The following is a 144,179-nucleotide window of genomic DNA, read 5'->3' as shown; positions in this document are numbered from 1 at the left end:
CTCTTTGTCATTTAGCCTTGGGAAAATTCCACCAATGCTTATGAAAGAATGAGGTTTAAAAACTCTAGTGGTATCTCGGTGTTATTGTAAAAGTAGTTTTGATCTCATGGATTCTATGAAAATGACTTGGAAAATATGGTGAATCACTGTGCCCTTGGGAATGCTAGATATTAAAAAGTAATGGTAAAATATTATTTATTAATAATTAATCATAATATAATATTGTTATTATTATTATTATTTCTCATAATGCAATCAGGCTGGACTAAGACTCATCAACATGCCACAGCCTCCTGAGTGCTACGATTACAGGTATGCCCAATCACACACAGCAAATACCGCTTGTCTTTGGTTTTGAGACAAGGTCTCTCTATATAGCTCTGGTTATCCCGAAGCTCTATATTACAGACTAGAATAGCCTTGATCTCACAGATATCTGCCACCTCTGCCTCTGAGTGAGAGAATTAAAGGTGTGCACAATCCATGCCTGGCTAAAACTTGCATTTTGTGAGAGTGATAGCTTCTTATTTAAAAGCAAACAAAAAAATGAAATTGTGCTTTAGATTTTTATTATACGAATGTACAGGCCTGGCAGGAGGGCTCACCAGATAAAGGCAGCTGCCAAGTCTGATGAGCTGGGCTTGATACCCAGGACCCAAGATGGAAGGAGAGACGCAGCTCCTGCACGTTGTCCTCTGACCTCCACACAAGTGCTGTGGCAAGTGTGCACCTATACACACACATTCCGACACACACTCATACACATACCTATATAAAAACACAGTAATAAATAAGTAAATGGAATACAAAAATTCGATGTATTAATTTTCTAGAACACAGCAATGTTCTTCAACTTTCAGAATCTTTAGGAGAGGGATGAAGAAATGGCCACGGGTTAAAAGTTTGTTTCCCGGCACTTGCGTCAAGTGAGGTCACATGCCTAAAGTCCCAGCAAGTGAGGAGGTAGAAGAAAGAGGATCGGGATTCGAGGTCACACTAAGCTACACTAGTGAGTTTGAAACTAGCCTGGGCTACCCGCAATGCTGACTTAAAAAAAAAAAAACAGACATCAAAATAGCCTTTCTGTGGTGTAAGAAATTTGTTTGCATGCCCATTGATCCTGCTAGGTTGCTTCCCTACCACAACCAAAACCCCTAACTCTCAGTCACTCATCTGTCCTTTCAGCCACGCATTCCTCCGGCGAAGGCTCATCTTTTCTTAGGATGGCCCATTTCATGTACCAACCTGTTTTGACCATGATACCAAATAATGCAATTAAAAACTCAACTGTGACTACAGTATCTTAGTGTTTGAGCATTTACCCAGCATGCCACAGGCCTGCCTGGGTTCAACGTCCAATACTGAAAACAGCAACAGAATCCAATCTTCTAGCCGACATGAAGGTACTTTGCAGATGTGACCGACATTTACAGACAGATGATATTGATCCAAGATTATCTTCAATAACTGGCAAGAGTCCCATCCAAAGACTGCTGACATAATGAATGAACATTAGTATGCGTTTAGACTCCGAGTCTGACAAGCCCCTTTCCTTGTGTTAATTGGCCAGGTGTCGTCCTTGTTTTTTTGTACCAAAGTTAGAATTGATAAAACACTTTTTAGAAACAAAAGTTAAAAAAAAATATTAAAGGGGGTTGAGATACCTAGGAAGGCACTTGTTTTGCATGCATGAAGCCCTGGGTTTTCTGCCTAGGAGCAGATCTATAAAGTCAGGGTGATGGCACCGGAGGGAGACAGAGGCAGGAGAACAAGAAGTTCAAGGTCATCCTCAGCTATCGAGTGAGATGAAGGCCAGCCTGGGCTACATGAGACCCTATTCCAAAAAAAAAAAAAAAAATTCAATCATAACCAGTGAAAATAGACCTCAAAACCAGGTATTTGGGTTGTAGACTTTTTCTTCTGTGTTCAGGTTTTAGTGAATTTCAGCTAAAGGCCTTTGAGATACTCAAATGGGAAAATAATTGTTTCCTACAGACTTGTGGGATTGTGGGTAACAATAACGAAAAGAAGAAAACTGCAAGGCCAATCACGTAGCTCTGCCGAGTTAACCAGCTGGCACTCCCCCGTGCTAAAGGCATGGCTTCCCTCACACAGTAGCCAAGAAACTTAGCTGAGTAGTAAAACAGGGACGTACACTCCTTCTCCTCCTGACCCACACGCCACTTTCTTTCCTGGGTCTGTGTGTCTTCCCTGCTCTGGGCTTCACAGTTGAATCAGTTGAATACTGAGACTTCCACATGGCCGTTCGAGCATCGGCGTGTGCTGCCTTGTTTCATTCATCTGGAGACAGAAAGGAAAAATCTACCCCAACTTTCAGTTTCTCCTCCTCCACTCACACAGCACAGAGTGCTTCCGACACCAGAAATACACTTTTCCCACACACACCAAGTAAGCAAGTAAACGTTATTTTTTCCGGTAGCCGATACCAGGTAGATGTCGTAGGCTCCAATTCAGTTCTAACGCTTGCTTTTTTGAGATAACACCAGGTGCAAGGAGTCAAAGGTCATTCCCCGAAGCTGCCCTCTGTCCACTTTGCAGGCCAGTTATAAGCCCTAGGTTGGTCCCTCACCTCGCCCCTGACAACTGGGGTTCCTGAAATACTTGCTCAGTGGGTCACAGAGCGCAGGGAACACTTACACATATTCACTGGTCAGGTGTGCAGGGGACAGAGGATAGAGATGGGGAGAGGGTGTGTGGTGGAGGGCCACCAACTTGCCTGTCCTTGCCCGGAAGTTCCACAGGTTCAGCTATCTGGCAGTTTCTCTTCTGGAATTTGGTGGAGATCTCATCACACAGGCATGATAGTTACTAGACTGGGTGTGGAAACCAAGCCAGGCCTGCCTAGCATTTTTCCTGGCCTCTCTGTACAGCATTTTTCTCTCTAAAGTATGAGAGTAACCCTTCTAGAACGAGGAAGGCCTTATGATTCTTATCAGCCAGGACAGGTCCAAGAGCTTTTCGGTCAGAGACCTGTGAGGGAGTGGGCATGAGAGTTTCTATGACCTGCATTGAGGAAAGAAGTTAAAAATTAGAAACTATGACTGAAAACCAACTATACATACATAATATGTGTGTGTGTGTGTGTGTGTGTGTGTGTGTGTGTTTTGTTTTTGTTTTTTGAAACAGGGTTTCTCCAACCTGGCCTGGCACTTACTTTGTAGATCAGGCTGGCCTCAGGCTCACAGAGATCTGCCTGCCTCTGCCCCCCAAATGTTGAGATTAAAGGTATATGCCACCACTACCTGGGCAACATAAATATTTAATGTTATATTCACTTACAAATACCTTGAAAATCCACTTCATTTAATCTATTGCCTATATAATATGCTACAGTATGAATATGTTTATATGTGTTTGGGATCCCAGCCAGCTGATTCCAGGTTCTTTGTGTCTTATCCAAAGAATTGAGAATTAAGGCTCACACAGATGTTCTATGACGTTGTTCGGAGAGAAGGGATAGTACAGACTATCAAGATTGACAGCAGGCCACGTGAGTGAAAGTGAGGGTCTCAGGCTACTATAGCCTGGGTCTCTTTTTATGGGGTCTAAGGAAGGAGAGAATAGCTACTAAAGGTCATAGTTTGGGTCATTCTCTGTTTTGACTGATGAATCACATTATATATTCGCTTTTTCCCCACTGTGCATGTCCCTTCCCATAATGCATCTGATTTCTATTATATATATATATATACACACACAACTGTGAAGAGGCATAAGATGATAAGATGGTAAATAGAACATTTCCCATAAAAACTCACTTGAAGAACACTGTTTACCTTTGCCTTACTACTATGCACCCCAAGCAACCTCAGACCAAATGGGCCCTGCTATACTTTGCCCCAGGATACAGTGGGACAACGGTAGAATAGAAGTTACCCAAATTTGATTATTACTAAGGACAGAGAAATCTTTACTATTGTTCAGAGACAGGAATATGTGGAGCCCAGTGTAGGTGGGGTGTTGAGGGGGTTCCAAGGTTACTAGGTGCATTGTTTGGAGAGGGCTGTGTGCTCAGATGTATGTATGCAGGTAAAGAAGCAAGTCAGCCAAAGTACATTGTTACAGAGTGGGTAGGGGAGCACACGCAACACCCAAATCAGCCGTTAAGCTGTCTACACAGCTGAGGATGACCTTGAATTCCTAATTTCTTGTTTCTACCTCCAATTGCTGCAATTACAGGCACATGTGATGATGCCCAGCTCAGCTCCCTCATCTGCAGACTCTTGTCTTTCTCCAGGGAGGGCTAATCTGTCTTTCCTTTGATTTACCTGATTGCTACCTCCTTCCTTCCCTCCTTTCTTTACTCGCACCCCCTTTCTCTTCCATTCATTCTTTCTCCTCCTTTCATTATCATGAGTGTGTGCATGTGTGTGTGCGTGTGCATGTGTGCGCGCTCATATGTGTGTGTGTGCACGTGTATGTGTGTGCGTGTGCCTGGGTGTTACCTCCTCTCCCCCCCCTTCCCCTTTCTTTCTCCCTTTTCATTCGCTCATTGTCCATGTCATCTTCTTTTTAGTCCTTTTCTGGATTATGCCAGAGTATTAGAAATTTCTTTACCTAGGTTTTATAGTTACTATTTACTCTTTTAATTTGTCTATTCCTATATTAGGTTCATATGTTGAGCTTTTAAAGTTCCTACAATAAAGAAAACAAAAGATGACAATTAAAAATAATTTTATCTTGTGATGTATGAGCATATTGATAAGGTCTTATCACACTGAAAACATTTATGATCTGGAGTCTTCCTTGCCTGTCTTGACTGTTCCTTCGAGTGTTGGCTTTGTTTCTTGTTTATCATCCACTAAGCTCCACGTCTCTCTCAGTTGGCTGATGGTCCAGGATTGTGTGCTTATCTCTGTATCCTGACATTGTGTGTACATGCCTGGGGTTTGGCAGCAGCTGGTGATAGCTTGCCTGCAGGGACTTTGGAGCAGTGTAGGTGCTGTAGACAGAGGGAGGTGTTCCAACGACAGTCTTCTATGTGATATTCATAAGCCCGCAGCTGTATGGAGTGCGGTTTTACCAGTTCATCCCCAGGGTCAAAAGAGCTTCTGCCCAGATTCTCTCCCCAGCTGTTCTACCCAGCTGCTCTGCTGGGTTGCTTGCTCTGCCCAGCTTCCCTAGACAGGATTCTCCAGTGATCATAACAGCTGCGGTCTCTGCTTCACTGCCACTATTGAGTGCAGGTTTTTGGAACCAGTTATTTTCTGTAGCGGAAACCATAGGAGTTTTATCATTATTTATGGGCTCAGTGGCTAAGAGCAACTACTGCTCTTTCAGAGAACCCAAGGTTGATTCCCAGCACCTATATCGGGCAGCCTGCAACTCCAGCTTTGGGTGATCTGACACTCTCTACTGGCCTCCCTAGGCCCTGCACTCCTGTACATAAACCTTGCACACACATTTTAAAAATTCTTTAAAAATTGTTTACAAGTGGAGCTGCTTGAATTCCAACCACTGACCTGAAGAATTTACCAACAGCGTATAGGAAGCACACTCATGCCAGTATTACTATATTTGATCTTTATTAAGTGACACATGAAAGATTTCCGGAAGTCCCTTTAAAAATTGTAAGTCCCTTTAAAAATAGCTACACAAACCTATAGTCCCAGTTACTTCAGAGGGTAAAACAGGAGAACTGCTTGAGCCCATTAGTTAGGGCTAGCCTGGGCAACACAGCAGGGCCTCGCCTCTTAAAGCAATACTAGAAAACACACACATATAAACACAAACAAATAAACAGATGTAGTAATAAAAAAGGAATTGGGCGGGCAAGGAAAATATCAGCATGCAAGCACTTATTTAGTGCTACTGTGACTCCATGACTTTTTGTCACTGCTCTCCAAGGATTGAGATTATGGACATGTGCCTGAGCATTCACTCCCAAGGCAGAGCACTCCATCTTCCCTTCCCTTAGGCCTTTGTTTATAAGTCTTTCATGATTTCATGATGGTGAGGGCCATCGCCGGAAGCAATGGGCAGAGGTCTAGACAGCTATTGATTGTCACACGTCACAGTGATCATCCGTTGTCACAATGCCTGTGACAGAGAGTCACACCCCTGGATCCTCATACACTATGAGTCCCAGAAGTGAATCTTTCCCCCCAAGCTAATATAGTGGCCACCATGGACTGGGGCGGTGTAAGAGCCACACAAAGAAGGATGGTGCCAGATAGTCCACCTGGGATCTCTGGAATGAGAATCAAAGGAATGCTTGAAAGACCTGAAATTTCATGGGGTGTGTGCAGATAACTGTGCTAAGTGTTCAGAGGCCAGAGGAGCGTGTCAGGACCTTCCTATATTATTCACTACATGGCCCATCAAATCTGAAGCTCACCATTTAGGTTAGGCTGGGAGGCCAGCAAGTTCCTGGGATCCACTTGCCTCCTCCCACACTGGGGTTGCAGATGTGCACAGGCCATGCCTAGATTCTGGAGGTGCTAAGAATTTGACCTCAGGTCCTCTTATTTTCTTTTTAATTTATTTTTTTAAAACTTTATTTTATGTCAATTGGTGTGAAGGTATCAGATCCCCTGGAACTGGGGTTACAGATACTTGTAAAACTGCCATGTGGGAATTGAACCCGGGTCCTCTGGAGGAATAGGCAGTGTCCTTAACCTCTGAGCCATCTCCCCAGCCCCAGGTCCTCTTATTTTCACAAGTGCTTGTACTCACTGGGCCATGTCTTTGTTCCCAGGAAAATAATCAGTGAGGTCAATGTGTCCAACAGAACTTTATTTGAGATCCAAATTATAAAGCAAATATTTGGAGTCCAGCTGCTTTGGTCCCTGGAGGCAGTGGGTTAAGTCGGCTATGGTTTATTCCACCCTGCACTGCTCATTGAACCATCCTGTCTATAGCAGATTTGGGAGTCTTGGGATTCTGTGGAGAGCAGCTGATCTTTAATTCTTTAACTGAACAGTGAGTGAAGAAGCCACAACTCCATAGAAGTGTATTAATAGCCCAGTACAAGTTAGTGCCAGAGTGAAGCATGAGGACGGGACCCTGATCGAGTGTCCTTGTTGCTCTTCCTACCGTCGCGCTGTGACGGCCAGAAGCTGGGAAACAGTCATAGGCGCCAGAGACAAGTGTGCACCGTAGCAAAAGCAGCTCCCCAGCGCGGTGATGAGCCTGGTGTCTCAGGTCTGTTCTACAAACCTAGCGCCGCAGTGTTCCAGGTCTCTGGAGGATGTTCTCTTCACTCCAGCCTCCTGCAGTAGCAGGGCCCCTGGGGGTGAGTCTAGGAAACCGTTCCATACCTGGTCTACACAGACAAGCAAACAAAACATACAAACAAACAACAATAACAACTACAAGGGTCTCTTGCACTACTGACTGAGCCAGCCTTGTCGTGACAGGCACTGGGTGTGAACCCAAACACCGGAACCCTCCTCACCTTGCTGTGTTTCTGAGATTACACCGCTGCTGGTCCAAGCTTTGTCGTCTTTGCCGGGAGCTCTTATCAGGTAAGAAAGGAGAGAGAGAAAGGAACCCAGCAGCCACTGCGGTCACCACAGCTGAGGAGACTGAACAACAAGGCAACAAAAATTTGCCTCCATGGTTCATAGCACAATAGGAAATACTCTTTTCTGTATTATTAGATTTTTTTAAAATTTATTTTACATACCAACCACAGTCGGTCCCCTCTCCCCCGTTCCCTCCCTGACTCCTTTCTATCCCCAACCCCCCTGCATCCACTCCTCAGAAAGGATAAGGCCTCCCATGGGAGTCTGCAAAGCTTGGCATATCAAGCCTAAGCAGGACCAAGCTCCTCCCCCTGCATCCAGGCTGATCAAGGCATCCCACTTTGGGAATAGGTCAGGAAATCCATCCTCTTCAGCTTCAAGTCCCAGAACTGTCGGGACTGCTCTTGATTACTAATGTGGTGAGTCTAAGAAATGCTTATGAGATTTGTGCAGCTTACCCCTGGCTGGGAGGGTGTTTCCAGACCATTAGTTCGTGAGGGAGCTGACCTAAGGAGTGGGCTCACGCGTCACGTGTTTATAATATGATATTTATTGGCAGCGACGAAAGGTGGAGCACGGCATCCAGCTGAGGAAGTAGGACTCCGGCACATGTCCTTGGGGCTTTGTCCAGCCCTGCTCTCTGTTCCCTCTTCACCGAGAAGCGGGGCTCAGCCCCTTCCTCTCACTCTTCGGTTTGTTCCCGTACTCAGGATGTCCTGTCCAATGCCTGTGCTAAGCGGTCTGGGACTGAAGGCTCTGAAACCGTGCCCCCAAACAAATCCGTTCTCACTCAGGTTGTTTACGTTTGGCATTCCATCACCGCAAGGCGAAAACAGCTGGTGGGTACGCTGGACTCGGGAACCCTGCGCGGAATGCTGCAACTCTGGGAAGAAACAGGGAACTCCGTTATAACAATAAAATTGCTAATTCCTGGTTGAGCTGCCTGTTTCTGTTGGCGTTCACTCATTTTGGCGTTAGCAGCTTCTCGCAGCGCCACAGCTCCAAGTGTGAGTCTGTATCTTCGCATATGTGTGAAGTTATTTTAAGCAGGTTCACTGAGGGAAAATTTCTCACATATACTAAAAAGTATTTAATTGTGGGGTTTCATAGGAAGTTTTGCTTAGGCCAAGGCAAAAGAAAAGCATAAAGACAATATTTAATGACAGTATGGACAGAGGTAAGATAGATGTATGTCTTCATAATTGATCGGCTGCCCTCACATGGCTGGTGTCTTCCCGTGTTCCTTGTTCACGTGAAGGAAGGTGTGTCTTGATTAGTGAGTTTTGGAGAAAAAACTTCCCTGGCATTAGAGTGGAGATGCTCTCTCTCTTTCAACTAGGGCCTTGTGCCTGGGGACAGTTGTGTGATGGGGAGAAGGTGACGCAGGAAGCCACCGGTGATCCTGATAAGCCAATGTCTAGGTGACTCATGTCTAACTGAAAAGTAACAGACTGGTAAACTACTTGGCTGAAATTCTGAGGCTGCATTTACTAGTGACCATTACAAAAATAAGGTGTGTTTGTTGTCTCAGACGGACATCTCCCTATCTTGTCAGGCTAATCCCAACTCCCATACAGTCCCTGCATTTCTATCGTCCTAACAGCTGGGTGTGTTGGCTGGTTTTATGTCAACTTGACAGAAGCTAGAGTCCCCTGAGAGGAGGGAATCTCAACGGAGAAAATGCTTCCATTACACTGGGCTGTAGGCAAATCCGTAGGGCATATTCTTGATCAGTGACTGATACCCCTTGTGAATGGTAGTATTCCTTGACTGGTAGTTTGGGATTCTATTAGAAAGCAGGCTAGGAGGGGCAAGCCAGCAAGCAGCACTCCTGGATGGCCTCTGCATCAGCTTCTGTCTCCAGGTTCCCCACTGGGCTGAGTTCCTGCCTTAGCTTTCCTCATTAGACTGGCTCAGGATCTGTAAGGCCAAATACACCCTTTCCTCCCCAAGCTGCTTTTGGGCCATGCCGTTTATGACAGCAATAGTGACCCTAACTAAGACACTGGGGTTACGACAGTGCGTCATCATACCTAGGGTGATATTTGCAATTCTGTCTGGTCTCTGTCATTGTCTCCCAGTTTGTTCCTAACTTGGGAGCTCAGAAATTTGGGAAGGTGAATTCCATAAAACCAGTGGGCATGGACTTGGTTGGGTTTTTTTTTTTCATTTTTATTTATTTTTACTTAAAAATTTCCACCGCCTCCCCGCCTCCCATTTCCCTTCCCCTGTCCCCGTCCCCTCCCTCTCCCCCTGCAGTCCAAAGAGCAGTCAGGGTTCACTGGGACTTGGTTGTTTTACTGTCCATTGCTAGGACCCTCAACACAATGGCATTAAAAGCCAAGCTGAGGTGACTTGGGCTAGTTAGGTGTTCCCTTCTTACTGGTGGATGCTTACACCAGGTAGTCAAAGGACAAGCTGCTGGGATTGTGGCCCCTGCAGTGTTAGGCATCCTCTTCTTTATGGGACACGGATGCAAATGTTACATCCCTCATCCGCCAGTGTGCTCAGGAAATTCTCAGACCTTTAGTTTTGAGCATACTTGTGCTCACCTGCACACCACATGCCTAGACTACTTTGATGATGGTACCTTTTTATCTTCAGGAATAGGTCACCTATCAGTCTCTGCTTGGTGGGTGGTGTCCACAGACAGGTGGTGGTGGTGTCTGTGTGCACGATGGGATATGGCGTCATCCCGCCTCTACATCTGAACCCAAACTGTAGTCAGATGCCTCTGGTAAAATTAATTGCCTCAGGCAAGACACAGCTTGCCAGCGGCTTACACAACAGGTGTGAACTTAGCGCATGGCCTGAACTCTGCAGCCTCACAAGGAAACTCCCAGGTGGTTTTGAGACTGTCTCGTGATGTGTAATTAGCCTTCTCGTCTCCATTTTGTTGCCTAACCTAACACTGCTGCCAATGCTTCACGACACGGTTGGTTATTGGTGCATTACTGTATCTCCAATTCTGGCCTCAGGGAAAGAACACCAGGGCCCCTTCAGGGGACCAACCCAATCTTCCATTGAATCCCCACAGACCATCGAGTACTAAGATGACAAGAATATGTCATGAAACACAATGAGATGAACTATAGACAGAACAAACTCATAGTAGGCTTAGGTGTGGCTTCTCTGGGACCTTAGGCTCAGAACTGTGCTAGGGTCTATGAAAGGGCCGCTTGTCCCCTCTGTGTGACAGGAACCAGCTCTGACACTGAGGTTCCCACTCCACATCTGTAATGGTTGGTTTTTGTTCCCTTGCCACAAACTTAGCACTATCTTCAAAGAGGAAGCCTCAGTTGAGAAATGCCTCCATCAGATGGGCCTCTACTCAAATCTATGGGGCATTTTCTTGATTCATGACTGATGTGGTCATGGTGGGTGGGTGGCTAGCTCACTATGGGTGATGCCACCCCTGGGGAGGTGGTTCTTGGTTGTATAAAAAAAGCAAACTGAGGGCCAGGCGGTGGTGGCGCACGCCTTTAATCCCAGCACTCGGGAGGCAGAGGCAGGCGGATCTCTGTGAGTTTGAGACCAGCCTGGTCTACAAGAGCTAGTTCCAGGACAGGCTCCAAAACCACAGAGAAACCCTGTCTCGAAAAACCAAAAAAAAAAAAAAAAAGCAAACTGAGCAAGCCAGTTAACAGTCCTTCTCTATATGGTCTCTGCTTCAGTTCCTGCCCGGCTTCCCTCAGTGATGGACTAGAAAATGTAAGTATAAGTAAACCCTTTCCTCCCCGACTTGGGTTTGGTTAGCGCTTTTTATGGCAACAGAGAAGCACACTGGGACGGCATTTTCCACTGCCTGTAAAGAGGAAGGGATTTTCTCCTCTTTACCATCTACGGCAGCTTCTCCCTCCACTCAGCCATAGTCTGCCTTCTAGAACGACTGACAGGAAATGGGTGTTTTTGAGAAATCTGCTGACCCCATTCTTCCTGTCGTCTACCCTCATATGGTCTGGTCCTTTGATCTTGACAGGATATTCATAAAGAAAATAATCCAACATCAGTGCCTTCCTAGAGTTTGCCTCATTCGGTCTTGAAAACACCAAGAAAGGAATGTTCTCAGCTAGCCACATTCCTCTCTGTGGTCTCTTCCACAAAATGAGGCCACTATGGGGGAATCTTGTCTCTACTGTAAGACTCTACAACTAGTCTCCTTGGATGGCTAGGACACACACAGTCCGTAAGGGGAAAAGTAATCTATACTATACTATTAAAAATCTTCAGAGTCATAATCTATATTAAAGCAATAAGAAATCACCAGGCCATCAGGCGATGAAAGGAGACAGAGACAGAGACCCACATTGGAGCACCGGACTGAAATTTCAAGGTCCAAATCAGGAGCAGAAGGAGAGCGAGCACGAGCAAGGAACTCAGGACCGCGAGGGGTGCACCCACACACTGAGACAATGGGGATGTTCTATCGGGAACTCACCAAGGCCAGCTGGCCTGGGTCTGAAAAAGCCTGGGTTAAAACAGGTCTCACTGAACATAGTGGACAATGAGGACTACTGAGACCTCAAGAACCATGGAATGGGTTTTTGAGCCTACTGCACGTATTGGCTTTGTGGGAGCCTAGGCAGTTTGGATGCTCACCTTACGAGACCTGGATGGAGGTGGGTGGTCCTTGGACTTCCCACAGGGCAGAGAACCCTGATTGCTCTTTGGGCTGACGGGGGGGGGGGACTTGATTGGGGGTGGGGGAGGGAATGGGGAGGCGGAGGTGGGGAAGAGACAGAAATCTTTAATAAATTAAAAAAAAAAAAGAAATCACCAGGCATGGTGGCACACACCTTTAATCCCAGCACTCAGGAGGCAGTGGCAGACAGATCTCTGTGAGTGTGAGTTCAGCCTGGTCTACAGAGTGAGTTCCAGGACAGCCAGGACTATTACACAGAGCAACCCTGTCTTGAAAAACTAAGAGAGAGAGAGAGAGAGAGAGAGAGAGAGAGAGAGAGAGAGATATCTGTAGAGATATAAATCCAATTTATATGATCATCCAGAGTGTTTAGCTGACTTATGTCAGCAACCATAAAGAGCTTTCCTGTCCTCTTGATTTCTAATTATGTCTTAAAGATATATGTGACAGAGCTGGAGAGAAGGCTCAGCAGTGAGGAGTGCTTGCTGCTCTTGAACCTGGATTCAGGTCCCAGCACTACCATGGCAGTTCACAACCACCAGTAACTCCAGCCTCAGGAGATCTGACACCCACTTCTGGCCTCTGTGGGTACTGCACACACACGGAACACATACACACATGTAGACAAAACACTCATACACACACAAAAAAAGTAAAGAAATCTTTTTTTTAATCATAAAATGTTTCCCAAGATTAGCTTTTTCCCCAAAGTACTAGCAACTTGTAATTCAGGTTTTCTTCAAGTTTTTCTTTTTTATAATTGCAATTAAAATTATCAAAACACCAGGGTATCTATCCCACTACACTTATTCATTTCCTGACTTTAAGACATCTATGTTTATAGAACGCTTTTAACTATGGTGTTTTTGATGGTGTTCATTTTGTACCTCCATGAGCGCCTGTTGCCTGCAAAGACCCAGAATGGTCGTTTTGCATAACTCATTGTAACACAGGCATACCTGTCTTCAGAAGAAGGCAGGACAGAGTGCACTTTCCAGCTCTGTAGCCTATCAGGGCTCACCTGATCCCACATAACTTTGTCTGTGTTCCTACACCAACTGTCTGTCTGCGTCTGCTTATAGTCTGGACCTTTTCTGAGTTAAAACACAAGTGTTCTCTGTGGATTCCTGACCTAGAGTCAGATGAAGTGCTAGTTTATGAGTCTGAATGCAGCCTGCAGCAACCAGGGTGTTTATTACTACCGGGAGCTGCAGAATTTCATTTGGTGAGTCTAATTAATTTGAACTCTAGTTCAATATGTACCAGGTTGGTGGAAAACCATATTTTCAACTTTGTCTGAGGAAGCTCCTTCCCTCCTTCAGATTATGCAACAGTTGAGGAAGCATGTAAGTATAGTGTTGAGAAAGTTCAGAAAACACCTTTGGTTTTGATTCATCTTGATAATTACCAGTTCGTTTATTGTTTAAATCTGTCTGATCCCTTGAGGGATCCTGCATTGTGATGAGGCTAGAACAAACTGATCCCAGTGACCAGCCTTCCTTCTACCATTTCCAAAACACTTAATAGAATGGGTCAAAGGTCCTTGTCCTCCACAGGCAAACACACACACACACACACTCACACACACTGTACATACACACTACACACACTGCACACACAGCATACACATATTACACACACATTACACACACAACATATACACACCCTGAAGTACACACACACTGTATATACACAGTACACAATACACTATAAATACACACTACACACACTGCACACACACACACACACACACACACACACACACTTTTCCATCTACAAAGGCCTTCAGAATCCTGCTTTCTTACCGTCCTTGACATCTCCCCTGAATCTTTTCAATCACACTAGTCAGAAGGGGGCCAGAGAGGCTGGTCTGATGTAACTCCAGTCCCTAGAGACAAGATTACAAGATGCTGTCCTCACGTGGGAATGAGGGAGGGAGAATACAATGAGAAAAGCTTCCGGAATGCTGAGCATCTACTTTTCTAGAGCAGCTGAAACAAGACACAAATGAGTGTTTGCTAAGTGGAGATGCAAGGCTCAAAGTGCAGGTTTAAATAGTCCAGCGAAGTCTTGTCTCTGCTTTGACTTGGTTGTGAGCTCGGATATAGTGGTCTGCTGATGAGTGTTAACAGTAGCTCTTTAGAGGAAGAAAAACACTTCAGTTTACGGTGCTGACAAATTTCCATGGTGCGAGTGCTCCTTTTATTTTTATTTATTTACTTGCTTTGTTTTGCTCTTGAGACAGGGCTTCACTTGTAGTCTGTCCTGGATCTCAATACCCGCAGAGATCTGCCTGCCTCTGTCTCTGTAGGGCTGGAATTAAAAGCATGTGCCACCATACCCAACACTTAGTATGACCGCTGATTTGCTTGCAAACTTTCTGAATACAAATCCCTAAGACCCGTAGGAGCCTATGACTTCACAGCACTGCTTAAACACTTATGTTAACCTCAAGGTTTTCAGCTTCTTCGTTTGCCACCATACCTGTTTGACGAAACCCTCACCTAAGTACATTGCACCTTCACAACTCCATAAGCACTAATGTTTATGCTCTAAGATATTTGGTCAGGAGAATTCTGTGTAAATTAATTATAATCTTACCAGTCTCTTTCTGGGACTTAAGACACTTGTAATCCTGCCTGTTGGGGTTATCAGCCTCCGGTGGCTTTGGATTACTTCCCAGCTCTGAAGAACTCTTTATTCTCCAGGAGTTCTTCTGGTCATGCTTCTTCGTAAGCATGAAAACTGTCGCTCTGGTATGTGGCTATCCATCTCCAGATGCTCGAGAGCTGAACAGCACTTCCTGAACTTGTGCAAGGAGACCCCTCAGATGACAGAGGGAGAGCCAATCTTACATAGTTTCTTTAAAAATACACTGGATATGGTGGCTCAGAGCTGTAATCCCAGCACTTGCGAGGCTCTGGAAGAAGGGTTGCTGAGTTCAAGATCAGCCTGGGCTACGTAGTGAGTTCTAGGATAGCCTGGGCTACATCATGAGTTTCTGGAATAATCTGGGCTGCAGTGTGAGACTGTCTTGGACAGCCAAAGTAAGTAAATAAGCAAACCAGGGCTGGAGTATCAGGAAACAGCACTTGCTGGCATGCATGAGGCCTTGGGTCTGTCCTGTCCCTGCCCAGGACTGCAAAATGTAGTATAGAAAATAAACTTAAACTAGCCAAGCTCGATGGTACACACTTTACTTCCCAGCACTTGAGAGGAAAGGACATGAGGACCATTTCATGCTTGAGGCCAGTTTGCAGGCCTACTAAGATACTGTCTCAAAAAAGAAATCAAATAAACAAATAAAAACCACAAACCTCTCCATCAACAGCACACAGGGCATGTTTTCATGTAGGGCTGTCACACCTCCAGCCACATGAATGGCTCGGCAATAAGAAGCCAGCACAGAGGATGCTTCAACGTTCCGAAGGAGAACAGAGCAGAATTCTAAAGTTGACCATGGCCAACACTGGCTTCCCCAAGGTTTCTTTGACTGTGATAATCCCCATGTGAGTGATAGACTCCCGCGGAGCTTCTCATGACCTCGGTTCACCAGTGAGCAGAATGAAATGGCTGAGTTGACAAGCGAGGACGTCAAGGGGCAGGTTCTGCATTACAGAGGGCCTGCCAGTTCCTGCACCACTCAGAGTCCCTCATCTCCCTTGACTCTCCTTACAGAAACACACCAAATGATATTCATAAAAATGACATTGCCTTCCCTGTATTCATTGCAGAATTGTTTGCAGGGGTAAAGGTTTGAAAATACCCAAGAGTAAAAGTCCATCAGTACGAGATTCATGAATTCTTGCACGTGGCAGAACCTGAGGCGGAAAGAGTTGTGGGTGACCAGCATTGGCTCCAGACTGAGAGCCTGTTTATAAAAGCGGAGGAAAGAAATAAGCAAACACATGAAATGGTATACTCGCTGCCTGTAAAGCAGGAAACCGAATACCTGCTGGCTGGAATGCAAGCAATCCCACCGTGTCCCTTCCCCATCTTCTCATACTCACAGTCATTGTGTCCTGCCTCTCCTGGCACACACAGGCAGACAGATTTTTTTTCAAATATAAATTTTGAAAAGCCTATGATGAGAAGAAATTTTTCTTCTAAACATTCACAAATGTCCAATTCTGTGGCGTTAATTGCATTCACAGTGCTGTGTGCCTGTCCCCACTATCTATAGTTAAAACATTTCATCAATGCCACTACAAACCCCGGTTATCATTTCATCAATAAACCCTCTAGTCCTCCTCACCCTGGTCTCCAATAACCTCTCTGCTCTGTTCTGTCTCCATGAATGTGCATATTCCAGGTTCTTCAAATACACAGACTCTACAATATTTGTCTTGCTGTAGCAGGTATACGTCATTCTTCCACAGGTATTTTTTTTTCCCTCTAAACACCTGCCAGTTAGATAAATAGAGTTATGAAAGCCTGGGGTTTCCTTAGAGACAGAGAGGACATAACTTGTGAACTGTGTGGACATGTCTCCGATGAGGTAGCTCATGCTTCTGATGTTTTCTAGAACCCCCACTGTATCCTGTAAAAGGCTAAGTAGAAGGCCAGGGATGTGGCTCTGTGGTAGAGAGTACCTGCTTAGCATGTGCAAAGCCCTAGGTTGGATCTTCAGCACTGAAAAAAAAAAATTAATTAGCCATGCTGGAAGTGTGTTTCTCCCATCTTAGCTTTGGGGAGTTAGAAACCAGTGGTGGTGAGTTCAAGGCCAGTGTGGGCTACCTACGAAAATACTGTCATTTTGTATGGAGTATGGGAGTGCATACTTTTAATCTCAGCACTTAGGAGAAAGAGGCGGATCGATTTCTGTGAGTTAAAAGCCAGGCAGGTGGGAGAAAGAGGCGGATCGATTTCTGTGAGTTAAAAGCCAGGCAGGTCTACGAATTGAGTTCCAGGCTAGTAAACGACAGACGGCAAAGCCATGTGAGCAAACAAAGAAACATGAATTCTTGTCCTTTCCTGCTCATGTTAGTGCCGTTTTAATTTCATAAAACAAAGCCCAATAGCCATTAGTTCCCATGAGTCATGGCTTGTATATGGCTTCTATAGAGCACTGCATCATTTGTGGGGTTTGGATGTTTTTTGTTTTGTTTTGTTTTTTTGAGATAGGATCTCACTGCATAGCCCTAGCTGGAAATCACTTTGTAGACCAGACTGACTTCGAATTCACAGAGATCCACCCACCTCTTGCCTCCTGAGTGCTGGGTTTAAAAGTGTGCACTATCACACATGCCCACCTTTTTGTGTAGTGTTCTGAGAGAAAGTCTCATGTGGCCCAGGCTAGTCTCCAACTCACTATGCAACAGAGGAAGAGGTTGAACTGATCCCCCTGTCGCCACCCCCTGTCCCAAATTCTTGGGATGATGGAGCCATTTGCCACTGCACCCATCTGAAACCACTTTTTTCTTTTAGAGGAAGGGCTTACTTTAGCTCATAATTACAGGCTACAGTTCATCATAGCGGAGAAGTTACAGCAGCAGGAGCCTGAAGCAGCTGGTCACATTTCATCTGTGCTCCATCAAGAATGAATGCATGGGTGCTGTGTGCTCGCTTGTGCTCAGCTTGGCTTCTCCACTCTTACAAAGCGCAGGACTCCTGACTAGGGAATGGTGCCACCCACTGTGGGCTGGGGCAATTACCTTAATTAAGACAGTTTCCCACAGACACGTCCACATGTCAGTTCACTGTAGAGGCCCTCGTAGAGGTGTTCTTCCCAAATGAGTGTAGGCTGTGCTTGATTGACAGTTAAAACACTAGCTGTCACAGATGTATACCCAAGAGTGGGAATATTGGGTCAGATGTTTTCTTTTCTTTGCAGTGCTGGGCATAGAACCCAGGGCCCTCTACCTGCTAGGCAAAATGCTCTACCTCTGATATATATATTTCATTTATTGGATCTCTGTCCCAAGCCCTGCATCAAACTTTCATTTCTTTGTTAAATTTTTATTAAAAATTTTAATTTATTTTACAAACAACCACAGTCAGTTTCCCTCCCTCCTCTCCTACTGTTCCCTCCCACCCCCAGCTCCCTTCTATCCTCCTCCCATCTACTCCTCCTCTGTCTTCATTCAGAGAGGGCAAGGCCTCCTTCCCATGGTGATCAACAAAACATGGCATATCAAGTTGAGGCAGGACCAAGCTTCACCGCCCTGCATCAAAGCTGAGCGAGGCATCCCGCCATAGGGAGTAGATTCGAAAAAGCCAACTCATGCGCCAGGGACAGATCCTGGTCCCACTGCTAGGGCCCTCACAAGCAGACCAAACTACACAACACATGCAGAGGGCCTAGGTTAGCTCCATGCAGGCTCCACAGCTGTCAGTCTAGAGTCCATGCGCTCCCATTAGCTCAGGTCAGCTTTCTCTGTGGGTTTCCATCACGATCTTGACTCCTCTTGCTCATATAATCCCTCCTCCCTCTCTTCAGCTGGACTCCCAGAGCTTGGCCCAGTGCTTGGCTGTTGCCCCCCCCCAACCTGAAGCCAAATCTTTATCTAGGGCCCCCAGCAACCTTTAGAGGGTCCATGAGTTCTTTCTGAGTTGTGTGCAAATTGTGGGTGTGGTTTCTTTCTGGTGTTCTTTTCCTTTTGTGTCCAAGGTTTTTAAAGTCATTAAAAGACGCGAATGCTTCCTTCTCCCTTGAAGGATATTCAAAATTCCTTTCAGGTGCATCAGTTTTAAATGTGTGACTGATGAACCCATACCAAAGATAATTCCACTGGACATAGGTCTTAAAAAAAAAAACAACAAAAAACAAAAAACAAAAAAAAAACAGTGGCTTAAAGAAATTCCTGGAATTGACATATTTGATGAAAATAACATTGTTCATTTAATTTGGTGAGTCACAGAGAAAAATATACTATGGGGATGCATGGATGTCAGATTACTGTGTGAGGAGACGGAGTTTTCTCTATTCATCCTATAAATACTGGACAGTTACTATGTGTCTTTGTATTCTGCATACAGTGGTAAAGGAAATGACATCACCCCCCCCCAACAGAGCTTCTGTCTTATCAGCAAGATCTCCATGATAGAGGAGTGAAGAAGAGGAACAGCGTCCTCAGCAGAGCTGCTTTGTGGAGCTGCTTTGTGGCATCTGGAGACAATGTAGGATAATGCCCTTGTACACTATAAAGATTTGTCACTCATATTGGTTTAATAAAACGCTGATTGGTCAGTATCCAGGCAGGAGACTAGGAGAATTCTGGGAAGAGGAAAGGCACAGACACAGTCACCAGCCAGATGCAGAAAAATCAAGATGCGAACACCTTACTGAGAAAAGGTGCCAAGTCACGTGGCTAAACATAGACAAGAATTATGGGTTAGTTTAAGTTGTGAGAGATAGTTAATAATAAGCCTGGGTTAATTTAAGTTGTAAGAGCTAGCTAATAATAAGCCTGAGCTAAGAGACCAAATGGTTTATAATTAGTATAAGCCTCTGTGTGGTTCTTTGGGACTGATTGTCTGCGGGACCAGGCTATTAGATAGGGTGGATGGAGACCTCCTCTCTGGGAGGGGAAACAGCAGCCTAGCTGAAAACACAGCCTTGCCTAATGTTGCCAGGTAACTTCAAGGTTCAAGATGTTAGGAATCTATCTTCTTTTATAATGTTCCACTGTTTAAATGTTGGATACAAAGCCACATTTGAACACACGCAAATAAGGACACTCATGCAGTTTTCAGGCAAGAACGCCTCTGTGTTGGTATTCTTGTCAGTTAGTGAAAATAAGACCCCCACATTACTGTTGAGTGCATCTCCTGGGCCTTCACAATCCTTTATCATAGAAACATCTTTTGGGATGGGGGTATACCTCAGTGGTGAAGTACATACCTAACATGCAAGAAGCCTTGAGTCACACACACACACACACACACACACACACACACACACACACATCTCTCTCTCTCTCTCTCTCTCTCTCTCTCTCTCTCTCTCTCTCTCCCAAACCAAAGTGCTTTTCACATTGTAATTTATATAAATCTAAGAAACTCATTTATATGATGATTTATAGCATATGCATCAAAAAAGCAACATCTACTTCTTCTCAAATCCAGTTTTATTAAAGTAGTTTGGCAATTTGGTGGCAGTACAAGGGGGGGGCACATTAGAGACAGTTTCAGTTTTCTGCATGCAGGAGGTCTGGGCACATGCGCATTCCCACACCCGCTGCTGTCTACTACCAAGCAGCAGGCTGCTATATGCTTTCCTATTCTCCAACGGCATAGGAATTTGTCAAACAGGCTTGAAAAAAATAAAATCCAGATTTAAAAAGTTCTCATCAAATACCAAGAACACAGATTTTCTCCTGCATGGCTTAGGACACCATTTGCTTCCTTAGTGACCACTTTGCCGTAGATTCGAGCATGGGCTTATTTAGCTGTGTTACTGGGCAGCAAATGTTGGGCGGCCTCTCTGTCCAAGGTAAACATTGAGGAGCCAGAAGCAAAACTTCTCAGGGCTTGATATGCCTTAGTTGTTCTCCACTGAGCCTGAAGTTGGCTGTAAGGAAGGAAATGAGAAAGACGTGTAAGAAATTTTGTACAAGACACGAAGGCTTGTACTAAGTAAGTGGTTCTCAACATAGGGGCTGCAAGTCCCCAAACACTGTCAGAAAACACCGATATTTACGTTATGATTCATAACAGTAGCAAAATCACAGTTATGAAGTAGCAACAAAAATAATTTTATGGTTGGGGTCACTACAACCTGAGGAACAGCATTAGGAAGGTTGAGAAACACTGTTCTAAGTGGTCTTGTTTCTCAAGCAGAACTTGAAAGCCTGGCTATGACAATGGAGCCTCATGGCCTTCTTCCTGTGACAGGAGTATCTTTTGGAGCTTCAGATGTGGAAGACAAAGGCAAAACAGAGCAATAAGTTACCTGAGGATTACGGTAGCCTGTTTCCATGTACTATTGCTTAACAAGTTGCCATATGCTTCCTTAATAACTAAATGAAGACCATTCCAATTTATTTCACCAATGACAGAAAACTGTCCTACCACAGCAATATTGGTTGCCTTATGGGGGGCAGGAATGCTTTTCCTTGAAGAAGAATGTCTTAGCATAGAGTACAGTATATTTGTGGTCAAAAAAAAAATCACATCTCAGTGCGTTAGCTAGCACACATGACAGTCAAAACACAGGCTTCAGAACAGTCTCAGCAAATGCAATGTATTGTTGTCCCAGTGAATTAGACCTATAAACATTAAGTCAGAGTAGTGAGAAACAGGCCAGATAAAGTCTTCAGTCTTATTTCCCAAGAGGAGAAAACATTTTCTTTAGGAGTGAATACGCATCTTGAAGTTTCCCAAAAACAAGTCTTTGCATTTAATTTAATTAAAAATAATAAAGTATCTCCAATGCTTAAGAAATAAGGACAGACTGGATTTTTTTTACCCTGAGATTTCATTCAAGAATATCTTAGATTTGTGATACTTAAATAATGCTTATAATTTTTAAAATAATCTGTACTTGTGTGTAGGTATGTGTGTGTGAGTACAGGTGCCCAGGCTGACCAGGGCATGGGATCTCCCTGGAGCTGGAGCTGAAGGCAGTTGTGAGCTGTTGGGTATGAGTCCTGGGAACCATGGTATTCTGCAAGAACCATGAGCTCTAGAACCATCTCTCCATAACATTAAATAAACCTACAGCAATAAAAGCCTACAACACACTATTGGCAGTCTCTAAGTTATGCATTTTTAAAGGTTTATGTGCATGAGTGTTTTGTCTACGTGTGTGTGTGTGTGTGTGTGTGCGCGCGCGCGCGCAATGCGCATGGCTGCCCATAGAGATTCTAAGAGGACACTGGCATCAGATCCCCTAGAAATTCACGTGGGTCCTAGAATCTGTTGAGGCTCCAGAGAACTGAATCTGGGTCCCCTGCAGGAGCCCTGTCCGTAGTCCCTCCTAAGTCGTTCGAGCCCAGGAAACTACTTACAAATGGAGTCCTGATTCCGAATTTGCTGTGGAATGTCATGGTGACTTTGTTTTTATGGCCTGTCCTTTGATCAAAGGCGTGGCACGAATCGAAAGGTGGGCTGTACAGGTGAAGGCTCACGGCAGGCTCCGTGTGGCTGACGTTCTCCACCCGATGTAATCCGATGGAATCTGGACAAAGGGGGCAGGAAACAGCAGAGAGATGGTGATGGCGGCTGAAGGCAAAGAGTTTCCTAACCACCCACAATCTTTAACTGATATAGATGAATATGGCATGAATGTACATTAGATTTAATTTCCTTGTTATGGATAGAAAGAGCCACGCAGGCATTCTTACTGCAAACAACCTCACATTATAGTGAAAGACTAAAACTAGATACAATATAGGGAGGAAAAAAAGAAAGCATTTGTAAGAACCTGAAAGCTTAAAAGATAGTTTCATTAGGGAAAAGAAAACAAACCCCTAAACCATTCAGGGGGAAAACCAAGAAACTATAATTGGAAACTCTCAAACAGATCAGGAATTGGCAGCCCCAGGCACTTTCTGGAAACAAGTGAAGACAGGGCTAACACACTGACAGGTTGAAAGGTTGTTTAGGAAGTAGAGTCTCAAATCCTTTCATCCCCCCCCGCCCCCCCCTCCCAACCCCAGTAGAAGGCAGAGATTGGCTATCTAGAAAAAGTACCGTGGCTGAACTCGGGACTGGTGGATACCAGGTTACAAGCAAGTGAATGAATGAAGCAACAAGCCACATGTGAATGGCAAGGGTCTTGCTTCCTTCCCCAGCCAGCATCATCCAGGACTTCTTTCTCCAGGCAGAGATGCGGGCACCTCCGTAAGGAGTCTCCCCAGCTCCACAGAATAGCCCTCCCCATCCTGCCACCAGCAGTTCCTCTGCTAAAGGGCTCTCTCTGCCTGACCCCCAGAGAGCGATCCTGTCAACAAGCCCGTCCTGTGCACAGAGACGCCAGTGAACTTCTTTGTCCCTGGATTTCACACATGAGCACACAACTGAATTAGCTTCTAGTACAGAAGACAGAGGGGGGCCTGAGCAGCCTGGAAAAGCAAGTTGAAACAGGACACTGAGAAGACCAGGGGAAGTCTATTATTAGCATTCTGAGACAAAACACGGGGGGGGGGGCAGGAATCAAAAGATTTTTTGTTTTTGCTTATTTATTTCTTGAGAGATGGTTTCATGCAGCCCATGGTCACTTTGACCTTCTGATCTTCCCTTCCTCACCCCATGCCCCAAGTCTGGGACTGCTTTATTTGGGGCTAGGGTTGAACCCCAGGACTTTGTGCAGACATGCTGGGCAAACACTCTACCAGCTGAACTACAGCCCCAGCCTCAAAAAGGCTTCTCAAAATAAAAAGATAGCTGGATGTGGTGATGCACGTCTGTAGGAAATGCTGAAGAGGCAAAGGCAGGAGGATTGCCAAATAAAATAAAACCTGAACAGAAGGGCTGGTAGAAAAAGTTGAGGTCGATTAAAAAAAAAAATCAAAGGACAAAGATGAAAATAATAAAGGGGACAAAGATCAAAGGACAAGTTCAGGGAGCTCAATATCCAAACAAGAGGCCTTTCAGAAACGCAGCTCATAGGGAGAGCTTGAGGATACTTCTTAGATTGAGGCTCATGTGGTCAAACTGAGAGAAACCACGCACCTGGCAGAACAATGAGTCCTTAGGTGACCTTATCGCTGTGGGACAGCAAGGGACAGATGAAGGCGCCACATGAGAAGATCCCAAACATTTCCAGAAGAGACTTCAGAGAAGGAGTTAAGAGTCAGAATGACCACTTGTCCCCTTTCAACAGGAACAGGGACAGGATACACTAAAGGCGAAGACAGAGGCTTCTGAGGTCACAACCCAAATTCAGCTAATTGATCCACCAAGTTATAAGATTCGAATATGGGGTTTTGTGTTTTGGATATTAGGAAGTCTCAAAAATCTAGCATCCATGACGCCTTCCCTAGAGAGACACCGGAAGAGACGCTTACCCAAACGAGGATGTGAACCAAGAACAAAGACAACATGAACTCGGGAAATAAGCTCCGACACAGAAAAAAAGCAAAGGGAAGGCTGACTGTGAACCCTGGCTTAGAAATAACCAGTCTAGACAGGGCAATTATGTCCAGGAAGATTTTAAAAATCCAGCTCTCTCTCTCTCTCTCTCTCTCTCTCTCTCTCTCTCTCTCTCTCTCTCCTCTCCTCCCTCTCTCTCTCTCTGTCTCTGTCTCTCTCTCTGTCTCTGTCTCTCTCTCTCTCTGTCTCTCTGTCTCTCTCTCTCTCTCTCTCTCTGTCTCTCTCTCTCTCTCACTTTCTCTCTCATTTTTTTTTCCAAGACAGGATCTCACTATGTAACTCTGGCTGTCTTGGAACTCACTGTGTAGACCAGGTTGGCCTCAAAGTAACAGAGATCATCTACCTCTCCTTCTTAGTGCTGTGCCACTACGCCTGGCCCAACCTTCAGAATTTCTCTGTGTCTCCAAGGCTGACATTGAACTCACTGTGTAGCCCAGGCCTGTTTCAAACTTGCAGGAAAAAAGTCCTCCTGCCTCAGCCTCTTGAGTGCTAGAGTTACACGGTGCATGACCACTCTGCAGTAGTAAAACCAAGATGATCTAGTGCCTGCTTATGCACAATTTGGAATGAGCATTAACAGTTAACACTGAATGCTGTATACGAATAACATTTTGCTTTTCTAATTGCAGGTGTCCACACCAGCTGGCTCATGATAGACAGTCGAAGGCCCTCACATCAAGTCACCTGTCCTTTAGAAGAGCCCAAGGTTCCTATGCGAGCCTCACTGTTCACAGTCTCAGCATTTGAATCTTTGCCTCCTTCTCCCCTATGTGTCTGTTACTCCCTCTGTTACAGTCACGCTGGACTTTTCTTGGTGTTTCTGTCAAAGTTCTCTGGACCTCTCCCACTTGAAACAGGCTCCTGGGTGTCTGTCCCAGTTCTCTGCTCACTTCCGCCTATGTTGTTTGTTACTCCTGGATGCGTAAAGACATTCCCAGCTACAGCTCTGCTGATGGGCGAGAGCTCGTCTCTCTGCTGCTTGCAGAACCTTGTGTCTTGGTCTTGTTTACAGTCTCCTAATACATCCTGCCCAACCTTATCTTCCTTCTTCCTTTCCATTTGCCCCCATTCCTCAAGTTTCTATTCTCTGCAAGAGCTGTACCTTTCCCTGGACTGGGAACCTTCCCCCGATCATACCCACGTCTGCCCCTAATCTGTAAACATCAGAGGTTGGAAAGTGTTTAATGTTTTTCACTAATTAGTCTACAAAAATAGTCAGTGAGCACACCCCACCTTTCGCTGATTGGCAAAAATTAACACTAGCAACCAGAATTTAACACTTCTATGGAAAAAGAACCAGGACTCCCTCTCCTCCTGAGGTGGAGACCACTGCTGTCCTTTCGGAGTTTATTAGGTCCTCTCCAAAATCTTTTTCCCCTCGTCTGCATCTCCCTCCTTCACTGTACGTTTGGCTGCTATAGGCTTCTGCACTGGAGACCCCTGACAGAGCTCTTTTCCAGATGGAATGTACGTTCTTAGCGACTCTGGGTCCAGCTGAAAGTAATTACCCTAAAAGACGGTTAGCTTTACTGTGCTATGGTATGAGCTAAGGACAAGCCTGTTCTTATAAAGCCGGTGTGCGCCTTCTATATAGCAACCCTCAAACATTTGAGAAAAATGAAAATGTCTGCAGGGGAACCTGACAGACTTGTGTGAAGTGAATACAAGAGTTTCCCACACAACCTGATCTCTGTAAGTGATCTGCATTCCTAAACTAATAATCTAATAAATTTAAGCCAAGTAGCAAGGTCAATACTAGACTTTAAGATATATGAAGGAAATGCCGTGTTTGCCAGGGAAAAGCTATAATATTTTATTTTATATAAGCAGGCCAGCTTCCTGATTAAAAGCATATGTTTGGACTTGAACTGCATGGATTCAAATACTGCTTAAATATTTAAAACCGGAGTGACTCCAGACAAGTTATTTAATCTTCATATGTACTGGCAATCTCATCTATACGTGAAAAAATTATGACTCTCATATGTTTTAATAAACTGTGGGAACGTTGTGGTCCTTTTCAGAAACATAAATAAATTCACTGCCTCTCCTGGGGAGCATTTGGCTGTTCCAGAAGACATTGGGGGAAAGAACAAATTCTTGGTACGATATCTCTAAGTCATTGCCCAACAATATACATTACAAAATTTCCCTTGAGAAAAGTCTTTTAGGTATGCTGCATGCAGTTTACAAAACCAGGCACTGGCTAATGTTCTTAATCTCTTCCAGAACACGTCCTTGCATTTTCTGATACAAACACACTATACATTTTGCAAGTAGACACAACTCTTTTGTATAAATTCATATCCCACTCCCTTTGTTCTAAGTTTCGATGGGGTAAACAACTTTCCAATGAATGACAATCTTCATGCATATGTTTTGAGTGAATAATTCCAACCCTGCTTTAAAGCCTTAGAAACACATTGTGTTCAGGCCAGATTGCAACTATTTCCCATCAACATGCATAGATAAGAGTTCAGCTGTTCCTGCGATCTCCTAGACAAAGAATAGGATGTTACCATTAATGTAGGCACACTGGTTTTCCCTCAAGGTCCTTTCTGACTTCTTGATCATCTCATTTGATTTCTTGTCAGGCCAGGCAAACAATGTCTCCTTTAGGTTTCCTTGCAGCATCTTCAAAAAGCAGTGGGAGTCCGTGTGATCATGGATACTGCTATATGAGCACAGAATGACAAATGAATTCAGTAGTTGGTCCAGCACTCCATTGACTGGGCGGAAACTGATACACTCTTAGGAAGCTCTCAACCAGAATCATTTCAGTTGCTGTGTTTTACAATTCAGCATGATGGTTTTGGGCACAGTAACAACACAGCGTCCACAGCAAGGCATGTAGTTAACAGTTTAGATGTAAACTCTCACTAAAGATCGGCTTACATTTTTAATATAACTGTAATCTGGTAACAAAACACAAACCCAGAGGCCTCCTCCCCCCCATACAGTTGTTTGGTTTGTTTGTTTTTGTCTTTTTATTTTGCTGATCGTTGTCTTTGAGACAGTTCTCATTACACAGCTAAGGCCGGGCTAGAACTCATGTTCTTCCTGTCTTAGAAGGGAGGATTACAGGCTTGCTGGGGTTCCAGGTGCGACACAATGCTCAGGAAAATGCAGCATTTAATAAGACATATAAACTGTGCTATAACTGATAATGAAAGAATATTAGAAGTGGAGGAGGGCTCACATAGTATGTGAGGTTCTGAATTTTATCTCTGGCATCCCACACGCATGCATGCATGCACGCACGCATGCACCCATGCATGGGTACACAGGAGGAAGGGTTCATTAAAGAAATTTATAAAAGAACGAAGATAGTCATTTGTAGTAATTGCACCATATTGGGATCATTTGATATTTTATGTTTTTCCCATAGGCTTTTCCTCTTTTCTTCTTTGTGTGGGTGGGAGAATGTGTACGTGTGCATAGCATACTCACTATCCTGAAATGATGATGTAATGTATATACAGCGTTAGCATCTTACAGGCTTGGAGTAGCCTACCTGGGATGATCTCCCAATAGTGGTGGGAGAAAGCAAACTGCATATTAAGCGAAAAGGGATTTATTCATGTGATCTTAGAGCCAACAATTTAGGCATAGGAGGTCATAACAGGGACAAGGTTGAATAAAATCTGTACATGTATATAATTTTTAACATTTGCATCCCGTTGAATTCTGGTAATGTTTAATGTGTCATAAAAAGAACTCTTCCTTGTGTCCACAGACTAGCCCTATCCCTGCTGATCTGTTTTTAAAAAGCACTGAGAATGACCCCTACCCCATTTCATCAACAAATGTTCCCTACGGACCTAACATTCCAAGCCTTGGAAATCTGTATTTCTTTTCTCTCACCAAAATGGGTCTGGTTATTGTTTTGACAGAACCCGAGAGATCCGTGTAAAAATACAGTATCATTCAGTTGGCAACAAAGCTGACCAATGTGCAAACTAAAGACAAGGAAACTGATTTGAAGAGGATTGGTGTCAGTTTAAGTTGCTTTCCTGGTAAAGAAGTTGAACGATTAACTAGAGGTGGACAGAATTTTTCTGAATTTGTGACGTTTTTCTAGCTCCAAATCTTGCCAGTTTGGTCTTTGGTCCCACCGTTGTTGACACATCTCACATGCCACAAAGGTCAAAGGTCAGGGTTAAGCACAGTTCCAAAAACAGTTTAACTCCATAGGAGACAGAGATGTCGAATTAAGGTGACTATTTGCTTCCTCTGAATTACTACTACTCATTTGTGGGGGGGAGGCCTTATTTTTATTTTTATTATTTTATATTCTTTTTTGGTTTGTTTATTTATCCCCCCCCACCCGCTCTCTGTGTATGTGCATATACAACTTGTAAGAGTTGGCTTTCTCTGTGGATTCCAGTAATTGGGGAGAATCATCAAGTTTGGGGGCGAGCGCATTAATGCACTGAGCCATCTTGCTTGCTGAGGGAGGAGATGAGGGGTGATTTTAATGTATGTAGTACATGCCTGACTCCTACCCCCGTGGTAATTCCATGCTGAGATTCGTGGACAATGTAAACAAATAACTCTAAATGTGAATTGCTAGTCCTTGTGAAGTTGGTGACTAGCCTGGGCTAGACACTGTAAGAAATACCGTGAATGGGGCTGGGGTGTTAGTTCAGTGTTAGAGGGTAGAGTACTTGCTTAGTATGCATGAGACATACATTTGAATCCTGGCATTGTAGAATACAGGATTACTTTTGAATATTTAGTTTGAGACAGAGTCTTACTATGTACCCCTGGCTGTCCTAGAAATCACTGTGTATATCATAACTTAATATTAGTTGAACCTTGAGATTATACCTATTTTAAAACACATTATAAAAGCAGTTAACAGCTGGGTGGTGGTAGCACACGCCTTTAATCTCAGCACTCAGGGAGGCAGAGGCAGGTGGATTTCTGTGAGTTTAAGGGCAGCCTGGCCTTCAAGAAGTTGACAAAATGAAGTTGACAAAATGTGCAAAACAGAAAACAATGTGTATCTAACCTCAACTTCATTAACAAAGCATCACAGACACATAGTCACATTAGTATAGTGTACACACCAAAATGTTCCTTCACAGTAGGGACATGCAGCGTTTTGTAACTTTCTCCAACTCACTGAGATCCACCTGCTGGCTCTTATGTTGGGTTTAAAGGTGTGTGCCACCATGGCCAGCCAAACCATACATAGATTTATCAAAGAAAAGTAAGAAAGAACCCCAGAGGGCGGAAGGATGCTGGAGGGAGGAGTTTTCAAAGGGAAAGCCGGGACTGAGCGAGCGAGCGAGCGGCTGTGTTACCTGCCGTGCCCTTCTCCCCAGCACAGGATCATCAGGTTAAACTTCCCATTTCCTTGATCCACAAGATTGCGAGTGTACCTGAAAAGACAGACATATGCCAGTCTGAGTCTGGCTGCTGAGATACGTACTAGAAAAAAAGAAGCATAACGCGGTGTCATCTACTTTTATTTACTAATATTCCCATTTTAAACAATGGTCTCATGTAGACCAGGCTGTGAACTCCTGGTCCCCCTATCTACATGCCCAAGGGCTGGGATTTCAAGCATCACTTATGCCAAACCTTACTTTTTTTTTTTTCCGTTTCATAATCTTTTATTCAAATGTAAAAGTTCAGAAGAAGCCATTTGTAGGGATTGGGATTTGTTCTTTTTTTTTTTTTTTTTTTTTTGGTTTTTCGAGACAGGGTTTCTCTGTGGCTTTGGAGCCTGTCCTGGAACTAGCTCTGTAGAGCAGGCTGGTCTCGAACTCACAGAGATCCGCCTGCCTCTGCCTCCCGAGTGCTGGGATTAAATGGGATTTGTTCTTTTAAAAACAAAACAAGAATAAGGGAAATATAAAATCAAGACAAAACAAAAACAGCCAAGGAGAAAAACCAAAACCAAACCAAACAAACTGTCAGAAACTGTCAAGGAAAGGAAAGAGCATGGAGCCATACAAGTTAATTGAACAAACCCCTTTCTCTCACTACCAATAGCTCACGGCCATTCAATGCTAATGTGTATTCCTGAGTTAAATCCGTAGTTCAGTTTTGTCCACAAAGCCATCTGAAAATAACAAGCACTGCTTGCTTCCTTCAGCCCAGTCAAATTGTGAGCCACTTCAATATGCACTTTCTGTTTTTGAAAACAAGGGAGGCATTATTCAAAGAAAGCAGTCCTTAGCCTCCAGATACATTTCCCAGGAAAGGCAGATGCCTACCAATGGCCTAGCTGTTGTGGGGCTTTCAAAGTGGACCCCCTAACCCACTGTGCACAGGAGCATGAATCCCAGCCCCCAGCTTCCACCTCAATAAAATTTGAACATGGTTTTCGAATTCAGAGCCCAGAACAAAGAAAAACTGTTTTCACAGCTGAGCTTTGACTTTTCTGCATTGTGTACTTTTATTTTTTCTGGTCTAGAAAGAATGACGAAACATTTCTGTATTTTGATTCGCTGACTTTCCTGAGGTAGCAATTCAGTCTTTACTACCAGCATGAAATGATAACAGGGGGAAAAAATTTCATGTTTCTCCATGCTTATCAGTCTCAAACTAGTAAAAAGTAGCGTTCTCATGGAAGGTATCTGGAGAGTTCATTACTACCCAGAAAAGAATGTTGCTATTGTTTTGGGATTTTTTTTTTCACCTTCTAGTAGGTTTTGAGGACCGAAGTTTCATTAAAGGACTGTTCTAGAACTCTGCCCAGTTTTACTGCTAAAGCCCTGATAGAAACACATTCAAAAGCACTCATAAGGAAAAGTTCTGCATAAATAAGCCAAGGCTTGAAGTAAATACCAGAACAAAGGCTACATTAGGTCAGAATACTACCAAACCTTTTACTATTATAACTGGCAAGAAAAAAAAAACCAAACATGAAAACCAAAACAACTATCCTACGGACAGGACACTTGAACTCTTAAGTTGTAATTTGGTCCAGAGATTCTGTTGTCAGCATTTGGCCAGCAGTGTCTGATAGCTGTGACACCCGGTTTAGACTGCTGTCTCTATGGGCAAGGAAGCGTTGTACACATTTGCTTGGGTACTGTTTGCTCACTGGGTCATCTGTTAACTCAAGCTCCCCATGCACTGCAGCTTCCCTCTTGTCCTGTCCTTCCTTCTGTCCCCCAGGCTCAGGGCCCGGTGTGTGCAGGCCGTGGGCCTCTGGAGAGTTGCCAGGTACCATTATTTTATTTTTAGCTGTGAGTCTCCCTTATACCTTATGACCCAGGAAGGGGCTGTACACATAGCCTTTAAGCCACAGTAAACAGAGTTCCTGTATTAACACCCCACTTCTCCAAAGAACCCACCGTCTGGATATACTGGAACATACACAGCCTTGCTCCCACCCCCAGATCAGACTGGAATCCTTCTGGGCACCAAGGACAATACAATAGAACTCTCGTCTATCTCTGTCTCTTGTTCTCCCTATAGTCCACCCATATCCCACCCAGGACTTCACCTCTAGCTTAATGAGCTGTGCTTGGATGTAGGGAGAGATCCCTGGCAATGCCGTTGTTCTGGAGAGCAGGCGCTGTTGCCACAAACCTGACTAATTTCACCTGGACAATGCTATGTCTCCAGATATGTTACAGTAACAGAAGAATTTGTCACAGGTCTAGAGGAAGTTGCCTGGGGGTTTACAGTCCAGCTTCTTAAATTAGGCATTGCACAGTGGAATGTGGGAGCATAGAATATCGGAACAGTGTAAGATTTCTGAATGTACAGCCCCAAATTAATACCGAATAAAATGTGATGTGTAATAAACTAGTAACTGGCAGCCCTTGCCTGTGTCATCGCATGATGCCATAGCAACCAGTTTTTTTAAAATTTATTATTATTGTGTGTGTCATGTGTGTGTTCGGGCATGTATGTGTGAAGGATATGGCATCTTTGTGGAGTTTTCATGTAGCCCAGGCTGTGAACACACAGGGCAGCTGAGGTTTACCTGCCTCCACCTCCCAAGGGCAAGCAGCATGCCCAGCCTCAGTTCTTTTTCATGCTTAATAATATTTCATTCAAATGCAAAATCAAAACAACAAACATTCGACCAAGATTCATGTAAAATAAACAAGCAACCCTTCTCATTAACATACATATTTGCTTTAATCTTTAATAAATGATAGAATTATATGTATGCCAAGTTTTTAAAAAAACTGTGGATGGTTGTCAGTAAATATTTGATTTTTATTTTAAACACCTGCATATATGGAGCTATAAAAGTTTTTCAGGCCAAAGGCACTGCAGGCGGCCTTGTTCATTGTAGGCTCCTAAACAGTAATGGGGAAATGACCTTGTGTAGGATACCCAACTCCTTTTCCGCTGCTCTTTGCCTGTAAAACTGAGATAAGAACAGCTTCATCTCACACCGTGTGACCTGACTGGAGGAGCACTTGGTCCACAAACGGGCAATTACCTGCCAGCATTTAAATAGGACCCAGCCCAGACCTGAGTGACCAGAATCAAAGGAAACTGCTTCAGACCACTTCCCAAACACAAAATGCCACCCTTCTTGTCCTTAGTTTCCACTACTTTAAGTTGAAAAATATTGTTGAAACAGCCCTTGCTGACAGAACTTTGTTACATGTTAAGGAGAGAACTTCCGAGGAGAAGTCCCGTTCTTGCCACCCTTTCCTCCAGCCAGCTTCCTCCTACCAGCCAGTCTATCAAGCGTAAGCAGTGAGGCTTGCTCTTTCTTCCACACAGAAACCTTAAGAGCTCTGGCTTCTGAGGGCTGACGATCAGACTTAATCCTTAAGTCAAAGCTTCCAAAGGTCTCAGCCTACCAGACTCAAGCAGGTCCGGAAAGTAGCGGTCTTTATTTAGTTTTACCTTCTAGGTTCTGGGAAACAAGGGCGAGAGAAGGCCAAAGGCTTGGGGGGCCACAAAAGCCGCGGTGTGCCCAATTTATAAAATCTGACAAGTGTGCAAGCCAACCCTCAGTCGGGGTGGTGAAAGTGGGTTGGAAGAACTAACATTGAATAGGAACAGCTCGCAAAACCCTTGCGCTGTTCCAGGGTCGGGGACAAAGGACCGACTTGGGGTTGTGTTGGGTCCCACCAGCACCCAGGGTGATCTCCTGGAGCGCTCTCCGACCATCTGCCGTCAGTCCCAGGCGGCTGCCCGGCGGGAGCTCGAGCGTGCCAGGTGGCTGGAGGGGTCTCTTAGTGCTGTGCCAGAGACGGCTGCGGAGGTGGGGCGTGGTGTTGCTGTGTTGGAGACTAGGGCTGGGGGTGACAGGGTTTTGCGGGAGAGAGCGGAAAACCTGAGAGTGGTGCGGGGACCTCCCTTCCGACTGCGGGGACCTAGCTTTGCAGAAGGCCGGGCACGCTCACCTGTACTGGTCGAATTTGGCGTACAAATCCCACTCGGCGGGATTGCTCTCGTAGGCCTCCAGCACAGCCTGCACCTCCTCTACGTTGACCTCGTCGCCCGCGAAGAGCTCATGCAGGATGCGGATGAGGTCTGCCAGGGTCCGCGGCTTCAGCAGCTTCGTCCCTTCCATCCCGTAGGGCTGCGGCACCCCCCTCCAGGCCGGCTGCGGAGGACCCCGGCTGCAGGCTGGACACCCGACACACCCAGGACCCGGGACGCCCGGGACCCACCGCACTAAAGGCTCTCGCAAGGGTGTTGAGACTCAGGTCTTGGAGTCACCGGAGATCAGCCTAGTGCACCGCACCGGTCAAGACCAAAGCTGCGGAATCCGCCCTCCCGGGCCCTTTTTAAGCTCTTGGAGTCCTGCAGAACGTACCAACCGCCTTCAGGGGGTGGAGTGAGGCGGAGAGACCTGAGAAAGGGGCTGGAGCTGGAGAGCGCCAGCGGGAAGGCTCTGGCACAGGACCTGGCTGCCTGTGCGCGCCAGCTCTCAGAAGCCCCACTGTTGCCCTTGCTCTATATGAGCAATTTCTTCCCCGCCTTAGCGGCGGATTTTGGCCGCCCATCCCATCCCTTTCCAGGGCTTGGTTTACAATGAATGCCTGTGGGTTTTAGGTCTCGGAGGGGTGGATACTGAGGAAATGGAACCTATCTTCCAAATGCAGCTAAGGTGGTCGGGAAGATGAACGATGAATCCATTCCCTGGCCACAGTAACTGTTAGGTGACTATAAACGGTCCACATACAAGCCCCGGGCTAGGTGATAATTAATCTTTGCTTTGAGAGTCATTTCATAGCGCTGGCTGGCTGTAGCCCTTGATCTCAGAGGTCCGGCCTGCTTCTGCCTCCAGACTGCTCAGGTTTTTCTCTTTTTAAAATCAAATGTACAGTAGTGTACTGTGGATTAATTTTGACTTGAGCTTTTAGTAAGACCAGGGGCTTTGATCTTATACATCGCTTGGTAAAATATATACAGTGCAAAGAGCCGGTGGTGACGGCGCAGGCCTTTAATCCCAGCACTTGGGAGACTAAGAGATGGTGGACTGGGCCTTTTGCTGGTGATGTTCGTCAGTGTACAGTCATTTAAGACTGCAATTGGATGACTTGAATCCTTAAATTCTAGGCACATACACACAAAGAGTTCTACCCCCTTGCACTTAGCATGCTCTGGGAACAGCAGGGGTTACATGTGGCTGAAAAAGGAACAGACACACCTCAAAGTATATATTCATTCTTCCCATTATAAATTATTTGGATTATTAAAGGTATAGACTTCTGTACTCCCACCCGTCACTGTCCACACGTTAATATTCCCTTGAGCTGCATGGTTTGGAACACCCCTGTAATGCTATCACAGCACACAGTCTCAACTGTAATCCTAGCACTTGGTTGGCTGAGGCCCAATTGCTGTTTGTGGACAAGCAAGCAACAAAACAAATAACAAAAAGCAGAAAAAACAAAACACACAAAACAGCTTTGTGGGGTTCTCTGAAAGCTTTTCTAAGGCATCTGGGATGAAGTTTACCTGAAACTTTATAGCTTACTCAAAACTTATTTTGCTTTCCATTTTTCTGAGTTCCCTCATTCTCCTTTCCATCCATCCATTCATGACTTTATTGCCTGTCCATACCCCCACTCCCACCCCGCCTTTACTTGGGTTTTTCTGTAGCTTTGGAGCCTGACCTGGATTTGCTCTGTAGACCAGGCTGGCCACAAACTCACATATCCGCCTGCCTCTGCCTCCCAAATGCTGGGACCAAAGGCGTGCACCACCACTGCCCGGTTCTTTGACAAGAATCAGAGAGGAAGAACTAGGATGTGCAGGACTCTTTTGAGATTAGGTCTATTGTTGCCCAGGCTGACCGGGGACTCAGTTGGCTTAAATCATCAGCTTCCCATGAGATGTAACTACAGGCAGACACAGGCCACCATGACTGCCAACACTTCCCATCTCCGTCAATCCCTAGCACACCATGCTCTGTGCATGTTGGGAGGTACGCAGAAAAGGTGGTGAGAGAGCAGCTGAATTCTTCCTAAGGGCTGCATAAGTCACCTTGTGATAGTCACCAGCATTACTTTTATTTATATAAGTGAAATGTCAAGATCCAGGTAGATCCGTTGCTAAGGGCAACGGCTGTAGTTTTGTGAGATACTGCCACTGGGACAGCACTCAGGAGAAAGGAGCTACAAGTAAATAGAGTTCTGGAAATAACGTGTCTACGCACGAATGCAAAACATTAAAAAAGCATGTGCTCTGAGCCAAGCTTGTTCACATAATCCAAATTCCCTATGTTTTAATTACTGTCCTCAGATGGGTTATAATCTAAGGGGAGGGTTGAGTCATGGAGAGATGGACAGACACTGGCAGCATGCACAGGAGAAATACAAAGCAGGGGAAGCTGGGTAGTGAGGAATTGCCAGTTTAGAGGGTGTTCGGGGAAGTGACATTTGAGCAGGAACCAGAGAGGTCAAGTGCATTTAACTTGGAGGAGACCCTTCCAAGAGGAGGAAAACCAAGGACAAAGTCCAAGGACACAATCTTAGTGTCTGAATTCAGAGCACAGACTGGCTGTGACTGGCCGACTGTGGAGAAGGGAGGAGGGCTGCAGGTCCAATGGACTCGGCAGGGTAGAGGAGCTAGAGACAATGGCTGAGCGCTAACAAGTTCTGAAGGGAAAGCTCTCAGGATCTGCAGACAGAGCTGGTTTGGAAGATGAGTAAAGATGGAAAGAGACCGGAGAAAGGCCGACTGGCATGGTTTTTGAATCCCACGGGAGAGCCAGGAATGCGGACTGGCTTGTTACAGGTAGCTCTGTAAAAAGAGCCATTTCACACTGGACAGACTCGACGTAACCAATGTTAGGGTTAGTATCCATTTCCTGCGATGTGAAAGGACTGTGGGAGTTCAATTCTAAGATTCTCCTGATGGCCGTTCACGTTTGATCTCTCATGCACTGAAGACAGCAAGCGAAACCAGTGCTGCCAATGCTTTTGTTTTCCACTGTCCAGTATTTCTAAAACAAGAAAAACAACAACAAAACATAAAACCCAATGCCCCCAAACCTGCAGGACTTACATTCAAGTAGGAAAATCTGGCTACTCCACTGCAGGTGTCATGGATCAAAGGCAATGATTAGCACCTGCAGTTTTTAGATTTTTCTTTAACCACCCAAGGTCTTTCCACATTCATTAGTCACTTTTCACTTTTTAATTATTTGGGGTGCTAGGGATCAACCCAGAACTCTATCACTGATCTACGCCAGGCCCTGTGGTGTTTTGCTGATTAGTGTTTGCCTTATCCAGAACGAATCCATATATTAACATCATTAACCTCTCCATGTGTTGCAACTGTTTTTTTTTTTTTTTTTCCTGTTACCTTCTGCTGTACGAAAGCTACAGATTTCCTTCCTTGTTCCTTTTGAAGTGAAATCCTGTTGAAATAAGAGCGGCAGGGCTGCGTCCCCGGCACCCGGCCCCCCGCATGGCTAGTTTATACCCAGAAATAATTACACGGAAACTGTATTCTTTCAAACACTGCCTGGCCCGGCTAGGTCCAGTTTCTTATTGGCTAGCTCTTACATATTGTTCTAACCCATTTCTAATATTCTGTGTAGCCCACGAGCTGGCTTACCAGGGAGGATCTTAACCTGCGTCTGTCTGGAGCGGGAGCATCATGGCGACTCTTCCTCTAACCTTCTTTCTCCCAGAATTCTCTTCTGTATACTCCGCCTACCTAATTTTCTATCCAATAAAATGGGCCAAGGCAGTTTCTTTATTAATAAGAAACTATTCCCACATCATTTCCCCTTTTTCTGTTTAAACAAAAAAGAAAGGCTTTAACTTTAACAGTAAAATTACATATAACAAAACAGTTATCAAGTAAGAATTACAGTTACAATATTTATATCTATTTTATCTCTCACCATAACTAAGGAAAACTATAACTATTCATTCTTCAACTCCATCAAAGACTCCAGAAGGATATAATAATACTTAAGTAACAAGAAATAAGAAAACTCTAGAAATGACAGAGACATCTCGCTGCCTGGACAGTCACCCAAAGTTCCTCTGTACCGTTGGGGCATCCATTTTCGGCCTACAGGCCCATGTTATGCAGAGACATTTCCATGAAGCAGGAAATTTCAAAGACAGTTCAGTCATTTTCTGCTGTGTCCTGCAGAATGTCTCACAGACTCTTTCATGAATCAGGAACCCCGAAAGACCATCTCACCTTTAGGCAAGTCCAGTAGTCCTCTCTCTGCGGGTTCTGTGTCCAGTTTATGCAACAGTCCAGGCAAGAACAGTTTCTTGCCCAAATGGCTATCAAACTCCATAAGGATCCTCTTCGATGCCCATCTTCCTCTTGTAGTAGCTGGTGCTGCCAGGAGCAGACGTGTCTCATTGTCATGAAAAGTCCTAAGTTATTAAAATATTTTAAATGCCATATTCTGCAGTCTTTGAGAGATATGAAGAATGTCTATCTAACTGAAATATATCTCTATATATCTAGAAAATCTAATTAACATGACTACAAGCTTAACTATTAGCAATGATTATCCATTAACAACCTATATTTCCTAATTATACATTACATTTTTAAATGAACTACACAATCACAATACCTTAATCAAGATCAGAAATACATATACATATAACAAAATTGACCATAAAATCCATACCAATGCAAATTATTCATATCTATATCATATTCCCCTTTAAATGTAAAAGAACAGTTATAAACAATATTTGGGAACATGGGTGTAGTTTTTTTTTCTCCAAACTGCTTCCTGCTGAATAGGGGCGTCGTTAATTAGGTTGTTCATGATATAACCTGTGTGCTAGTTTCATCTCAGTTGGCAGTTGAGCAAAGCAATTTTTTGAGGGTATTCACAGCAACTTTCAGGAGGGCGTGGTCTATCATACCAAATCGGAATAGAAGAAATCCATAGGGTCTGGTCCTCTGTGAAAACAAAAGGACTTTTCCAAAGCATCATAACCTTAGATCCAAATTCTGAAGTCAAGATACCTTTAGAACATATGTGCAGGTTCAGCTTAGCAGCCCATATAATGGAATGTCTCTCTGTACTTAGCTCCTTCACAGTCAAAAATTTTAAAGAAAACACAATGTACATAATCCAGATTCTCTGTGAATTTTCCATTTTTACGTGGCTTATTTTTCTTTATTTCTTTTAATCTATAACTATCTGTACTTCTGTATTCTGTCTCTTTAAAGACTTTACCCTTTTTCTTTTTAAGACATTAACTTTATTTTTTATATTCTTTTTTCTTCTCTCTCCCAAGCCTACGTACATTCATCCAACAGTGTCTGAATCTGTTTTATTGTGAATCTGTAACTTTTTTACTATCCAGGAGCACTTTCTTTTGCGCCTTTAAATCACTAAGCGCTTAAGAATCTAAGCTGTGACATTCCTAGGTCAAAAACAGGTACTGTATGCTGGCTCCGCCCAGTCCAACATGACGGAGCCGCTCGTGCCTCTGATCCTTGCACATTGCACCATTAGCATGGCGGAGCTGCTTGTGCCTCTGAGCTGCGGCACACAATGTCCTCCTTTTTAGGCACACAGCAGTCTAGTTGCCATCAAACAAATCGTAGCACTTTAACCCAAATGCTCCATTCATAAGCTCTGTCTCCCGCCGGAGCCAGACAGAGATCACAATGGCAGCACAGCCCAGAAAGCCGGCATTTTAAAACAGCCAGTTTTTTCCTGCTGCCGAGTCAGGACAATTTCTTTGCGGCACACAACCCAGAAACAGCAAAAAGCTGTCTTAAATTCTCTCTCTCTCCTTTTTAAGCCCTCTCAGGTTTTTAAGTGGATTTAGCCCATCACGTCTGGGCGCCATCTGTTGAAATAGGAGCGGCAGGGCTGCGTCCCCGGCACCCGGCCCCCCGCATGGCTAGTTTATACCCAGAAATAATTACACGGAAACTGTATTCTTTCAAACACTGCCTGGCCCGGCTAGGTCCAGTTTCTTATTGGCTAGCTCTTACATATTGTTCTAACCCATTTCTAATATTCTGTGTAGCCCACGAGCTGGCTTACCAGGGAGGATCTTAACCTGCGTCTGTCTGGAGCGGGAGCATCATGGCGACTCTTCCTCTAACCTTCTTTCTCCCAGAATTCTCTTCTGTATACTCCGCCTACCTAATTTTCTATCCAATAAAATGGGCCAAGGCAGTTTCTTTATTAATAAGAAACTATTCCCACATCAAAATCCCTCTTAATTCGGTCAGGGAAAAGAAACAGAAGCAGCCCTCCTTTCCATCTGCAGGCCCCACCATCATGGAGTGATGGGGGCATGTACGCCGCAGCAGCACACAGCTAAGGGCTGTCACAGTCGTGGAGGAGGAGGGTCTCCTGAGTCACTCAAGACTTTAAGGAAGAGTTCAAAGTCCCAATTAGACCCTGAAGGAGCTGGGGCTTGAAGGAGTGAAGAGTTAGTGAATCCCTGGAGGCACGGAAACAAAGAACAGGCAAGCCAGGGAGTAACAAATCCTGTCGTGGTGGAGTACAGAGAGATAAGTTTTCTCAGCTTTCCCGTCAATCAAGTTCCCTAGATCCGGCTCTCTTCCTGCCCGAAGCTTGCTCAGCACTTTACAATACCTGGACAATGAAGTGGGAGCTTCGTAACAAGCCTTTTCCATCTTCATACTCCTGCAGTATGTAATGCTACCCTACCTTTAAGTTACACACAAGTAAACTGGCTGACTAAAGTTAGTAATCTGAGGCACAGCTTACAATTTTTTCTTCCCCTCCTCCCCCCAAGGCTTCTCTGTGTAACTTTGGGATCTGGGATCTTTCCTGGAACTTGTTCTATAGACCAGGCTGGCCTTAAACTCACGGAGATCTGCCTGCCTCTCCCTCCCAAGTACTGGGATTAGTGTGCACTGGCTGCTCTTCCACAGGGCCTGAGTTCAATATCCAGCAACCACATGATGGCTCACAACCATCAGCAATGAGACCTGATGCCCTCTTCTGGCCTGCAGGCAGAAGACTATATATAATAAATAATAAATCTTTAATTTATAATAATAAATCATAAATTAAAAAATTTATTATGAAAAGAAAAAAACCAAAATCTTTAAAGTTAAAACTTCTAAAAATCAGCCTTCAGGAAGAATTCAATCTTATTTTGATTAGCAACAAATCACTTTAATTTGCTATATGTTCTAAATATTTGAAAACTCATTATGAAATCCCTGGCATAAATAATTTGAAGGATAGGCGTGGAATATTCATGTATACTTGTGTGCTGTTGTACCTCTGCACAGGGTGCAGATACTACCATAAACTCATCACACACAGGAAAGAATGAAGGTTCATTCTCCTTTCTTCCTATGTTTCAACTGCCCCTGAGATGCTTTAAACTGTCCAGTCACCCCATCAGTCATGGGCTCCCAGCTTACAAGTGTCGAAAATTATTTGGGCAAAGACCAACAGACAATGTAAAACAATTCGATAGTATAAATCCCTACATAGTCCTCAAAGCTACCGGGGGAAGAAAATAAGGCATACATATTTAGTTAACTTTTGCTTTAATATGGCAATAAGTTATTTTGATAAAAATTACAAATTCAAACTCAAGTATTTCTGATTTCATGGAGGTAATAAGCACTCTGGCATCTAGAACAGCAGCAAACAATAAATCCAACATTATTTCTCCTGTTAAGTATCTACCATTGTGTTCTTTCAGGAACCTTGTAGCAGGCAAAGGTAGAACAGACCTTTCCCCTATCCAGCTGACATTGCTCATAAATTAGTACATCAGGTGTTTTCCTGAGCCTACATTTTTGTACATCTATCTCACTGTCCACATCCTCCCTCTGTGAACTATTACCTGTATTAACTCACTCCGGGGCAATGCTGACAAGGGGACATCCAAAACTCATTCTTGGGCAGAAACAAGAAGCCAACAGCACTGTGCTGTGTTCTTACACAGCATCCTCCATGGCTCACATGGCTGAGTACTACTATAAAGCACACTCTAGAAATTGAGCCAGAAGCAGTGGTGCATAAGCCTGGCACCCAAAAGCCCGAGGCAGGTCAGCCTGAGTGACACAGTCTGTCTCAAAAAGAACAAAAAAGAGTAATTCAAGTCTTCAATTTTTTTTGTTTTGTTTTTGATAAAAACATACATTTCTATCATCACTTCTGAAAGCAAACCCTTGGAATTCTGATATACTTTAAATCCTGTAATCAGTTTAGACATTTAATTTATTGGAACGCTTTTGTCAGGGGAGGGGAAGGGTTAATTTCATGTTGTGTTCAGACAGTCTCACCCTTTAGCCCACACTGGTCTTAAACAGTCAATCTTCTTGCCTCAGCTTTCTGAGTGCCGGAGAAGTGTGCACTATCATGTCTGGTTCTGGTTCGAATACTCTTAGACACGTATGGAGCAGGGTAAGGTATCCATACCTCAAATCTCAGCATCATGAGACAGAGTAGGTAAACAGATCTCTGTGAGTTCCAGGCTAGGCAGAGTCCACCCCTTCTCCCCACAAAAAGAAAGCATAACAAATATGGTACATAAGAAAAACAAGTTAAATCTTACCTCAAGCATGACCAGTCTAATGACACCAGTAACAGTAATACTCTTTTCCATGACGGCATGAACGACACATAAAATTGGAGACTTTTTTCGAGACAGGGTTTCTCTGTAGCCTTGGAGCCTGTCCTGGAACTAGCTCTTGTAGACCAGATTGGCCTCGAATTCACAGAGATCCGCCTGCCTCTACCTCCCGAGTGCTGGGATTAAAGGCGTGCGCCACCACTGTCTGGCCTATACAGGCTATTTTTAAATCACTATCTTTGAACGCTTTCAATTTGGAAAACACATTATGAAGCATTCAATGAGTGCTGGAGATGCAGCTGTGCAGAGCCATGGCCTCGAGTGTACACTGATCTCCAGCACAGCAAAGAAACAAACTAAAAACACATAGCTTACAAACGAGGGCTGGGATGAATCGAAAGCTTGATAATGTTGCTGGGTTTATTAAGTCAATTGCTCTGACACAGATAGCTGACACTAGGAATACACAGGGTGGGGGTCAAGAGTCTGTTTGGAATAAGTTCTTCGCAGCCCAGACTGGTTTTGAACTCCTGATCCTCCTGCCCAGGCTTCCTGAGCGCTAGAATTACAACTGTGACCATGATGCCCAGGCTGAAGCACACGCATCATAAATGGCAGGACTGAAAAGCGTTGAGGACTCATTTGCTCACAATCCATACAACTGTTTCCGGCATGATTAATTTTAAACTATGCACATCCTCCAATTCTTCCAGTCTGTCAACATAGTTGCTTTCCTGATTACACATTAACTAGAAACTAGGTTCAACAGTTGTTCCTCCAATCACCTGGCAAAGATGTCACAACTGTCAACTCATTTTACCAACTGGGCTGCCCTCTACTGGATAACTTAAGGCACTGAGACAAGTCAGTGCGCTTGGTTTCACAAAGCAATACAGACAAATGTAAACATTCCATATTCCAAACAGAGGTTCCCTGAATAAGTTAAAAAAACACCTCGAAACACAAACCCTTCAGTTAGTCTTTACCATGGAAAGAACACAGTGCCAACTCCACAAGGAACGTCAGTCATCCTGAGAACCCACAATAGAGTTCTAGCCCCCTTTCTAACCTTGGAGGCAGATCTGAAACAGGAATGGGCAGGGGTAATGGGCACACTAATCTTTCATGATTTTATGGTAATGTAAATCTCGTTTTTAGTCCATTTACTCTATGATGTCTTCTTACACATAAGCACAACTCATGGCAGATTCATGCTGAGTATCTGATAGTCATAAGCCTCTTGAGCCTTTTCTTCTGTGATGATATCTAGCTGTTCTTCTGTGGCTCATCCCCACGCCTGTGATTTGCAGTAATGTAGGACCAGTTTACCATCACTGCCAAAACACTACAGAAAGAAAAAAACAACACATTAAACACTAACTCTTTTTAGATTAAGAAAGAGTTCTATAACATACTACATTTCCCAAAGGATACCTCTATCATACATATCAATATTATACACACTCAACAAAACCAGGGTACCTGGGTATGGGCTTAAATACCTTCACTGCCTTCATGACATCTCTGATCAGGTATTCTCAGCTCTTTCCTGGCAGCGCTAGTCTATCTACTCACGACTATTGTCATGAAGCAGCACTGTCAAGAAGGTCACTCTAGTGCGGCTTTATCAAGTACGGATGGCAATGAACAATGCAGAAGTGATACAGATTAGACAAAATTTCTAAGAAAAGCAAAAATTACTTCTAAATAAAACTTATCCCTTGACTGTTTAAGCTTAATTATAAAGATCCTACTATGTTAAAGGTGTTCATGATATAAGAGAACAAAGGGCTCTCCCCCACTGATAGTTAAGATGGCATGCTAGCTCTTAAAGACGCGAATCAACAGTCCACACTGTTCAATAGACACAATACCCATGAGGGCAGGTTACTCACCTCATATAGAGTTCCAACTTCTTGGTCTGGGGAAGGGGCAAAGGATTGGTTCACATAAATAAACTAAAGGGAAAAAAAATGGATTCAAAATGGTATCCTTTTTGTAACTAAGACATTTTTAAACACTGTGTATGGTGTTTATGCCAGAGATCAACACTGGGCATCCTTGGTGGCTCTCCTGCTTGAGACTGAGCCCATCTCTGAGTCTGAAACTCACCTAATGGCAAGTCCGGCTGGTCACTGAGATCCAGAGTCTGCCCATCTCCCCACCAGGCACTGGGGTCACATAGACCAGCACAGGGCCCTGAGGTCCCTAGGTACTAGATCTTCATCTTTGTGGATGGAAGGCCTTTATAGACTGAACCAGTTCACTAGATAAATACATTTTAAGTAGTTTTTCACAAATAGTTTTTTGGAAGGATATTCAAAACACTACATTGACAAAATGCCTACTTGGCATAGCAGCTCCTGACTGTAATCCCAGAAGGTGAGAGTGCAGGATTGCCCATGACTTCAAGGCCAGCCTAGGCTACACAGTGAGACTACCCCAAAAGAAGAAAAATAATTCCCACTGAGCCAAGATAAAATTTCTTCTACTAATTTCACATTTGCAGTTAAAAATCAATACATTTGATATTGGGCATTTTCCTCGGGTATGTTATATACGTTTTTTTCTCCTTTTTTTCTTTTAATCTTTACTACTTTTGAAAAATTTCTGAGGTACTGAGTTTTAAGCTGAACATTCTTAGTATTAAATTAGTTGAAGAGAAAAAAAGAATTCATTGTTCTAGACTTTTAATCAATTTTAAATTAAAAATATTTCTAGTGCTTAAAGAATTCCTAAATATATTAAAGCAAAAGGTCATAGTGTCGAGGAGGCTTTTGATCAACTTCTTTTTAGAAAATAGAAGAAAACTGGCAGGTAACATCCATCTCAAAATCTAAGGATAAAATATTCTAGGCGTAACAACTCTCTCTCTTTTAAACAGAAAGAATATGTGAACAGTTTAGTCAACAGGTATTATTTATACAACAATAAATATTGGTTAAGTTTTTTCCTTCAGTACTGAATGAGACAATTAAGAGTCATGGCCCTAAACACAAATAACATTTCATGGCCCACTCTATGTATACGAGCAGTACTGAAAATAATAGTATCTATATCTCATGGGGCTACTCAGAGCAAACCACATCAAATAACATATAATGCCAAGCACAGCTATGTGCTTTAGTGATGATTTAGTTTAGGAAGGACTGTATTCATGGTCATGGTCCTGCAAGATCCTGTCTTCATGAGACAGGCTATTTTAATCAGTGTAACCATACTCTAAGACGTTCACACAAAAACAAAAGTGTCTAATAATGTATTTATCAAAATGTATCCATTGCTAACTGTGGAGATAGCTCAGTTGGTAAAGTGCTTGATATGCAAGCGAGAAGACCAGAGTTCTACCCTCACATACTCCCAGCAACAGGGAGAGGGAGACGGGGACTCCTGGGACTTACTGGCTAGCCAGTTTAGCCTGCTTGGTAAGCTTTAGGCCAATGAAACTGTCTCAAAGAACAAGATGGATGGCAACTGAAGCATGATGCCTGAGGTTCTTCAAAGAAACAAAACCCTTATCACAACTAAAACCTAAATAGAGTGCTTACTATATTGTATACCATGAAATAGGTATATGAGTCTTAGTTCTTCAACCATATGTGAAAGACACATTGCTTACCTCAAGAACAATAGGACAAAAGTAATACAGAATCAAAGTAATTTAAACACCAAACTGTACTAATATACAGAGTTCATATAATGTTCTATGACAAATATTTCTGCATGGATATTCAGTGATACTTTGAGGAAAATAACTAAAATGCCAGCCTTAAAAAATACAAAACAAACAGACTGGAAAGCAGCAACAGTAATGATAAACATGATGTTAAGGGCTTGGGATAAGTAATCACACTTCCTGCCCGATGACCTGACATAATTTCCAGGAACATGGTGGACGGAGAATCCACTCCCAAGCACTGTTCTGACCACTGCATGTACATGGCAACCACCTTCAGAGGTAAACAATAATAACAACCGTGTTCGAGAGCAAAGGAAGAATCTGCTCAAAAGTCCATAGAACAAAAGCAATGTGTAGCTTTGTACGTATACGTGTTACTCAGGGTTGCCTAGGAACTACTGTGGATTTTTATAGGCAAACAATCATTATTGTATTCATACCAACTGTTCCGAGGCCACGAGTTTAAGGAACTTTTTGATGAAGTCAATGAGTCCTTGGATGGTTCGGGTTCGCTCCACAGCCCATTTCTTTGTTTTCATTATAGGGGTATCTCCTACAGCCTTCAGCAGGATGTCAACTTCAAAAAAATTGTTTTGAAACATCTGATGAGAAGGTGATGTGAAACCGTTCAGAAAACAAACTTTATCTACAATTACTTTTCTGGAGCTATGTGAGAAATACGAAATATTAGACTCTTCTCTACTATTTTCCCCCTTAATCCTACAAAGTTCTTTCTAATGAGACTAATCTTTAAGACACATTCGACACGAGAGAACTCTAAAAGATAATAAATCGATCTAGCCCATGATATAAATAATACCCAAACCAAGTTAAAAAAAAAAAACTCATCCATTTTTCACCTACAAAATTGGTGGTAAAAATAAGATGGTAATGTAGGTAATGCTGCCACCGCCACTGTAACATGGCATGCCTTTCTGGAAAGCAATATGGTAATACATATCCGATACTTGGAGATACACCTTGACTCAATAATATACTACTTAAAATCTAAAATAGCTCGAGATTTATAAAGATTCATATAAAAGGATGTCACCTTTATCAAAACATTTATTTTTACAGGGGGGAAAAGCAGTAAATTTACACATTCAACAATATGTAGGTAGGATTAAATAAAATATGAGCTGCTTTATGGCAGAATTTATAGAGAAAGGACACACATTCCAAATTGGGTCCAAACTATGGCTCTGTCTCTTGTAGAGCTACAAACACTAAACTCTTTCACTCTCAAACCCCTCCTGTAACAGCACCTACCTCACAGGGCTGATATGAGGACTAAGTCAGTTAATGCACGTTCACAGCAGTACCCAGGCCATAAGTTATACTAATAGAAGCTTAAGCTTATAAAGAGATGTTTAAGAATACAGTTTGGTTTTTGAGACAGGGTTTCTCTGTAGCTTTGGAGCCTGTCCTGGAACTCGCTCTGTAAACCAGGCTGGCCTCGAACTCAGAGAGATCCTCCCGCCTCTGCCTCCCGAGTACTGGGATTAAAGGCATGTGCCACCACAGTCTAGCTTCAAGAACACATTTTAAAAGCAGTTAATAGTTTAAGAAGCTGAGAAAAATGTGCAAAATAGAAAAACGTGTGTATACAACCCCAACTTCATTCAGAATCACATACACATATTCAGATTAGTATAGCATCAAAATGTTACTTCGTAGTAGTGACATATGGCTTTTTGTAAATACTAAATTTTCTATACTTAACTTTTTAATGAAAAAAATCCCTATTACTATAATGGTGTATTATTTGTATTTTAATAAATAAAGCTTGTTTGAAGATCAGTGCAAAGCAGACACACTAGTCAGCCATACAGGCCAGGCAGTGGTGGCTCACACTTTTAATCCCAGTAGCCAAACTAGCTAGTCATAGAAGCTGGGCAGTGGTGATGCATGACTTTAATCTCAGCCCTAGAGAGGAATATAAAACGGGAGGAGACAGGTCTCATGCTGTCTCAATCTGAGAATTTCTGGAGGCAGGATCACCCATTTTTGGTCTGAGGTAGAGGTAAGAGCCAAGTGGCTAGCTGCTTTGCTTTTCTGATCTTCAGCTTGAATCCCAATATGTGTCTGAGTTTTTATTATTTGTGTTACACACTATTAAAAAAAAATCAGGGGCCCAAAAAAGTTTCAAAGAAAGCAGTAATATTTCAATGATTCAAAACACAGATGTAGATGAAAGTTTCTGTCCCGCCTGGTCCCACAGCCGTTCAGTACCAAACAAACACAGTGTTTGGACTATCAGCTCAGGCTTATTATTAACTAGCTGTTACAACTTAAGTTAACCCATAATTCTTGCCTAAGTTTAGCCACACTGCTTGGTATCTTTTCTCAGTAAGGCATTCTCATCTTGCTTACTCTGTGTCTGGCTGGTGACCGTGTCTCTGCCTTTCATCTTCCTAGAACTCGTAAGTGGCCTATACTTCCTGCCTGGCTACTGGCCAATCAGCATTTTTAAACAAATCTTTACAGTGTACTAGAGCATTATCTCACAGCACACAGATATGCAAATAAAGACTGATCACCTTAATGAAGTTTATTTCCCTTAAGAGACACCTACAACCAAAGCTGCCCCGAGAGCAGAACTGTCCAATTGTTACCACACTCTTGCCCCATTTGTTTGGCATTCAAAGTTGGGATCAACTTATTCAAGTTTCCTCCTGAAGCTAGGTGTGGTGGTGCAGGTCTTTAATCCCAGCACTTAGGAGGCTGAGGCAGATGGATCTCTGGGAGTTTGAGGCCAGCCTGGTCTACAGAATGAGTTCCAGGAGATCACATCTCGTCCTGAAATGAAACACAGGATCTAGAACATATGATGCAGCTCATCTTCCTGGAAAAGAACTATGTAAATGCCCTTTCAGTTATTTTGGGAATAAGGATGAGTTGGGAATGCATAAAGGTGATTTTGGTTAGCCTATCTTTCATATCTTCCTCCCCAGTTCCCTCGACCCCTGGAGCAACCAATAACTCGGCAGCAATTAGGCACTGAAATGTACTACTGAAGAAAGAAGAGCCAGAGGGCAAGAAGCTGGAGACACAGTAATTTATAGTAATTATGTAGTAATTACAGCTGTAGTCTTAGTTCCCAAAATGACTTGCTTGTAGCTCTGAACCCTGACTACACATTAGAATCAACCGGAGAAGTTAATATACACAGCAATTAAATCGCAATCTTTTGCAAAGTAGGACCTTAGTACTGGTATTTAAACGCTCGGCCCGGGAAGCCTGTGCCAGCAGGGTCAAGAACATGCCATCTTTCTCTGGCAAATTACAGTGGAAATGTGAAATATCTGATAAAGAAATTGTCTACAAAAGGATGAAAATAGGAATTCAACTTGTCAGAGAGAGAGAGAGAGAGAGAGAGAGAGAGAGAGAGAAAAAGAAAGGAAATATGGAGACCCAAACAAACATAGCCACCTCAGGCATCATCTTGGATTATGGGTCATTTTCTAGTTTTTGTTTGATTTTTGTATAGCAACCATCAGTGTGAAAGACTAAAACTTTGCCTGAGATGGCTAGGTGTTTTTGTTTGTTTCTGGCCCGGGGATGGCTTTGACCATACAGAGATTTGCTAGTCAAAGGCTTCTGAATGTTAGGATTAAGAGTGTATGTCACCATTCTCGGCCTGGTGCTTCCATCTTAAAGGAAACCTTTGAAAGTGAGCTTGCTACAACTAACTAGAGGAAAAAAAATATTAGGACTTTTCTTTTTCCAGGTTGACTGGTTATCTGTCAAAATACTAAGTACAGCATATATATTCATGGCAGATTTCCTCCAACCGCAAGGTCATTTTTTTTTTTTTTCTGTCTAGATGAGCTGGGACTTGAACCCCTGGACCTTTAGTACCGTTTTACTACTGAGCGACATACACCTGCATTTCCCCCAGAAGCAGTGCTGGGAAACAATTCTCCTGTGCTGCACAAACAAGCTGGTGAGATTAAGGAGCAGAAGAGACACCCGGATCTACATTTTATGTCCCTGAAAGGAGAACAATCAAGGACAAGGTCTACCTTTTCCATTGATACGTGTTAATTTGCTGATTTTTTTCTTATAGTCAAATCTCACTTTACAGTGTTCAGGGCAAGTTAACCTCAATTTCCTTATTTTCCAGCGGCAAACATATATGACAATACAGAGGCAGAGGACAGCTAGTTAAAAGAAATATTCAATGTTGCACCAAAAAAGGCACGCCCCCCCATCCCAAATAAATAGCTAACTAAAAGGTGGCACCTATACCTTGAGTTTTCCCTTAGCATTCTTCACAGTAGCTAAAGTTCCAGGTTTTCATTCTACAGAATGAATCCATATTCATTCCATTACTGTTTCATTCATATCCACATTGGGGGAAGCCAATAGCGAAACTCGTCACAATTCGTGGACTGTACTCCACTAGTCGCCCCTGTCACCTTACATTTTGATTTCAGTAACTTCTGTTCTACCCGGAGGTACCAAGAGCTCACTCGCAACCCAGCTTCAAACTGCTCGAAGGCTGACTACCTCCAAGACCCCGTAAAAAGTGCGAAGGATGGCGAATCCGGGTACCACCCGGATCACGTAGGCACCCAAAAGGCGCGAACACCGGCAAGAGGAGAAAGAGCACCTCTGGGACGCGCCCTTCTCTAGCTTTCGCTTCTTTACGGGCCGCCTCCCTTACAAACTCTATTACATCTCCCGCCTCCGCACACAAATGGATGTTGACATTACTTTTTTTCTTGGTGTCACCGGGAGGCTCCTCCGTCCCCGGGGAGACTGTGGCCGAAGACGGGGGCTCTGGGGTGGCAGTTTCCGGGGAGAGCTCCGAAAGGCTCTCGCCGCCGGCCGCGGCGGCTGAAGGAGGAAGCTGCAGCAGAGCTTCGGGATCTTCCGCCATCTTGCTCGCCGAGAGTGGATGGCGGAAGTGACGTACCCGGTGCAGAGGGTGGGCCTTGCTCCACGGAGGGTCGCAAAGCAGGCGCCGGGTGGGGGGACCCGGGACAACAGTGAACTTTGGGGTGTCTGGAGAGCGGTACATTAGATGATCCGTTGGAAACACCATTTAAAAGAGTTCTGAGTGTCATCTACTCGCAGTGAGCTTCCGGAACGTTCCACGACGCGGCTCCGTGCGCCACCAGATGAGTACGTCCCCCCTCCCTCCAGCAAGTTGGCTCCGGCCCGGGACGCTTCCGTTTCCTTCCGACCTGCCCCGCCCAGGTCCCGCCTCCAGGCCCCGCCCCACGGCGCGGGAGCGCGCGCGCGCGTGCGGGAGGGGGCGGGTGGGGAAGCAGTGGCTGCAGAGCTCCCGGAGGCGAGGCTCGCACGCCCGCCCCCGCCCTGGCCCCAGCGCCCACCCGGTCGGCCCGGCCCAGCCATGATCAAGGCCATCCTCATCTTCAACAACCACGGGAAGCCGCGGCTCTCCAAGTTCTACCAGCCCTATGTGAGTATGCCCCTGCCGCGGACCCGGGGAGAGGGCGAGCGCCGGCGCAGGGCAGCGCCCAGCGGCTTCCTCCGAACGACCCTCGCGACGCCGCGGCCCTCCCCGCGTCCGACTCCCTGCACCGCTGGCCCGCCTGTCACCTCGGGCAGTGGGAGCCGCTTGCCACTCCCCGCCGGCGGCTCGCCGTCTGTGGGCGAGGCGGTTCGTCCGCCGCGAGGGGCGCTGCCCACCTGCCCGGCACCTCCGCTCCAGCACGGCGGCCGCGCCGCTCCCAGTCCCAACTCCCTTGTCGCCCAGCCTGGCCAGGTGGATTGCTTTCTGTCGCTCGGGGACAGATGGGCCACTGTGCTGTCCGCCCTAATCCCCGGCGAGCTCAGCAACTTTGGCTCCCCGCACGCCCTGGCCGATGTGTGCAGTGTGTTTCCATATGGAAGCCTCACAACCCCCCGTGTGACTGTTGAGGAAATTAAGTGGGAACCTGGCGTTGGGATTGGGGTTTTAACCTACCGTCTGAATCTACTCTTGACTTAACCTGGCAGCCTAAGTCGTTGACCCATCAGAAAGGGACTCTGCATCTCGGAGTTAACGATTTCATTTTGGTGTGGTTTTTCTTCTTTAAACCAAAACATAAGGGCATTTGCCCTGAGTTTTGGTTGACAGGAAATAGCATCTGTGAAAGTTCTCTTCTCGAACTGTGAACATTGGTTAATATTGCTAGGAGCAGAAGACTTTCAAGCTACGAAGACCACTTATAAACGATGGAGGAGAGGTGATAGGTTCCTATGCCTTACCTGAGGGCAAAACTCAGACTAGGTCATGGTCATGAGCTGTCATTTGTAGGGTGAGCTCTGTAGCTGTCTTGGGGGCGTTTTGCGTGTAGCCAGACATGGACTTTGAATTTAGTGTTGAAAATATGCCAACACCGACACTTTATGCGCGTGGCCCCAGATGGAAATTATTCCTGCCATTAGAAATGAAACGTGAAAATGTCAGCTTGCCTGAAGTGATAATGCAGTCTGTGGAGGTGTTGGCTGAAGTGAGAAATAGAGCTGCTGCATTTCCTTAAGTTGCTTCGCTTTCCCTGATGCTAAAGAACACTTTGCTCTACTTTCCGCGTGGTTTTTTATCGTTAGTATAACTAAACGCTAATGGGCTGCTTAAAAAGTCTAGATCGTTCTTGAGTCCAACATAAAATTCTAGTTGTTCCTTCTGAGGAAAACAATGCCATTAGCTTGACATTACCTGATTGCCTAAAATGCCCTTGTTGAGCGCCTTGCTGTGCAGAAAAGGCACGTACCAATAGTGAAATCACATCGAAGAGTTTTGTTTTTCTTTCTGCATTTAAATCTGCACATTTAAGTAGTAATCCGTCTTGCCTGGTGATGAAGATCTGTAATTCCAGCTACTCAGGAAACTGAGACAGGAGTATTGGAAGGTCAAGACCTAGGCTATGAGTTCAAGATCAGCCTGTGCAATTTAGTGAGACCCTGTCTCAACATAAAAAGTAAAAAGTGGGCTAGTGATAGTGTTTCTCACGTCCACAAGGTCCTGGCTTCAATCCCTAGGATTATAAATTTAATTATTAAGCACTATTCAGAATAGTCCCAATAGGTCCCTTGGCTAATCGATAATTTCATGGTAATCACTACTATAGGTAGACTTAAATCATATGAAGTATAAATTTAACTTGGAAATCTAGAAATACAGCTTTGTCCAGCAGTGGAAGCAGACTTGTCTTTTACCTTTCATTATTAGGTAATGTGGAGAAGGTGTGCAGCTGAAGCAGCTGTGGTGGCACTTTTTTGGTCACTGAGTGACAGTGCTGCTGGCTGCGTGAGGCTGGACGGAATTTAAAGGGTCGCGGGCTGAATAGAGGTGGTGCGCCAGAACTGTTTCTCTGTCAGCCGCTACAAATTGGATCTTCCCGACTGTGTGCTAAATGGTCTTTCAGAAATAGTTGAAAGTAATTTATTTCTTTGCTTCTTGCAGTAGACTATAACCCCTGTGGGGTTGTATTTTTCTATTTTTCGTTCATTTATTCCATTGTCATCAAATGTTTACTTCATACCTGCCACATGTAGGCACCATAAATGAAGAAACACATCCACTTTTTGCTTGTAGGAGGATGTAGACATGGCTAACAAATAGCCTGTATGATATTACAGGTATTAATAGAAATAAATGATGTGGAAAATAAATCAAGACGAAGTAGGGACCGTGAGCATGACAATTTAAAATACTGCAGCCAGTTACATTCTCACCAAGAAGTAATGTTTAAGCCAAGTATTGAGCGTGGTAAGAAAAGCAGCCTTGCAGAGAGATACCTGGGGGAAAGGGCATTCCAGGCAGAGATAAAGGAGTGCACACATGCAAAAGTTGATGTTTGGAGAAGGAATATCAAGAGCACACGCCTTACAAGTGGAGACTGTCAAGGAAGTATGCTAGGAAATGGTCATTCAAATGTAGCCCTTTTGCATTGCCTGAAATTCCTTTCTTCTTTTTGTGGCAGACCCAAATCGAGTCCTTGTTCTTTGCTTAGCCCAGACACCATGTATAGTATTTTCTGAAGGGGTTTGCCCTGCTGCTGCTCTTGTCTTAGAACTTGTGGTATGATACTCTGCTTCACAGCCCTACGTCCTTGGGACATCCTATTGAATTTTTGTTTGAAGATGTAATTTAAGCATATTTGTGTCATTTCCAGCAGTCAACATTGAGTCTTTAATGTACTGAGCTTTTTAAATTTTATTGTGTGTATGTGCTTGTCTGTGTCTGTGCGTACCACATGTGCACAGGTGCCCGCCGAGGCCGGGAGTGGGATCCGCTGGAACTGGCGTTTCAGTTGGTTGTGAACTGTCTGCATGCAGTAGGTGCTGGGAGCCAAGCTTTACCCTCTGCAGGAGCAGTCAGGTCTCTTAACCAAACTGGCTCTCTGGCTCCTGCAGTGAATTCCTAAGAAACTGTTGTTAAATGCTTTCCTTTGGAATCTAGCTTTGGGATAAAAGTTGAATTAAAATTGATTGTTAAATTTCCTTCTGTTTTAGTTTTCCACTAAGTTTAGTTGTACACTAAGCAGAGATTTTCAGAATCTATGTCTTCAGCACGAACATAATGGTGGAATAGCTGTTATTTCTTTCCTGTGTAAAGCTGGGAGACGTCTCTTAAGAAGTGTTCTTCAGGTCTGTCCAGTGGCTCATCTGGGAAGGCATTTCCTGCCAAGCCTGGCAACCTGAGTTCCATGCCCAGAACCCATGTAGTGGGAGGAAAGAGCCCTCTTTTATGGTGACCTCTGACCCTTTGGTGTCTTCCTCACACAAATAAATTGAAAAATGTACTTTATTTAAAAAGAAGTATATCCGATAAGGTCAGTTTTGAGTTAAATAAATTAAGCAATATTTCAGGATATTTTTAGGCCAACGTTTCTGTGCCCTGACAGGATGCTGAGGTTTAAGTTCAACATTTTGGGTTAATACTAACAGTTTGAAAATTGCTTTACTTTGACATGTTTCCCTACTACGATGGGTTTTCGCTCTTCATTTGGGCTTCCTCAGGATATCACATATGTGTGGTCATTTCTGCCCCTTTGTACCGTAGCCTTGGCCATGCCTCTCGGTTGGTGTCATTTGTGAGACATGAAGTAACACGTGTTTTGTAGTCTTTGCTGAGTTAAACTTTTGGCTCTTTCCACTTAAGTCAGATATTAAGAACGGCTGGGCTGATTACTTCCCCTTTTGTTTTGCCTGCTATATCCTTGAGCTTGTCATTTCTAAACTTCTGCAAGTTTAGCATTTGTGTGTGTGCACATTATCTTTCAAGTCATGCTTACCCACAGCAATCTGGCAATAGTAACTTTTAGTCTTAACAGTTACCTAGTAATTATTTGTATACTACTAACATTTAAAACAGATGTTTTTTTTACATAGCTATTAAACATGAAAGCAACAACAAAACCTCCTTGGGCTATACGATTTCTCTGTTATTGGTAAATCAAAATGTATTTAGTGAATCATGCTGATAAAGTAGAAGGACATTGTGAGTTGCTGTCCTTGTTTCCGCAGATACTAAAGATTACCACACTTTAAAATACAAGCAGAAACAGCTGTAAACTGTAAAATACACGAGTTACCCTAATATATGTATGTTAAGCTGTGTTTAAGTATTAGGCTGTTTAACAACTTCCAGCACTAGAAAGACTGTCCTTTCAATCCTCAAATATGAAGTTCTGAACATGACGCTTTCTTTTAAACATCTTTAATAAGTTGTAGCTGTGCTTATTGGTTTCCTTTAGTGACTTATGACAATGTGGCAGGATAGTTAGATGCATTTTGATTTTCACCTTTTCCCCATCCTGGACATGAAGCCTAGAGCTTCATGTATGCTTGGGTATGCCGTACCACTTAGATACACCCCAGCCAGTTGTTAGCCAGGTGTGGCACCCCGCTGTAGTCCCAGTACTCACAGCTAGGAGGGAAGTTGAGGCAGGTAGCTCACTTGAGCCCATGGATTGGAGACCAACCTAAACAATGTTGAAATATGGAGCTGCGGCGGGGTTGCGTCCCCAACACCCCGGCCGCTTGGCTAGCTTATGCCCGAAATAACAACACACAAACTGTATTCATTTAAGAACTGCTTGGCCCATGAACCCTAGCCCTTACAGGCTAATTCTCGCACCTGGACTAGCCCATTTCTAATGATGTTTGTAAGCACCTCAAGGTGCGCTTACCAGGAAGATTCTAGCCTCCGTCCATCATGGTGTCTCTGCTCCAGAGCCGCAGAGCTGTTGGGTCTCTCCGGGAGCAGAGCAGAGTCTGACCTCACTTCCTCTTCCACCCAGAATTCTATTCTGTTTTCTCCTCCCATCTATGTTCTAAGCTATGAGGGCCAGCCAAGCAGTTTCTTTTATTGCTCAGCCAATGAAATCAACAGATTGATATGACACTCCCACAGCAAAACAACATAGGGAGACTGTTTCAAAATTTGAAACAAAATAAAAATTTAAGAGGTATAATTATCAGCAGTTCTGAGTAATATCAATATGTATTATTACACAGTTCAGCTTTTTAAAGAAAAATCCATATGATTTCTTTAAAAATATCCTTTTAAAGATTCATTTTGTGTGTAGGAGTGTTTGTCTATATCAGTGTATGTGTGCCATGTGCATGCTTGGTTCCTAAGGAGGTCAGAAGACAGCATCACATCCTTGGTGCTGGTGTTAGAGATGGTTGTGAACCATCATGTGGATTCTGGGGACTGAACCTGAGCCTCTACAGGAGCAGCAAGTGGTTTTATCCACGGAGCCGTCTCATCCCTCTAGCCCCTCCATATGATTTGTTTTCCTTTAGTATTGGTTAGAATTCTTTGGGGTACCTAAACTGGGTCTTATGTGATTGATGCAAATGATTCTGAACAATTCCTGTAGGGTAAGTAGTATAGAGTAGAAGACGGTTTCCAGCATGGATTCAGCCAAAGCTGTGACTTCCTTACAGAGTGCTACTTTATTTGCCTTACATGGCACAAGAATTCGTTATCCAAAGGCTGATTCTGACCCTTACAATTCAATCAGAGTGGTTAGTTCCTGTAATCTAAAATTTGTTCCCTGCCCTGTCCCTTCAAAAACAAAAACAAAAATAACCCCAACAATCTGGCTAGACAGTCAAACAAAAACCAATAATAGCTTTCTTTTATCAGGATCCAAGCTTGGAAACATAAAGTGGTATTGTCAGAAAGCTGGAAAATAGGAGTATGTGTTGATTAGCAAACTAAGGGACTATTATTGTCTGCTTAAAAAGACTCTTATTGTTGGAACTGAAGAGCTGGTTCAGCAGCTAAGAGCTTGTACTACTCTTCCAGAGGGCTTGAGTGTGGTTCCCAGTCTTACTTGGTGGCTCACAATCTTCAATAACTGCATTTCCAGGGAATCCAGGCCCTCTTCTGACCTCCCCAGGCACTGCTTGAGTGTGAATCATGTAGGCAAAACATAATACACATGAAGCTAAATAAATTTTAGAAAAGTTTAAAAATAATGACTACATGTGCTAATATCTAAGCATTATTGTAATTTAAGCACCCATTAGGGCTAAGGAGATGGCTCAGTAGACATAGTGATTGTTGTGCAAGCATGAGGACCTAGATTCAGATTCTGAGTATTTTACATAAAAAACCAAGTCCAGTAGTGATGGAGGAAGGTCATTGGTTAATTAAATAAAGAAACTGCTTGCCCTGATAGGTTAAAACATAGGTGGGAGGGGTAAACAGAACAGAATGCTGGGAGGAAGAGGAAGTGAGGTCAGAGGCCATGCTCCCCTCTCCCACGCAGAAGCAAGGAACCAAGCCGCCAGGTCATACTTGCTGAATCTTTCCCGGTTAGACCACCTTGGGGTGCTACACACATTATTAGAAATGGGCTAGTCCAGGTGCGAGAGTTAGCCGAGAAGAGGCTAGATATAATGGGCAAGCAGTGTTTAAATGAATACAGTTTGTGTGTTGTTATTTCGGGGCATAAGCCACCAGGTGGCTGGTGTGCTGGGAATGCAGCCCTGCCGCTCCTCTTACAACACAGTAGTATGTACTTCTAATCCCAGCACCAAAGAAGTAGGTCTCTAGGACTTGCTGGCCAACCACTCAAGTTGCAGGAAGCTCCATGTTCAGTGAGAAACCCTGTGTCAAAGTGTACAGCAGTGGTACACATACCCTGGGGGTAACCAACAGCTCTCTAATTAAACTTCAGTACTGCTCAACAGGAGGGAGTCCATGTCTGCTACTGGAAATCTAGGTGACTGCTTATTTCTACTAAAGTCATGGTTATTGGAAGAGAATCCATAACCACTAATTGACTAAACCAGCATAATCCCTAGCAATAATCTATAAACATTTGTTCTTACATCTACAGATAAGTGTAGTCTTTATCAAGAAAACTTCCCTTTGTAGCAGAGACCATTACAGAAAGCCACAACCAATCAAAATGCAGAGTTGTGGAGTCCAGTTCCAATGGCTACATCTACAACACACTTCTACTCTTAAAGTTCAGGGAACCTTTCAGAAAGACTGTAAGAACCAGGAAATCAGGGAGTTTGCTGCAAGATTGTGTTTCCTAATTATATCAGAAGCTTACACCCATAAAGTCTCACCAACATGGTTGTGCAGATGTGAGCTAAAGAAGGATGACATCAATGAACTGCCAAACTGGACAGAGAAAAGCCCATGAGGTCTCAGCCCTGCAGAAAGAGCTATTAGCAATAGAGGAAAACTGATAACAGGAACGATGACCATCCACAGGGAAGAGCTCACCAATTTGTTGTTCAGTAGCAAATGGCCAGCCCTGAAAATACAGGTAGCATTATACCAACTGAACAGGTTGTATTTAGAAATATATGTATGTATACATATATGCATGCAATAACAGTAAAAAAAGAGACTGAATTTCAAGGAGAGCTGGGAGAGGTATATGGGAAGGTTCAGAGGGAGGAAAGGAAGGAAGAAATGTTGTAATCAAATTAATATCTCAAAAATAAAAATAAAAAGCCTTTCCTTATATCTCCTTTCCCAAGGTGACTACTTTTATCTGGTTATCACGGCATTGTGTAAATAATGTGCTTTTGGCTAAGTTTTCACTTGTAGACATGACCTATTCTCTTATTGGAAATAATCACTTAGTTCTGACTTACAGCATCCAAGTCTCAGTCCCTCAAAGCTATTTTGTACTTCAGACTATGTCAGTCCTCAGTGCCCATATTAGTTTTTTATGTAGGCCATCCTCAGCTGAGCCAGGTTGTAAATTTTGTTTAGTTTTTTTTTCCTTCTGACATTTATCTTCCTCGAAGATAATAGCTTTTCCTTTGAGCTAGTTTTTTTTATTTACTTATTTCTAATTTATGTTTCTGCCAGCATGTGTCTGTCAGTTTCCTGTTCATTAAGAAATCTCTTCTGGAACCTTTTGGCTAGGATCAGTCTCTGCCAGTTGCCTAGCAGTCATGTTTGGACTTTATCTGCGAGATTCCTCTTGGCTGTTTTCTCTGTTAGATCTTCAATTGCTTGATTCTTTGTCTGTTGTCTTATCATGGTAGAGCCAGCAACTTCTTGAGTAAAGTGTAACAAGAAGTCGATTTTATGAGAGCTTGCTGTTCTGAAAGTCTTACTAATAAGTACATTGAGATCTAGAATTCTAATCTTCATGATTGCATGCTGTGCCATCTTTCTGTTTCCATTGTTGGTTTTCAAAAAGTCTGTAGTAATTCTGGCTGTTCCCTTTCTGTGTATGATGACTTTATGACTTACTAAGAATGTGTAGACTTCTGTTTTTAAAGTCTTAGAGTTCCTTGCTGTGAGACTGTTTGCGTCCATAGCGTGGGATACTCTATCAGGTATTATTATTCTGGAAGCTCTAATTGTCTACTGGAATCATTTCTTGGTTTCTTTGTGTTCTGTTTTGATGCAGGGATTAAACCTAGGGCCCTTGAGTGTGCTAGGCAAGGGCTATCACAGAGTTAGCTATATCCTCGGTCCTTCTCTTTATTCTGAGTCTTTAATTCTTGATTCTTCTAGACTATTGTAAATTCTTAAAATGTTTTCTTTTCTTCTATGCCTCCAACCTCTTCTATAGGCATTTTCCTCAAGCTTTTTTTCTAGTTTATATCTGGAATTTGAAAATTTCTTGTGTTACAATTTTCATGATATCCTTCTTAATTTCTGAATTGTACTTGTTTCGTAGTTTACATCTCTCCCGAGTGTTTCAGATACAGAGCTCAGATCCTGTTGGAATCTACAAAGGAAGTTCAAATATGTTATTTTAAGTGTATAACAGGAGTAGGAATGATACCAAGGTGTAAGCAGAGACTGTGCTTTTGTTTCCCTGCCACCAGACCCGAATAATCACACAAAACCATATTAATTACAACACTGTTTGGCCAAAGACTCTGGCATATTCCTAGCTAACTCTTGAATCTTAAATTAACCCATTTCTACTAATCTGAGTATATATCACCACGAGGCTGTGGCTTACTAGTAAGGGTCTGGTGGTGTCTTCCTCATTGGGCAGTTACACAGCTTCCCTGTATTCTGCCTTCTCTCTATGCCTCTGTTCAGATTTCCTGCATGGCTTTCCTCTGCTAAGCCATTGGCTGGAACAGCTTTATCAAGTGGGTGAAAACGGTGTTCTGAGACAGAGGCAGGGAACCGAAGAGAGCAGTGAGCATTCACTGTGCCTGATCTGCGTGGGTGGGGAGAAGCAGCAGGTGCGAAAACTCCATAGGGAGTTCGAAAGTAAATTTGGAAGATGTTTATGGTATGGAAGGAATTTTTGTGTGTTAATTGTATATGTTTCCACTTTGCTGAATTTGGTAGCTTACACACACACACACACACACACACGAACCATCTCTGAAAAGACTGAAAAGAAATAGTTTTTTAGGTCTTTCTCTTGATTGGGTTTATATTAGTGCTTTTTAATTTCTCTTTTTTAAGAACCTGGTTTTAGAGCGGATATGCGCCGAAGTTCTTTTGTGCCCAGTGTCCAAGGTCGTCCTTTTTCCCAGCCGTGATGGGGTTAGCACTGCTGAACCTGTGAAGTGGAGACCAGGAATGTGGGATGGAGAAGGATCTGACCCAAGCCTCAGTCCAGTCTGACATCATAAACTGGAGGTGGTTGGAAGCTGTGGCAGCTAAGGATGCCCCAAACCCCCTTCCTAGGATGCTCTCTAGGAAGTGGAGATGTCACCCCACTTAAACTTTCAAATAGGAAATCCCTTTATCCTACCTTGCTTTTTATTGCTGTAATTTATTGATCTTAAAATACTGCATAACAGACTTCTCTTGGATCAAAGAGAGATCCTAGAGCTCCCCTCCTCCACCTGAAGGAGCCCTGTGGGGCCAGGTGCTGAGGGGAGCCTCCTTGTATCCTGCCTATCTCTTTCTCCAGGGGCCCCAGGTTGGGTTCCATCCCATCTGCAAGTACCTCCAGAAGCATATCTATTTCATTTAATTGGAGTTGGAAGAGGGATCTTGCCCTACTTTTCCACCTTTCCCAGAGCAGGGGAGGGTGCAGGCACATTGAGTTCACTTCTCTAGTTTGAGGGTTAAGGTTGGAGCTGCTGCTGAGCAGCCTTCGGTGTCACAGAGGAGTCATTACCTAGGACTGACCTCTCAATTCAGAAGCTTGCAGTCTTTATGTACAGAGATGAGAAACTATTGTTTTATTATCTATTCATTAAAAGTTTGATTGAAAACTAAAATAACTTGCATTTAATTGTTGATTTTTTTCTACCTAGTTGTAATGTGATTATAGAATATAATATTTGTGAAACCAATCCTCTAGTATTTGTTATTCATCTTTTTGATTTTCTTATAGTTTAATTATGTTTTTCTTTGACATGAAGTCTCACTGTGTAACCAGGTTATCATCTGACTGTCCATGTAGACCAGCGTTGTCTTGAAATTCGAGCGCTCTTGCTTCAGCCTCCTACATCCTTGCATTGCAGACATGTGTCAGTATTGCTGGCAATAGTTTTGTTTCTGTTTCCTGTAATATATGGTATTAAGCAATGTTTAGTGTTGCTTAGTTGAATTTTATGCTAATGGAATGGTTATGTGTCCTTGTGCTACTTGCCCTTTCTATTTCAGCTGGGGACTGACGTGTGTCTCTTCCAGGTTCCCGTGTTGGAGCTCCAACTCCAGTGGAATGGTTTCTGCAGATTGGAAAAGTATTGAGTTTAGATGAGGGCATGAGAGTGGGTCCGTGGGCCCTCTTGTGGGGCTAGTGTCTTCCTAAGGGGCTGCCCTCTTTCTTTGCTGCATGAGGACAGAGAACTGCTGGTATCTTGATTTTGGACTTGTAGCCCCCAGACCTGTCAAAAATAAACAGTTCTACGTAGGCTATTCAGTCTGCCTCTTGCTGTTGCGACAGATTGAATCAAGGCTCTTTAATTTTTCCCATTATGATTTGGAAATTTAAATGTTTAAGGATAAGACCATATTCCAATTTATCTGTTCTGTGAATGGAGGATATTTGGATTATTTCAGCTTTTAAAAAAGTCATTTTATAAGTGCTTTCCTGTTGGACATATTAAGAGTTTTATATGTATGCCATTGCTGATAGTTGTTTCTGACCTCAAAGGTTGACTTCATAGGGTTAGAAGAGTATAGGGAGTAAAAGTGTTGGTGAATGAAACTTGTGAAATGCTAGTGCCCTTTACCCTCACACTGGTGGGCTGAGAGTTTCTGTGCTTTGAAGTTTTGTGCTATTTCATGCCTATTCTAGTGTGGCTCCTTAGAGTGTTGCCATTGTTACTTTAACTGAATGTCACTGGATTACTTTGAGGCTTAGCGTCTTTATATTTGTCTATGGAACATCTTTCTTTCTTGTGAAGTTTCTGCTCATGATTTTGCTTACATTTTGAATGACTTGGGAAAGTGCCTCTTTTTTTACTGGGATAGGAATTGCTTGGTTGAGTTTAGAAAATATCTACGGAGCCAATTCTTGGTTTGGGATCTGGTCTACATAAAGATGAATAAGGTGGACTCATAACCTCAATCTGTATTCTACCAAGGTTCAATTTACCTGTAAACTCAAGTTTCTCTATTGTCCCTGCACTAAATATTACTTACTATAGCTCCATGAGTTACCTAACGTTACTTCCCTGCTTACTTTAGCCATTTGAAAAGCAGCATCTTTGACTAGCTGATATCTACTTTCCTTTTTCACCAGTGTGTCTGAGTGTTCTGTTTCTCATTCAGTTTTGAAGGTAGAAATATGTTACTTTCATTGTAGTGGTAAATTATAATGAGGCTCCCCACCCACACTTTTATCTAACAATGTTGGGTTTTGCCTCTGTAGTTTGAATCTAATTCCCAAGGACCTTTTCCCCTTTTTGTTTCCAGATTACAATTACTATCTTTTATTTTCAAAATATCTTGCAATGCTGTTAAACCTGAAAACTCGATCCTAACGCATGTGAATTATTCTTTCTCAGAGTGAAGATACGCAACAGCAGATCATCAGGGAGACTTTCCATTTGGTGTCGAAGCGAGATGAGAATGTGTGTAATTTCCTAGAAGGAGGATTGTAAGTAGAGCTTTTCGTGGGTATTTCTGATTTCCAGTGTGTGGTGAGAGTATGTACTTGATGAAAATCCTTCATTGTAATTCATTAAATTCGGTGAATTAATTGCTATCACTGTTAGGCATAACTCTAATCTGTAGACTTTTTAAGATACTCAGTCTTTCTAAACATTTTCCCCTCCCAGCCTTAGTCCTTTCACCCAGTTTCTTGTGCATTTTATGTTTACTGACATAAAAATAGAGCCTTAAAATATTTTACTTATGAGATCACAGTGTTTACTTGCATGTTGCGTTTTTTTGCTTAATACTTTGTAAACTTTTGCCTGTAAATTCATCTGGAGAAATAGAACTTACCTAGCAAAGGTTCTGAGTGCCAGCCCTGATGACCTGAATGTGATCCCTAGGACCCACATAGGAGAGAACTTATTCCCACAAGTTGTCATTTGTCGTATGTGCATCCACATACACAAATAAGTGTAATACATTTTTAAAAATTCTGGGAGATCATTCTTTCTAATGGGTGTAGTATTCCTAGTTTGAATGCACGTAAAATTTCAGATCATATGCTTTATTTTATTATAAACAAAGTCAAAGTCTACTTTTCAAATATCTATGAATCTAATATATCCCTAGTATAAATTCAACTAGTAGATGTTTCTGTTTTTAAAAATGAAAAAATTAGTTTGAAAACCAAATAAATACTGTAGATATTTATTTTTTCTTTTTCATTGTTTGCAGCACTGGGAATTAGACCCAAGGCTTTGTGCTTGCTAGGCAAGTGATTTCCTACTCATGTTCATCCCAAGCTCTAAGTAAATCCTTTAAAATGAATGGGTTCTATTGACAGCAGTTTACCTCAAAATGTTTTCTTCCCCAGTTATGTAATTAGTACACTTAATATGTTCTTATTGAGAATTAAAACTAAGTATCAGCAAAGTCACATGAATGATAAGATGCATATTGTAAAAAAAAAATCAGGGCAACAGAACCCATTTTTGTCTGACCATATTTTTTTAATCATGTAGAAAGTTTATTTGCATTTTAAAAAGTTATATCATGCTGTACTTAAACATGTAATACATGTTTATGATGTGTAGATTTTGGTGTTAAGCCCCTCCAGACTCTAACTTAATGAGCAGGGCCACTTGTGCTTTTGTTTAAGCTCTGTGGGAATCTGGTCGTCTTTGCCATAGTCATTGCTTCTCTCTTAGCTTCTTACCATCTCACAGGCGTCTCACCTCCCACAGGTGCAGGGTGTTTCACATGGTAGCTATAAAGAGGGCCCTGTTTGGTTGGAAATTAGGCTTTGAAATTGACATTCTTCCCTAATCATATAAAAATGGGAGACAGTTACTTACTGTGCCAGAGATGAAGCTGTTCATCCATCCTCATTCTAGTTTTGGTCCTGGTTAGCCAGTTCCTTGGTCAGATTGTTCAAATTCTTGGAACTTCGTTTTCTCCTCTAAAATGAAATATTAGGTCTAAGAAGATGTCAAAAATTAGAAACTTATGTTTATAAAATTTTACATTCTGCATTTCACCTCTGTACTGTATACTTTTTAGTCCGCTTGACACAAACTAGAATCATCAGAGAGGAGATACTGAGAAAATTCCTCCATAAGATTCAGCAGAAAGTAATTTTTTTTCATTAGTGATCAGTGTGGGAGGCCCAGCCCACCGTGGGTGGTGCCATCTCTGGGCTGTGGTCCTGGACTCAATAACACATCAGTCTGAGCAGGCCTTTTGCCGCAAACCAGTAAGCAGCCAAGGCCCCTGTACCAGCTCCTGCCTCCAGGATCCTACCCTGTTTGAGTTCCTGTCCTGATTTCCTTCAGTGATGGACTTCTATGTGGAAATGTAAGCCAAGTTAACCCTTTCTTCCCTAGCTTGACTTTTGGTCATGGTGTTTCATCATAGCGATAGAAACCCTGACTAAGACAACTTAAACAATAACTTGTATAGTATTAGACTGGTTTAAAGTGAAATTATGTTTTTCAAGGCCAATTATGTTCTTGCTTTGCACAGGTCCTTAGTTTCTCTGAGCATGAATCTAATTTGTAACACATTTTCAGAAGCATGGTCTTTTAAAGCAAAACAAAAGACAACTTAGAGTAAAATAGCTGATGTGTTTGTTTTCCCCTTTCAGGGAATAATTTGTAACTGTTGTCATAACCAATGTCAGAATGTTCAAAGTGTACATACAGACTTTTAAATTAAATCCTCTCTGGACAAGTAACGTAGCATACTAAGAATCCTCCCCTGGACACCCCCCCCCCCCATATAATTTGTTTTTGCTCTTACAGGACAAGGAAGTAGTATGTACTTAGAAGTTGTTTCTATAGAGCTTGCAAGTTTAGTGTTATATTTATGGACTAAGAAAAATGTCATACCATATTTGTGGATAATCTCTTAATTTTGATTGTGTATAACCTTGTTTTAAATCATATTAATGTGGAAGTGGTCTTGAGAAGGTGAATTTGGTATTATAAACTTGACCATTATACAGCTAAAGTGTATTTGGAAAAATAGAAGATGCCTCAGATAATTCCTAAATTATTCTTTTAAAAATGCTAAATTCTAGTCATATGAATAAAAGAATTTAATGAAAGAATTGAGCATTCATTAGCCCAGTGTTCTTACATTTAGATTTAAGAGCAGTGTTTTTGGAGAGCATCTTGATGCTAAGTCTGTCTAAAACTTAAGAAATACTCTTTTTTTTTCCTAGCTGATAATCAGTCTTAAGCTGTGTATTTTACTGTGACTTATGAAGTTATATCTTGTAAGCATTTGCACATGCTTTGTGATCTGGTTTGCCTCTTCCTTCAGCCTCATTGTTTACTAACCTATTCTTGTCTACTGGCCTCATGTCTCCCTGAAAGTGCATATTGTCGTGACAAAAAGCCCTTTTCAGCCATTGCTACCTGACTCTTCATTGTTCCTTGGGTCACCCTATTGGTTAGATGTCAGTTTAAATGTTTCTCTCTCTCTCTCTCTCTCTCTCTCTCTCTCTCTCTCTCTCTCTCTCTCTCTGTCCATTCTGAAGTGGGAAGCTCATGGATGTGCTAGACCTGCCCTGGTTCTCTGTGTGGCACCTTTCCCTACCTGTTGACTTTCTCGTCTCTTTACCTGCTATCAGTGCCTGACACACCACACTTAACTCAGTGAATACTTTAATGAATAATTAACTAAAATTAAGTACTGGCTTTTTTTTTTACTTGACATTTCTGAAGAAAATTGCTGTCTTAATCTACTTAGCTTCTGAAGTTTACTTGAACGCTATGCCATTGTTACATTCTGTTTTACAAAAGGTCTTAACAAATGCCGTTTTGCTTGAACTAATGAAATGTTCTGCATTTTGTTCTCCACCATTTTAATTACTTTGTTTTGTCATTTAGATTAATCGGAGGCTCTGACAACAAGCTGATTTATAGACATTATGCAACACTATATTTTGTCTTCTGTGTGGATTCCTCAGAAAGTGAACTTGGCATTTTAGACCTAATTCAAGTAAGTTAACAGTTAGATCTTAACTACCTTTAATTAGTTATTTTGATTATATTTTTGTAAATTTAAGACTCAAACTCTATAAAATGATGGTTTGCTTGATAAGTGTTCCATAGTTATCAGGTGGGTACGCTGTCACATATTACCTGACATAAATCATTTTAGGGGAAATATTTATTTTGGCTCAGAGTTCTGAAGTTTCAGTCTGCCAGCTGCTCCATCCCATTGCATTATGTCGTGGCAAAGCAGTAGCGTAGCGGAAGAGCATGGCAGAGGAGTGCTGTTGTCCTCGTGGCAGTTGGGAAGCAAAAGGGCCAGGGACAAGATGAACATTTCAAAGACACCTCCAGTGGCCCCTTTCCTCCAGCTAGGTTCCACCTCTTGGTAGACTGTTTAGCTATGAACTTGTAAGTAGATTATTTCATCTAGAAAGACAGTACCCTCATGATCCAGTTCAAACCATATTAAGGGATGGAGAAACTAATCTGTTTAGGACTAATTACAACTAATTTTGTCATGCCTTTTCTGTTCGTGTGAGTTACTACAAGGAGCCCAAGACTCTTGAGTCTTTCTGCATATGTCCAAATCTAACCCTGAAGACTTAACTCTCCCGGGCTTCTGAAAAGCTTTTGTAGTGTGTCCATAGAACTGAAGGTCATTCATAAGAAAACTGATGTTTTGAACCTCATCTGTTAATACTTCTTTGATGTTTTAAATTAAATCTTGCTTTTTTATTACTGCCTTCAACTTTCAACAGGTTGTGTGTGTGCTTGTGTGTGTGTGTGTACCTGTGTGTGTGCATGTGTGCTTTTTCATTTTATTGAGCCTAGACATGTATTTGTTTCTTCCAGCATATTTCCTTCTCTAGATTTCATCTCCTATTATTAGACTAGCCTGAATTTAGTCATTTATTATCTCTTTCTACCTCCCATGCCTTGGGGATTTTGTCAACAACTGTCAAGGCTTTGAGATTGTCCTCCATTTGCAAGCTAAGTTGTTAAGTTGACCTACAGTATAAAGAATGGCAGCAAAAGATGAGACGTAGACTTCTTGCATTACTAACAGCAGAAGCGTTATCCGGAAAACACCCCGATCCACACTAACAATTGCCTGCACTAGTTCTCGTCTCAGAGGATGCTGTGAAGGAGCCACGTGATGCCTGTACCTCATCACATGGGTGGGGGACCCCACACTTGGGAGCTGACTTTCTTTATAGTGGGTAAATCATGTCTGCTCTGGGGAGAATGAGATTCTCTTTAAGGGAAAAAGTAAACTTAAACTTTGCTGTAAAGGAAGACACTATTTTTCCAAGACTGTTTGTCAGTGTGACAGATTTGAAAAGATAGTCCTAGACACAGATAGCAGTCACCTCTGTTCACAGGATTGTACAAACCTAAAATCTGTGGACTCTTCAGAGTTGCTTCTTACTCACTAGTATTCAGTACAGGACTGCATGTGTAAAAGTTCTTGGGGACTTTGGGGTTTTCACGTACAACATTCCATAGCCTTATATCTTCAGACCTGGAACTACACTTCTTCAGAGTGCCTTCTGCCCAGCTTTCTGTCCATGTGTGGGCCTCGTTTTTAGACAACTGCAAAGCTGTCCTCTCAGTCTCAGTTTCTTCTCTCAGCTGCCTTCGTATCTCTCCAGGTTTCTGTGTCCTCTGGTTTTAACATCTGGCACGTTCTTCACTTTCCCTAATCCTGCCTGGGTCTTGCTTGTCTTTATTCAGTTTAGATTCCATGGAGAGTCACAGTACGCATAGCCTTCTGTGCACTTCATTCCCAGCCTGTGCTAATACACTTGGAAGATTTTTTTTAAGATGTATTTATTTATTATGTATACAACATTCTGCCTCAATGTATGCCCGCACGCCAGAGGAGGGCGCCAGATCTTAGTACAGATGGTTGTGAGCCACCATGTGGTTACTGGGAATTGACCTTAGGACCTCTGGAAGAGCAGCCAGTGCTCTTAACCTCTGAGCCATCTCTCCAGCCCCCCACTTGGAAGATGTTGAAGAAAAGCACAATGCTATTTACTGCTCACTTTAGACTACTGATCTCGGGAAGTCCTTAGTACTGTCCACTAGTCATAGTTCATCTGTGGTCCACTTTTTCACCCTGATATCACTTCCTCTAAACTAGCAAGACCTCACTTCCTAGAGCACTAACAAGACTGAAGCAGTCAGAAGAGAGCGTTGGCCAGCTCCTGCTGTCCACCTGCCTGTCTGTTGTGTGTTCTGTAGAGGCTGCACTCACGGTGCTCCTAGCTGAGGACCCAGGCTGCTGTAGTCTTCACTTCCTCTCCTCCAGCACCCCCACACCTCTTCTAAATCATTCCCACAGCCAGCACCGTGCTCTCCCACCTCTACTCCCCTTCTGTCACTGACATTATTTCTTTCTCTCCTTTGACAACAAAATACGTAGTTATAAAAATATATCTGGAACCCTTTTTGCTCTCTTGCACCATTGTTGCTGAATTGCAAGGTTCTTAGCAGTCTTCCTCTGCCTGATTCAGTTTGCTCACTCGCGATGAGTACTTTTTCTACTTGATTTTGAGGGTAGTGTTCTTCCCTGGTTTTTGTCCTGCATCTTTAGGACATCGTGGCTTTGTCACCTCACCTAACTCTAGTTGTTGATAATGTCCTAGGGTTCTGTCTTGAGTATCTTCTCTTTTTGTTGCTTTATTCTTTTGCTAAGTTATTTTATCCAAATATTATCTATGTGTTGGTGGTACCAAATTTAATCTTTAGCCCAGAGCTTTTCTTTGAATAAATAACTTTGAAGCCCAATTTCTTTCTGGACTTCTCCTTTTGGGTATTATATAAAGATCTCAAACTTCCTGTGTCCCACTCTGAGGTAGATCTGACATCTGTATTTCCTATGGATTTTGTCTTATTGTTAGCAACAACTTTACTCTTCCAGTGCGGTAGTCGGAACCTGAGGTCCTTAGGTCCTTAGGTATCACTGTCCTTAGGTCTCACTCTTTGCACCCTGCCTCCATCTTAGGCGAATCCTTGCCTGACCACTTACTACCTTCTTGGCTGTTACCACTTGGTCCAGGCCTCCACAATTAATCTGTATTCTGGCAGTTTCCTGGCTGTTCTCCCTGCTTCTGCTGTTTTGGGTCCTCACTTGGTGCATCAGTCAGAAGCCATTGCAGTACGCCACATCTCATACCTTTTATCCTAGACTCTCCATAATAACTTCCTGGAGAAATGTGTCACATTTGCACATCTGTCATAGGCTACCCAGGGGCCTGTGTGTTCTACCCCGCCCCCCATTGCTTATCTTCCTCTGTCTCTGTCTCACGTGCTTAGCCTCTTACTGATCTAACAAGCAGACTTCTACTTCAGACTTTGTACTTGCTGGCTTCTGTGCCTGGAATGTTCTTTCATTTGGTACCCACTTGGCTGGCTCTATATCATTCTTCCAGATTTTGACCCAAATACTACCTTTTCAGTATGGAAATCTCTGGCTATGCTTTCTAAAATTCCCCTCTACATTTCTAACATACGTCTGTATTTTTCTTTTCCTTAGCACACGTTACCATTTTATATGCCATATGGTTGACATACTTTGTTAATCATTTACTGCGAATAGAATAAAAGCTCTATGGAAGCCTAGAGGTTATGTTATTTATTGACTTATCTACCAGAACTGTATATTGCATTGCATTATTATCGTTGATTTATGTCATACAAGGAATAGTAGGTCTTCAAGAAATAATTGTTTGATGAATGGATTTAATGTCCATGTACAGTATACAATATAAAATAATTGACAATAAAGCCTAAAGTTTAATTAGAATAGTTATACTGAAAATTACCAAAATAAAATATAGCTATGACTACATATTATTGACATTTTCTTATCTGAGTTTTGCTTGCTGTGTTAATTTATGAGAATCATTAAGACACACACACACATGTATTTTCAGTTCATATGCAGTCCCATCTCTTAAAAACTAAAGAAAGAAGAAGAATAAAAGCAAACTACCTTTAAAAATGTAGTTGTGGGCCAGAGAGCGGGTAAAAGCACTTTCCACGCAGGCCTGCTGGACAGAACCCACACAGTAGCAAGATCCATCTCCATCAAATTGTCCTCTAACCCCACATACCCGTGTGGGCACGCAGGCTGACACACACTAGTAAATAATTCTTAAAAATGTAAATGTAATTGTTACAAGTAATTGTCTTTGGTGAAGATTATCAAGAGGAAATACACAGAATTGTTTGTTTCCTATCTGAATAGTACACATAGATGTGGCATCAGTAAATTGAAAGCTGGGGAAAGCTACATGTAAAAAGATTTCTTTGTCAATTGAGTTATGGTTTTTAAGTCTATAGGAAGGAAATATTCTTGATTTTAAATGAGAAATTACTAAGCAGAAAACTTAAGTAATAAATTCTAAATGACCAAGCTTAGAAATATAAGTGGTAAGACTAAAGCTTTTGGTGTAATTGTTAATAAGTAAAAACAATAAATGATAGTGGAGGTATTGGTGTATCACTTTCCTCTTAAACCTGTAATTCTGTTCTGTTCTGTTTGTTTGGTTGTTTTTTTTTGTTTGTCTGTTTTTTTAAGACAGGATCTCATTATGTAGTTCTGGCTGGCCTCATGCTTAGTAGGTAGGTCAGGCTGGTATTGAACTCACAGAGAGCCATCTGCCTTTGCCTCATGAATGCTGAGATTAAAGGTGTGTACTACCATACTTGACAAGTGTGTAATTCTTTTTTGTTTGTCCTGAGATGTATTTTATTTTTATGTATATGTCTGTGCATGTGCATATGAGTACCCAAGGAAGCCAAGAAAGTATTGGAGCACCTGGAACTGGAGTCCCAGGCAGTTGTGATCTGAGATTCTGAGAGAGCCTTAAGTGTTCTTAACTGCTGATCTATCACTTTGGCTCCCAAGTCTATAATTTCTTACACTGGTTTTTGAGTATCTTGGCAGGTATCAGTTACACGAAAGCACAAAGTAATCGTGGTAAGCATTTGCTATATGTCTGTTTATTCTTTGTTTCCTCATTCCTTTCTTCCTAAATTGGTGGTGGTGTTGAAAAATGATAATTTTAAGATAAACATACAATAAATGAGGTGCAATCCTAATTAGTCTTAATAATAAAAACCCAGAGTCAGATATTGGGGTAAAAGCTGAAAGATCAGAGAAGTAAAGGAGCGGCCACAATCACCTCTCACTTCTGACTCCTCAGACTGAAAAGGCCGAGCTCCTGTCTACACCCTGCCTTATCACTTCCTTTCTCTGCTTCATCATATCACTTTCTGTCTCCTGTCTGTACAGACCACCAGACTTCTATGGTTAGCTTGTGGCTAGCTCCACCCTCTGATTTTCGGGCAAGCTTTATTTGTCAGAACACAAAATATCACAACATTTCCCCCTTTTTTTGTCTAAAATAAAAAGGGGTTATACTAACATAGAAAAACTATGTGTAATAAGTATAATAACTATATACAAACATACACAGATTAGAGCCTGAGACTCTTAATCTCAGGGTCATGGGTTCAAGTCCCATGTTGGGCAACATTTGTAACCCAACATTTCTCTCCTGCCCGCCAGTTCCTGAATAACCACTCAGAGGCTTAATATTAATTATAAATCATTGGCCGATGGCTCAGGCTTATTAGTAGCTAGCTCTTACATTTAAATTAACCCATTTCTATTAATCTAAGTATTGCCATATGTCCATAGTGTTACTAGTCTGGCATGTTGTACCTTGGGTATCTGAATAGCATCTCCCAGACTCTGCCTTTCTCTTGTATCTCTGCTTGGATTTCCTGCCTAGCTCTATCCTGCCTTGCCATAGGCCAACTCAGCTTTATTTATCAATCAGTAAGAGCAACACATATTTACAGTCTACAGAAAGACATCCCGCAGCAGATAGTTGAATATAATTTAAAAATAATATTTAAAGCTTTAAGCAGAGACTTTAAAGAAAGTTTGAGCCTGCAATAATTGACTTAAATTCTTGGTTATTTGTCCTTTTATCTCTGAGAACCATTAAAGAATCAGTATTTTGTTTCCCTGTATACTTTCCTAGAAATGAAAGAGAAGACAGTGTTTTGTTTTATATGGCTTGGTAACAGAGAAGGAATGATCCGGACTATATATTGCATTGCCTTCTGAGTTCATTATGACACTTACTAATTTATTTGATATACAGTTATAGCTTTATTTTAAAACTTGTGTCTCTGAAGAAAGTAATTTTCTGTTTCTTTATTGGCTGTCCATGACTGAAGAGAATGGTAGAGACGTGCTACATTAAAGTTCTGATTTTAATGGATGGCTACAGTAGCCATTCATTAGAGTCTCTAGAGTTAAAAAAAGAGAAAGAACTCCTTTAAAATTCAGTCTGCTTTATTGAGAAAGATTAAAATGATTTGAATTTACTTAGAAGTAAAGTACTCCGTGCTCTATGCCTTAGGCTTTGATTTTCGATGTTGTGACACGTCTACAGGACAGCTGTTACATCTCGGAAGGGAGTTAGAGGAGGAACTGCCAAAGAACAAGAATCGTGCATCAGAACTGAAGTAATTCTGTCATGTGCTTTTGGAAAAGGAAAATGTCTACTGTGTTTTACTAATGTTTTTGACTTTATTTCTCAAACAATAGTAACTTTAGTGGTGGTAGTAGTTGAATTGTGTGTGTGTGTGTGTGTGTGTGTGTGTGTGTGTGTGTGTGTGTGTGATTAAACTCAGAGCCTTACATGTTCCACTCTGATAATTTGTTTTGATATTATATAAAACGCAGAAAAGAGTATTTCAGGAGAGTTATATCATTTTGCTTACTATAAAAGCAGACTTAGAGGAGCTGGTGAGATGGCTTAGTAGTTAAAAGGCACTCTTGCAGAGTTTTCAGTTCAGTTCCTAGCACCTACCTTCACTGTCACACACCTGCCTGTAGCTGTAAATGAAACTTTCTTAACCCAGCCAGCTGTTTCCAAATACTTGGTGGCTGCTTCCCAAATTACCACACAGTGGAGGCTTACCATAAATTATAAATGCTCAACCAATAGCTCAGGCTTATTACTAACCAGCTCACACTTTTTAAGTTAACCCATATTCCTTATTTACACTGTCATGTGGTGGTGGTACCTTTATTAGCATGGCACATTCATCTCTTGTGCCCTCTGCATGTGGATTGTGACTACTAACTCTAGCTCTTCTCCTTTCCATCGTCTGTAGTCTGGTCACCCTGCCTACCTGTCTACTGACCAGTCAGCATTTTATTAAACCTATTCAAGTGACAAATATTTACAGTGTACAAGAGAATTATCCCACAGCAGGTAATTCTACCTCAAAGGGGTCCAACACCCTTTTTTTGCTTCCTGAGGCACCCACACAGGAGATACACACTCATACAGATACCCTTGAATGTACAAAAATAAAAATAAAATTCTATAAAAAACCTAGAGCTATTTTTATAAGACTTTTAGCATATTATGCATCAACTTACTGTGTTACCAAAAAAGAAAAGGTTTGTAATTTACCTAACAGGTAGTAAGTCTGTCATTACCTTGAACATGTTCGTGTCTTTGCTCTTGGTTACCAGTTGTTTTATTGTTTAAGAGGGAGTGCTAACTGTGTGAGCCAGTTGCCATGAAAACACGGTTGAGTAGACAAAGATGATTGAGGAGCTCATCATGTTTGCTTCTGTTTCATCAAACAGCTATTCAGAGCTTATTTGGAACTGATTTTCTTGATTGTTTTCACCCTCTGATTGTGAGACTACAACTCTAATGTAAAAAATTAAAAGTGGAAAACGAAAAATTTGTTCTTGCATGTTCCATAGAGAATAAGGAAAATGTCAACCTATCTCTAAGTATATACTTGTAATTTTCTTGCTTCAAGCATTAAAAAAAGTACTATTCAAATAATCATTGAAAAACACATATTTTTTTGCAAAGATTTGGTGTTCTCACAGTGTGCTTGTGTTCCCTGGTTTGACTTTCCGTGTTGTGTTAAGTCTGGAAGAAGCATTTAAGCACACTCTGTGGGACTTATGCTATTGTGTCACTCACTGGAACGGGAACTTCTGTTCTTTAATTGCTCATAAGTTACTGGAAAGAATAGCCTTTTTTATTCCTTTTTACAAAATCTTTGTTTTTGAGACAGTTTCTATATAGTCCTGGTTTTCCTGGAACATACTGTGTAGACTGGACTTGCCTCAAACTCACAGAGTTCCTCCTTCCTCCGCCTCCTGAGTGATGGGCTTAAAGGCGTACTCCCCCCCCCCCCCAACACACACACCAGGCCTCTTTTCTGTTCCTGATATGCACTGTTTTAATGTGATGATTGAGCATATTGTAATAGCCGGCCTTAAGAGTTTTTTCTGTTGCTGCATGTGTACATTGGAAATGTTAAAATATTTACACAGTAAGAACAGAAGTTCATTAAATATTAATGTTGGGTCGTTTGAGTTATTTATAAGCCGTCACACTATCCTCAATTTGTATATTGCCACACAGATAATGGAAGTTTGATAATGGATAATTCCACATTTCTGCTGTGGTTTTCTGTACTACATTTGGTAGTTACCACAGCATTGACCTGGTTCATTTGTAGTGGAAACACTGAGTATAGTTAGGAAGGACTGTGGTGTTGGGATATATTTTCAATTTAAAGTTCCATGTGTAATATTGCCACAATTACAGCGCTGCTAGCCAAGCTTTTATGAGATTATTTCATTTATGGATGCTGTGCTAAATTAATATAATATTCATGGAGTTACTTAATCTCTACAGACCTGGGGATTTTTTTTTTTTGTCTATAAAATGTACTTCTTTTGAAGATGCTGCTTATAGAGTTGATAGGCTTGTTAAAAAGGTCAATGAATTCAAGCAGTATAGGATCTCATATTAAAAGTGTTCAGACTTTGCTATGTACTAGGTGTACAACTTTTGACCCTAATTTTCTTCTAGTAGGGAAATAATACCAAATAGGTGTGAACATTGAAAAGACATCCTGTATAACACTTATCATCAAATCATATATTTATAAGAAAGGAACATAAAGGCTGACTTAGTACACAACTTGAATTGGTAATTTTTTTTATTGTCTTATTTTTAGAAATATCTATACATCTTTTCTCTATATGCTATATAATGTCTTGGGATGAGTTTTACAGGGTGACACATATCCTAAGAAGGGCTTAGCTGAAGAAATGGTTTAGTGGTTAAAAATACGTACTATTCTTATAGAGCACCCAAGTTCAGTTCTCAGTGCACACATCAGAGTGGCCCAAACTGCCTGTGACTTCAGCTCCAAAGGACTGGACACTGTCTTCTGGCCTCTTCAGGCACTGTTCTTACACACTCATGATGGTGGAGCCTGCTTACTTGTTCCTGGCCACTTAGACCCGAAATATTCACACAGAAACTATATTAACTGCAACATGCTTGGCCAATCACTTAAGCATATTGCTAGCTAGCTCCTGTATCTTAAATTAATTCATTTTCATTATTTTGTTTTTTTTACCACGAGGCTCAGGGTTTACCCATAAGGTTTCTGGGCATCTGTCTTCTTCAGCTGCTACATGATGTCTCCCCGACTCATCTACTTTCTCATCTATTTCTGCGTGAAATTCCCACCTTACTCTATTCTGCCATGCCACAGGACCAAAGCAGCTCTTTCATTAACAAAAACCATTCACAGGATGCAGAGGGAGAATCCCACATCACGCATACTCACATGTGTGTACACACACAATTAAAAATAAATATTTTTTTTTAAAAAATAGTAAACTTAATTGGGGCAACTGATAAGCAAAGAATACTGAGCTGAAAACGATCTCCCCTTATCCTATAGAAAATTATGCTGAGGTGGATGTTCCTGCTCTGTGGAATTGCCTATTGCCTGTTGCCATGTGCTAACGGAGCTGTCCCCACCTCTGTCATTTTCCTCTTCTATAGTGAGGGTGGCTCGAAAGCATTCTTGTTAGTGGATGATAGATACACTGTTTAAAGCTGGGGCTATCTGGGTTTAGAATCCACTTGTCTTTAAAAGATTGGGATACCAACCTAGTTAGTATCAAAGGGCTGTAGATAGTTGCATTCCTCTGTTGAGATGAAATCAACCTCTGGTCACATGGGAAGGTAAGTTCCCATGCATTTCCTTATGAAGAAAGGAATGCTGGCCTGTGGGCTTCCATTACAAGCAGTCTAGAAGGAATGCTTCAGGAATCATTTCAGGATAATTTTGCCTCCTATATTGTTAATCAAAATGTTTTAAGCTTTCTATTTTTAGTGAAAAAATAGGTATTTATGTATGCATGCATGTATGTGTTTGTATATAAACCAGAAAATGTTTTTATAAACACTTTAAATTAGAATTGCTCAGATTCCTTAAATCTCTTCCGTATCTTGTTTCCATGGTTGAAGTGGCTATTTTTCAGTAATTAGGAATGTTATGATCATTTAGACTTTATATTTCACCTGTTCAAATTTGGTGATGTCTACTTCCCTAATTTACGTACTGTGTTGCTGCCTCACTTCCTTGGAATATCAACATCAGGTTGATATTTAGGGTCACAGTAGTATGACTCAGGTCTTAGCTAATGTAACAATTGGCTAACTTTGGGGAAATTTTTTAGCTTCAATTTTTATTTTACATATTTCTTTCCTGTAACTGTCTAAGCACATATCTCCCAGCTGTATTTTTTCTAGAATCTAAGCAGCCTGCATGTAGTGTAGACTATAACACATCCATCATTAGTACTCCCAGTAACTGAAGCAGTTAGGCCACACATTTAGGGCTGGAAACCACAAAAGTTTATTCTCTTGTATTCAATGAAAATTTCAAAGAAACATGAGCTATTGTTACTTTTTGTTGTTGATTTGGACATAAGATAAATGTATTGCTTCCTGGTATAGAATGGTTGGTTTTTAAGGTAAAGAATTGAACATAGAGGAAAGTGCCCTTTGTGTAATTAAAAAAAAAAAACTTCTAAAAATTAAGGTATTCTTACACTTATTGACAGTACACATAGTAGCAGATGTGTGTGTGCTGTGGCGTGTGTGGAGGTCAGAGGACCACTTCCTGGGGCTCTCTCTCCCTGCCGTGTCCTTCCCAGGGTTGAGCTCAGAGCATCGTTTATGATAAGCATCCGTACCCCTGAGCCATCTTGCTGACCTTTTAAAGATTTTTTTTTTTAAGTTGGAATTATTTTATACTTGCAAAAAAAAATGATCTACACAGTACAAAAAATTCTTATATACCACATATATATTTATTCCGACCTCCCTGAATTTAACATCTTCCAGAAATATAGTATAATTATTAAAATTAGGGACCCGGGGGGCTTAGCTTGTTCCTGAAATCCTGATTCCCTGGAGACCAAGTGGAATATCTGAGTTCTAGGACAAGAACTTGGCTATATAGCAGAAAATGTCTCAAAAAGTAAAAAGAAACTGCCACAAAATAAGGAAATGGATATAAGTACACTACTTTGTGAAGTCTGTATACCTTGTTTAAAATTCGCCAGTTGTATTTTTAATGTTGTTTTTCCTCCAGGATGGACACAAGCTGTGCCTGTAGTCTTCATGCTTCCTTAGTCTCTTTACTCTAAAGGTTCCTCGTCTGTGTCCCTCCCTTCCTGTTTTCCATACCTGTCCTTTGAAGAGTGCTGGCCAGTTAGTTTGTGGATGACCCCCACACGGTCTGCTTGGTGTCATGTACTTCCTTCCTAGTGCTTCCTGTCAGGACGAAAGGGGTGCCAGTTTATTCCTTTTCATTAGGGCATTTACTCCAGCCACTTGGTTAAGATAGGCCTACCAGGTTTGTCCATCATAAATTCTGTTTTCCTTTGTGCTCATAAGTATCTTACAGAAATATTTAAGGTTATATAATTATATAAGCTTTTACTCTGTATGTATGTGTTCATTAGTTTTAGCATCCATTAACATTTTTTCCCTAAAACATTTACTTGTGATGTTTACCCAAGTAGTTTTTTTTTTAACATCATGCTTCCTGTATTTTTTCCAGGTTGAATCCTGTTGTTGGGAAAAGATTATAAATACTTGTTAGTCATTTTCTGCTTTCTTTTTTAATCAAGAAATCAGCTGTACTGTATTTAGTTACAAATGGAAGAGTATTTTTTAAGGCAAAATATCATTTTAAAAATTAACTGTTTAGAAGCTTAAAAATAGTTTCACAATTTGTGTCAATATAAGTTTTGTTTTTGTGGTGCTGGGCAATACAAATTTTTTAAAACATTCTTATGAGTAGGTTTTATACTAAGTATTCAGAGACTTCATTTTTAAATTAATATTTGGTTTATTACTTATAAATTGCAACTAGTTCTTCCTTAACTTCTGAAGTCAGAGGATAAACCATATGTAAATGCAAAGACTGTAACATAATGCAAGTCCTGTAGCACAAGCAGCCATTGTTGTACACAGACAGCATCCCAGAAACTCGGGGCAGCACTTTGCACAGGCGGGTAATGCTCAGCTCCACTAACACAGTACCATGGAGAAAAAGGAGTGACTGGATCTTAAACTGAATTTATGTTTAATATATTTTACATTTAAACATTTAAATATTTAGACTTTCTCAGACTCTTTTTTTCCTTCATTCAATTATAAAAGCTAATGTCTTAGTCAGGCTTTCCTTTCCTTTTCATTGAGTTGTGTTAAGTGCACATTCATCATCTCTAGTGTCCACCATCGCTGGTTACATTGGTCCAAGTCAGAGTCCTGAAATAGAGCAGGGTTTAAACAGAGGGCAAAGGATGTGCTCATCTAAGCAGCTTTAGTCAAGGTGTGCTCCTGCCCATGTTAACCCATTCTTGTCTGAATTTCAGTCTCATCCTGTGAGGTGGTTTCATACACTGTTAGAACTGGGTTTGGGTCTAGATGAAAAATGAAAACAACAGATTTAGCAAATAAAATTAATACATTTCATTTTGTACATACCACTCAAAAACTGTGAAGATTGGGTTAAGAAAATAGGTTTAGCGATGTGAGAAGTGAGAACACCTTCAGGCACACACATCCCAGATACATGGTATTATACATTCAATAGTCAATTGTTCATAGTCAATACAGCAAAAGTCACGCTTTTATTGGAAAGGAGGCAAAGATGATGCTATTTATTTTATAAACATATTTTAAAAGAATTAACATCTCAAAATTTAATTAAAAGCTTTCCTTAGAGATATCTTTAGTTAAAAAAAAATGTTATACTTACAAGTAAATGCCGTGCCTCTATCAGCACTAAGCAAAAACTGGCCCTCAGTTTCACTTTCTTAGTATATTTGAAAAGACATGCAAAGAAGCTACGATTATGGGCCAGTCAGTCTTCAAGTCCGAGTTCTAATTTTGTGGGTGCGCTTACTTTTCTAGTAGTCTGCAGCACTGAGTGTCAGTGCGTGGAGAATAGCCCCAGTTGTGGCACAAGGAAAAGGAGAAACTGGACTTTGACCATGTGCACATTCTTCTCCCACAGAAGACTTAAGGGAAATTAGTGAAGCTTCCTTCACAGGCAACGCTGGCTAGAAAGATTTAGTGCTAATCTTTTGCAGTTCCCCGACTTTCATGTTCTGATTTGTTCTTCCTTTTCTTCAACACACCAATTTTAGATGTTAAAAAGAGAATTATTCCTTTTAATTATTTTGAGGTTTAGAAAATACTAGCAATATTGTTGAAAAATGAACTTTTTTTGTTTGTTTGTTTGTTTGCTTGTATGTCAAGGCAGGGTTTCTCTTTATAGCTTTGGCTGTCCTGAAACTCACTCCATAGACCAGGCTGTACGCGATCTCAGAAATCTGCCTGATTCTGCCTCCTGATTAAAGGTGTGACCACCACCGTGCAGCCAAGGATGAACTTTGTATTAATTAAAACAAGCAGATCTAGTGGAGCTGTTGCCTGAGTAATATATTCCTCACGTAAACAGTAGAGCCGTGAAATGAAAGGTCACTAGCTAATATCACTTGGAAGATGCACTTTTACAGAGAGGGGTGTAGATGTTATCCATAGAGACTTCCATAATGTATAGTGGAAGAATTATTAGAATGGATTGATAGCTGGATATTTTAGTTAATGAGAATAAAATCTCATCTTGGCTGTTGTTAGTGTTAGTTCATCTTTTCAGAACTTTTCATCTGCTTTTGTTTCTTGATAGTGACGATGAATATTAAAATCTCAGCATCCTGGTAATGAGAAATTTATACTAAGATAGTGTTCTTCCTTTTGGAAAGTGAGGTCAGAAGTTGTTTTGGTGGTGGTGGCAGTGTGTGTGCTCATTTATACATTTGCTATATGTACTTAGAGAATAAAACTGTATATATAACTCCCCCACCAGTCAGTATGCTGTTATTAGTTGGGTATTGACTTTTACTTAGGGGTCAGTCACATAAGTGTATAGTGCCTGTGTGACTGACTTTGGTTATGTAAGCTAAAGACACCCCAGAAAGAAAAGTGTTGGCCATAAAGCATATTACATTGATATCTGCTTAGATTGATCAGGTGAGTAAAGTAAGGCCCAAATATCATTTGTGTTCAAAAAACACTTATTATCAGACAGAGTATTCTAGAAAGTCAGAGCTTAGTTCTTAGGAGCTGACCAAAGACAAGTCCTAAAACAGGTCATTTGGGGTATATGTGTGCAGGTTTGAACCTATGACTACTGAGGTAACTCTTCAAAAAGTCATACAAGTTACTGAGTTCAATCTGATGATGAGGTCTAGTTCTTTCACTAAGTAATGTCTAGGGGTTAGAGTAATTTTGTAATTAAAAATGACTGGCCACATTAGGTATGAAAGAAACTTGAACTCTATCCATTAGAACTCTGATGAATTTTTACTCAAATACTTTCCTGAAGAAAACTTATTTTGAATATTTAAATTTTTTAAAATTTTAAGTAATGGTGTTGATCCTATTTAATTTTAGTAATTTACAGAAGTTTGTTTTGAATACTAAAATTTAGTTTATCTGAAAGTGGCATTTGCTTTTTATTATGGTCTTGAATTTTCAAAAGAGGTTCTGATTATAGAAGTTTTTATATAGTAAGGATTGTCTGCCTCATATATAATAAGTTCGAATGAATGTACATACTTTTCAAAATATCTTTTTTCTTTTCTTTTTCCTTAGGTATTTGTGGAAACATTAGATAAATGTTTTGAAAATGTCTGTGAACTGGATTTAATATTCCATGTAGACAAGGTACTGTTTATCATATTGTCAAATATTTTAAGCTTTTTATTTAGGAAAAGCCTTGATTTGTGCTTGTTAGAGTGAAATGCCATTTAATGAACAAAGCTAGAAGAATTCCTACCTAGGAGAGGAAATGACATGGGCAGGGATTGGTGGACATGGTTGCCTCTGCCTGGGTCTGTGGTTGGAGGAACTTGCATTTAAACTGGATTATAAGAACAAATAAATGGAAAAGGATTCTAGAAAAGGAGAGAACCATACTGGCAAAAGTAAAATACAGGCTGTTCTGTAAAGAGGGATTGGTATTAATCAAGAGAACTGGTTTTGAAGAGCTTTTACTGCCTTGAATTTGGGATTTTATTCTGAAGCAGTTTAATTAAGTTTCTCTTGGCAGTGCTGTTGTTTTGTTTGTGTGTGTTTGGAGGACATTTTTTTCCCTGAAGCATGGAAATTAGTTTTGTATGTGTTGAGATTTAAAACAAGTGAGTTAAGAGCTTGTTGGAATAGTCAGAAGGAAATTTCCACCAAGGGAGACTAAGGAAAGATTGGGTCAGTGTCGATGGCTCCTAAAGCTGAAGGTGAGGAGGAGACTGGGTTTCTGGCCACAGTTGCTGCGTGTTTGGAGGTGATGGTCCTAAGACGAAGAGCTCCCAAAGAATGCAGACTGGTTACTGTCCTAAGTGAGTAATCTGATGGCTTGGGGCTTTCTTTTGGTTTGTTTGTTTTGTGTTTTCTTGTTGTTAGCTTTTCAGTTTTTCAGTTACTTATTTGTTATTTTGCATATGTTTTGTCTGCACGTATGTTCGTGCACTACATGCATATGTGGTACCTGCAGGAGCCAGAAGAGGGTGTCCGAGCTGGAGTTACTGACAGTTGTGAGCTGAGATGTGGGAGCTGGAGGTTGAATCTGGGTTAAGAGCAGCCAGGGCTCTTAATCAGAGCCATGTCTCTAGCCCCTGTTGCTATTTTTGAGGAAGGGGGGTTGTAAGTTGTAAATGTCTCAACTCCAAGGGGAAAGGTTTCCCCAGTGTTGCAGCTCTGAAGGGAAAATCCTGGCATTTGTGAACCACGGGATACCACAAAGTCACACAGCACAACAAACCTTTACACAAGAGATTTATTGGGAAAGACACTAGGAGGTGGCCGCCTCTGCTCCGGTGAGAAACAGAAATAACTGAGCAGGAAGCAGACTTCATATAGATTTCTTGGGCAGGAAGAGCTTTCCAGGGTGCCCTGATCTTGGGCCTTTTTTTTTCCCCCTGTTGGGCAGGGCCTGGCCATTTTCCTGCCCTGAGGGGCTGGGTTAGTTGTTTCCTGTAGAGAAGTCTGGAAGGAAGACCTTACAATAATTCACAACATTCTGGTTAGAAAGGAGTAAAACATACGCATTTAAAGCTTATGAACTGTGTATTTCTGTGAGTTTTCCACCTTATATTTTTGGATCAAAATTGAATGCAGGTAAATGAAACTTTCAAAAAATTAAAAATGCAGATGAGAGGGAATTCTGTAATTAATATTTATCACTTATTTAGTTTGATTACTTTTATAGATTGTCTAATTCAATCCTTTCAGTAATCTTATGGAGAACTAATGCTATCTGTTTTCAACTCATTAAACTTAATACCTACATAGACTGTATGAAACCTGAAGTTTCATAGTACTGATGAAAGTGGAATCTGATTACAGTTTATTACAGCAGATTTTATAAATATTTATTTATTTATTATGTATACAATATTCTGTCAGTGTGTATGCCAGAAGGCCAGAAGAGGGCACCAGACCTCATTACAGATGGTTGTGAGCCACTATGTGGTTGTTGGGAATTGAACTCAGGACCTTTGGAAGAGCAGGCAATGCTCTTAACCTCTGAGCCATCTCTCCAGCCCTTACAGCAGATTTTAAAACAAAAATGACAAAATAGTTAAACTTTTTGTAGTGAATTGTATGTGTTCATATTATTTTTTCCTTTTAGGTTCACAATATTCTTGCAGAAATGGTGATGGGGGGAATGGTATTGGAGACCAACATGAATGAGATTGTTACACAAATTGATGCACAAAATAAACTGGAGAAATCTGAGGTAAGGCTGGAAAATGCTTTAGTTAGTGAAGGTTCTGAGCATGCCCAAGAGCTCATGCGTGACTCTGCAGCCTTCACTGTGTGTCCTTCAGTAGAACCTTTAGGTACACCTGGAGTACCCTTCAGTTTCAGAGTGAGCACATTTTATGTCAGAATGTCCCAAGACTGCCAGCCTCCAAAAAGCTTATGTATTCTTTTAACCACAGTGGGAGTGTGCCTTCAAATACTATTTTAAACTGTTTCTGGAGGGAGGAAGAGGAGAGGAAGTAGAATTCTTGAGGAAGTCATGTTTTGTAATAGGTGTTTAGTCAATCTGCACATTGAGAAAAAGAGATTCAGTACTTTATTCTTTTTTAGGTCTTTTCCAAAGCTAAATAACAAGTTAGTTGTATATTTTATTCATTAACACATAAATTGTACTGCATTCTATGATGGAAACCTGTTATTTGTGGCTAACTGAACAGGTTGAGTAAGAACATTTACACTTCCGTGCTGTATGACCCTCCGTTAGAGTTTTAGTCGCTCTTCTCAAGAACTGGGCTGCAGGTCAGCGGCAGGTGCTGTGCCTGACCCACTCAAGTTCACATTATCTTGGGATGTTGCTTCTGACACAAGTGAGAAAGATGAGCAGTCTTGATAACGTACTCAGCATTTCCCTTATTTAAAGACTCTCTTTTGTTTATTTTTTTTGAGACAGAGTCTCACTGCATTTCCCTGGCTGGCCTGGCGCTCACAGAGATTCACCTGTGTCTTTCTCGTGGGCACTGGGGTCTCAGGGCATGTTTACCATGCCCAGCCTTTAAGGATTATTCTTGCATTTTATAACTCAGATTGAAAAACAAAACAAAACAAAAAGAATTATTAGTGGAAGTTCAAATGCATATTGCTGTAAAAAGAGTGGGATTACTATTACTAAATAAATTTATAACAGGTGAGTTCCAAAAATATGATACTTGGTTGGTGATACTTGAAGTTCAGTTTGATACAGTTTTATGCTCATTTTAGTTGAAGGATATATAGGGTTTGAATGAGAAACAGATGAAGCTCCTTATAAAACCACTTTCCTGTATTTTAAAGTAAAGGTAGTCTTCCAGGTCTCTTTCTCTCAATCTGCCATGCCTGTTGGCTTCCCAAAGGGGAGACTTGTGGTGGTGATGCAGAGTGTAAAGTCAGGACTCGGAGCTGTGTCATGTATGTTCTACCACCTGCTTGTGCGTTACTGAGTTGCACAAAATATGCAACAGACAGTTTTGTTTTAGGTCAAGGAAAAGAGCAGTTTTATTTAGTATATTTATTTGTAATATTATTTAGTACAGTAAAAAAAGACTATTAAAATATTGGCTTGAAATGTATGCAAATTGTTCAACATTGCTTCAAAAACTGCGAAAGTAGTTTTAAAGTAGGGTTTAAATGCAAGGCCACAGTAACATAATGCATCACTAATTGCTCTGAAATGAAGGGTTAATTTGTAAACTCTGTAATGATCTGTAATCATACACTGGTCATGTGACTGGTTTGTTTCCTATTGTAGGGACTCATCTCCTGTTAGTGGCAGTCCCTCCTTTTCCTCTTTTTTCTTTTTTTTTGTTTCCTGTTTACTTTGGTTCTATATAGTGTTTTATATATAGTCTTGAATAAGAAGTACCTTTTGCATATTTGGTTTTTCAGTAGACTATGTTAATAAGACAGTTTTTTTTTAAGCTTTGGAGAGTGGCAAGATACAGAATTCACATTTTTGATGGGAATGCTGTGGTTTTATAAAATTGCTATGCAGAGATTTTTTTTTACGGCATAATTTTATTTAAAAAGTTTAGAATATTGGTGCTTGTTTATAATGGTTATCCACTGGCTGTGTTCTAATAAGTATACTCAGCTGTTATCTGCTGCCAAATTATTTTTTTTTCTGCGTGTGTACTTTGCAATAATGTATATTTTAATCAGATAAGGAATAAGCCACCAAATTATGTTATCATGTGTTTCTTTACATTTGACATTCTATTTATTGAAATTATATTAAAATTATATTGACTTCATGCAAGTTGCCATTAACTATATTTTTCAATGTTTGGAAGACCACACACTAAAATTCAAGTTTTCATATGCTTTAATTTTTTTAAGTTAATAACTTCATGTATTTAGACCTAACCAGCCAGGTGGCTCTACAGATGAATTTAAAATTATTTAGAGAGTAAAGTATTAATTTTTAGTAAATTTCAATTATAACACAAAAATAACAAGGAAGACTTAAATAAAATTCAGATTGGTAAAAAGAACTGATCAGATTTTAAAAATATGAACTATTTTAGGATTATCTTCTAGCTTTTGAAAATCATCCCGAATATAATTAAGATATGGCTTTTAAAATATTAATATATTAATTTATTTAGGTTATCTGTCAGAAATCAAATCTAGGGACTTGAAGGTAGTCCATTTCCAGTTTAATTCCCAGCCTCCAGACAAGTAGGACAGGTCTGTCTGGTCCCCAGGAGAAAGGCAAAGGCACAACGATGTGTTTCACCTGTGTGGTGTGAGAGAAAAGATGGTTTATTTTCTTTTGGGGATTTTGGGAGAGACGGGTTTAAGATGGGATATTGGTGGGGGCTGGGGAAATTTGAGAGGCACTGAGCAATCTGCCAGGGAATAAAAGGAATTCTGGGGGTGGTAGAGGGGTGGGGTGGGAGACTTGTTGGAATTATGTACTCTGGTTATTCTTAAGGTGGATAAATGGGTCTGGATTTAGTTACTACTTTTTAAGTCCGTCCTCCTTTTTTCCTGAACATCCTGATCTTTCTAGCTCTTTCCATTCTTCTCTCTTACAGACCTTTATCTTTCAGTCTCCCAGACAGGACAGGTAGACAAGGTATTGCTGACTTTGAGAAAACGTACTTAACAAAGGGAAAGCAAAATGATGTCGAAGGCAATTATTTTTAGGCCAGACTCAAAAATTCTGTGTGTTAATGAACCCATATAGTCCCTGTAGCCTATTTTCCATTCTAGTTTATCCTTGTAGTTTCTTCATCTTTTATTGGACGTAGTGTATTTTACTAGTATATCATTGGCGTCATGTTTGTTCTGTTTTGTCTGCCTGCATTGTAAAAGGAAATTTTAAATTCTTTGTTTGTTTGCTTTTTTTTGTAAAAACATGGTCATTTAATTGAAAACTTCCATTTGTAGAAATAACAATTTACTTTATATGTAAAGTTAATTTTTAGCATCCCCTAGAACCAATCTCAGTTAATTCTATATATAGTTAATATAGATATGCCTGTATTTTTTTTAAATTCTACATTAATGTCCTAATATAAAATTACCTGCTGGGTTTTGGAAGCTATGAATTTGAAAACCAAAAGCCAAACCTTGTGTTTTCTGTATGAAGTGGGAAGCAGTGAATGTGTAGAGTTATGACTGCTAGAGTCCTTTCCTCCAAAAATGGTTTTCAGTTCCAAAGTCTTAACAGAACAGTGGCCAACAAAAAGACCAAATTTTAAAAAGATGAACGAAGTGCTCGAAAAATAAATATATACCAAAATCCAGACATTGAAATGCATTATTATATCTTATAAAACTAAGTTTTCTTGTTTATGCTATACATGTAAAAACCTCCACACTCACCCCACACTCTAAAACACATACATACACACATCTTTGATTGTTCTTGTTTCACACCATAAATTAACAGTGAATTACTGTTTAAAAAGTTTTATAATGCTGATGATAAGCAATCTTTTTTGAACAAAACCATGTTAGGAAAAAACTAAGATGGTTATAAATTTCCAATTGAAAATTTCTGAATCAAATAATTTCCTGAGCCCTACGGTAGATAAGATGCTCTCCAAGCTGACAGCCATTGCCTGCCCTGAAGAACTCGAACGCCTTCCTGAGAGCCCAGCAATCACAGTGTTTTAATCTGCAGGGTCTGAGAAATCGTGATGCACAGTAATAGAGTTATAATACTTATAATTTATGTCTTATTCTGAAACTAGGGGCTATTCTCATGAAGCTCAGATACAACTTTCAGTCCCTGTATCTAAGTATTATTTTCTGGTATGGAAAATATATGACCTCATTCACTTTATTGATTGATATCACCAGCAATTTCTATATTCTAATAATTACTTGTATTAAACTATTTTCTAACAAAAGAGGCAATAACCACTTAGATCTTTTAACTTTTATCCCTACAACTGTAATTGAGTTTAAAGAAAATTAGATATCTGGCTGGGTGGTGGTGGCGCACGCCTTTAATCCCAGCATTTGGGAGGCAGAGGCGGGTGGATCTCTGTGAGTTTGAGGCCAGCGTGGTCTACAAGAGCTAGTTCCAGGACAGACTCCAAAGCTACAGAGAAACCCTGTCTCAAAAAGCAAAAAGAAAGGGAAAAGAAAATTAGGTATCTGTTTCAAAAGAGTAGAGAACAGGAAAAGTGGCCCTAAGATTCAGATGTGGGAAGGCCAACACATGAGTCAATACCTTCTCCTTAACTTGATAGGGACATTTGTATTTTTACAAAATCACCATGCGGACCTTTGAGGTCACGTGTTATTGTCAAAACTACCTATAGTCAACCCCTAAAGGTTATTAGTCTGCTGTATTTATTTCACTCAGGCAAATCCTGTGTCAGATATTAAAACTGTGGGGCCAGAAGTGTATGTGGCATACACCTTAGTCCCAGCACTTGGGAGGCAGAAGCAGGTGGAGTTCAGGACAAGCCTGCTCTAAATAGAGAATCCCTGGCCAGCCAGGGCTACTTAGTGAGACCCTGTCTCACCAAGAGAGTAAGAACAGAGAGAAGTTAAAACTGAAACTAAAGATGATATATAAGTTAATTTTTTGGGGGGTTGAAAAGTTTTGAACATTGAGAATTTGCTAAAATTGTTTATAAAATACTATAGGTCTGACTCAGTAGTTGTCATCAGTTGCTAATGTGCTTGTAGTTGTGATGTTAAACACTGCCTCCAAAACAAGAAACAAGCCTGTTTTGTCTGGCTTGTTGGTTTAGGTTTTTTTTTTTTTTGAGACACAGTCTGGCTGCATGGCTCAGGCTGGCTTTTAACTGAGTTCTGGAACTACAGGTGTGTGCCATTGTGCCCTGCAAGGACAAGGCTATACAAATTCCCAAATTAAAAATTAAACTGCCTCCATTAAGAAATTAAAAGATTTGGGATTTAACTTAAAACATGTCATTATTTTGTTAATGATTTTGATTCTGAAACCATTTAGTACCATGTTTGTTAATGTTGGTCTTATTTGATTTGGCTCTTAGATCAAAGTTATGAATGTTCACATAGCAGTTTCCAGAAGGAAGGGTGAAGAAAGACTTTAGTTTGTATCGATTATCCCAACTACCATCTTATAATGCTATATTTCAAGCTTGAGGAAAATATCTTAAGATGGTAGTATGGCATTTTATACATCGTGAAATAATAAGTACATCATTTTCCCAAGAAAATTGATAGATAGCTGCATGAGGAAAGGAAATTTTCAGGCTCCTTCAAATATATTTTAGCAATGCTGCTTTTTCAGTTTTGCTTGCACATATTTTGTTTATTTTTGGGTCTGGCAATTTAAAAACAAAACCAAAAACGAATCATATCCATCCATTACTATCTTTGTGATTCAGGTGCTTGAAATTTCCAAGAGTCTGTCTGTACAAGTCTCTATCTGTTTGGCCTCATTTTGGTATACCTGCAGACTTCATTTTGTTTTCTTTCTCTTAATTCTGTTAATTTATTTAATCTCACGGGAGAGAAAACATGACCATCCTTTTCTCTATGGTACTTCATTCTGTCATCCAGTTCATACTCTTAGCTGCTTTGGATCCATATATTTGTTTTTGTTAGTGGAGTGGCCGCTGCTTAGCCGCCATGGTAGTGCGCTAGTGCAACAGGTGGAGACAAGTTATTTCTCTAGTACAACTTCAGTCTTCTTATTTTTGCTTTGTGTCCACTATGCAATCTTAAACCTTTACGAGCTATACTGTTCTGCCAAGAATAGCTTATTTTTACATTTTAAAATTTTATAATTTTTGTTATTAAAAACTGAGGTAAAATTTATTTCTGTAAATGTTGCTGTTGGAAACAGTTGTTAGTAAAAGTTATCCATATACTTTGGGTACATCTTTCCAAAAGAAAAAAAAATTCTTCACTAAGATGAAAATTACTTTCACCTGTGTCGGAAAACTGATTTCCTAATGGGAAATTGTCTTTTCCATAGTTTACTTTTTAGCAAAAAAAGTTTCAGACTTGACAGTCATGGACGTCTGAAAATCAAATTTATTTTCTGTTTTGATGTTACATGAGTAACAGTCCTTCTGTTTAAATCATAGTTTATATTCAAACATCTATAGCTCATGCCAGCTTTGTGTAGTGACCAGTAGTCCCGTTTTTCTTCATACATTCTGCAGAATCTGTGCTCCTTAAATCTTGGCTTAATTAAAATTAAAACATACATTTCATTGTTTACTACCACTTACTTTCCTGATAGACATACTACACAAAAGCATTGAACATGCTTGAGAAATAATTTGATTCTCTAATTCATCTGCGTGTTCTATATAACCCCCATCCTCTGCATGTACAGCTTGCTGCATATGTTTAGAAGAGATGTAGATGGTGGTACTTAGAAACTGCTGGTTTTGCACAGTAAGAATATGGCACGTAAATGCCATTGCAATCATTTTCTGTTGTGCCTTTATATAGTCTCACGAGCAGCTAAGAGTTGACAACATCTTTGCTCACAGAAATGGTTTAGTGATTGACAGGATGGTTTTCTTTTGCCTGAGCTTAGTTAGCTGTACACCTGGTATTATAGAAAACAAGGCTTCATGGTAGATAATACTGAAAAAATAGGTTTCCTGTTTATAAAGGTAAAATATAAAACCAATAAAATAAGACATGTATTTTTTACAATAATAAAATCTTTTAATAATTTATATCCTTAAAAATATTTGCATTAAAATGCTTTCCTGTCAACTCTTCATTTGTAATCCTTAATGTAAATTCCACGGCTAAAATAGTAATGAATTGATCTTGGAATTTGAAATTTTACCAAGTCCTCCTTTGCCTGGAAAAGTTATGATAGTCCCAGATCTCTACAGCTTTAAAATAATTTCTGTTCCCTTGCATCCAACATACTTTTGGGAAAAGAAAATTTACAGGGTAGTAAATTCCTTTGAACTGGAATCTTCTTTGCTCCTGAGTCATTCCAAATTTTGATAGCTAGGACTTTCACTTGAAACTATCAAATTAAAGAGCCTTTTGAATGTGATATATTTTCAACTCTATTATTCTGAAGATATGACACTCACCTTTGGTGGGTGGGAAAGAAGTAGGGTACACCATAAACTTCCTTGTTTCAGGTAGGTACAAATGAAGAAGTCAGTCAGACTTTTAATTTTATATCAAAAACAGCCTCCATTAAATTATGGAAATTGAATTCTCCCACCCTGTCTGGACTTGGACATAGAGCTTTCATCCATTATCACCATATCATTGCCTGTGTAGACCATCTCTAGTAGTCATACAGTTTAACGAATTTCTCTATTTCCAACCCTAAATTGATAATCCATGGCTTTTATTTTATTGCTTAACAATGTTTGTATCCTTTATTCAGCACATAGTTTACACTGGCCTATTTTGTATCAGTCAAGATTTATCTCAGGTAACAACAGCTTTATTATTACTATTATTTTAATTAAAAGAGGTAGGATTACAGAAGAAAAATGTAAATTATGAAAAGGGACTTTAAAACTATTGCTTCTAATTTCATGGATATTGTCTTTTCATATATGTAATTGAGCAAAGGGGAAGTGTTTGTTTTGTGTAAAACAGTGCCACTCAATTCAGATGGATTTGTTGGCTTTGCTTTTTATATAGTCTGAATTTTTAAAGACAGTGAAATCTTATTGGTGTATGTTAAATCTTGACAGTGAAGCCTATTAATTTAACTCAAAAATTATATATATGTAGAGTTCTCTCAGTTTAAATCATAGTTTCTAACAAATTATCTAACAAATTACACAGGTTCCTTCTAGAGGAATCCAAGTATATGCACTAATGGTGATAAGTGAAATTTAAACTTCATTTCTTTATGTAGACTGTTCTTTCTCTAAGTTTGTGTGGTTGAAACTCAGCATGTTGTTGAGTCTAATCAGAGGACAAAGCATGCTTACTCATTTGATTCCCACTAATGGCTTGCTCCATGCAGTTTCAGTCTTAGGAAGAATTATTCTTTTTGGATTAAGGCTTCCCTAAAGATGTAATATTCTTTTAATGTTTTAGACCTTTCTTAGAAACTTTGGAAGAGCCCCAACAGTAATAAGACCAATTTCATTGTTTTAAAATGTAAGGATTTAGCCCTGAATGAAGAAGCTAAATAATTGCTATTATTTTTGTTTTATAAACATATATTATTTCCATTTTAAAATAAAAACAAACCTATCATGTTTGTTTCAAAAGATGTTTAATAAGGAAATTAATCTAAATCATTCCTCAAAACTGATGTCTGTTAAATTGTAGCTAAAATTTACCTTTTATTTGAACACTGTGTGGTATCTGGGTAGCACACATAACTTGTACTTAAATCTTTCTTTACATTGTTATTGCATGTATCCATTGTATTTTCTAATGTGTCAGCTGTTTTCTCTTTATAGATTAGTATTTCAAAGTAACCATCTCATACTGATTCAAACTGCCATCTGGTCTCTAAGCTTGTTATGTGAAAACCTTTTACCATTGTCCTCCATTGCTGAGTTTGTTTGTAATGAGCTACACCTGAGTTGTACATTTTCTTTTTCTTTTATTTGCTTCTGTATACAGGCTGGCTTAGCAGGAGCTCCAGCCCGTGCTGTATCAGCTGTAAAGAATATGAATCTTCCTGAGATCCCAAGAAATATTAACATTGGTGACATCAGTATAAAAGTGCCAAACCTGCCCTCTTTTAAATAAAATATTAAAAAGGCCACTCCCAGGTAAATCCAGAGGGAAAGTCATCTAAGTTTACCATGCAGTTGTTTACCAAAAATAGAGGAGGAGAGTCTTAACTTTGCTCTTGGATTTAAGTCAAGGTACTGTATAGAAGCTGCATAAAATCAGTATGGAAGTTCAATGTTGCTTTTCTTGCTCAGTGATTTTAAAGAAATTGAGTGGTTCCAGTGTGATTATTTTTTCTTTTCTAAATTGCATTCCTATGCCCACATAAAGGCATGCCTCTATATATTGGCTATTACAGTATTTCGAAAAGTGAGATGTTTCTTTAATTATGTACAACCCAAAATGTTGATGTTTTGTATGGATCACAAGTGCAGCATTCTCTAATTCTTTCTGCTGTTTGTCACAATTGTTATTTAAAGAACCAAGTATGTATTGCATGAAAACATGACCTTTTCCTTAGTTTAAATAAACTCCAAGGTAGCTGGACTTCTAAAGTACCTTTCTGTTTTGCTTGGTATCTACTTTAGCAATAATTTTTTTTACAACCTTCTGACTCAACAAAGTAAATAAAAGTATATTTTACCACTGTTAAACACCTGTCAGTGTTGACTTTCTCAATTCACACTCATGTTTTTATTCCTCAGAAGCTCACAGAGTCGTTGGGAAGCTGCTGTGGCACAGACGGAGGACTGTATTTCAGCGTGTTTGTTCTGTGTGATGAGGCTTGTAGTGCGAGAGGACATTATCTTTTTCAAAAATGTTAAAGAACTGTTTTGTTTTCCTATAAATAGCTTTGCCTTAAGCTCTTTGCCTCCCATTCTTGCCCAGATGATGCCCAGTGATGTCAGCTGGCACCTGTTAGTGAGGATTCCAGTTCCTGCTGTAAAATTACAGCCGAAGGAACTGCTGGGTCCTGATTGGTTGGTTTTGCCTTTTAACCTCTGGCATGTGTTCTGATGTTTGGCCCATTGGACTGTTTCGTCTCCTGTGGTCTTACCTTGAGAACCGAGGGTTTCTTTTCAAGTTAGACCATGGTTTTCTATACAGTTGTTTTTCCCAGACATGTTTTTTTTGAAGCACTTCTACAGATTTGTTTTACATATGAATTTTACTCTAAGAACGCCGTAAGAAAAAAAAATCACTTTCATTTCTTTCAAGCTTTGTCTGCTTTATTTCTCCACTTTAAGCAATGAGACAAAACCATATCCTGTTGTTCTTAGGGGTGTTTTTTTTCTTACACCGAAGCATATTTCTCTCTCTGTGGATTCCTAGTATGGAATCATACTGAGATAAAAGAAAATTGAACCTTCAGTTTTTAAAATTACCACCAGCTTTGAGATAGTAAAAAAAAGACTTGGGGGAAAGTCATACAAGCGGAAATTTGTGGGATAAGCATGGTCAGGAAGAAAAACTGCAGAGCCCACATCCAGGGATGTGCTTCAGATACTGAGAAACTGCAGGAGACGGCAGTGGAGCGAGTTACTTAATGCTCCTGCTGTTGGTCTTGTAGGTGTTTCTCCGAGGCTGGCGTACTGTGAGGCATAGTCAGTCACGTGAAGCGTTTAGATGTGTCAGAGTAAAACAAGGAAGAAATGTTCTTTTGAACATAGATTATTCATGTTTGTACTCCTAAACCACATCAAAATGACAGAAGTTTTAAAAATTACTCAGATGCAAAGTGTCACGAAGAATTGCATTTTGGGAGGGAGGCGCTTGTAAGTGAGCAGGATGCACATAAAGCCATCCTGCAAAGGTGAGTGTTAGTCAGGCGGCAGGAAGTCTTGAAGTATGCGGGCTCACACAAACGAGCCCCCCAGTTTTAGGAGCTGGAGGTACTAGAGCACTTAGAATGAAATTACTTCTATAGGTCTAGAAAAATAAATTGACTTCGATATTTCCCCTGTTGCCTGTCCTCTCTGCAAGAGATGGCAGGGACAGGCATGACTTAAGACTGAGCACTGATGTATGGCAGAGGACCCTAAAAATCAGCCAAATGGTGATTTAAGTCAGGTCAGCCAGACTTAAATATCCCTCAACTCTGCCTTTGGAAAGGAGAAGACACTATTCTTCCAGGAGAAAAGACGTGTGTGTGTTGTTATTGTTGTTTTGAGACAGGTCTCACTCTGTATCCCTAACTGATCTGGAACTCTCTGGGTAGACCAGGCTGGCTTGGAATTCACAGAGCTTCTCCTACCCAGCATCAAACCTGCAGTTATTAACTGAGAGCTTCTCACTGATGTCAGCCGGCCATGTCACACTCCAGTAAACCTGTGCAGGTGAAAAGTCACTTCCCATGCTTCCTGTCAGGTCGTTAGGCCCGTGCTCTCAAGCAGATAACCCCACATCACCTCTATTGATGACTGGGAACATTGGAAGCTAGAAGCCAGTGCAGACAACACAGCCAAACTTAAAGGTTAAACACTTAAGAAATGAAGAATTCTCACTCTCTCCAACTTAATACCACCGTGTTTCACTGCAAAAGTACTCTCAGCTGCATACTCTAGCTGCTGCCCTAGGAACCAGTTCTTCATTGTCTTGGCCCTCTGCCCTGCAGCTGGGTGTTACCCTCCGTATCACTGCCTGCCTTCCCTGGGACTTCGCTGTCCACGCCAGATGGAGCAGTGGAGGAACCCTCTTAGCACTCTGTGTGTGCAGTTCTGAGGTGAAGGCAAGCAACACCGCCTGATATGTGAAAATGGAATAAACATTTCTCCTTTTCCACACTTTTAGGGAGACAGTTCTGAGGATACTATGAAAGCGTCTCTCAATAATTTTCATGTATTAAGAGTCTTTTGTAGCAACAAGCAACCCTAATACTCTTTGTTTTAAAACATTCTGTTTGTTTAAAACAGTTTGGGAAGTAAATGAAATTACTGGATGAATATAAATTGTGTGTCTGCTCTCAAAGTTCCTGAAGAAGACTTTGAACTCTTTATCCTCCTGCCTCTACCTCCCTGGTGCTGAGATTGCTGGCCTGTGCCACCATGCCAAGCACAGTTACTGGATATATTTTATATATTATAGAATTGAATATTTAATAGAAGGATTAGGAGGTAAAGTTCAAACAGTTTCTAGAAAAATAAATTAAAAGACATTTGGGAAATAAAAGGTAAAATCAGAGAATCATTCCATGAAATTCTGTAGGTTGAGGCATCAAAAAAGATAGGGAATAATTTGGCCTGTGTTTCCCCATCATCCATTTTTCTTAATATTTACTTGAATTGTAAAAGCTTAGGGGTCAAAAGGCCCACAGAGTACAAGCGAAAAAGACTAATATAGTGCCCTAGTTGGCCTGGTACTATGTAATAAAATAACGTACATTGGGTAGATTATAAGTGGCAGAAACTTATTTCTCAGTGTTCTAGACTAAGAAATTTCAGATGAAGAAATCGGCAGATTTTTTGTATGGCAAGTGCCAGGTTTTCTGGTCCAGACAGACACCTCCTAGTTGTGTCCTCAGAAGATGGTATGGACTAGCCAGCTCTCTGGAACCTCTCACGGGCATTAATCCCATTCATAAGGGCCCTATTACATGATGTGATCACCTTAAAGTAATTGAATTCCTTCTTTATACCCTTGTGTTGGCAATTAGCATTTCAACATGTTTTTGGCAGTATCTTAGTCTCTTTGAGGTGCTGTAAAAGCTATGAGTGGTATTCTGCAAGTTTCCATTCAAGATCAAGCCTTCAGCATATTTGCTTTTAGGTAACGTCACATTCCTAATAAAAGGCATCTGCTTGCTGTGTCTTCACATGGCAGACAAGCTTCCTTAGGTGTGTGTGTGTGTGTGTGTGTGTGTGTGTGCATGTGCACATGCATGCATGCAGACATGTGCATTGCAATACATCCCTGGAGGTCAGAGGACAACTTGGGTGAGGTGGTTCTCTCTCTCCACTGTGTAGGTTCCAGGATTGAACTAAGGCTTGTCAGCAAGTGCCTGTATTCTGTGAACCATCCTGTTGGCCTTCTGTTAGTACCCTTAAAACATTATTCATGAGAACCTCACTTCTATGACCTCGTTATATCGTAAAGACTCTATTTTCTATATTATTATAATTTTGGGGATTAAGGTTTGACTTGTTTCATCATTGGACAGGGACATGCTCAGATCCTAATACCAAAACATGATTCTAAAATCTGTGAGGAAGTAAAGATAAGAAAAATGTCACACATACAATAAAAATATTTTATAAACTGCAAGGAGAAATGACTTTTAAACTCTGAAGAAAAAATTTAAGCACAACTCTGCCAGTCAAATTTTCAGTTACATGTGAGATATACATACCTTTTGAGTCTTAATACTAATACAAGGTTTTACTCAAAATAACCTTGACAGTATAACAATGTCAAAGTGAGGGGAGTCTTTAAATATTTATATTTTAATGCAGCTGTATGTATGAATTACCAGGATAAAAAAAAAATCTAAACAAATCTGTTAAGTAGGGCTTTTTTTTTTTTTTTTTTTTTTTTTTTTTTTTTTTTTTTTTTTTTTTTTTTTTTTTTTTTTTNTTTTGGTTTTCGAGACAGGGTTTCTCCGTAGCTTTTGGTTCCTGTCCTGGAACTAGCTCTTGTAGTCCAGGTTGGCCTCGAACTCACAGAGATCCGCCTGCTGCCTCTGCCTCCCGAGTGCTGGGATTAAAGGCTTGCGCCACCACCGCCTGGCAAGTAGGTTATTTTTTAACAAATTCCTCAAGTCTTAAATATGTTAAATGTTCAAGAAGAAAGAACCAGAGTATATTGTAAGAATTAAAATACTTTTTGTGGGTCTACAAAGTAGTTGGTATACAATTTTTAAAAAGGGTTGGTAAACCAAACATAGCAAGATTACACTAATGATTAGAAAAGCAAGTCAGCAATATCAGTATCCAGTAAACCCATAGTGATGCTTGACCTCACTGGTAATCAGGGAGCACGGGCTAAGGAACAGTTAGATGTTATTCACGTTGTCTTGGCAAAAATTAGTGGAGTTGACTTACAGCTAATGGTAGAGATGACTGAAGGAAACAAGAGATTGCTCATATTGATACCTGGGGTACGATTTACCCTAACATTTTAAAGAATATATCAAGTTCTATAGAAATTTTAATGAAAAATAAACATACAAATATCTTGTGACAACCTTTGTTGTTTCTGTATTCATGCAGAATTCCTTCCTATCATTGTTTCTCTTTTAAAATAGAATCTGTGTGTTTCTAGTGTTAACCTTCAGGATCCTCCTGTCTTAGCCTCCTAAGTTCTGAGACTTCAGGTGTGTCCCACAACCCCTGACTGATGTCTTTTAATATAAAGACATTTATTACGATGATTTTCTACCAACCAAAATAGAACATGAAATCAACTAATTGTTTATCTACCAGAAAAATGGCTACAGTATTTAGAAACTGCCATACTTATAATAGCAAATACTAGGATGAGCCAGTGTCTGTCAAGGATTGACAGAAAGGCCATGTTGCATCCATACCGTACAATCCCAGGGCGCTGCCAGAGAGAATCAAAAGGCCTCTCAATATTGCCAAGAAATAGTCTTTAGAATACACTGCTTGGTGAAAAAAGGAAGCTAGGGAAGTAGATTGTGGTATGTTACCTGTATGTAAGTGCTCCTCAGAAAAGCCGTGTGTATAGGACTACGGAGGCTATTATAAGGTGATGTTGAGAAGACTGACAAGACTCAGGATCTGCAGCGTCAACCAGACACCAGACTCGGGAAGAGCTGGCGCTCCAGTCTCCGTCCTAAGGAAGGAGAAGGCAGTGAGAGCAGAGCCCGTCCCTTCCTAGGGACCAGGTAGGTAAGCCATGCTCTCTTCAGAGCTGCTGATGGGATGCGCCTCAGTACGTTACAGATACTTGCTTACTCCTCTGCCAGCTTAAATGTTAGTCTCTCTCCCTAGCACCATACCCAGAGTGTTTGATCAGATATCTCATATTCTATAGCTTGGTCAGGTTGACACAAGATTAACCATCCTAATGAAAGTTACCTTAAAAGAAAGAAAGTGAGTAAATTATTTACCTTTTTTAAAATACAAAGATAAGTCATGCATATATAGAAGAAACAGCAGGAAATTGGGAATACAAGTAAACCTTAAAGTACATTATTTTGAAACCATTTTATATAGTTCATATAGTTTGTGTGTGTGTGTGTGTGTGTGTGTGTGTGTGTGTACTATTTAAAATCCTTAAAAGTTGAAATTGAACCAGATAAACTGATTTATTCAGTAGGCTAGTAATATTACTGCCCAGAGAATAAATGCTTCACAGAACTTTAAAATACTTGGCCATACTGCAAACAGACCTGTGGCCCCACCCTCTAACTGTCAGTGCTGATTTAGAGACTGTGTTGGAAGTCCATGTTCCCATTTAATTGATAGATCTGTTCCCTACATCTAGGCCCTGGAAGACGACAGTGTACTACCACAAATTTCAGGCTGCAACCCAGTTTTAACTACTGTGTCAGTGTGATATCTCTTAGAGGAGATTAATAAACCTGTAGGTGGCATCTGTGTATACACATTTATTACATACATATCTACACATATAGTATTAATCTGGCAAATGCATTCTCTGTGTGTGTGTCGTATGTGGTGCAAGAATGTAATTGCGCATGCATTTAGAGACCAGAGCAGTACATCAGGTGTGTATCTTCCTCATCGCTCTGCCTCTCACTAAGCCGGAAGCTTCCCATCCTAGCCAGTCTTGCTGACATCCCTCAGGATGTTCCTGTTTCCACCACCCCAGTGCTAGGGTTACAGCACATGTAGCCATGCCTGGCTTTGTTTGTTTGCATTTTATTTCTATTTACTTTTGCTTTAATAATGCATGTTCTGTTCACACAAAAGGTGTGAGGGAAAGGAGGGGCTTAACTTGGCTGATGAAAAAGAAAATTAAGCAGGGATGGCATTTCTAATTTCATGAACAACTTGAAAGTAAGAAAAACTGAAAAGCCACACGGTGGTACCAGAGAAGCCACCAGACTTCTTACCGGTCTCTAAGGACCTTTGGTTAGTGTGAGAGAAACTGTGAGGACAGTGGCCCCTAGTGGACGAGGAAAGATGACTGACTTACTCCTGTAGTTCGATGGTCATACAATCTTACAGACACGTCAAGGAAGGGGACACAGGCACTCACAGAGACTGACAAGCACACACAAGGCCTGCACAGTTCAAACCAGACAGAATCCCAGCACAGCGAAGAGGAAGTGGGCACAAAGTCCCGCCCCTAACCGAGAAGCTAGCTGCAGTTGATACCCACTGTTAAAGGGAAAGTCGGTTTTCTCCAGTGTCAACCGCACTCCAGGGCTGCGTATGCCAGGGCTGTGCAGCTGCGAGGAGTTCCTCTTTGTGCACTTCCTGCGCACCCAGTAGTGTCGGAGCTGCCAGAGCTGGGAGAAGACTGTGGTGTTTATGAGTATGCCCCAGTGGGAGAATCCAGCATAGGATTCTGTAACCAAATCATGCCACCGACAGAGGGAACTCACATACCCTGTGGAAAACAGTTCTTTGGGCATCTGGGCCCTGACGGGTGAGTACTGTGTATCCAGAAGAGAGCTGGGATTTTGTCAAGCTATCGGATCATGAAGATAGGCAGACCTGGCAGTAGTCAGTGGTAAAACGGAAATGATGGGGCAGAGGGCACAGAGACTGAGCCACATTCTCCAGAGTTAAATCTGTGGCTAAATCATCAGCCACTCTATGATGCCATGTCCCCTGTAAGTAGACTGCACGGGTCCCAGGTACCACGGGGTAGAATAATGAGTGGCCCCGCTTACATACACCAGCCTGCTAATTCACAGCTCACTGGGTAAGACTTCAAAGACAGATACTGAAAGTCAGTCCCTCTTTTGTACAGGAGGTGGGCAGAAACCTGAGAACGTTGATGAGAACGAGTAAAGGTGGTGACTACCCATGTAACATCACAGGAGGTAGGAGATAAACATTGTATCAAAATTAGCTTCTATCACAGATGACTCCCTAAGAGTTGATAGAGTTGATATCAGTCAGAACCTCCTCTGATCTCTGCGTTTCAACTGCACACCTTCCATTCCCTTCATGTTGTAAAACAAGCCAAGGCAAAGCTCAGAAAAATCCCATGCAGCTTGCCTCATGAGGTATATGGCCTCAAGACTCAAATACCATACTTGCCTCTGACTTTTACCTTTTTCTATTTCTATATATCTTTTCTTTCCATCTTATTCTGTATCTGGCTATGTGGCTGGTCCCTTCTTTTCTCAACTCCTCGATCTTTCAAGCTCCTCCTCTTCCCAGATTTCTCCTTGTATTTATTCTTTCTGCCTGCCAGCCCTGCCTGTCCATTCTCCTGCCTCACTCTTGGCCGTTCAGCTCTTTATTAGACCAGCCAGTGTTTTAGACGGGCAAAGAACCACAGCTTCACGGAGTTAAACAAATGCAACACATCTTTGCATCACTAAACAAATGTTCTACATCATAGACAAATGTAGCACACCTTAATATTCTGCAGAGTTCAGGGAAATGTATTTTTTCCAGGATTCATTTTGTTTTTACATGTGCCCCTGCTTCATAAGCTCCATACAAGGGTTAGGAAAGAGCGATTTTCATTTTGAAGTGTTTGTTCTGCATGAAACATCTTCTTCAAATGCCTTTGTTACTTTACTAATTCTCCTGAATTTTGGGGTTGCTAAGACCACTCTTTACCACAGTCCAGCCCTCCACAAGGCTGGGGACAGACTGCACGCCGCCATACAGTAATTCAGATCACAGTGTTTTCCCAGTAGAGTTATTTTGGTTTCAGGAGGCAGGGCTTTAAATGCTTATGTTCGAGGCTGCCTTTGTAGCGCATCCCCCACTTCCTGGCAGTTCTACTGGTGCTTTCATGTTCACATGGAAGCAGAAGACACTCCTACCCAGACTTCAAAACCGCGGATGGAGGAGTAATTAGTGAGACATGTGAGGCTTTTTGCCTGAGTGGAGGCTAAAACACACTGTTTCCATATTGGAGGTTTGGGCATCCCCTGCCATCCCCCAAACCCTCCACTTCTCACTCCACCCTCCTGAGCCACAAGGAACTGGTCCTATGCTCGTGGCTGCCCACAGAGTCTCTAATTGGGTGTCATTCCCTAAACATAGGGTGCATTTATACTGGTTTCTTGTAGAAACACCACCAATTAGATACTGAGCAATCCTTTCACCCTTCGGCACTTTCTAGTGCCCTACAACAAAGCTCAGAAAGTCCGAGACACGGTTATTTTCAGAGTGAAAACAGCCATGCTGCATTAGAAGGCAGAAGTCATCCTTGTTTATATCTGCAGTGAGCCCATGCTGCCGGTATCCTGTTCAGAAGATCAAGTATATGTTACATCTGGTTGCAGTAGACTTGAAGTCAAGTATATTTTGCAATGGCGGTGGCAAGGATCACCTGCTTTGCCATTTAGCAAGTTTGACACATTGCAGATGTGATTGTTTAGGATCTCATAAACACCATCCTCTTACATCTTCCAGATTAATTTAAAAACTTGTTTATTCATTTAGTTAGCTAGCTAGAGATAGGGTTTCCTGAATGGCCCAGGCTGGCCTTTAGTGGCTGATCCTCCTGCCTTCACGTCCTAAATTGTCAGATCACAGGCAAGCAGCTACCCACACTGCTCAGTTCCACCTTTAGAGTGCAGCTGTCACTTGCCACAAGCTGCCAAGAATATTTGACAGTTCCTAGTAGGTAAGGGGTACAAACCCACCTGGGGAAGGGTTTCAAAGAAGCCAAGTGACCACTGGGCATGGCAGCCTAAGACAAAAAGCATCTGGAGTGGGATATCTCAGTCTTGGTGGCTGACATTTTAGGCTAGACAAGTCATTCTTGTAAGGGGCTGGGCAGGGGAGGGCTGCACAGGGCTGGGCCGGGTGTGGTTAGCAGTAGCACCCCAGGCCTCTGAATGCTAGATGCCCATTTCAGTCCCCCACCTGTAGAAATTAGCTCAATTCGGGAAATAACCAGGCTAGTTAAAGGATAGAACAATTGTATTTTTATTTATTACAAGGGGAAAACTCATGAAACAGGAATGAGAAGTCCAACCTCAGCTGTGCCCCACAGGAATCACAGAGAAAGAGCACCTGGGCCCTGCACCCATTTTAACTCCCAGTCCCAGAAAGCCACGCCTTAACTTGGATCCACCTCTTAAAGATAATTGGCTAACAAGGTTTCCCCATTACCTCCCCCTTTTGTCTAAACAAGAGCTATCAAAACCTAATACAAAACTATGTACAGTAGGAACAGATATCAAGTATAAAATTACAAACAGCATAAGCAATATTAAGCAAGGAACACATGATAAATGTTTTAATAAACATTCCATTTTAAAGAGTAAATCTTGCATCAGAAATAAGCTTGGTTAAATCATGAGAGGAAGGTAACTATGACTATCTAATCTTCAACCCCATCGAAGGCCTGAGAAGGGAGATAGTATTACCTGAGCAGGCAGGAAGTACAATCAAGCAGCTTCCAAAGTGAGCAATATATGATGGAGACAATTGGCTACCTAGCAATCACCCAAAATCTCATTTGCAACGTTAAAGCAACCAACTTTGGTTAAGGCCTAGTGTAACTGACAGACCATTTTCAGAGGCAGGAAATTTTTTCAGAACCATCTTACCCTGTCTTGGCAAGGTTTGGCAGTCCTTTTCCTTGTGTCTTGCTTATCTGGTCCAGATACCACGTACTTTGTCAGTGGTCAAGGCATAGGCAGTTCCTTGCCCAAAGGCCAATTATGCCAAGAAGAAAACAAACTCTGAGTGGAGTGTCTTTGGTGCTCAACATTCTCTCAGGAATAGATCGGTGATCCCAGGAGCAATCATGTCTCATGACAACAGAACTCTTAAGTTATTTAAATGCCATGTTCTACAGATCCTTGAAGTGGTTGAAGATTCCCTATCTAGACTGAATACAATCTCTATGTATCTAAAGAACCTAATTAATCTGACTATATGTATGACAAACATGAATAACCATTGACCTGTAATATTTAATACCTATATAACTTAAAGACTAAGACTTTATGTCAGAATATTAATTTGTAAATGAATGTGCAACAAATGAGGACAGTGACCTCAAAATGTAAACAATGTATAAGTATCTTGTTAAGAGGTAAGAATAATACATAATGCAATACAAAAATATATCCTAAAAGTTGTATCAATATACAAAATGTCCTAAACAGAGGTAGAAACATGCATGTATACAATCTGACAGAATAACTTTGCATAGGTGTACAAATGTTAGAAATAACCAATACAATTTAAACTTGTATCAATATGCAAAAATTATGCCAATGTAAATTATCTATAAATAATAACTCACAAGTATTCACTCTATTACCCACTATTATTATCTCTCCTCTTTTGAACCTACATAGTTTCTACCCCAACCCTCTGCCTTATACAAATAATCAACAACCCCTAAACTGTGTTCCCAACCTGAAGACAAACTTTTTTGGGAGAGGGAACATTGTTTTCTAGAATTGCTTCTCACTGTCATGGGATCCTGCAAAAGTAAAGTGATGGTTAAGTTTCAAGATTACTGTCTAGTATAGTTGCAAACGATTTCCAAGCCGTTGATAGAGTTTTTACCAAAGTTATTATTTGGAGTTCTGGCCAGAACATCATGAGAAAGTGCACCATTTCAGCAGCTGGTACCCCAAAAACAAAACAAAACAAAACAAAACAAAACAAAACAAAACCTGGTCTTAATAGTAACACTATCAGCATCACAATGTCATTTCAACCAGATGGAGTTGTTGCTGTGGGGCCCCATTTTCTTGCTGGGAAACTTCAAAGATTACTGCAGGAAAAGGATCTGTAGAAAACTCTATTGTTCATTGTGGAAAACTTAAACATTATTCATATAGACATACATTCAATAAAGAATACGATATAGACAAAATAGACATGGAGAAAATAAAATATTTACTAAAGTCCTTTTAGTTGGTCATTATCAGTCTGTAAATACTGTATCATTTATAAAAGTGCCTCATTCGCCTGGGTTTTGTTTGTCAAATTGGTTGTCTCCTTCTCCAGAGCACTCATTTCCCTTTTAATTGATCATTGTCAATCTGTAAAGACTGTATCATTTATAAAAGTGCCTAATTCTTGTCCCTATTATTAAACCATGTTTTTAAGGATAAAATATGGATGACAAAGTTAATCCCCAGAATCAAATATAAAAAAATTTATATTTCAAATTATAGATCTTGCCTGTGATTGAATTTGAACCGGAGTAGGTGCAATAACCATTACCTGCCAGTAGATGTCACAGCACACTTGAAGCCGTGTGGCTGGTTTGAATCTGATTTTAGTGTTAATGCTTAAAGATATGCTCAGATTAAAAACAGCAAACAGACTGTTTGCTCTGCAGAGGTCCCTGACTTGTCAGTGGCTGCACAAGCAGTAGAATAGCAAGGTAGCAACGCCGAACAGAGGCATCTGAGGGGAGCCCATGTCTTACCTGAGTTTCTACAGTGAGCAGCTCCAAGTCCTCAGGCACCTTGGCCCTCCGCGACTGCACAGCTCTGAGGCATTTAATGAGGAAATATGAAGGATCTCAGCTAGCGGCTACTCGGGGCCACTGCACGGGAATTCTGTGTCCACAATGAATGGTGGAGTGGATCCTGACTGCGGCTGGTCAGAGCCGCTGGAGACCCTAACCCCATGTTGGGCACCAACTGTAAAAAATTAGCTCGATTTGGGAAGTAACCAGGCTACCTAAAGGATAAAACAATTATGTTTTTATTTATTGTAAGGGAAAAACTCACTAAACAGGAATGAAAAGTCCAAGCTCAGCTGTGCCCCGTGGGAATGAGAGAGAGAAAGGTAGGGGAAGGAGAGAGAGAGAGAGAGAGAGAGAGAGAGAGAGAGAGAGAGAGAGAGAGAGAGAGAGAGAGAGAACCTGGGTTGTGCACCCGGTTTACTTCTGGGATCCACCTCTTAAAGATAATTGGCTAACAAGGCTTCCCCATCACCCACCCACTTTCCCAAAAATTGTCTTTAGACATTGACTACCTACTCCTGGTGGCACACTTCCCTTTCCATCAGGTAACTGAAGTAGAGAACTCCAGTTCTGGAGAGACAATGCCTATAGTGTTAGCTTTGTTAGGGCCATGGTGACAGTGACACAAACTATGGGCCATGTGTGCTCAGCACCTCAAGCCTGGTTTCAGCTGATCTCCAGCTCCCCTCACGCCTAGCCTCTTTCCTGAATGGCAGTGTTTTTCAAGATACTTTTCAGGGTGGGAAGTCAATTTTTTTTTCTTAGTTTGGGTTTTTATTGCTGTGAAGAGTCACCATAACCATGGCAACTCTTACAAACAAAACATTTAATTGAGGTGGCAGCTTACAGAGGTTCAGTCCATTATCATCATGACAGTGTGAAGGCAGACATGGTGCTGGCTACAACTTGACCAGAAGGCAGCAGGAAGCTGACTAACTCTCACACTGAGGAAGCCTGAGAGAAGAGATCGCAAAGCCTGCCTCCACAGTAACACACTTCCTCTAATATAACCACACCTACTTCAAGGTCACACTTCCTAATAGTACCACTCCCTTTGGGGTCACTTTCTTTCAAACCACCATAGTCCACTTCATGACCCCCAGGGAAGTCAATTTAATAGATCCCAACTAACATATTTTTTTTAAAAAAAAACTAGAATAAAAGACAGAAAACATTAGTTCATAGACTAAATACAGATTTGCAATCCATATATAATATTTTTATTTTGTTTGTAGGTCTAAAACTGTATGTGCATGTTTGCTTATAATGGATGTTAATATAAAATGTATTCCTTACCAACAACAGTTGCAGTCAATAAAGTCTAAGAATCTCCTTGGTGTTTTAATCTATCCCATGCCCTTGCATCTCTCCTAATGCCTGCTGTATAAGGTTTCTGTTGCCGTCACAGACTGTCATAAACATGGTGACCTGAAACAATACAAGTGTATCCTCTTGCCAGAGGTCACAATCTAAAAGGAGTTTCACTGTGCTAAGTCAGTGTCTGAAAGACTGTTTCTTCCTGGAGACTCAAGGAACAGCATTGTGCTCATTTCTTTGCTCAGAGGCCTTTCTCTATCTCAGGGTCAGCAGGGAACCACCTTCAGATCATCCTCTGCTTCTCTTATGTGTTTTTTCTTTGTGCTTTTCTGATTCCTCTACAAGGACTTTTGTGATCACATAGAACCCATCTGGACAATCCAGGCCATCTCTTTGGCCTCAAGCTCCTTAACTATCATACCTGCAATCCTCTTTGACTTACAAAATAACATTTACTCATAGCGGACAATGAGGACTACTGAGACCTCAAGAACAATGGCAATGGGTTTTTGATCCTACTGCACATAATGGCTTTGTGGGAGCCTAGGCAGTTTGGATGCTCACCTAACTAGACCTGGATGGAGGTGGGTGGTCCTTGGGCTGATGAGGGAGGGGGACTTGATTGAGGGAGGGGGAGGGAAATGGGAGGCAGTGGCGGGGAAGAGACAGAAATCTTTAATAAATAAATAAACAAAAATAACATTTACAAATCTAAGCACTGCAATGGCTATGCACTTGTTGTTGCAGTGCATGCTTGTAGTCCCAACACTTGGAAAACTAAGGCACGATGGTTGTGATTTTGAGGCCAGCCTGAGCTACTTAGTGAAATTCTGTCTTGAGAACACACACACACATCATAACACACAATCCCCCCTCCCATTGCCAGAGGCTGCTCATTTGTTCCTGACTGCCCAGACTCGAAATAACCACACAGAAACTACATTAATTAAATCACTGTTTAGCCTATTAGTTCTAGCTTCTTATTGGCTAGCTCTTAAATCTAAAATTAATCCATTTCTATTAATCTGTGTATTGCCACCTGGTTGTGGCTTACCCGCAAGGTTATGGCGCATCTCTCCAGCAGCAGTTACATGGCTTCCTGTGACTCCGAGGCCTTTTCCCCCCAGCATTCAGTTTAGTCCCCCCCCCCAGCTCCTCTCTGCCCTTTCACAGACCAAGGCATCTTTATTCATTAACCAATAAAAGCAACATATATACAGAAGGACCTCCCACACCCCCAAACCACCACCACCACCCCACCACCTGAGGTACCTTGGGGATTAGGGAATCACTCGTCCTTGCCATACTCAGCCTTCCTTTTCTCCAGTGTGGCAAGGCTGCCCTCTGCACCTGCTCACATCTCCCCCTCCTTCAGGGCTCTCGTTTCACATCAGCACTGAAGATCCTGCACCTTGTGTTTTTCATCTGGAAACTGGAAGTGTTAGGCAAAATAATCCGTTCAAGCTTTTCTCTGGTATTTTGAAGATTTCGTTCACATATAATTTTGCATAGTGTGGCAATGGGCGATTAGGATGCATGCTCCCCTCACAATGACTTGCCAGTTTCTCATAGTGGAGTCATCCCTTTTGCACCTGAAGCTGTTGGATCCAGGGGCACCTCAGAGACATCCTCATTAAACTGCTACCTCCTCAAGTGAGGACAGTAAGGCCTAAAGGAGTGAAATGAAATGGAGATCAAAGATCAAAGTACATTATTTATTTCTCGGTGTGAAACTGAAATAATAAGCAAAAAAAAAAAGGTTTTTTTTTTTTTTTTTTTTTTTTTAGAAAGGGTCCACTACCTGTGTTCCATCCCTGGAACCTACACAGTGAAGGGAAGGATATTCTCCTTGGTTAGTAACAAAGTTGACATTAAAAGAAGCCTTCCGGAAGAATTGTGGAGTTGAAAGGCCTATGTGAGAAGCATTTAAACTTGTAGAAAGGAATAGGGTGGGAAGGTAGGCAGACTCTCAAAGCCTTGGTTCCTGGTGTCCAAATCCCAGTTCCCTTTCCTTGATGTGGGCAGGGCATGTGGAAGTGGTGGAATGTCACTACTGGGACTATCTTCTGTGTGGGGTAAAGATGAAGTGATTTACATAAGTCAAGGGACTTTGTATTAACCAGGAAGACTTACTTGGGTAGGTCTAGCCTAATCAAGTAGTGCCCTAAGTGGGAGTCTAGGCTTTCACTGGAGGGGAAGATTCAAAGCAACCTTTTAGTCTAGAGAATGCAAACCTCCAGGCTGGGAAGCTGACTGCATGGTGGGAGGCAACATGGGAGAGCTGTTGGCTATTCACACCAACTCAAGGGGGGGGTACTCCCTTTGTGTGCTTTGTAAACTTTGTAAACCCTCAAGGGCCAGGCCCTAGCCTGAGGAACTCCAGTGGGCAGGTCCCACACCCAGACTTCCCTACTGACCCTTCCTAGTCACTCAAGGTGGGAGAGGAGTGGCCAGGCACCCACATGGGGAAAAAAAAAAAGCTACCAATCCCTGAGCTTGCCCCAAGATCAGACCACATAGTCCTTCCAATCCCAGGTTACCCTGGAAAACTCCCTCCCCTGCAAGAAACCCTATATAAATCCTGTATTCTGTCCAGTTCTTTGCTGTTTCTTGCTTAAGCAGAGGCAGCCACCCTCCTGAGGTTTTCTCTCCCAATAAATCTTTTGTATGAGGTTTGTTGTATGGTGTGACTTCATGGTATTCCTTGGCTCCTGTCTGCCAGGATACCTTTCCATTTGAGCTGTAATACTTAGAAATGCCGAGGCGTTGAGAGGGAGCCTGAAGTTGACTACAGCAAGAGAATGAGAACCTTAGTTCAAAGGCAACAAGAAACGAATCTGCCCATCAACCCATGAACTTAGAAGAGAGTCATGAGACATAGCATGGCCAAGAGGTCTAAATTGCTGGATTAAGAAAACGATCATAGGGGGAGAAGAGTGGGGGGAGGGGGAGAAGAGTGGGGGGAGGGGGAGGGAAATGGGAGGCTGGGAGGAGGCGGAAACTTTTTTTTTCTCAATTAAAAAAAAATGTACTCCAAAAAAAAAAAAGAAAAAAGAAAAAGAAAAAAAGAAAACGATCATGAGGGAGCTGATTGTTGGAAGTGCAGCCCAGTTGCAGTAGAGGACCCGTGTGTATTGGAGGCCAATACCATAGGACGGCCACCAAGAACAGCAGCCACAGTGGAATAGAGCCTTGTGGAGCTTAGAAAACAAGCTATGTGTGCTGCAGATGGCAAAGCTGGAGCATTGACTCAAGCTCCTTGGAGGAGCCCAGAGATGGTGAGTGAATCCCAGATAACTGGACATTGAATTATTGACAGTTTTGGAATTTGGTTTTGCTTGGTTCAGATTGTGACTGTGCCCTGGTTCTTCCCTCTTGAAGAAGGCATTTAATTTAATATTGATTTTTATAGGAGCCCACAGGTGAAAAACTTTGAACTTTTAATAGAGAGTTTTAGATTTTTAGAGAGGTTGGATATTTTAAAGAGACTAAAATTTTAAAGTGTTTAATTTGTAAATACTGTGGGACTTTTCAAATTATGATTTTAATGTGAGATCTTGGGGATGAATAAGAAAGGAAATTGTATCATTGAATTCTATGTGTTTCTGTGTCAAGTTGACAAGGGGTCAGTTGTGCTGGCCAGTCATTTGTCAACTCAAAACAAAATAGCCAGAGTCATCTAAAAGGAGGGAACTTCAACTGAGAAAATCCCTCCATAAGAACCATCTGTAAGGCATTTTCTTTATTAGTGATCATGGGGAAGGGCCCAGTCCATTGTGGGTGGTTCTATCCCTGGGCTGGTGGTCCTGGATTCTATAGGAAAGCAAACCGAGCAAGCCATGGGAAGCAGGCCAGTAAGTAGCAGCCATCCTTGGCTCGTGCCTCTAGGTTCCTACTCTCCGTGAGTTTCTGTCCTGACTTCTTTTGATAGTAAACAACAATATGGAAGTATAAGTTGAATAAACCCTTTTCTCTTCCCCTCCCCCCAAAAAAAAGAAAGAAAAAGAAAAGAAAAGAAAAGAAAAGAAAAGAAAAGAAAAGAAAAAGGAAAACTATCATGAGCTTCAAATGAGATTGAGCCCTGTCCTGTGTGCTGACTGAAGCCTTGTGACACCCTGAACAGAGACTGGACTCGGGATCCACGGAAATGGTGGCTGTAAATGGGTATTATGCTAAGCCTCTAAACTTGAGGTAATTTATTATATGGCAATACAAAATGAATTGAAGTTTCTAAGGCACTTACAAGGCAGAATCTGAACTATTCTATAGTATATGGGAATTAAGTTGAAGTGATTTAAAAAATTCAGTCAGAACCAACAACTAGGGAGCCTGTGTGGGACTGATGTAGGCTCTCCGCATATATGACAGTTGTGTATCTTGGTCTTCTTGTGGGACTCCTAACAGTGGAAGCAGCGACTGTCCTTAAAGCTTTGGCTGGCTCTTGGGAACCTACTCCTCATACTGAGTTACCGTTCCCAGCCTTAATACATGGGGAGGTGCTTAGTCTTACAGCAACTTGATGTGCCGTATTTCATTGATATCCATAGGAGACCTGCCCTTTCCTTAACAGAAACAGAGGAGTGGATTGGAGGGTGGGAACAGAGGGGGGTTTGTGGGGAGAGACTGAGAAGAAAGGAGGGAAGGGAAACCTTGACCAGGATGAGATAGATAGATAGATAGATAGATAGATAGATAGATAGATAGATGAACTGGAGATTCAAAATAAATTAATAAAACAATAAAAAATTCAGTCAGCATTACAAACAAGTCTTGAGTTTGATTTTTGCTCATTGAAATGTGCCCAGTTCAGAAACTGCATGATGCATGTTTTCATTATATGACTGTCCAGAGAAGGCAAAAGGACAGGAATGAAGAACATGGCAGTGTTCCTACCAGAACTTAAGGCTAGGGAAAGGGACTGTCTCTAAAGGATGGCAGGAGAAACCAGGTTGAGTAAGCTGTTCTGTGCGATCAATTTAGTGGCAGATGCTAATTTCTGAGTATTTGTCAAAATCTATGGAACTATGTTCCACAGAGTTAATTCTGCCTTAGAAATCTTCAATATACAATAAGTGACGTTAAAAGAATTTTTCGAAGCTCCATTGTTTGTTTTTTTTTTTTTTTTTTTTCTCATGTTGCTTTGTTTGGGCATTTTTAAAAAACCTTACTGATCTTTTGTTTGTATATTATAGTTTCTGATTTCTGTGTTTTTTTCTGTGTATGTGTATGTGTATGTGTGTGTGTGTGCATTTCTCATGCTCTTTCTTGGTTTCTTTTTATTTGTTTATTTGGTTTATCCTTGTTTGTTTCTCTTTTTTTATTTGTCTATTTGTTTTCTTATGAGAGAAAGAAGGCATGGAGTTGGAAGGGTGGGCACTGGGAGGATCTAGGAGGGGATGAGGGAAGGAAAACTATGATCAGAATGTATTGTCTGTATTTTCCATTAAGAAGGAAAAAAATCATAAAGCGTTGTACTGCCCACCTGGAGTATGGAAGCTCTGAGCACTCCGTGGCTTCCTGGAGTCACAGTCTAGTCAGGCAAACAGCACTTAAACTAGGTATTTATTCTAGGAGTACTATAGCTGGGTTGTTGACGGTCCCCTAAAGCCCATCTCTCAGTAGTACCTGTGGCACTACCGGCAGGTGGTGGAGCTTGTAGAAATGATGGAGAAGGAAGTTAAGTCATCAAGGGAGTGCCCTGGGAGGGCGCCCTGCTCTCTCCTCTCCCTTGACTTCCTGGCCTCTGTGCTCCCAGCCGCTTTGTTCCTTAATTCCCTGCCGTGATGTTCTACCTCTCACGGTCCCCCAAACAAGAGTCAGCCAGCCGTGGGCTGAGTCATCTGAAACCACGAGCCAGACTTAACTGTTCCTCCTTTAAGTGCAGGCTAGGTGTGTCACCGCCATGACAGGAATCTGACTCACAAATAGAACGGAGGTAGGATAGGATTTAATATAGGTGACAGGTTATACAAGCAGAGAGGGACTGGAAAGACAGAGGAGAAGTGGGGCCATGTTGGTGCTCAGATTCAGGAGCTGGTTCTGACCAACTGCTGCTCTCCTAGAGATATGGCTGTGTCTGAGAAAAACAAGAGAAGCTAATTGGCACCAATTGGAGCCAACTGTGACCAACTGCTTTGGTGGCCGACAAGAAACGGAAAAAGCAAGAAGGAATACCTCCCCCAATCTCTGGTATAGAGCATATACATGGGGAGCTAGCTGGCAGGAGGTTCTTTGAAACATATTTTGTAGAGTCCTGGCTGCAAGCTACAGAACAGGACATCGAATGAGGTCTTTGGAACCCAAACTCCACCCACAATTTTGTGCGGGCAGATTAGAGGCAAGGTGTGCTGGCCAGGGACCGTACCAGTGTCAGGTTATAGATGATCAAGGACAGTCACAAGCTCAGGAAGTCCCTGACAGTGTACCCTGTTGACCAGCATCGTTTTTAAGATGAGCGGGATGATAGACTCAAGAAGTCAAACAGGAATTTTGCTCTAGTCATTCCTAAGAACTAAATCACGGTAACCATGGGTAGTTCGCTCAAGATACAATGAGAGAAATGCAGTAGCTGAAATCTGCTTGTTGAGAAGGCTGAATATTCAGTGCTTAGCCATGACCTATAAAGAAATAGAAGAGACTCTCTGAATGAATTGTCAGGGTTTTTGATCTAGCATTGTACGCCTGCTTTATCTACCCCATTTCTCTTAAAATTGATTTCCCATGACTGTGCAAACCTTAGAATGTTTTCCTGAAGTTTGTCTGCGATAAAGGTCCCTTTGTGACTTTTCAGTTTCAGTAACTACAAATGAAGTTCTTGCTGGGCCGCTTCTGAGTATGCACGACTCAGTGAGCCAAGCAGATGCTTTTTACGTTTCTCCTCGAAATTCTGACTGGTGTACACGCAGGGATCCATTGCTCAATAAAGAATAACGTTGCCAAATGATAGTGAAGTGGTCTGTTATGCTCTGTGGGCTGCTTCTGCGAAGATGAAAACACTCTCAAAAGAAGATTTCCTAACTCACAAACAATGCTGGCTGTCCACAAGGTTAGCTCCCAGGGTAAGAGCATGGGGAATACAAACTTCAGCTGGTGTGATGGTGCAGGTTTGTAATCCTAGCACTTGCTGGGTGGAGGCAGGTGGGTCAGTAGCTCAAGAGTAACTTTGGCTGCCTAGATGCTTCAGCCTCGGCCTGGGCTTCTAAGACCCTGTCTTAAAAAAAAAATTAAACAGCAAAGTTTAGGATTTGATTTCCACGTACAACACAGGCAGGATGTTGCCCTACTCATCTCTGGTCTGATGATCATTTTTCAACCCCGGAATCAGTATCTGCTTTCAAACAGAAACAGTTTGGTAGTAGCCTTTATAAACAGCCCATTTTCCCTGTTTAAATGTTTACTCTTATTTATTTTAATTGTGTGTGTCTGCGTGTGTGTGTGTGTGTGTGTGTGTGTGTATACAAGCATATGAGTTCAGGTAAGGCGTAGAGGAGGGCTTTCACATTCAGCCTTGTTGAAATATGAGCGGCGGCGGGGCTGCGTCCCCAACACCCCGGCCGCTTGGCTAGCTCATGCCCGAAATAACAACACACAAACTGTATTCATTTAAGAACTGCTTGGCCCCTGAACTCTAGCCCTTACAGGCTAATTCTCGCACCTGGACTAGCCCATTTCTAATGATGTGTGTAAGCACCCCAAGGTGCGCTTACCGGGAAGAGTCTAGCCTCCGTCCATCATGGTGTCTCTGCTCCAGAGTGCAGAGATGTCGAGTCTCTCCGGGAGCAGAACAGAGTCTGACCTCACTTCCTCTTCCGCCCAGCATCCTATTCTGTTTTCTCCTCCCATCTATGTTCTAAGCTGAGGCCAAGCAGTTGGTTTATTATAACTTAACCAATGAAATCAACAGATTGATATATGACACTCCCACATCACAGCTTTAAGGAAGCCTGACAACCCAGGCTCTAATTGCAAAATAGACAAATCAGGAAGTACTTCTTTTGGAGAATTGATTCCATGCTGTATTCATTTGAATGTGCTCTCCATATGTTTTTAAAATTATGGTTTAGCTTATTTAAATTGAATTCACATGCAACTTTTCGAAATGTATCTAAATTTAGCAAACACACATTCCTGAAATGCCTGTACAAGGCTCTGTGAAGATGCCATGTGCAAAAGTGGCCCCCAGTTCTGCTTTCAGGCAATGACCCTACCTAAAATGTCACTAATCCTGCATCGTGAATCTCCTTGCTAAACATACAGAATAGGCTGCAACAGTTTTAGGGAGCACAAGTCCAAGAAACAGCAGAGGCCTTTGGGAGAGCCTGGCCTCTGGCTGTGGAGCCTTTATCTTCCCCCTCCTCATGGCTTTCCTTGGGTACCAGGCTAGAAGCCCACAGACAACAGACTAGAGCAAATCAACAATCCATAACAACCTAAACAGAAATCAGCCAGTGTTGGGTCCAGGGGTGTTGTGCAAATATGGGGACAGATCACCAAAGTCTAATAAACCAGAAGCAAACTTTATTCCAGAAACCAGAATCCAGGAAAAAATAAAAACAATAAAATGAAAAAAAATCTCCATGGGGCACATAAAGCTTATCAGCTAGTTGAGACAACAGCCAGAGGTGGATTTTGTAGGGCTGTGGCAAAGGCCAGTTTCTGAACCCACCTTTTTATCGTAGGGGCACCAAGCATTAGCTCTGAACAAAGGAATTTTTGCAATCTCAAGGTAAAACTCAGATACAGATTTCCTTACTTTACAATCTCCATTAACAGAGTTTTTCAATTAAACTAGTGTTTGTACTTAATCTATTGTCTGCCTTGGGACTTCCAGGTGTTTCCTGAAGCCCTGTGCTCTCTCCGTTGATGCTGCCCGTTTCCCATAGCAGGGATAATGCCTAACCCAGAGGCCATACATCTATTTCCTAAAGGTTGACTCAGCTCATATCCGTAGGCTAGCTCTCAGTTTGCAGAGAGATGCTTTGGCTTTGTAAATAGAGCTGTGGGTTGTCAAGCAGAGTTACCCACTGTTAATAGTTAATCCCTAAGCTATTGAGAAAGCTGCTGACAGTCTGTACTCATTCTCCTAGGCTTACAACTTTATATGTCTTTATTTCTACATTCCTATTTCTAGAATCTACATCTTTGTATTCTTATTCTTGGACCCTACAGATAGCGGGGAGAAACTACCCAAATGCTTCTATATCCTCTGGATTTTATTTGGATTTCTGTTATTGGTAGGCATGTGTACCCATGTTTTAATTAGTCTATGAAACTGGCCCAAGTTTTCAGGAAATTGTACTCTTGGGAATTAAATAAGACTTCCCCCTCAAAGAAGCATGCTGAGAACATTGAACCAGTAAAGTGAAAACTCACCCGAGTATCAGTCAGCACACTCCTTGAAAGGCTCCGCACTGTGGGACGTTGTTTGCCATACACAATCACAGTCAAAATTCTTAGAGAATTTGTAGAAATCCATCTCTAAGACTAGGAGCAAAACAAGAAGGGGACAAAATCATGACCTTAGTTTATGGAAGCAATGCAGCCATTCACAAGTCGAGGTCCACAGAGTCCATGAAGGACTGCAAGCTGAGGGGGAGGTGGAGGGCTGCGAGCTGAGCAGAGGCAGAATACTGTGACCTGAGCAGAGGTGATTAGTGTTGCTTGTACCATATCTGTGGTACTTTGAGACACCCATGGTCAGGGGGAAGATCCAGACTTTCTTCACAACCAAGGACTTAGAGAAACTAGGAAAAAGGGATGGAAGTGTCATCTCCATGAAATTTATGAGTAGCTGGGTGTAGTGGCAGGCTGAAGTGGAAGGATTGGGATTGAAGCCAACCCGGGCTACGTAGGTGGTTCCAGGATAGTCTGGGCTAAGAGGTGAGGCTTCCTTCTGAAAAGAACCCTCATTTCTCCAAACACAGACAGACACACAGCAAAGCAAAGCAGTGAATCTGTTGGTAAATAACACAACATCTTATTCCTATTCCGTGCATCCCCAGACTGTGACTTCCACGGTCACAAGATTTGCAGCGAAGCATTTTTCTTTTGAAGCATCTATCTAAATACAAGCTTTAAAGTAACGAGGGAAAAAAAGCACAAGTAGAAGAAAACAAAACTCAGGAAGAAAAACAACTTCCTGCCAACCCTGGGCCACAGCAGCAGCAACAGCTCCCTGTCATGCCATGCGGCTGGCAGGGGCAGGACCCAGCTAGAAGCTACCTGGGGACTGTAGCCCTGGGCCACCACACAGCAATAGCTTCCCACCATGCCAGGACTCAGCTAGGAATGAGTACAGGATGGTGATGTGGGGGCGGGGAGGCAGAATGAGCCATGTGCATGGGAGAGAGGCAGATTTCAAGAGTTGAGGGAGTTGAAGAAGGGGCTGGCACAGATGCCCTACTGCCTCCTGGGCCAGGGGGGCTGCTCCAAGGGCCATGACCCCATCCGTGACCCAGACAAAGGCAGAGAGGGTAGGGTCCTGCCCCTCACTGGCTGAAACGCTCAGGAGAGAGGGCCATAACTCTTACCAGCAAACTCTGTTTGCCCGGGCATAGGTGAGCCGGCCCTGAGGGTGAAGGATTAAGAGAGCAGGTAAGTACCTTCTCATCTGCCATGTGGGGGCATGGGTGATGGAAAGATGTCCTCCTCCTCTCCCCTCTCAACACCTCCAGCAGGTGGGGGACCCGACCCAACCCCTCACCAGCTGCAGCACTAGGAAGAACGGGCTCTCCACCTTACCTGGGCAGCACAGGAGAGTTGACCCCATTGGCAGAGGCACAGGTGTGGGAGCCCCGAGTGTATGAGCATGGGACAACTGGCCACATCCTTCTTTGTCTGCTATGTGGTGAAGGTGAGGGAAAGATGTCCTGCACCCTTGACTCTGTTGCCTGTAGTGGACAAGGGAGCTGACCCTCCCCCTGTTGGCAGAGGTGTGGGTAAACCAGTCCCAACATTGTGAGCATGGGAGAGCTGTCCCCATTACTCATTTCTCTTGTAGAGGCATGGGTGGGGAAGAGATGCCCTCCCCCTCCCTCTGCCCATCAACACCAAAAGCAGGAGAAAGAGCGGGTCCTGGGGTCATACGATCCAGAAAACTATCCCTCCCCTCATCAGCTGCAGCACTCAAGGGAGTGGACCCCACACCTCGCCTGAACGACACAGTAGAGCGGGCCCTGAAGGTGTCAGTGTGAAAGCCTGAGAAATGGCCCACCCCTTGCTCATGCTGCGAAGAGCCAGGGCAGTGCTGAAGAGCGCACCCTGGTGTTGAAGACAGGGGAGAGCTGTCAGGCTGACCAACCCTGTAGCTACCCAGGCCCAGAGCCTGAGTTGTGAGTTGGCCCACCCCAACCAACATCCACTCCATCTGTGATCTGCTGGAACATGGCAGTAGGGCCGGTCCTGTGGACCCAAGGCTGCAGGATGTCCAGGAAGAATCCCAGGGAGGACCCAGCATCCGGATAGCAGAGACCAGGGGCCTTGAACCAGACAAATGATTCTTTGTCATGAACGCCTGCATGTAAAAATGTAGGGATAAAGGGGTTTACTGTGTGACTCACTGTGTCACACTGCAGCTTCCATGACAAGATTTTTCCTTGCTCCCTTCCCCCCTTTTTCAGATTTTTTTTTTTTTTTTTTTTTATTCTGGGGAAGGGAGGAGATGGGTGGGATCGGGAGGCATGATATGAGAGGCATAAAAAATAAAAAGGAAGTTTAAAAAAGAAAAGGAAAGGAAAGGAAAAAAAGAAAAGAAAAACAACTTCCTAAAGGAGGAGAGAACTCAAGGTGAATTCGGATTTGTATGATTCGGGTGACTCCAGCTGGGAGAACTTCCTTTGCCAGTTGGCTTGGTGCAAAGGCACGCTGAACCCAGGAACACATACAACAGATGTCTGAGCTGCTTCCCGGAATTGTGTGGCCACATTTCCATCCCTCAAAATCCTCCAGCTCAATCAGATGTCCGATCGGAACTTGGCCTGGCCTCTGGAGCAGCGTCCATTCTTACTCACAAGTGACCGTTTGGAGCATGCCTTCCTAAGGGGCTCACAAGTGCATCGTGTTCCTGGCAGGACTCAGGTCCTGATATGTCCCTGTCAGATTCCGTTCCTTCTGGGAAGACCTGTTAGTGCGGTTTCAGCCTCACCCCTTCCCTCACTTCCTGTCAGTCAGACATGCAGAGTTCCCCTTGGATTTTTCTAGAAAGGATCAGTGTACGGCTAACACTTACAGGCCTGGTCTATATCCACAGGCCCCCAGCAGGCAAGAAAACTCAATGGGCTTCAGAGAGGTTAAGGAAACCTAGCCTGACCATCCTAACACTCACAAACCAGGACTTAGAGAAGCCAAATGGGAATGGATGAAATTGTCAAGGTGAGAGCCCTGACGTCACGCGAGGAAAGGGGTGGGGCCAAATTCCAGTTCTTTTAGGAAGATTCAGTTCTCAGCTCACACGAGAAAGACATGCTCTCTTCAGTTAGAACGTGAATAGAACGTGAACTTGAACCTTCACGTGAGATCCTATGGCTCCAATCAGTCATAGTCTGGGCAGCTCTCTCTCTGGAACAGAAAGTTTAGAAGTTGACTGTGCTTCTACTTGAGAGGTCTGGAGTCAATGTTTGGCTCTTCCAGGCTCTTCGGTGTGAGCTAAATCACTTGATATGAAACTATGTCACAATGGTCAGATCCTTTTTGTTGTTACTGGTGTTAAAGGCCTGGGTCGGTGACTCCTCAGGAGGACTTGGGGGACACTGCTCTGCAAGTTGGCCTCTAAAGGGTCTTTCTGGTCCCCCATTAGCATGGCGACTCTCTCTCTCGTTCTCGCTCTTTTCTTAATCTTCAAATTTACATTTACTAAGATATCTGGCTATGCCTGTCAGTCTGCAACCAAGGTTGCTGCTAAAAATCAAATAAAATCACATCCAATGATAGGGATCCTAAATCTGAAATCACTTGTGGGCCAAGCCTATTGTGAAAATAAATGATCGATTTCTTTTCATATCAAAATTGCCATAAAAATTACATTTTCCCCTCTCCACTCTTACCTGTAGAGATGACGCATGTAAAGATTTAAATATGATACAAGCTTGTCAGGATTCTCCTTTTTATTTAGCTTCTCTAAGAACCCGAATTATAGGCTCAATGTCCTTTATTTATGGCTAGAAACCAAATATGAATGAGTACATCCCATGTTCCTCTTTTTGGGTCTGGCTTACCTCACTCAGGATAGTGTTTTCTATTTCCATCCATTTGCCTGCAAACTTCAAGAAGTCCTTGTTTTTTACTGCTGAGTAGTACTCTAATATGTATATATTCCATACTTTCTTCATCCATTCTTCCTGAATATTAACCTTCATCAGGCGATGAAAGGAGACAGAGACAGAGACCCACATTAGAGCACCGGACAGTAATCTCAAGGTCCAAATCAGCAGAAGGAGAGAGAGCACAAACAAGGAACTCAAGACCACGAGGGGTGCACCCACACACTGAGACAATGGGGATGTTCTATTGGGAACTCACCGAGGCCAGCTGGCCTGGGTCTGAAAAAAGCCCAGGATAAAACCGGTCTCGCTGAACATAGCGGACAAGGAGGACTACTGAGACCTCAAGAACAATGGCAATGGGTTTTTGATCCTACTGCACGTATTGGCTTTGTGGGAGCCTAGGCAGTTTGGATGCTCACCTTACTAGACCTGGATGGAGTTGGGTGGTCCTTGGACTTTCCACAGGGCAGGGAACCCTGATTGCTTTTTGGGCTGATTAGGGAGGGGGATTTGTTTGGGGGAGGGGGAGGGAAATGGGAGGCGGTGGCGGGGAAGAGACAGAAATCTTTAATAAACGAATAAATAAATAAAAACAAAAAAAACCAAGCTTGTCAGGAAAAGGCACAAAGTCTGTTAGCTTTAAAAGTGGCATTTGCGGGGTGGGATCACACAGCTAGGCACTCATTTCCAATGTTCAAATGTTGCCATGGTTTAACACTGCTTTGGATGCAGTTTCAAGAATTAAACATTACACAGGATTGAAAAGTACGTCCATGGCCTTTATCTGTGCCCTAAGGCTCCTCCCACTTTCACGTCCTTCTAACATTCAGGTGGACCCCAAAGGCTTCATTAGGGTTTTAATTTCCTTCCCACAACCAACAAAGTACACACTAAGAGAAGCCCCACATATAACCGAACAATGAAGACCGCGTCATCAATTCCAAGCGTCCCAGGTGACAACAACGCACCCGCCAGCCCAGGGTTCACCTCCCCCTTCTCCTAAGCACACTGGGCGGATTTGTGTGTGCTTCCATCTCGAAACCAATGCTTCCACGTCTTTGATTGCACCGCAGTCCTGTAGATGACTCCAGAGTCATCTGACAGATCCAATCGACCGAGTTTGGAAAGCAGACAGCGAAAGGAACTGGTTGCTAGTAATACTTTATAACCAGATCATCCTGTGCCCGGGGAAGGGAAATTCCAGTCCCACCTCTGCCTGTTTCTCCCCAGGCTGCTTTCACTCCTTATGATGCTCCTCTCCAGACTTTCTAAAGAAGCCTCCCCTTCCAAGGGTTTATTTCTCCACTTGTTGCGCTGTTTCTCTTTCTCTTTGCTGGCCTTGAGGCCCCATTGTAGTGATATTCCATTTGTATTTTAACAAATAAAGCTTGCCTGAAGGTCAGAGAGTAAAACAGCTGCCCTGATCAACCCTACAGACCAGGCAGTGGTGACACGACTTTTAATCCCAGTAGTCACACTAGTTTGCTATAGAAACTGGGCAGTAGTGGTGCACGCCTCTAATCCCAGCACTAGAGAGGAATATAAGATACATTCTGGGATTCCTGGAGGCAGGATCGCCATTTCGGATTGAGGTACAGGTAAGAGTCAGTGGCTGGCTTTTGGGAATAAGGCTGTTCCAGTAGCTCGAAGTGGGCTCTGGGAATTGAACTTAGGTCCTCTGGAAGAGTAGTATGTGCTCTTATCTCCTAAGCCATCTCTCCAGCTCCATACTTCCTCTTTTTAATAAACACCAGTTATGTTGGCTTGGGGGCGACTTTACTTCAAGATGGCCTCTTTTTAGCTAATTGCGTCTGGAACAACCTTATTTCCAAATATAATTATCTTGTGAGGTACTGCCTGGGCTTTGGGACTTCAAGCTGCCCCTCCCTCCTCTTAGAATTGAACAGTTCACAAATAGGCTTTTAGGATTCACTCAGGCTCCTAAACATTCTGATTTGCCGGTATGCATGGTGCAGTTGTTGGTAAGTATTCTACCATGTTGTTCCCAACAAAGCTAATTCAGTGACTGTTCATGGACTAGCTTCACAAAGGGACGTAGAAATCCTCTTCTTCCTTATTTGGATAATACTACCAATGTTACAACATAGCTCTGGACTAGGGGGATGCTCAAAATTCCACTTCGATATTTTACCAGCTAACAGATCACAGAATGCCAAATGGATCTCACTACCATTCTTCCCAGAGGATAAAGAAAACCAAGCCTTTGGCAGCTAACTGTGGCATGCTGGAGGTCTCTGAATTCTTTTTCTGTTGCTGTGAGCCAAAGTAGATCAAAAGTGGCCTTACCACGGTATGTACACCTATCCTTTCCGGCCTTTCTCTAAGACCAGCACCCTGCAATCCACGCCACTCAGTTTCTAACTCAGACATTGATATTTAATTTAAATGGAACTGATTTTCTTGATCTTCTTCTTTTTGGTTAAGAAGAGACCCCCTTTCAAAGGAAGGACCCTATTCACAGAGCCCTGAAAGGAGCTATGGCTTCAGAAGGAAAAGAAAAATGGCGAAGGAGATTTTGGATTGTAAACATCTGTCTAGGGCCTGTGCCTTGGCACACCAGCAGCCTGATGTTTGATGAATGCTCTTGATTTCTTACTTCTTCCTCTGAGCCTTGTACTGAAATCCTTAGTAAGGCTTCCAATTCTGTAGCCTAGGAGTGGGTAGGGCAGGATAAAGGAAACAAGAAAGTCACAGAGCCGTGCTGGTAAGACCTAGTCACTGCCCCTTGGTTTTGTTCATACATCAAGTGTGGGCTTCTCACCTTCTGGCTGAGGGTCGTGGCAGACGCTAAACAAATTCCAACAACTCATGGCTCATGATATTCTAGAGTGTTCAGGAAATAACAACAATGGACATCAAAGAGTGATCCTGTTTTCCTTTTAAAATATGAGCCCCCAGTCCTATTTCAAGATTAACTACCCCAACACTTTCTTCTTCAGAGGGAAGAAAAGTACTCCGCCTTAGGTGAGTGAGCTACATAATGTGTTTGGGTGCAATCAATGGCAGTACTACGAGTGACATTTGAACACAGTCCTCATTGAAAAAGGCCCTGTGGGTTTGTTACACTGGTCTGGTAACAATCTATGTGTCCTGTCCCACTTGCTATAATAGATTCGCTTAAGTTTCCTTTTGGCTCAGTTCCACTCTGCCCTAAAAGCTCTGCTCATAAAGACACATCTGAGCATGCTCTAGTAGGTGTTCAGAGGCCAGATGCTTGACGGAACAAATGTTTCCCTAGCAGACTCCAGATACCAGGTGAGGAGGGTTAAGGACTTTGAACCATTCCTTGCTCTGTATCTTATGAGAAAAAAACACAAAGACACTTAATAGTCCCAGTATTCTAAGTCGGGAACAAAATGACTTCCACTTCTTGGTTTGAGAGAAAGGCAAGAGATAAATTCACATGCTTTAAAGTTCGGCTTCTAAGGGGAAGTGGCAAGATGCAAAATCAATCTAAGTGTTTTGCTTTGAAGGGCGAGGGCTGACTGAGTAGATTTTGCCCACACAGAAGAAGTCCCTGAGGTCCTAGCCCCACTACAACATTTGGATATGACTTTCCTGGTGGAAGCTTCATCACAGCCCCTGGCATCCATATACCCAATGAGTCTGGAAAGTTCTGATGAAAGCTCCACCCCAAGCCCCATCTCCCACCTCCCTCCAAACCCTGCTGCAGCTCAGAAAACCTATCAATAATTACCCCTCCCCTAGAGATGCTCAAGACCGCTCCAATGGGGGTATTTAAACTGCCACACAGAAAACAAACACATGGTTTTTCTGTCTCTCTTCCCCACCCCCTCTCTGGGGGCAGGGAGGGTGGAAAATCATTCCGGAGTGTTTTATCTATTAAACTTGGAGTTTTTCTAATTCAATTTGATCTGGTCTGATTTTGATTGCTGTGTCGACAGAGAGGCTTATGGGGTGCAGAACTTTTTTAATGACTGCTTATTTTGTTCTGGGGGAGCTTTTGTCTTTATCTAAAAAACCTTTAGCCTGGATTTTCCAGAGTGGGCTCTTAAGAAGGAGTTGGGGGAGGCTTTACTAGACAATGTAATCACGCTGTGTGACACAATTGTAATTACACATGTTGTGTTGATGATCCGTGGAGAGACAAGAATAAAGGTCTATTCACCCCCAAAAGGGAACTGTTGACAGATCAAAGTCCAATTTAGTGAATCAATGAGTTTTATTGAAGTTACTTGAATGTGAGTGAGGGCCTACAGGACAGAAATGGTTCAAAGACAGCTGCATTACCAACTTCCACCCCAGCATGGGTGACAGCTCACAAAAGTTGGGAACCTGGAGCACACCGTGCAACCTGCAAGCAGCTCAGCAGGTCAGAAAGTGCCTTTGGCAGGTGACTCAGTTGGCCTGAGCTTCTTCCGAAAAGCTCAGCTGCTCTCTGCCTCCTTCAGCCAGCTTGGCTGATCTCTCTTTCTTCCAGGTGGCTTGGCAGGAAGCAGGCCAGGGCAGAGTCCCTCAGCAAATCTGAAGACATAGGGTCCTTGGGGTCCAATGTTCTTGTTGTGGGGTCAGCCATGGCAGTGCAGCCAGAAGATACAATAGGCACCACGGGGAATTCAAGGTTGGGAAGAGCTGTTTAGAGCTGAAAATCTGCAGCTGGGCCCTGAGGATGCTTCTGCAAATGTCCCATGTAGAGAGTCTCTACTTCTGAGGGTGGCAAAATATCAGTCTGGGCAACAAGTAAAAGAATATAAAAAGCTGACTTTCCACGGTTGGAGAAGCCTGCTTTGATGGAACACAGAACGTGTATCCTATGCTCATTTTGATTTTGGTTTAGAAAGGACTGAGAATTTCTTCATTTGTCACAAACATCTCAAAATAAAAACAAAATCTTATTGGCTTGAAAATAGATTAAATTATTGAAATGCAAATGCATCCTACTATGACTTATGGGTGTTGGTATTCAGGCATTTACCCCGGCCTGCCCTGGGGACCTAGTAGGACATGTCATCGGCAGCAGCCAAGATGTGGCACTGTGACTCCTGCTACTGCACAGAGCATGCTCCCTATGTTCATGTGCTATATTCTCTGATAAAAAAGCAAGCCCACCGGGCAGTGGTGGTACACGCCTTCAATCCCCGCACTCGTGAGGGAGTGGTAGGAAGTCTGTGAGTTCGAGGCCAGCCTGGTCTACAAGTGCTAGTTCCAGGATAGGCTCCAAAGCTACAGAGAAACCACATCTTGAAAAACAAAAAAGCAAGTCCTTCTCGCCTCTCCCTCTCTTCCTTCTGCTCAAACTCAGAGGATATTTCTGGACCCCTACCCCAAAACATCTCCCACGTGAGCTCTGTTGCACAGTGTGGTTCCCCTTGGCTCCAATTCACCAAGGTTACCTTCTGCCATTAAATTATTACAATAAGAAGTCAAGAAAGTAATCTAAGTGTGTATGAAATCCAACCAAGTAGCATTTTCCTTTGGAGAAAAGTTAAAATTATATGAATCTTTGTATTGATCATTTCTCTCATTTCTGTGACAGAAGGCATAAAAGATGCACTCGAGGAGAAAAAGAATTTATTGTGGTTTACAGTTTAAAGGTAGCAATAACATGGTAACATGGTGCCTAACAGGAAGCAAAAAGACTTTGTGTTGTCTGAGATTTCTGTCCTGCCTGGTCCCGCAGCCTTCAGTCCCAAAGAAACACACAAAGGCTTACATTAATTATAAACTGGTTGGCCTATTAGCTCAGGCTTATTATTAATTAATTCTTACATCTTAAATTAGCCCATTATTCTTATCTATGTTAGACACGTGGCTTGGTACCTTTACCAGTGAGGCATTCTCATCTTGCTTCCTTTTGGTCTGGGTGATGACTGCAGACTGACCTTTCTTCTTCCCAGAATTCTCCTGTTCTCGATGCCCCACGTCTACTTCCTGCCTGGCTACTGACCAATCAACGTTTTATTAAAAATAATACAAGTGACAGGATAAAAGACCATTGTCCCACAGCAACCTTGGAGCAGAAGAAGCCGGGTTGGACTATTACTCTCAAGACCTGCCCCAGTCACTCAATTTCTCAGCTAGGTACCACCTCCTAAGGCTCAAAATCACTCCCCTTCCTCACACCACAAAAACAAACAAACAAACAAACAAAAAACTATTGTCATAAACTGGTGATAAATGCTTAAATGGGCTAATTCAAACTGTAACTTATAATTCAGTGCAAGAGAGACCTTGGTGAGTGAGAGCCAGAGGTCTCAATGTGGGTGAGACAGACAAATACACCATTCAGACAGAGCTTAGGTGAGGAGTTTATTCAGAGAAGAGTAAAGGGGAGGGAAGAGAGAAAGAGCAAAACAAAAAGAGAGACAGAGAGACCTACCTGCCTCCTTAGAGAAATTGCAGAAAGAGGAAAGAGGGAGTAGGCGGGGCTTGTCTTTTAAAGAAACCTCCACTGTCAGGTACTGTCAGGGTACTGCTTGCCGTTTGCAGAGGGGTGATATACTGTGCCAGACTCCCAAGGGGGCAGGGCCAGGTGTGCCTGGATGCTAACATTCATCCCTTCTTCTTCTTTTTTTAAAGGTTAGGAGTTAGGTGTGGCAGGTTAAGGAAATGACATCAAGTTCTCAAGATTGCTTTCTGCTGACCTGGGGATGTCGACCATCTTGGGGGGACCTAAAAAGGCTGGGGTGCTGCCATGTTCTGGGGTAGCTGGCTGTTTCACTGCTGTCCAGGCTCTGTGGAACTCTCTGGTACTTCTTAGACCTGGCGAGATGTTGGCAGAGCAGAGGACAAGAGGAAGTTTTTTTTTTTTAGGTCCTGGTGATTGAAGGGGAGGGTGTCAGGACCAGGGAAAAGTGGGGAGGCTTGGATTGCTTATGGTCTCTTAACTGAAGGAGGGGTGCCTCTGACCTGTTTGAGGTGACTTCAAATCAACTCTCTGGAACTTACAAGGATTCTTTGAGTTTGTGAAAACATAAGTTTTAGACATATTAGCATTTCCACCGTTTATCATATATACTGAGGTTTGTATTGTAAAAACGGCAATATACTCATATCAGAAATTATTTTGATTAAAAGAATTCACACTCTTCCTTCCATCTGTAAAACTGTGACATAATTTTAGCACAATGAAAACCACCTTTTAAGTCTATAGTTAGAAAACGACCAAAGAGAATTTAAATTCTTGATCTTGCAGTTATGATAGTGGTAGTTCTCTGCCTGAGCTAGATTAATAATTCATCAGAACTTCACCGATCAATGTTAAGACTATGAGCAGTAGCATAATGAGAGAATGAAAAATCTGACAGCTTGCATTTGCACATCTTAAGTCGCTTTCTTATACCTTGAAGCACTCTTAAGCTTTGCATTTTAAAACACCTTTTATTTAAACAAAGGAAAGATAAGAAGTTATACTGAAATCTCTTTTTCTTTTTCTCTCTCTTTTTTTTTTTTTTTTTTCCGAGACAGGGTTTCTCTGTGGCTTTGGAGCCTGTCCTGGAACTAGCTCTGTAGACCAGGCTGGTCTCGAACTCACAGAGATCCGCCTGCCTCTGCCTCCTGAGTGCTGGGATTAAAGGCGTGCACCTTGAGTCAGGTAATGAGGTAAATTGAGTCTAGACTTAGCCTTGGTTCCTGCGGTTAAGCTGGCAAAGCTATCAGTCGTCAGAGTTCTTGAGAAGGATACAGTTTGACCTGAATTAGTGATTTTAAATGACAGACTTGATTGGCTCTCTGCACAGTCACTCTCAGGGTCCTCCATAGTTGTTGAGGGCAGAGGCATTAGAGCAACATCTGTCTCTGGCTGGCAGTGCAGGGCCTGCAGGCTTCAGGAGATCCTGTGGATTAGGAGTTTGTAGGAAGACCAACTTACCATTGGCATATGCAACTTGAGGCAGTCAATCCCTCATGTCCTGTTGTCCATGGCCTGAAACGGTCTATGCAGCAGTTGAGGTGAAAGGCAGTTTTGCTCAGTGGGTAGTGCTGCTACTTAGGAAGCAAGTCCCAGGTGGAGGTTCTTCTGTTCCAATTCATCATCTTTGGAGGAAATGGGTGTGGCGCCAAGAACTAACTTATCTCTCTGTTATGAAAAGCCTTTTTAATTAAACATTTAAAATGCCACATAATCTAGATCTCTGAGCATTTGAGACTATACTGATACTAGTGCAGGATCTGCCTGGAGAGCTGGAACCAAGATGAGAAGATGTGAGGGAAATGTTTTACCCAGAGTCCTCCAGCATGACTGTGACTGGTTTTAACTTAACAGGTGAGATTTATACATGTGAAGGACAAAGAAATAAAGAACAGAGATCATTAGGATTGTTTAATAGACCATTGTGATTGTTTTAAAGCATTTTTCTAAACTGTAACTGAATGTCCACATATGACAGTTGAATTTAGGTTGCATATGCATACACACATACAGACTTAAACCTAGCTTACATTCACACATAAAGTTAAGACACAGAGAAAAAGAAAGTGGAGAATCAAAGTCACAGATTCCTAGCAGGTGGAAGTGAATTCCTAGAAGGTGGGTGGCAGGTGGGTAGGGTCCCTGCAAGCTTGGAGAGCTAGTAGGTACCAGTCACATGGTCACCCTTAGCAAAGATGGTGGTTAGGTCATCAGACCTGCCCTTAGTCAAGATGGCAGTGAACATTTGGTAGACCTTAGCAAATATTGTGGTTAGGTCATCTGACCTGCGCTTGCCCAGATGGTGCCTGCCCACATGTTGCAAGGCATTGAGAAACCGTGTAATTTTTAGAGTAGCTGTGCAAATTTTAAACAGACCTAATTAGCAAGACAGGCATACAGAATGCGTAAAACACGCATTTAAAACAGAATTATACCTACGTGGCCACGCCATTCACACATTCTTCCATACATGAAGTAGACAGGAAACATCCCGGGAATGTTGGGTGGGAAAGAGGGACCTGCCTCCTCTGCATGGTTGGAGGCAGAGACAGAACAGAAGAGTGAGACATGAGGTGCCTAGTGAAACAGAACATTCCCAGGTGGAGAGAATATCCAACCCCAAGACAGGCTTAGCCATGGTGGGAGGTGGCGGGTGGATGCAGCAGTAGTTGGGAGAGAGAACTGAGCATGGCTAGATTACACACCAGTAAAAATAATCAGAAAATAAACAAAGAGAACAGGGAAAAAGAACAGAGGGAGCTGGGGTGGAGGAGTATAGAGAAAGGGGAAATCTCTTTCCATCTGATGAATCACTGGCAGAAGTTGTGAAGGTCTTGTGAGATGACAGGATATGGAGTGCCAGTAATTGGCATTTGGATTGATATTTGAGAGGGATATTGGGGTAGACATATTTTCCATGAGCGAGGTAGAAGGCCCAGGATCTGTTCCCCAGTGTCCCAAAAACTCAGTGAGGACTGCGGCTCAAATTGGCCTTGGGTCCATCATCACAAAGTCCAGGGGCTGTAGTGAGTGTAGGGTGGGCACAAGCTGTACCCCAATGCCATTGTGTGGGCAAGAGGTGAGGGAGGGAAGGGGACTACTGTTACTACCAACTTTGCTGTGATGTGGGATGGCCTTCTTTATATGGGTTGCTTTTATTGTTGATGAATAAAGCTGTTTCAGCTAATGGCTTAGCAGAGTACAATCAAGTGGGAAATTCGAACAGAGATATATAGAGTGAGTAGGCAGAGTCAGGGAGATGTCATGTAGCTGCTGGAGGAGAAAGAAACCGGAACCTTACTGGTAGGCCATAGCCTTGTGGTGATACATAGATTAATAGAAATGGGTTAATTTAAGATGTAAGGGCTAGCTGTGAATATGCCTAAGCTACTGGCCAAACGGTGTTGTTATTAATATAGTTTCTGTGTGATTATTTGGGCTGCATGGCCAGGAAATGAATGTGCAGTCTCTGATTGCATTGTTAGTGTTAGGTGTAGAATTCCAGAGATCCTTAGTTGGGAAAGTGACCAGTTTGAAGGGTTCGGGGATTCTCAGAGCTCTTCAGACTGCTGGCAGGAGGGGGAGAGCCTCCTGAGATTATCATGGCACCAATGCAAGAGAGATCTTGGTGGGTGAGAGACAGAGGCCTCATGGCAGGCGGAACAGACAAATACGCCATACAAACAGAGATTAGGTGAGGAGTTTGTTGAGAAAAAGTTAAAGGGAGAGAGAGAGAGAGAGAGAGAGAGAGAGAGAGAGAGAGAGAGAGCTGCTTCACCAGAGAAATGGCACAAAGTAGGTGAACTTGTCTCTTAAAGGGACCTTTACATCTTCATACAGAGCCAGGGTACTGCTTGCTATGCACTGTGCCATGTTTCTAAGTTGTACCTGGATGCTAACAGTAGCATCTCTAATTATATTAAAATTAAATTAGTTGTAGAAGTAGCAAAAATGCAAGATGGACTTTACCTATGACCTCATGGGCCACAGAAAAGGGCAACATAGGTGAGCATGAAACCACTGTCCCATTGACAAGTTCCATGATGGTTGATGGTCAAACTCATAGTGCTGCTGCGTGCTACTCTTAGCTGGCGTGGACCACATGGCTTGACAAAGTTCCAGCATTGTGACATTGCAGACCACAATTCTCCAGCACCCTTTTACTTTCATTTTTAATGATTCTCACTATGTGTTATGGGAGTTCCTTTATGACTTTTCCTTTGGGAAATTTTGAGGGGGCTTCAGTGAAGGGTGAGAATATATACAACATCAGCCGCTTTAAACAAAATAATTCTTTGGGGAAAATTCCCACCACCATGAAACCATATAGCATGATAAACCTGCCTACTCCAATACAAGTTAACACCAAGTTGCTAGAAAATTTAGATAAGTAACATATGCTAGATAAATACTGCATATTTGGTAATCAAGATTTATAAATTTCTAATGTCTACTCAGGTTCACAACAATATTTGTTTATCTTCATCTTTGTTCACTTTAAGCTTTAGCTGCTTAGATAAACTAAGTCATTCAAAAAACTGCAATATTCTATAAATGGAGTGTCTGTCCCCTGAGAAACTTCCTTTCTCAAAGCCAGGCCTTAGACAAAAGCCCCCATTTCCCAGGGGCTCAAAGAAAGTTCCTGAGTTATTTTCCTTATCTCTGGTAAGAGGAACTTGTGGCCTTCGTAACCACCTAGCCTACTGTCTAGTCAAGGTCAAGGCTGTCTCCTTCAATCCCTGTTCACAAGCCCCCTTTCTCCCATTTCCATTTAATCCTTTGTGCAATTATAGAATCTAAAAATTGTAGCCTTTTTACAACAAGGTGGCAGCCATCCTAATTTTCTCTCAGATCATGTCAGCCTCTTTCCCTGACTGACTCCACACCTCCGCTTTGAGACCCGAACCCTGTTAGAGTTGGACTCCAGCACCTAACCTCTTTCCTGAGTGTGTTCCCACAGGTCATTAGCCTCTCCTCTTATTCCTAACCTCTTTCCTGAGTGTGTTCCCACAGGTCATTAGCATCTCTTCTTATTCCACCTCCACCCTCTTTCTCCAGATGGTCACTTATTAGTATTTGCCAATTTCTTAACCATTACTGCTCTTTGGGGGCCTTTAATAATAAGGAGTAGGCAAGTGTGCAATCTAAGTCAAATGGGTTTGAGTTTTTCAGGTTGTGACCTTGAGCCATTTAGTGATTACTCTCATCCACGTGTAGCTTCTTTTCTTCTTGGAAAGCAGAAACTCCAGAGTGATGGTGATGGTCCAGCAGCTAAAGGTGTCTGTTGCTAAACCTGTCAATGGTGCTCAATCCCTGGGTACCCACACAGTAGAAGAAGAGAATTTTAACTTCTTTGAGTTATCAATGATCAGTTTGCCTTAGAGGTTTTTTTTGTCATAAAGAACTAAAAGCTGAGAGAAAGAAATTTTCAGAACAATGTTGTGATATTGATTTGCAAATATAAATATCTTAGAATAAAAAAGAACAGTGTTTCAAAGCATCTGAAATTCCAGAAAGGCAACCTGGATGCATGGTTAGATATCCAGGGGGCATGGACCAGGCTGGATGGGTGGTTAGACATCCAGGCAGAATGGACCAGGCTGCATCTAGCTGGATTCATGATGTGGCTCTACTTGGTATTTCAAACCGTCGATAAGTTAGTGAACGTGAACATGGTAATTTGAAGTCAGTCGGACAAGTATTGGGCAGCACTGACATGCAGGATAGTGAGGTTGAGTTAGCTGAAGAGGGTGGGAAGTGCAGACATTGTAAAGCCAGCCAGGACCACCAACAGAATGCCTCTAGGGTCAGGAGCCTGCAGTAGCAGCATCATGTCATGAACTTCCATCTAGCCCTCTGTGGAACGTGAAAGCCTTTCTTCTGCTTTAAAGTTGAGTGGAATTGGTAGCCCCTCTGATCTGTTCCCAAAGTGTTTTTCCTGCCAGTTTTCAAACAAACCACTGTGGTGATATTTTGTTTGTGCTCTAACAAATAATGCTTGCCTGAAGATCAGAGGACAGAGCTAGCCACTAGTTAGCCATAGAGGTCTGGAGGTCTGTACAGATGGATAGGAAGTGATATAGCTGGGCAAAGAGAGAAATATAAGGCAGGAGGAGACAGGAACTCACTCCTTTTTTTTTCAGCTGAGGAGACAGCAAGGTAAGAGTTGACTGTGACTTGCTCCTTTGTTTCTCTGACCATTGGCTCTGGGTTTTTATTAATAAGACCAATTAGAATTTGTACAACAAACCACAATTCATGCTGGATGCCTGTGAGAAGAGCATTCTCGTATTCCTTGTTACCTGGTCACTTCACTAATTCACATGGATTCTTCAGTGACAGAAGAGTCTGCATGTGTGACAGCTGGAGCAGTGTTCAAGGCAGCATTCTTTGCCTGTCTTCTTCTCCATCATTACACATCCTTTTCCTGCTGAGCCACAGATGACCCTGGCATAGTCTTGAACCCATTCCTGATGGGGAACCACCTTCAGCCAATGGCCTTTGAGAGACTGGTCCAAGTGGGGTGTGGTCTTTGAGTACCAAAAAGCCTGCAGGAGTACCCACTCGGCCTCTTCTTCCCACACGTCACACCTAGATATTGGAACCCATTTCTGTTTGTTTACTTGTGATCTGTGAGTTTACCTTTTAATAAAGAAAAACCTTAGTATACCCATTTAGACCTAGTGTGGGGTTATTTGATTCATGTTCCCCCCATCTGATGCCTTCTTCTTCATCTGGTGCCCAACGTGGGGCCGGGTTCATGCTTACTGGAACTCCTCCCACCCCCACTACCCTTTTGGTTCACCATTCCAGGCATGGTTCTTGCCTGCCTGCAGCTTGCCTGCCCGTAGCTCACCAGGAGCTAAATGAATCAGGACTAGAGATTTAGACTTTACAAACGTGGTAAAAAGATTTGAAACAATTAAGGAAATTATTGAAACTGATGGCCTGGGAGAGAAGGTACAGGAACAGGATTTAGCCTCGCCAGTATAGGTCAAAGTCAGGAATGACTTAGCCAGAGTTTTAACTGCTTATCCAGTAATCTCTTCTGAGAAGCTATTGGGTACAAAATATTCTAAGGTAGTCAAAGAACATAAATGGCAACCTAGATACTCACATATTGAATAATCAACAAGCCCTTGGAATTCTCCTGTATTTGTTGTTAAAAAGAAATCTGGAAAATGGAGATAGTGACAGATCTATAAACTATCAACAAGGGAATTGAACCTATGGGTCCTCTTCAATCTGGAATTCCTCTGCTTTCTTTATTACCAAAAGGATGGCCTCTCATAGTTATTGATTCAAAAGATTGTTTCTTCATTACACCTTTCCAAGAAAAGAACAGAGAAAAATTTGCCTTCACAGTGCCTACTGATAATAATTCTCAGCCTACTAGGATATACCAGTGGACCATCCTCCCACAGCGGGGATGCTCAATAGCCCCATCCTGGGTAGTACTTTGAAAGTCAGCCATTGAAAATAATACATAAACAATTTCCTAAATCTATAATTTACCATTACATGGATGACATTTTGCTATCTGATTCAAATGCTGATACTTTAGAAAACAATGAAGAAGTAAAGAAAATTTTGCCTAAATGGAAATTACAAATTGTTCCTGAAAAAATACAAAGAGGAGATTCTGTCAATTAGTTAGGTTATAAAATAGGTTTACAGAAATTTATAATACAAAAGGAACAAATTAGAAGAGATCAATTGCAGAGTCTTAATGACTTTCAAAGATTGTTAGGACACATTTCCAGTCTATGACCAGCTGTTGGGATAACACCTGATCTAATAATTTATTTAAACAAACCTTAGATGGTGACAAAGACTTAAATAGTCCCAGGGAATTAACAGCTGAAGCTGATAAGGAATTGACTCTTGTCGAAGAAAAATTACAGGAGGCTCATGTTGATAGAATGAAACCGAATCTTAATTGCAGTCTAGCCATATTGCCTTCTAGAATTTTCCCTACCAGAATTTTAATGCAGAGGAATGATGTTATCTTAGAATAAATTTTTTTACCATATAAACAGAGTAAAAATTTAAAAACTTATATGGAAAATGTCTCTGAATTAATTATAAAGGGAAAATTGAGTCTTTGTCAACTAGCAGGTATAGACCCAGCAGAGATTATAGTGCCTTTTATTACTAATGAAATTTAAAAATTATGGGCAGACAATGAACCTTGTCAAAGAACTTGTGCTAATTATTATTCCAAAAGTGATAGAATTAACCTTATAAAGAGAACTACTTGGATTATTCCCCAAATTGTATGTGACATACCAGTAACTGAAGCCCATACATTTGATACTGATACAAATAAATTAGGAAAGGAAGGTTACAAATCAGAAGATTTAAGTAAGGTGGAACAAAGTCTTTATAATTTTTGTCCTAAAGGTAGAGTTATATGTTATTTTCATGGCACTAAGGGATTTCAAAGAACCTGCCAATATAGTTACTGATTTGTAATATGCAGAAAGAGTTGTCATGCATATTGAAACTGCTGAATTTATACCACATGATAGAGAATTGACTTCATTATTCATTCAGGTTCAAGATATAATCAGGAATAGGCTTTGTCCCTTATCCATGCTTCCACCACTGACAAAATACATGGTGTCTGGACTAGACAAACAGGATACAAGATAAAAGACTGCCAAACCCTGCCAAGCAGGGTAAGAAGGTATTGAATATTTTATTGCCTCTGAAAATGGTCTGAAAGTTATTCTAAGCCTTAGCCATTGGTTGCTCCAATGTTGCAAATGAGACTTTGGGTGATTGCCCAGTTATTCAGTTGTCTCTGTCATCTACTGCATATTTTGGAAGCTGATTGCATTTCCTGCCTACTCAAGTAATATTATCTCCCTTCTCAGACCTTCAATGGGGTTGAAGATTAGATAGTCTTAGTTACTTCCCTCTTTTGATTTATCCAAGCCATTTCTAATATAAGACTTAGATTACCTAAGCTGGAGAAGTGGAATTAGTAGCTGTAAGTGAAGTGTCAGCTAAGACAGCTTTTATCCTTCCTGCCATAGAGTAAGCAGTCCAGTATGCGAGAGCAGGGTTGAACTGCTAATCTTCTATCAGAAGATCCAAGAACCCTTCCTAATGCTCTGGGGGCAGGGATGATATCAGCCTGGCAACAGGGCTGAGAAGTCAGAGGCCCAGAACGGAACTTTAGAGACAGATGTTGGAGGCCCGGTTGATAAAACTTGGCAATTTATCCAATGTAAACAGTGCAACAAGGGAGGGAACTGGCTAACTCCTCTCTGTTGGGTTTGAGCATTGGGGTGGGAATGGAGATGCCTTTTTCCAAGGCAGGGAACACTTGAAGAACAGCAGATACAATGAAGCAAGAGGTCAGGAGAGAGAGAGTTTGAAGCTTAGGTCAAAGGGTCTGAGAGACAGTAAGGATATTGAGGTGTAGGATTACAGAAGTGTGTGTGTGTGTGTGTGTGTGTGTGTGTGTGTGTGTATTACTTGGAAATGGCATGGGATGGTGGTACCACTCAGAAAGAGAAAGCCCAGAATGAGGAAAGCCCTAGGCAACTCCTATGCTTAGTGTTTGATTCCAGGCCAAGTACAGACACCTGCAAAGAAACACCAGCAGGAACAGAGGAACTAAGGAGAACTGGAGCCAGAGGTCCAAAAGAAGACAATGGTTCCCTGTGGGGGAGGCTGCAGAGACACCAAACAGTATGAGGGCTTGACTGGGCAGGGCTCTGCCTTTGGGTTCTCTCAAGACAGGCGTGCTCTAGCATTGTGTCTGTCTGCCTGCTGCCATGCTCCCCAACATGGTCATGGACTCCACCCCTCCGAAACTGTGAGCCCCAAATTACACCCTTTATTTTATAAAGTCGCCTTGATCCTGGTGTTTTGTCAAAACAGTTGAAAAGTAACTAATGTCCTAAGACATGGTGGATGTTGAGAAAGTTCCACGGGCTGTTGAGAAAAGTGTGTGTTCTCTAGCATTTGAGGGGCATGTTCTGCAGGCATCTGTTAGGTCCATTTGATTTATGATAGCATTTAACTCCAGAGTTTCTCGGTTTGTTTGTTTTTTTATGAATAGCCCATCTGTTGGTAAAAGTGGGATGCTGAAATCACCCCTATCATTGTATTGTGGTTAATCTGTGGCTCTCACACTAAGTGTATTGAAGGGTTCTTTGATTGAGAGGCCAAGCTCTGGCGTGGAGTTTGTAAACAATGAACAACATGGTTAAGAAGGCAGCTACTAAATGAAGTTCTAGAAGCCATCTTTCAGAGCTGCTAACATAAAACTAAATCCTTGAGTATATTCCATTCCTATGAATATAAGCTAACCATATCCCCAAGGGTTGGGGCATAATGAATGAGCCACCCCCCCAAAAAAAACAAAATATCTTCCTGGTTTTTATTCCCCTGCCCCCCCTCATTAAATTATTATGAAAATATGTCTGTGCATTACTCATGGCTTTTCTGTTTCTCCCTTAGGAAGTATTACTTAATTTTTCTGGTCAGCGAATACAAGTATCTCTCAGTTCCATCCACAAAGAATTTATTCTGAGCACTTTGGTTGGTTGCTTGTTTTATCCTTCTTTGCCAAAGTAAACAATATCTCTGATTCTTCTAGAATGATTTTATCTACAAAAAAAAAAAAAACCCAAAAACCAAACCAGTCATGGCCTCATGGGACAACGGATTTGTTTTCTACAGACAAAACCGCCCTCTGTGTTAGTGTTTTTTTTTCATTTGGAAGAGGGTGGGTTTTTTTTAAAGTAATTAATTTTGTTCTGTGACAATTGCAGCATTATAAAATGCATTTAAGTATTTTTGCCCTCCACCCTTCCTTACTTCTCCTACCCCTGCCAACATCCCTTTTCTTCCCCATGAACTCTTTTCCCATATTCCTTTTTTTTTTGCTTGTTTTCTTTTGTGACCCATAGATGTGGAATTATCCAGTAGAGCCTGGTGGCCCCACCAAGGGTACACAGCTAAAGACAATGACTCTCCACCTAGTAGAACCTGTCAGTAACCAACAGTGCAGGAGGGAGGGAGAGGGGCTTATGAAGTCCTCTCCCATCCATGATGAACATAACTGGTCCTGTGCAGGTCCCGTGTGGGTAACTGATGCTGGTGTGAGTTCATGATTACAATGACCATGTCATACCCAGAGGAGAGCATTCATTCCACAGCACGTCCCACTTGTCTCAACTTTATAGGTGATGTCTCAGAGGCCCTGAGAAGTAGGATTATTCACACACCTAACTAGAAAATTCTTGCCTGAGGATTGGAATCCCAGTTGGCTGATTTCAGATCCCCCTTCATTACTTTGCAATACACCCTCTTTGCTATCCAATGAAGCTTTGGATTCATAGGAATAAATGTGCAAAGGGGTGGAATGAAGTTGCAAAAGAATTTTGTGGGCGTGAAAAAAAAAATCTTAGCCCTACCAACAAGGTTAAACATTTCATAATAAAACACTAGAAATAGAACAGAGAAGTTTCTCCTCTTTCAATTAGAGAAATTTATTACTTTTAAACAGTAATGCCCAGCAATGTTATGAATAAAAATTTGTAGTCCAGTAAATTAGCATGAACAGAGAGATATTCTGCTAATGTGCCCTTGTGCTGGCTTCTGACTACAAGAATTGGCTCTCACTGCCTGGTGCATACTAGGTGTTGGACATTTTTATTTCTATCCCTATTGGTAGGGTAGGGTGCTTGCTTAGTATGATCAAGGCCCTCAGTTTGATTAATAGTACCACAGTACCCTTAGAAAATAAATATTTTCTTCATATTAGAATTGTTTCTATTGTTGGCTGGACTTTTTTCCCCAATAGATAGCCAGGATGATAATTCAAAGGGAATTCCCAGTGTTCAAAATTATTTTTGGGTTCTCTAAAGTAGTGGTTCTTAACCTTCCTATGCTGTGACTAAGACAGTTTCTCATGTTGTAGTGATCCCCCAACCATAAAATTATTTCATTGCTATGTCATAACTGTAATTGTGCTACTGTTATGCTTTATAACATAAATATCTGATATGTGACCCTGGAAAAGGTTAGTTTGGCCCACAAATGGATTGCCACATACAGATTGAGAACCTCTGCTCTAGAGTAACAGAATTGGTCTGTCTACATATAGAAAGGGGATTTATTAGAATGACTTAAGGCTATGGTCCAGCTAATCCAATAATGGCTGCCAATGAATGTAAGGTCTGAGAATCTAGTAGTTGTTCAGTGGTGTAGGAGGTCCTGCTGAATTTGTGTTGCTTTCATTGGTTGAATAAAGAAACTGCCTTGGCTTTTTGATAGGGCAGGAACTTAGATAGATGGGGAAGACAGAACAGAATTCTGGGAGGAAGAAAGCAGAGGCAGGCAGACGCCATGATTTTCCTGCCTGAGATAGACTCGAGATAGATGAGTTAGACTCATGCCAATAAGCCACAGTCAAGTGGTGATACATATTAATGGAGATGGGTTAAACTAATATGTGAGAGTTAGCCAATAAGAGGCTAGAGATAATGGGCCAGGCAGTGTGTAAATGAATACAATTTCTGTGTGGTGATTTTGGGTGTAAGCTAGCCGGGTGGGATGGAACAAGGGACCCACGTCCCATACTACAGTTCAGTCCACAAGGCTGGATGTCTCAGCTGATCTTCAGTATATGCCAGAATCCTAAGGAAATAGACTCTAATGTCAATGAAGGACTGGATTTTGCTAGTGAGGTGGCAAAATGCAAAAGCTGCCTTCTTTCATACCCTTATATGTTGAGAGAGCTGTGGGCCTCTTCCCACAGCCCGGCTCCTGGCCACCCACTAGCTTTAAACCTGAAATAACAACACACAAACTGTATTCTTTTAAACACTGCTTGGCCCACTAGCTCTAGCCTCTTATGGGCTAATTCTCATATTTTGCCTAACCCATTTTTAGTAATCTGTGTAGCACCAGTCTTACCGGGAAAGATTCAGCATGTCTGACCTGGCAGCTTGCTTCATCGCATCTGCCCCAGAGAGGAGAGCTATCGAGTCTGAGCTCACTTCCTCTTCCTTCCAGCATTCTGTTCTGTTTACTCCACCCACCTATGTTTTAACCTATGAGGCCAAGCAGTTTCTTTATTAATTAACCAATGACCTTCCTCCATCACTTATATAGGCTTCCAGCAGAAGGTGTAGTCCATATTAAAAGGGTGTTTTTCCACCTCAAAAATACAGATCAGAACTGGTTCTTCCTATTTCATATTAAGCAAAATTCCCTCACAGGAGTACCCCTCCATTTTGGAAGTTTTAGTTAATTCTAGATATATTTAAATTGGCAACCAAGAATAACCATCATGGTTAATATGATAAACATATTTTTATGTTTTTTGCTTTGGTATATTTTTAAAGATTTGTTTTAAAAAGATTTTAAGCTTAATTAAAACATAACACATTATTTCCTCTGCTCTTGTCAACTCCTCCCCCTAGATATTCCCTTTAAAGTTCATGGTCTCTTATTCTATGTTGTCGGGGGCTACCCTCAACAAGATTACCTTTCTTCCAGAGTGGAGGTGTGGGAATCTAGAAACATAGTAAGGAATAGAAGAACATGAACAAAAACAATAAAATGCAGAAACACATAGGATAGTATTGGGAGGGAATTTAAGTGAGTACTGAAAATTCATCCATGTTTAATTTCCAACTAGTTAATATACCCCTGATTTCAAAAGGTAGGAGGAGAACAAAAGGACTGCATTAACATACAAATTGAAAGTCACGGGGTACATTCATCACTCCTGCCCTTGACTCTTGCCCTAGACTAAACACCCCATAGGCAAACCAATCCCTGGGTGAAATCCCAAGTTATTTCCCTAAAAGAAACTAAAATCTAGTTGAATCCTTAGACTTTTATTTTAGGTAGGAACCAACTACTTCCCTATTTCAGGAGCACAGGTCTGGCAACTAGCCACACCTGTTTGCAGTAGCCCTGAGAGAGCAGAATTCTGATTTACAGCTAGGTGGGATCTTTGTTTGAGTTAGAAGCACAATAATCTCGAACTAAAAACAAGTCCCCAAACTCTCTGACCTTTGGCCTCCTTGGGCCTCCACAATATGTTATATTTATTCTTTGTATAAATGCAACTACTGAATCTGTTTAGTGTTGCTTACATGTATATGTGTTTAGGGCTGACCACTAGGCATTGGAGTAACCATTTAGCATACTTATTCCTGTTATTCTCTCTCTCATTCTCTCTCTCTCTCTCTCTCTCTCTCTCAGCAGTATTTAATGGCCTATACCTTTTTGTCTAAGGGCAGGTATGTGTACACACACACACACACACACACACACACACACACACAACTGTGCTTTTTCCTATCCACACTGGGATGTCAACTGGTGCTATCATTGTTTGGGTCTTCTTTAAGCAGACATATTGTTGAGATTTCATGGGTGTAGGTTCTCTGTCATATCTAGAAGACACAGTCTTGCAACAGATATCTTGACCTTCTGGCATATACAATCCAAATTTATTTATTTTATGTGTAGGAGTGTTTTCTCTGTATGTATGTAAGGGCCCGGCATATATAACTCCTGCCAGTGGAGGTCAGAAGAGGTCACTTCTCTCCCAGAGGACCTGGGTTTGGTTCCCAGCACCCACATGGCAGCTCACTTGGTCTAGACCTCTAGTTTCAGGGGATCCAATACCCTCTTCTGGCCTCTGGGGACACTAATTTGGTACACAGAGGTACTTGAAGGCAAACACGCACCCATAAAATAAAATAAAATAAAAATGTAAAGCCATCATGGGAGAGATAGACAGTATACACAAGGACTGCCTCTTACCCAAAGGTCCCTATAACAAACAGTATCAGAGACAGACTGCTCTTCTATTTCTAGTCAGGTTGCAACTCTTCATCTATCTTTCTTTATTTCAAATTTTCATAAAAACTGGCTTGATGTAGGGTCACTTGAAGCAGAACTGTAAAAACCAAGGTTACTTTTGACTGGATAAAGTCTTTAGGGATGGAAGACAGTTTGAGAGTAACAAATAGAAGGAAGATTTGTTGTGGAGACAGGGGAGGATTTCTGTCTTCAGACAGACCTTACCTGGGAAAGGGTTCAAGGCCAGACTGTGAACATCCTTTTTATACTGAGTCCGTCCACTGCTCCCTGCCCTGCTAGGAAGTAGAACTGATTGAAAGCAGGTCCTTTTGTGCCATCTATCCACACCGTGAGTTCCCATAACTGCCTTTAGAGCTAAGGTCTTTCAAAGAGAATTTTATATAGGGCTTAGCGGTACCCTAGCAGAGAGTCTCATTAATTTATGAGGTTGCAAATGGAGCTGTTGGTCCTGCCCGATGCTTGTGGCCTTGAAGAGCACTCATCTAACTTAGCTGAGCCAGAATACCAGGATGTTTAATGCTGAGACAAAAAGATCAGAAGTTTCAAAGAAAATCAAGCTGTGGGCAAGTGGTTTAATCAGTGAGAGTTTGTCCTCTTTATTTGAAGGCTTCCTTCACTTCTCAGAAAGGTCTATCTGTGACATAGTATTGAGCTACTTAAATATAATAGGCAAATACTGCTCTAGAGCGTGAGGAAGTAAGTGCCATGGCTGAGAGCAATATTGTTTTTCCAATAGAAACATTCAGATTTCCAGTTTCTAAGTGAGGTTACTCCATTGACTTTAGCATTTGAACAAACTCTGAAAGCCTCTTCAATGAAACCCCTTCATAATATCTGCCTTTGTTCTCACTGTCAGAACTATATAAGGATCTACAAATGTTTGCTGTTGTTCCCAACAACCTGTATCTAATCATTAAGGTCTTTTAATTTAGGAACCATGAAAAGATATAAATTTGACCTTCATCCCACAGGGATACAAATAGAAAAGCAAGAAGTGAAAGTGTCCTTATTTGAAGATGATATGATTCTATACATAAAGTGAACCAGTTCTAAGCTGATCTTGTTACGAATACAATAAAATCATGAGCTTTCACTCAAAAAAAAAGTTTACAGGTTGCTATAGGATTGGTTGGTGGCTCAGTGGTTTGGGACTTTTCAACTGTAGTGTGGCAAAAGCTATCTTTAGTTCTCTTAAGTTTATACTGTGTTGTGGGATGTTCTCTGATTGGTTGCTCCTGGGTTGACTTTCCCAAGAACTGCTTGCTCAGCTCCAGCCAGTTCTAGTAAACTGAAACTAAGGCCTGGTCCCTGGCAGGTGCTATTAGAAGCCTACCATGGCTCTGGTCTGGCTCCCTGGTCCTCTCAGGAACATGAATATAAAAAGACTATTAATGACATATTGCTATACCCACAGATCAGTGTATCATCACTCAACCATCATCAGAGAAGGGTCTTCTTGCAATAGACAATAATTAACACAGAAATTTGCAGCTGGACAATATGAAGGAGGTAAGAGATAGTGAAACGCTGAGTGCTCATTGGGATGTCCCTATTCTACATGCCTCCCCCATGATTCAGGGATCTGTGTGGAAGAGAAGGGGGGAAATTTAAGGGGTCAAAGGTGATGTATGACTACAAAAAAAAGTCTTCCAGACACAACAGGGTTGATACACTTAAAACATTAATCTTCGCAATCATACCCATGTCAAAGCCCTGGGTCAGTGTGGTGGGGCAGAACCCTTATGTGGAGGGCACCCAGGGTTCTGCTCATCCCCTCCACAGGCTCCGTGCTAAATGTTAAATGGCCCTCATTGGTGGTGCACATGTTTTGTCTGAGTACTCGGTATGGTTCCTAGGGAGTGCTCATGCTACTTTATAGGTCTGTTTGGGAGAGAGAAGAATTGCTGTGTAATAGACCTCTTCCATTAACTTTTCTATTCTCCTCAGCATTAGATTTTGGGTATCAGAATCCCCATGGGGAGCTTTACAGAGACCAATGTTTGGGCTCTGCCCAAGACTAATTACAATAAAACTCCATTAAAGGGACTTAAGTATCCTTATAGAAAACTCCTGAGGAGTTTCTGATTGCAGCCAGGCTGGAGAACCCATGCTCTAGTTTTGCATACCGGGCTCATTGACTGTAGCAACCGCAGCGTTTAGGTTTTAATTAATTCCAATTTCGGACCTTCAGACCAACATGCAAATTATGGAATCTTAGATGAGCACATTCATATTTTTAAATTTGGTTCAGCATAGTCATATTGTGGTCTATTCTCTTAAATACTCAGATATATTCTTCAGATTCCTGCAAATAGAGATTTTAAGACCTAGGTACGGGCATTCTTTTCCTAGGGAACACCTTATGCTTCGAGGAATATTTATACCATTTTGATCCTGGAAGCAGCTATAGTTAGTATGGAGAAAACATAGGAATTGATATCCCATTCTTTTCAAGGCAGAAATTTTTTTTTTCTACAAAAGAGGGCTGTTTCAGGAGGAACAGAGCTGCATCCACTGGTAAAGACTGTTCAGGAGGATCTGATGGTTCGACGTTCTCACCTTTGTCTGTGTAAAATATCTCCTGTCTCAATCTCCCAAACCTCCGAAGCACCCTTTGCCTCAGCACTGAAGGCCTCCTAAGTTGTAGATTTACTTTGCACTGCAACTCGGGCCCTAATTCACTCCGTTCTGCCTTGGAACTTCTTTAAAGTGATTATACCAATTTCCTGGGGTTTTTGTGCTCTGAATTGAGAGTTGAAATCCTTGAGTTTGGTTTTTTCCTTTCTAGACTCTCCCCACACTAAGCAAAAGTCATGATGCTCTATGGTCTTATACTCACCATTGCGTCACGATTGCCAAATACTGCAG

The 144,179-nt window shown here is 41.9% G+C and overlaps 3 protein-coding genes across 5 annotated transcripts; 1 reads left to right on the top strand and 2 right to left on the bottom strand.

The window, feature by feature from the left end:
• Positions 1 to 20,180: 20,180 nt before the first annotated feature.
• Positions 20,181 to 33,877, bottom strand: Cdo1 (cysteine dioxygenase type 1). 2 transcript variants are annotated; one of them, XM_050149286.1, is made up of 5 exons: positions 33,504 to 33,875; positions 29,475 to 29,552; positions 26,685 to 26,839; positions 22,080 to 22,249; positions 20,181 to 20,641 (listed from the first exon to the last, which is right to left on the bottom strand). In XM_050149286.1, the coding sequence occupies exons 1-5, from the start codon at positions 33,671 to 33,673 to the stop codon at positions 20,612 to 20,614; spliced, it is 603 nt and encodes a 200-aa protein (XP_050005243.1). In that variant the 5' UTR covers positions 33,674 to 33,875; the 3' UTR covers positions 20,181 to 20,611. The 2 variants fall into 2 exon arrangements, with proteins under 2 accessions (XP_050005243.1, XP_050005244.1); XM_050149287.1 differs by lacking the exon at positions 29,475 to 29,552 and having other exon boundaries at positions 33,504 to 33,877.
• Positions 33,878 to 41,674: 7,797 nt separating this feature from the next.
• Atg12 (autophagy related 12) lies at positions 41,675 to 50,737 on the bottom strand. 2 transcript variants are annotated; one of them, XM_050149288.1, is made up of 4 exons: positions 50,533 to 50,733; positions 46,251 to 46,387; positions 44,027 to 44,089; positions 41,675 to 43,476 (listed from the first exon to the last, which is right to left on the bottom strand). In XM_050149288.1, exons 1-4 carry the CDS (start codon positions 50,696 to 50,698, stop codon positions 43,417 to 43,419), a joined length of 426 nt encoding a protein of 141 aa, XP_050005245.1. In that variant the 5' UTR covers positions 50,699 to 50,733; the 3' UTR covers positions 41,675 to 43,416. The 2 variants fall into 2 exon arrangements, with proteins under 2 accessions (XP_050005245.1, XP_050005246.1); XM_050149289.1 differs by lacking the exons at positions 41,675 to 43,476; positions 46,251 to 46,387 and having other exon boundaries at positions 44,028 to 44,089; positions 50,533 to 50,737.
• Positions 50,738 to 51,042: 305 nt separating this feature from the next.
• Ap3s1 (adaptor related protein complex 3 subunit sigma 1) lies at positions 51,043 to 93,461 on the top strand. Its single transcript, XM_050149290.1, has 6 exons — positions 51,043 to 51,244; positions 63,205 to 63,296; positions 66,688 to 66,799; positions 81,906 to 81,977; positions 83,941 to 84,048; positions 92,862 to 93,461. Exons 1-6 carry the CDS (start codon positions 51,176 to 51,178, stop codon positions 92,988 to 92,990), a joined length of 582 nt encoding a protein of 193 aa, XP_050005247.1. The 5' UTR covers positions 51,043 to 51,175; the 3' UTR covers positions 92,991 to 93,461.
• The last annotated feature ends 50,718 nt before the right edge of the window (positions 93,462 to 144,179 follow it).

Source organism: Alexandromys fortis, unplaced genomic scaffold (assembly GCF_014885135.2).
Source record: "Alexandromys fortis isolate MF-2015 unplaced genomic scaffold, M_Fortis_MF-2015_v1.1 scaffold_60, whole genome shotgun sequence".
Classification (NCBI taxonomy): Eukaryota; Metazoa; Chordata; class Mammalia; order Rodentia; family Cricetidae; genus Alexandromys; species Alexandromys fortis.
The sequence above is the reverse complement of the archived record's forward strand: the minus strand, read 5'-3'. Positions and strand labels throughout refer to the sequence as shown.

Bases quoted from the DNA above. Each gene is read 5' to 3' on its own strand.
- Ap3s1 (XM_050149290.1), top strand. From the start codon at position 51,176: ATGATCAAGGCCATCCTCATCTTCAACAACCACGGGAAGCCGCGGCTC. The intron at 51,245-63,204 runs GTGAGTATGCCC...ATTCTTTCTCAG, and splicing joins CCAAGTTCTACCAGCCCTAT to AGTGAAGATACGCAACAGCA. The intron at 66,800-81,905 runs GTAAGTTAACAG...CTTTTTCCTTAG, and splicing joins GCATTTTAGACCTAATTCAA to GTATTTGTGGAAACATTAGA.
- Cdo1 (XM_050149286.1), bottom strand. From the start codon at position 33,673: ATGGAAGGGACGAAGCTGCTGAAGCCGCGGACCCTGGCAGACCTCATC. The intron at 22,250-26,684 runs GTAACATCCTAT...CCCTTTGTCCAG, and splicing joins CCAGTGTGCCTACATTAATG to ATTCCATCGGATTACATCGG. The intron at 20,642-22,079 runs GTAAGTAGTTTC...CCTTCCTTACAG, and splicing joins TCGGAATCAGGACTCCATTT to CCAACTTCAGGCTCAGTGGA.
- Atg12 (XM_050149288.1), bottom strand. From the start codon at position 50,698: ATGGCGGAAGATCCCGAAGCTCTGCTGCAGCTTCCTCCTTCAGCCGCC. The intron at 46,388-50,532 runs GTAATGTCAACA...ATTTTTTTGAAG, and splicing joins CGGTGACACCAAGAAAAAAA to TTGACATCCTGCTGAAGGCT. The intron at 43,477-44,026 runs GTGAGTAACCTG...TTCTTTCTGTAG, and splicing joins AAGTTGGAACTCTATATGAG to TGTTTTGGCAGTGATGGTAA.